General features: G+C 39.3%; 1 protein-coding gene across 3 annotated transcripts; it reads left to right on the plus strand.

Annotated features, from left to right (window-relative positions):
• Window positions 1-22,018: 22,018 nt before the first annotated feature.
• IBTK (inhibitor of Bruton tyrosine kinase) lies at window positions 22,019-74,939 on the plus strand. 3 transcript variants are annotated; one of them, XM_054279772.1, is made up of 29 exons: window positions 22,019-22,168; window positions 29,507-30,174; window positions 33,435-33,531; window positions 33,864-33,988; window positions 34,833-34,943; window positions 36,128-36,298; window positions 37,392-37,509; window positions 39,249-39,429; window positions 40,768-40,891; window positions 43,646-43,823; window positions 44,521-44,695; window positions 45,520-46,113; window positions 47,458-47,544; window positions 48,456-48,538; window positions 48,639-48,676; window positions 50,451-50,544; window positions 50,923-51,024; window positions 51,773-51,890; window positions 53,541-53,601; window positions 54,289-54,416; window positions 55,857-55,969; window positions 56,557-56,705; window positions 56,895-57,058; window positions 58,217-58,309; window positions 59,415-59,570; window positions 64,425-64,577; window positions 70,964-71,032; window positions 71,133-71,265; window positions 73,607-74,939. In XM_054279772.1, exons 2-29 carry the CDS (start codon window positions 29,851-29,853, stop codon window positions 73,730-73,732), a joined length of 4,065 nt encoding a protein of 1,354 aa, XP_054135747.1. In that variant the 5' UTR covers window positions 22,019-22,168; window positions 29,507-29,850; the 3' UTR covers window positions 73,733-74,939. The 3 variants fall into 3 exon arrangements, with proteins under 3 accessions (XP_054135747.1, XP_054135748.1, XP_054135749.1); XM_054279773.1 differs by having other exon boundaries at window positions 59,418-59,570; XM_054279774.1 differs by having other exon boundaries at window positions 54,289-54,384; window positions 55,855-55,969.
• The last annotated feature ends 69,240 nt before the right edge of the window (window positions 74,940-144,179 follow it).

Raw genomic sequence — 144,179 nt, forward strand, 5'->3', positions numbered from 1 at the left:
GGAAGTGATCTTGGAAGCGTATTTATAAAGTGCTAAAGATAATAAACTGAGCAATTGTACAGAGACCAGAATTCTTTTCTTCCACCAAAAATATCTTCCCACAAAAGTGGAAGAACGAGCTGCAAGTTCCATCTGCTTCCTCACACAGAGAGATCCAGCAGGTCCTCCAAGGGACCCCTGTTTCTCTTGAGGCTTGGCTTCCTTTGAACAAACACCATCAGAATCCTTAAGATTGTGTCATAAAACTACTTAGGTAGCCAAATGTTGCCTTGAATTCTTGTTTGAATTTTATTTAGCATTCACATGTTCACAACCATAAACATTCAGGCTCCAGTTTTCTTTTTAGGTGCACTTAAATTCATGTGATAGTTTTGGATTGAAGCTGTAGAGAAGACAATCTTCAAGGAATAGATATTTGCATTTTCTTGTATGCTCTCCATTTTTTCATATTGAAAAAATAAAAGTTAATTTAATACAGAGAATGTTGATTTTTAATACTGTGAAAACATAAAGTTTGCCAGAACTAACAGAAAAAATATTTTAGCTGAAAGTAACCTTTTTGGGGGGGGGGGGGTCTTTAAATATGTTAATTGGTTATCAGCGCACTGTTTTAATTTCTGGAGACTTCTGCATGCTTACCTGGGAATAGAAGGGACCATAGGAGACAAAGTGCCCCCATCCAAATGTAAGCAATGCTGAAAACTGCTGCAACTGAAGATGGACTCTTTAGCTGCTCCCCAGGTTTCATGGTAGTGTTTTACTGTTAAAACCTTTTACTCAAATGAGAAAAAGCAATGGTAACTTCCACCAGCAAAACCAGCTACCAGACCTGGAGTCAGGAATGTACTAGGAAAAAAGATTGGGGAAGAGGACTTGCTGTATTCCAGATGCTGTATTCCAGGTAAGCACTCTGTGCTAATTCCTCTGCCTGTACTCCAGCTCTGCATGTTCTGACATGTAGAGTGTCTGCAACATGATCCAAGCTGAATAACTGCTTACAAGTTCATCACAATATAACTGAGAATTTAGCATGCTTCAACAGGTCAGGCTAAATTTTCAATCATGCTTTTATTCTTTCTTTGCTCAGGAACAATGCTTGTCTTAATCTATCTTTGATGGACTCCTATATGTATTTTAAAATGGTAATTTCTTTTTCATTTTTCTAATTTTAAGTATGCAAGTTTAGTTCTTAGACCTAGGCTATTTTACAAATAAATTCTACTTAGAGTAAATCACTACAGTGAGTAAAACTCTTCCTTCTACAATATAAGCTTTCTGATTTTAGTCCTTCTTGAATGACATAGTTTCTGATTACTCCTTATTACTCTGATTCACAATGCAGGGTGGATAATATGAGAAGGCTTCAGCTAGAAATCTTGTGTATTTGTGTCCTTTTGGGATATCCATCTAGATGTCTGAAGGCAAACCTGGGAAATTGGCTGAGCAGATTATTTGTTGGATTAGTATTGCTCTGGGCCATGGTGACCTAGACAGGCAATCCCAGCTGAGGCTTTACTCAAAATCCTGCTTTTTTAGCCAACTGGCGATGTTGTCTTTGTAACAGTGTGTAAGGAAGGCACCATGTTGTATTGAGGTGCTGGGTTCCAGTTTTTCTAGAGGACTCTTAAAGGATGGCATAGGTTGGGGCCATCCCTGAGCTGTAGTGGAGAAAGGAAGGGAGAGCTGAAATACACTGCTTTCTTCTTTGTCTCTGAGAAGCAGAAACCCAGATCTGCAGGGAATTTGGGCCAATGTGTTCCTCACACTTCTCTCGACAGTCCCACTCGTTCCTCACTCCACAGGCAGTGCTGTGCCAAGGTTTTGCAGCCCCTCGTGGTGCCAGGGGTGTTTCCCAATTTGCCCTTGCTTCCCTGGAAAGTAAGGGTGGCTGACTCCAGCACTCAGGGTTGTGGGAGCTCTAACCACAGAGGACTGCAAGTTGGGAGTATTTCCATGGAAAACCTTTTTCATGAAAACATTTTCATCTGTTGAAACAGGAAGCCTTTGTAGGGAAGAGTTGAATTTTACGAATTCCCCATTAAACAAAACAAAACAAAAAAACCCAACCCAAAAAGGCATATAAAAGGCTCAGCAGATTTGAGAACATATGGGGTTTGATTCTCCTCTGTCTTACACATTGTGCTGTTGTTTATGATCTGACAAAGCAGACTTAAAATGCAACCTCTCTGCCTGGGTAGGATTCTCCTTCGCAAGTATGATTGAGTACACAATATTAAAAAGCTTGGTGAATCAGTCCCCTGCTTCTTTTCCTTTATGATGGTTGATAATTTGTTACCTGCATTTGACCACTGTGGCACATGTAGGTTTATGGAACCCTCTTCTTCTGAACTCTTTGTTTTTCTTTGCCTTCCCATCCTTCTCCATCTTTAGCTCAAGAATTTGCATCTTTCTGGGTTACTACATCTGAAATATTTTAAAAGGAAAGCATTCTTAGGGATTGCATTCATCCAATGAGGGTGGGAGGAACAAGGAATACAGTGATTTTTTTTTTGTGGAGATGACATATTCTGTCAACAAAGGAGGAAGAAGATACCTTCCTTCCCCTTTAGTATCAATGACTACACCCGAAATACTGCATTCCATTCTGGCATCCTATGACTGGAAAAAATGGCAAGACATAGATAAGAAAGAAAAGAAAGAGAAAGAAAGAGAGAAAGAGAGAAAGAAAGAGAGAAAGAAAGAGAGAAAGCAAGAAAGCATGAAAGCAAATGAAAGAGAGAAAGAGAGAAAGAGAGAAAGAGAAAGAGAGAGAGAAAGAAAGAAAGAAAGAAAGAAAGAAAGAAAGAAAGAAAGAAAAAGAAAGAAAGAAAGAAAGAAAAAGAAAGAAGCAGTAAAAGTGATTTGGAGGCTAGATGTATGACTTATATGGAAAGACTGAAATAAATTTTAAAAGCTTAGGCAAAGACTTGCCCAAGGAAAAAGGCTACAGAAGATATCTCTTTTTCAAAACAGGCTAAAACTGAGTGAAGAGGAGAGCTAGTTGTAGTAGTTCAAGGTGGGTAGAGGTGATTGGATGACATTCAGGAAACAAAGATACATGCTTAGTATAAAAAATAAACTTGCCTGCACTGTAGAATTCTGCCCTTAGTACACTGAATTAGTGGTAGTTTACTGTACCTTTTTATAGAAAGTATGTCAGAATTCATAGAAGTTCCCTGTGCTACAGTCAGCTAAATGAACGGGTGAACACATGGCTCTAATACATGCTTATGTTTTTGTCATGCCTGAAAAGAGTCCCAAATATCACAATGGCCAGTGAGTGTACGTGAATCTGTCTGTGTGAAAGGCAACTCTTATTTTTTCCTGACTGCTTCTTGTAATTTAGTAACTAACTTCCTTAGTTCATGGCTGTGAACACTTACAGATTTTGTGCAATTTCTGGCTATTACTTCAGTCCAAGTACCTCTCACTAGAGTCCAATCTTTATATACCTTGGAAGTTCTATATCTATCTGTCAGTACACTATGGTAACAGATGGAAAGATAAAAGGGAACTAATGGGGTAATTGAGTGTTTTTAAAGAATACATTCTTAATTTTTTCTTTCTCTGTTTTTGTGATGTCATAGCCAAGAACCACAAGATCCTCTGCAATTATATGTAGAACATATAACTGTAGTCTGTTCTGGTATACTTTTCCCAATAAAATTAAAGTCTGGATCAAAAGATCTCAGCTTTCTTTGGCCAAATTTGCATGCCTAAAAATATGCTAGCTTTAATGATTTAGTGCAATAGTTAAGCATGATACATGTCATCACCAGCTAGCCATGAAAAGTTAATGTCACTGGGCAGAACTATTTTAGTATCTTTTATGGGTAATACAATGTATTTTACATTACAAAGTCTGTTATAATTATCAGCTCAATGTTGTATAAGTTTTGAGGTCTACCCCATTAGGTTTCTTATTTCTGAATGTAAACTGGAAAGAATTTCAGTCCCAGAAAAAGAGCCAAACTCTTGCTAATGGCATTAGAGCAAAAGTCTGCCTAGTCCAGCATATTGTTTCTTATTGTGGCCAACACACATTGCTGAAGAAAGACATTAAATTCTGTTCAAACATGAACTCTTCAACATTTTTCCCAAACCCTGCTGATTTGTGACTGAGGGACTTTTGAATCAGAGCTTAAAAATCTTCAGTACTATGAACATGAGTACTGTTTGCCAGTTCTTCTCACTTGGAAGATTTTACAATGAAAATATTCTCTGTTGAAATATTATTTTGTTTCAACCTAAAGTTCAAAAACAAAATCATGCATCCTTAGTATCTGGAAAGTTTTTTTTTAAAAAAGTAAAATAGTTACAAGTTTACACCATCCCTTTTCATTTTCTAGCTCTGAAAGATTTCAATCATAGGATGTCAAAAAAATGGGGAAAACGGAAGTGAAGCTGTGGCCTTAATTAGTCTGTTTACATTCTGTGACAAAATGGAGAGAGAGAGACGAGAATAAAGGGGACAAAATTCTAAAACATCTAAATTTCAAATGAATGGTATTGAACATAAGGAGAAACAGAAAACATTTTATTTTTTAGATCTATTTCTGATCCATCGTTCCATACAATAGTATTAATAAGTGACAAGAAAAAGTATTTGAACATTTTTCAGGGAGAAATTCTATTTTTAACCAATTTTAGTAATGACTTTCTCTAGCCACTTGAATATGTCAATTAAAATATTTATTAAGATATTCAAGATTTCCTGCCTTTAAAATTCAGTAGATAATATAATCCTAAACATATTAATTTTAAATTTCCATATATTTGTAATACACTTCAGAACCATCGTGTACACTTGATGTTATTGAATAAACTGTTGGAAATGCACTCGCACAATATACATCCTGCAAAATCCTTCTGAAAATTTTGTTGGATGGTTTCTTTTTTCATTAGGGCCTCCCTCTGCCATATTCTGAGCAAAATGCCCTATAGGGTGTAAAATGGCTTTCTGAAGCTCCTTCACTTCTCTGGGTGCAGACACCCTCTACAGAAAATGGGGCATGGACGTAGAACATTTTGAAAAGAATATTAGTTTGAGAGTGAACAATATATACCTGCAATTTACTGCATGGATATTGAGGGTGGCAGAAACTTACTGAGGCTGCTCTGGCTCACACTTGGGACAGCACAGTCACAGCCTACAGCACAAACTCAGACTCTCAGTCCCCATATTCTTTTTTCTACAATTCATACCCACAAAAGGGTAAGATAAAAGAAGTAATTGGAAAAAACAGTTTCCAGTGGTGTATAACCTCAAGGCATTATGGACACACAGATATAGAGGTTCCCCTAAGTGGAAGAAATGTATCACTGGAAACACAGAATAGTGGGGAAAAGATGGCAGCATCACAGCCTGCAATGGAGGCAATGCAAGATAACACATCAAAGGTGCTCTTGCTGAGGATTTCCTGCTTGGAGAGATTTACGACATGAAATTTGATCCAGAATGGCAAGAGCTTTTTTTTATGACTAGGTTAAAATATTCTGAAGTTTGGGATGCTAATACCAAGTATATAAACATGACACTTGAAAATTAATGTGCTGCTGTGGAAAATGGCTGGGAAGCAGTTGTTAAGATAGTTAAATCATGTTCAGGTCACACAAAAAAAAAATGCACTGAACTTTTCAGTGCTGTGTATGCTTTATTGTTTCTCATATAGATGTTGCTGATGGTAGTTTTTTACCATAATTGACAATTGATCACACTGGGCATGGTGGTCATATTGCATTTAAGCGGGACAAAATGATACTAAGCTGCAAGTGCTTTCTTGAATGAAAATCAGTTTCAGTATTTAATAGTAATTTTAATGTGAAAAAAAAATTTAGTATTTGCAATATTACAGGGGCATCACTTGTTACATTTATATATTCCTATTCAAAGGAATGGGAGATGAAGAACACTTTGGCATTTTTGAGGCTGCAAGTAAAACTTTTTTTTTTTTAATTTACCATTCTACAGTGATAGAAAAGTAATTTTCTCTCTTTTTAGTACTTTCAGTATTTTATTTATTCCTTTCAGTCAACATCTTCTTTCTGACATGCTTAGACAAACTGCTAACTCATGTGCCTCTACAGAACTGCTGCAATCCAGTAAACAACCAGGCAAGGTGGTAGGGGAACCAAAAAAAGGACCAGATAAATTCATTTGTTCTTCACTGTGTTTTTGACCAAACCCCAAAAAGTATTAGGAGGATCATAATTTATTGCTTACATATAGTCGTGGTGGATTTTCTATATGCCATGAATGCTAAATCTCTAGTCAGTTGGCATTTGTCCATCATTTAGTATCAGTTTGAAAAATGCCTTCACTTTGCCAATCTCATCCTGCCAATTCACAGTTCAGAGCTGCATCAGAACAAAGGCAAAGTCAACTGCTGGAAAGGTACAAGAGAAAAATGATTGGCCTCTTTCATTTAATGAGTTTAAGATTTCATATAATGCTGCTAGGATATGTACTGCTGGCTAGATCTGTTTCAAAATCCTCTATTTTTACTCTTCCTTCAGGAAACCGTATTTTAGCATACCTTGAATCCAGTGGGGCCACCCAATGGAAAAATAACTCTATAATAATGGAACATTGCTTATTTATATATTTGCCCTGGATGGTGTGCAGTTATTTTTAAAAAGTGTTGGCCAGTATAGAAAATGAGCCTATGTAAGGAGAGAGGGAAAACATATTTGAAAAGCTGTCACAAAAGACTAGGACCAGCATTTTAACCAAGATTTACATGAGACTGATGATATAAAGTTTTGAAAGCCACAGGTAATGTGACACTCTGCAGACGTTTTTAATGGGAGTGGAAGCTCTGTAGAAATGTTTTTATCTGATTACAAAGTTACTTATGTTGCAGCTCAGAATTTAACTGTTTCCCCATTCAGATAGGACAAAGTAATTCCCAGTTTCTATTTTTGTCATTTACACTGGCAATACTAAGTCTGAAGGCTAGAACAATCATTTTGTTATCTCAAATATTTTTTCAGGTTTTTCAAAAGAATTGTAACTCATATCTTCCTCAGTTTAAGTCCCTTGTTTGTTTTCTTCAGGTTAATTGATAATAGACTGATGATTAATCCATCAGAATATGAATTCAGATTCTGTCTGATGATGAATTGTTTCATTCAGAAAAAACCAACACTTTGGCAAATGCCAAAGTGGTTCCAGGCATTTCATTCATTGTAAGTAACTAAATTCTCAAGTCAGGGCACTTTTGTAGAGCTTCTAACTATTTCCTTGTTACAGAGATATTCTTGTCCTCAATATTGACAGTTGGTGTCTCTACAAGGTAAATATATACTGTTTGCAGACTCTGCATAAGTAGAATAGCACTACTCAAAAAATAAAGGTTCTAGATAAAATATCAAAATATCTTCCTTGGGAATGGGGAAAAAAACAATTAACAATTTTTGTTATTGACTAAATTTTTCTACTCAATCTATCAGGAAAAAAATATATTTATGCTTATTAGATCTCAAGTCTTACCTTGCCAAATGTATTCTTAAAGAAGCTTTATTAATTGTTCAGGCAATGCCTTTAATAGTGAAACATGAATGGGGAGAATGTATCCCATAATTACTTTTTGATGGTAGCTTCTTCTTGAAAGAAAACTAAAAGTGCTGTAATTATTTAATCTAAAAATAAAGTTAATTTGTAAAAAGCAATACTGAGAGTGTAAAAAGGTCAAATGTTGAGCTTCAAAATAAAAGAGAGCTAAATTTGTCAAGGCATTTGCTAATTGTATGTAAGAGAGGTCTTCAGTTGGAAGGGGAGGAGAACTATTTTTTCATTGAATTAATTTAAAAAATAACCTTTTGTCAAAACTTGGACTAGATTGAACAAATAATTTTTTTTTCATTTAAATTATATTTGCTAAAGGCTTGGACTTTTTTTAAGCTGAGATGTCAAGTGAATTTTGATAGGAGTATTTTTAGTTTGTTAAGGCTACAACTGACTTTCTGTATCTCAGTGGTTTACGTGCAATAATAAAACATTTCTGGTTCTGGAAATATAGCCTCTCTTATTTATACACTCAGGCTCATTTATATTCTTGGATTAGTACAAAACCACTTTCTCATGGATCTATGCTGCCTCTCTGGAAATGAGCATGGGCCCAAGCATATAACTCCAGGCTTTGGGAAGAGGGGAGATTTGCAGGAGAAAGCCTTTGCATGTGGCTTTCTTAGGCTGTAACCTCAGCCATTACACAGATTCCTTTTTATTTTTACGATTTCCTCTCTGGCAGTGACATTTGCCCACCTGGTTATGTTGTGTAATATGGAAATGTTTTTGTCTCGATAAGTTCTGTTGGACTGTTGCGCACGCTGTCAGATAGCATTGGCAATCAATGAGGCATTCAGACTCTGTAAATTTTAAGTTAATCAGAACTTTTCATTTTATTCAAAATTCAAAATTCATCACTTATGTTGGCTTCTTTTGTTTCCTATACTGGTTGCTCCTTATCAACCTGCTGTAGCTATTTTCATTTCTTTTGCATATGAGATTGCTTTGACTGTGTTAATATGATGAGACCTGCTATATTTATAGGAACAGAGTATACTTTTTCTTTTTTCTTTTTCCATAAGAATGTTATATAAAACACCTGGCAGCTTAAGAATCCCAGAGATGCGTTACATGGAGCTGAAGTAAAAGTCTGCCTTTGTTGAAATGGGCAGAAATTATTTTGGGTGCAATGCTAAGTGCATTATAGAATATATTATTTTGCTTACGAGATAGTCTTTGAAAAATCACAATAATGTGAAAATAGGTAAAACCATTATTTTTCAACAGCTTAGGTGACTTGTTTACTGTTTCCTTTTAAAAAGTTAACATCTTTGAGCATTTTCAATTTTTGATGAGGCATTTTTTATCATGTTCATTTTTGCTAAAGTAACATTTCTTCAACCTCAGATATGGTTCCTATTACAGTAATGATAAACTTAATTATAGAACAGGAATAACTCTGCTGGGTCAGAACAAATTTAAAATTACAAGAGCTGCTTGACTAAATTTCAATGCTGATTCTACAAACAGCTCCATATGTTACATTCCTGTTCCTAGCCGAGTCCCAGGAAGGAAGCTGCACTCCAAACTGGGTACTCTCTATACAGAGACAGAAAGAAAATCAGCCCTGTACTAGCATTTGTATCAACTGAAATATTTCTACTTGCCAGTTAGTGAGTGTAAGAGTAGTAAAAATACATATCCTTGGAGTAAGGCAATGCTTATTTCTCCCCAACTTGAGAAAATTTTAATTTACAAAAACAGGTAATGAATAAGAAAGGATTACATGTATTGTTTTTTAAAGAAACCATCCTGCATTTTTCCTCTGGAAGGCACTGATTCCATTCAAGCAGAGTTAGTGCTGAATTCTTTTAACCCAGTTATCTTCCTTACTAGTTTCTCACTTCCATTTCTGGACTTTTCTGGGATCCTGGTTAAAGTTATTTACTAGATTGCATCCCCTACATCACACACCATTTTAATAATGATGATGGTCTTTTTTGGTACTTTGGTATCCGAAATGTATCTACAACTTCCATGGCTCTCTGATACTCTTCTTCTGGACAAAGTAGCCTCACAGCTGTCAAAAAGCTTCTCTGATAATGTGTAGAGCATCCCAGAGATGTCCAATGCTTTTCTTTAACTCACCGTAAAGAGCAGCCTCTAGACAGTGTAGCAGATCTATTCAGTCTTAATGGTTCACAGTAATCATCAGATTTATGAACTCAGCTGAACCAGATTTTTTTTTTTTAGTATCATCATTTCTCACAGGACAGCTTCAAAACTTACATTTTGAACAAGCTGACTCTTTCAAACTTCTAAAGGCTTCCCCCCCCCTTTTTTTTTTTCATTTTTCATTTTCATTTTTATCATTGTTTTAGTGAATTAAAATGTTGATATTATTTGGCAAGGGGGATAGATCTAATGGGAGACAAAAAGTATTCTGAGGTAAAATGGCTTGTGAAAGGGGTCATATCTGTAGTGCTTTGAGTCAGCCCCATTTGCTTAGCAGCATGTAGAAAGTTTGACTAGCACTGGTATATATGATTATTTTATAAGCTCCACATATGTAACATGCACAAACTGAACTGCACTGTGCACAATCACTATAAATGTCTACAGCTGCATGTACAGCACTACAGATATGGTAAAAAGGGACTCATTAGATATATTACAGAGTCACAAACCTGAACTTTTTCCAGCAGCTGTAGTTTTATGGGGAGGCTCTCATGTGCCCCAGGAGACGAAGGAATGCTTTCCTCTCTCCTTGTGCAAGGGGCACAATGGGCAGCTGCTGAAAGCCTGGTTTCCTCATTGAGAGGCATTAACATTTTCAGTACTCCTCTCACAGCACGAGAGATGCTCTGGTGGCATTCTCTCTTGCACTAAGAGAAGAAATGACCTCCCCACCAGTTTTTCAGGTGCATGAGGCAAATGCCTGGCACTTCAGCTATATTGTTGTGCGCATTGCTGTACCTGCTGTGCCAGGTAAGTGTGCAATAGAATGAATTACTGCTGTTTGCCAGAGTGACTGAGCACTCTGCTGAAGGTAACAGGAGGACATTTGTTCATGTGCTTTCAGGAAAACCTCCTTAAAACGTTCTAATGGACTCCCTTTCATTATGTAGCTAGCTACATTTTAGGATCTGAGAAAAGCAATCTAAGATGAAGTGCATGAGGTCACACTGGTATTTTTTTCTGCTTTCTTGACTGATGGGAGAATAATGGTTTTGTTTATCTTTTGTCCTAGTAGCTGGTAATTCCTATTGTCCTTTCATCTCTAAATTGTTTTTCCTTCTGCAGGACAGATTGGAACCACAGACCTAATCTTCTGCTACTTTATATCCTATGCAGCCACTTACAGGTGTGTGCATAGTTCACCTTACCAAAATGACAATACTTTACAGAGACATAAATTAGAAGATACAAACAGTGAAAGCAATTTAAAGAGTAAGGCAGGAGATAATCAAGTCCCAAGGAGACAGAGAAACTATGTTTAAGTCTTATGCCATCTGGACACAACTTTTTGTGAGTGCTTATGAGTTTAAAATATCTATAGGTGCTGAGGCATCTGAAGGTTCAGCGACATATGCCATTTTTATGCGACGAGCAGCTGAGTCCCAGATCAGAGATTTACTAGCTGTTAAAGGGAGATACTCCTTTAAAGACTGCAGCAGACAAATTAAGCTTCTTAGTTTTCAGAAGCTCTTTTACAGAAGAAGTTTTCTGTATTTTCTTCCCCTTCAGCTTGTCCTTTCCATAAAGCTGTGCTGGCTTTGGTGTTTGGCTATGTGCAAGACATGGCAAATGCTGCTGTGGAAGGGTAGTGCCTGTACTGGTAATACAGAGGTCTTTGTTGGACAGAGTTGAGAAAAATCTGGCTGTAATCTTTCAGGCTGAAAAAGACTGAATACAAAGCTTTAAGTCACATAAAAGTAGGCTGCAGATAGGAAACAACCCTGAGGAGGGCTTGTAGCAGCAATGTCCTTGCAGAGTAACCAGTGAATCATCACATTGACTACATGATATCATTAAATCCCTCCTATTTAGGCCTGTTTACTGCAGAAACTGTGTTTTGTGTCTCATCCTATTCACAGCTGTGCAACACCAGTCACTTAAAAATTTCTTAATAGGTCTGTTACCTCAGAATACCACCTCTGAGTATCTTTCTCCAGCCTTGTTTTTCTGTGCTTTGGTGAAAGGATAGCATAATGCCACGTAGTATAAAACATGCCTGCACTGGTAAGAAGAGTATAAAGATTTTGTTGTGCTGCCATATAGCTGGCCCAAGGCATAAGACAGAAACATTGCTGCAAACTCTTTCCTAAGGCAACTAAAAGACAGACAAAAATAATTTTTCACAGGTTGGTTCTTTAAGGATGCTATTGAATTATAGGGAAAACCAGGCTCCTTCATTGCTTTTTTGCCTTTTCTTTTTGCTTGGGAGCTGAACCAAGTCTGCTTAATGAGCTTTGGCATGAAAAATGATCTTTGTTTCTTTCTACTATTTTCTATAAAAATAGAGCTGAGAGAGCAAGGAAGAATACCTGAAATACAAATGGGTATGTTCAGAGAGAAATGAGCAGTTTCCTCAAGATAAAGCAAATGTCAGAGCACAATGGGGCTGGGGACTGGAGTGGCAGGGTCCCCCCGCTAGAGCTGTCAAGGTCTCATAGCCAGGGATCCCATCACCACAGCCAGCCAGCATGGCAAAACCCCCCAGGGTTTTCTTAACCATGTAATTGGTGAGTAAACTGATACACAGCAGCAATACCTGAGAGGTGCTTCCAGTCCTTTTTCCTTTTAAAATCAATTTTAATCTGTGTTTTTTTTTAACATAATCTTTTCATGTACTATTTAGCAGGACAAGGAGTCTGCACTCTTGTCAGTCCCTACTCCATTTACACTCTCATTATGTGAAGGGCTGAAACAGAACTAGTATGGTGAGCCAACCTGGAGTGTCCTGGCTCTCACAGTGATTTTGAAATATTTTCCCATATACCTTGGAAACGTTACATACCTTGGAAATGTTACATACCTCTGCTAAAACACCTATTTGTAGTCTGGGTACTATTATGCTATTATTCCAGTGTTATGGCTGATAAGAAAGATGTCAGAATTATTCTGTGAACTGTCTAACATCCGGTGGTGTATTCCACGTTTTCTTTCTTTTTGCATAGCTGGCCCACAAGATTCCTGCCTCTCCATCCTGTCCTCTGTCCTACACATTCATTGCCATGGCTCTGCTGCAGTTCTGTCGGTCTCAAGCACGTTTGTGAGGCTCTGCTGAAAACAAGATCTGGTCTGATTTGGATTAAAAAGAGGAGTACTTTTGAAATCCACATCACTTCAATGTAGATCTAGTGATGTGGGACTACATTACTGACACTGATCTGAGATGATACTTACTGGCTTAGCAAAAACTTAATCCAATCCTCTATATAATCTGCCCTGAAAAGTTGATTCTGTTAAAAAAAAAAATAAAAATAAAAGCAGCAAGTAGCAAGCTCATAAAGCTGTTTTTCAAGAAGTAGCAGCCACATGTTCTGCAAGCAGTTTACTGCTGACCAAATTCTTAAGCAGAAACAGCTAGGGAAGATGTATGCATGGTAAAAATTACTTTTAAAAATGAAGAATGAATGAATGAATGTTTTTGCATTTTTAACATCATTTTGAATTTCAAATACTACAGGTTTTAATTCATCTTTCAAAGTACTGAACATTCACTGAGTTGCCACTTATAGATTCTGAGCACAAGTCTTTTTATCTCACTTCCAAATGATGTCAAATTAAAACAGTTCCATATTTGATCAAAACAGCATCGGAATTACGGCAGACTGTCACTCTTAGCTGATGCTCCAGGCCAATCTCCCTGTTCTGCTTGCCTATCCAAGCCTGGAAATGGTCCTGCTGCCTGCAAGTACCTTGGGCAGGAGCTGAACAATATTTAGCACAAGGATAGCTTTTCAGGTAACTACAAAACCAAATAAATGTGGGACCATGTGAACACATTCTGGGTCAGGAGAACTGCACATGATTAACAGATAACTTCTCTTTCCAGGAGCTAGCAATAGGATTGCAAGTTTGCTTTAGAGCTTGATGGAGTCCTCCTACTCCATATTATACCTTCAGAGTAATGGGAAATCTCTTATTTTCTTTATTATTGGAGAAAGAAGATGAAAGAATGGCCCAGCTTATCAGTGCCTTTCTTTTTCTCTGGGCTGTTGGTTATTAGCTGTCTTTGACATGAGAAAGAATAGAAGTTTTTCAGCTCAGTGAGGAAAGCATATATATTCCCAGATAAGAGGACTGGCAAAACCAGGGAAGAACTCACAATTTTGCTTGGCCAAATGAAATAGAAATTTCACATGCCAACTTCTCTCCCTAGTTTTGATTCTGTAATGTTTGAGTAGGCTTGCAAGTATCTGACAGAATTTCATTCTGCCTCTAAATAGTACCATAACTATTTAAACAGCTAAATACAACATGAACTCATTTACTTGCAGTAGTCTGAAAATATGTTTCCCTGGTTCTACTTCTGGAAAGAATACCATTTTAGCTAGAAATTTTAGTTTCTTTGACTGTATTTTAAGAATAAGGCTATCCAAAATACTGCTTAGAAATATATCTTGCCATTCGTTTAATTTATTTTTGAGTAAACCGGATCAAAGACCAAACGCGTCTCGACAGTGGCATCTAGTGGCATAATACGTGCGATGTCCTTGAGAGAGCTGCAGCCTGTTCTTCTCAACTGATCAGTGTTTGGTCCACAGATTTGTACCTTGGGAGCTCTCTCCCTGCGGGCGACTTGAAGGCTTCTTCCATCCAGAATAGATGAGGAATACATGCAGCAGTTTGCACGGGAAATTATGTTGTTCTGGGGAAAGAGGTCCATGCCTTTAGTTCAGTTGCTAGGAAAGATTTGCCCTTTGCACATCTGAAAAGATTTCCTGTGTAATGAAACCATAAAGGGGGATTGGTATCTTCTGAGAAAGTATTTAAGCTAGTCTGACACAGCAAGTCAAACTACAAGAGCATAAGGTCTTGAATTTGAGCATGAATTTGTGCTGGGGAACAGCAGAAGAATGTCCCAGCAGAGCTAACAGGAACTATTTAACCACTTGGGGGCATAAAAAGAAAAGAAGGAAAAAAACCCTTTTTTTCCTGTTTCTAAATAGCTTCACTTTACTTACGTTTGTGCTACTGTACTTACAGTGTGTCCACTACATCGCAAAACTGCAGCCTACTGTCATGAAGATAAGGATCATCACCTTGAGTCACGATCTGGGACATGAGATTTACCTTCCCAGTCAAAAGAAGAGAGAGACCTATCCTATAGACAGCCATGATTATCTACAGCAATGTTACCTACATGTAATCATTGACTGCCCAGCAATGAGGAGTTCAGAATGGATGTAAGGATAGGAGCTGGCTTGATTCTTGAGAGAATTCTTTACAAAGATGAGATACAGGTGTGAGTCCAGTGAGATACACTACAATTGTATTATTTGGACTCCCATTTTTGGAGGTCTTAGTCCCAGGGCATGGGGCCAGGTAGTTGAATTTACTGTTCATTTGCGAAGGAAAGCAGGAGAGAGAGTTGAGTGTTTTTTTGTAGTATTGTTGCTCAATCCATGCTGTCTCAGAGACATTAATGATCTTTTGGGCTATAGTACTACTAAAACACTCCTTTGTACCTGCAGTGTTGTACTGGATGCTCACACTGTATAATCAATGCTAAAAGAGGAGACAGAAACCTATTTCATACCTGGAAATAAACAAAATATAAAACCAATCAGAAACAATTAAATCCAAATTGGGATTACTTTATTAAAATTTGGAAATCAGCATGGTGTATGAAATCCATCAAATCTTGTGCTTCTTCTTTGTGAAACTAGAATAAATAATAGAATTTATAATTTCCATATACGTTTATTACAATAGCAGTTCACAGAAATGTTGCTAGACTTAACGTTGAAAGCTATTAAGAAAAAAAATCCTTAAAGGTGTTAATTGGAAAAAATCTATACCTTTTCTGATATATTCTGTCTGAAATACAATGTATTAATGTATGATCTATTTACAGTGGGGCTAAATGATAGCTGGGTAGGTTGGAGCTATCTGTGAGAAGAAAAATGAGCATTTTCAGTTTTCCTATTATTTTTCCCCTGCAATTTGGCATATGTTGGATGTTTTGGAGTGAGTCCACAGGAGGGCCACCCCTCCTAAGAACACAAGCTGATAGAGTTTGGGCTGTTCAGCCTGGAGAAGAGAAAGCTCCAAGACCCTACAGTAACCTTGCAGTACCTAAAGAGGCCTATGAGAAAGATGGAAAGTGATTGTCAGGGAGTGATAGATAAAAGTTTAATGGTTTCAAACGAAAAGAGAGTAGGTTTAGATTGGGTATTAGGAAGAAATGTTTCACTGTGAGGGTAGTAAGGCACTGGAACAGGTCACTCAGAAAAGCTGTGAATGCCCCATCCCTGGAAGTGTTTGGTCAAGGCCAGCCTGGATAAGGGTTTACCTGGTCTAGTGGAAGGTGTCCCTGCATATGGCAGGGGGCTGCAATGAGATGATGTTTAAGGTCTCTTATAAACCAAACTATTCTATATGTTTTAAAGATTGTGGAAAAAGGAGGCTCTAATCACCCTTTTAATAGTTTTATTTGGATCTTCATTTGCACTTTTATCACACACTAAAACAAATCTCACATTTTAGGTATTGAAATATTTACTGTTTCTTATACACCCTTTCATTCATATGTCTCAACCCATTTTAGAGTCCTATTTGCATTCCACCTGTTATTTCCCTCCACCAACTAAAGGCAGTCTGCAAGAAAGAAGGAGAGAGACGATTTACAAGGGTATGTAGTGACAGGACAAGGCGGAATGGCTTCAACCTGAGAGTAGATAGATTTCTTGCTATTAGACAACAGGAAGAAATAATTTAGGGGAATGTGAAGAGGCCCTGGAACAGGTTGCCCAGAGAAACTGAGGATGTCCCATCCCTGGAAGTGTTCAAGGCCAGGTTGAATGGGGCTCTGAGCAATCTGGTCTAGTGGAAGGTGTCCCTGCCCATGACAGGAGATTGGAATGAGATGACCTTTATGGTTCCTTCCAGCCCAGGCCACTCTGATTCTGTTTTGCAGGGGAGTCAGTGATCACAAACAGCTTCATATTTAAAACAGAAAAGTTAAGTTCCTGTTTTCAGCAGTCCCAATAAACTTGCTTATTTAGATTGCTGAGACAGACCATGAGACCTCACCATGGAGTGAGGAAGGATGAATATTCTTCCCACTGCCTGATGCAATATTTAGCAAGCCATTGGCACAGCTGAAACTAGGTCAAGGGAAATGCCTCGAGTTCTGAGCCTGCACTCCACAAGCTGAACTTGCAAAGAAAACTGCGGTGCCACAGTTTTTGTTGCAGAATTGCCTGCTAACTGAGCAAAACTGAGGCGTCATCTGAGTGTTGCAAGACTTTCCCGACTGTAGATGGCACTGCAAGGTAAGTGCAAAGGTGTGTCTCTAGTAGCTGTGGAGATTTTATTCTCTTGAGATTGCTTTTTTATCTATCAACACTGATATCAAGAGAGCATTTTATGACTAAAGTCCTAAAACGAAGTAAGGTAAGGTCAGAAGAGACTTGTCTGGAGGTGATGGAAGGAATGCCATGCTCTCTTTGCCAACATAGTATTTAATGCAGTGCTACTGGGGACCAACACCTTCCACAAGAGCAGCAAGTTGCTACAGGGATGGACACGAGTGGTGCAGGACAATTCCAGTCTCCCTCTGCCACCCACATTGAGCACAGCAAGATCCTACTGCCAGCATGGCCACTCTACCTGGGGCTTGATGCAAGAGAGGGGGTCAGATGCCTTTTTCAGGGATAGCACCAACATAGCTGCATCTGGGCATGAAATGGACAGGGAAAAAAAAAAAACAAAACAGCTGTACCATAAACAGGATGTTTACCCAGTCTTTAGGAAAAGTTTAAAGAAAAATTATTTTTTTCCCATCATCAGAATAAGGCAAGAAAGGCAGTTTCTCTCTGTTGCCACAGGTTCAGAAGAGAAAAACAGATCTTTTTCTCTTAGCCACCATGATGTTTCCCTGTTCTGTGAGACTGCCAAAGACCAGCAGTGTTATTTGCCATGGACGTGGACTCTGAGATTTGCACTGGAAAGTCTGTATGAAGCCCAAGACATAGTCCTTGATTCTCTTGTCTTTTCATCCATTTCTCCTCTCCATAGAAGGCTGATGCTCTGAAATAATCTGCGGCCTTGCTCCTTCTATTCAGTAAGATAAGGGTGATGCAGGAAAGACAAGCCCCAGAGTGAATTTTTTGCTGCACTTGTACAATAAACTTCCCCCAGAATAAAAAAAAAAAGCCCAACAACCACTTCGTTTAAAATCGTGCTCTTCTGCAAAATATTTCACACACAACAGACCCTACTACAATAACTTTACATATACTGCAGTCTCTGATTTTATTGAAGATTACATTCTAGTAACTGTCCCTTTACCAGGTTCCACAAAAGTTCTTTTAGTACTTGTGGGATACCATTATAATTTTTTTTTCATGTATGTTAGGCCCTTTATCACAGGATTTTACAAAACGTTTTTTAAAAATATGGGAATTCTGAGCAAATGGGGGACAATGCATTGTCACCACACACGTCTCATATCACTGATAACAACCTATCCTTTTTGTGTACCTGGACAACTACAATAACAGAAAAATCTACCTTGGGGATCAGAGAGGCTCCCAAGGTCTAATTAGACAAGCTGGAAATCCTGGAAGCTGAAGAGGAGATGTTGGAGTTTCTGACATGGCACAGGTACATAAAGTGCTCCAGCCATGCAAGATGAGGAACCTGCTTTTCTGGAGCCCTGGTTTGCTTAAAGAAAGCTCCTGGAAGCTCCCACCTCTCTGTTTCCTACTTCACAGGGGAACTCTCCAGTAGATTGATCAGTTTGGGAAGCCCACATCCATCACCATTGTCATTTCCATGCTGTTTGATCCTTGGACTTCTCCACACTTTCCTTAGATTGTTATACATCAGGAATTTAATGACCCAGTCTGTTTGAGTAAGAGGATAAGCTTTGTTAAATCATGATGCACATAGTTTTAGTAAATTTGGAGACACTTTTTTTTGCAAGCTTTCCCTTCTAAAAGGTGGTACATTGAATTTTGCTTTATTAGTTCTGTAATACAAATTTTCTAGCATATTATACACTTTTTTTTCCCAAATTCATTAAAGAGAAGGATCATGAGAAACTTTTTTAGTAGCAGAAGTAAAACCTGATTAATATTTTCTTCAGCAGAGTATTACTGCGGCCAATAACAGTTATTACCCAAGGCTCCAGAGGACACTGGTAATAATTAGGCCAGCTAAGGCACATAAATAGATATGTGAAGGCAGAAATCTGTCACCTGACATTTAGTGTAGCCAAAAAGGAAAGAATTAATTATTTTTATTTTTGATACATAGATTGAACTTTTTGATTACTGACTTAAAAAAAAAGTCACTCTTTTCCCCCAACATTCAGGATAAATTTATAAATTTTAGACAGAATAAAGCACAAAGTTCTTTTTTTTTCTTTCTGTCACTTAAATCTCCTCCTCTAATTCCTCCAGTAGCCTAAGTCTGGTGCAGACTACAATGGATGGATGGATAAGATTAATAGGTCACTAGAAAGCTGCCTAATGGGGTAATGTCCTCCCTATAGCCTAGATTTATCTTCCCTAACCTTAAATGAGTACACACATTTAGAGCTCAGTCAGTTTGTAATTCTTCAATAGTCAATGAGCTGAGAAGCATATAAAGACAAAAATACACTCTGTAGGCTAGTTAAGTTGCTCAAAATTGATGTTCCTCCTCAAATTCTGAAGATGGCTAAGTATACTGGTTTTCCTTTTTAAGTGTTGCTCTTCCTTCCTTTTTATGGATTAAAGTCTAGAGCTTCTATAAAAAGTAACAACAGCAGTTAGAGACATATTTTTTCCTATAATTACTTGTTTATTACTGATAATTCAGATATTTTCATCACAGACTGAAAAAAGCCAGATGAACAGTTCTTTATTGACAGACACATGCTACGTGTGTCAGGAACTTACAAATCTGGCTGTTGGACTGCCCAATTAAAAATACTCTTCAGTGACTCGCTGGCTTTTCATCTCTACATCTGTAATTTTTTCCAAAAGACTTAAAATAGTATTTTATGCAACAGTGTTGCAATTTTCCACAGCAGAAAAACCAAACCCGAAAAAAGTAATTTAAACAAAGGCTCAAGTTACCCTGTTTGAGCTACTTTTGTTTTACAACATTACTTTTGCACCTCAACATAGCTCTGCAAATCAAACTCTAGCATCCTGGTTCTGTGAAAGGTGTTCACTAGTTTGCTGCTGCTTTTGCAGAGCAAACAAGATAGCAGGAATTTCTATTATTGTGTAGGCTGAAGTAAATTAGAAAAACTTAAACAATAAATAACAGGCAAAGCAGTTAATATCTTATTTTTCCATGCATATATTAAAAGTTCTGCAAAGATAAAACTCTTGCATAGAAAACGATTGCTAAAACCCTTTGGTTATTCTGTCAAGGTTTTGTCTGGCTTGGACTCTAATCAGGTCCTATTCATGACTCTGTTCTTTTCCCACTCTTCTGTGTTGCTTGCTGCAGTTTTCTATTCTTCACAGTAGTATTTATTATGAAGGACCTAAGGGGCAGTCCAGCTTCCAGATATTATCTTTCTCATATGGAATCTTAGACATTATTCTACTTTAAGCCTCTTCATCTTTCCATCATGCTCTTTGCTGCTCCAAAGTCAGTCCAGGCTATTCATTTGAATTTGTTATTATGCAACAAAGCATTGCTCAGAACTGACTTGAGCTGTATTTGGACCTCCTCATGTCCCCAGATGGTCATCTCTGTCCTTAGGCCAGCTGGCAGCAGACTTGGAGTGTGGCCACCTCCAACCTTTATTTGTGACTGAAGCACTAAGAAACAATCACTGGGAAAATAATGCATAATAAATTTCATGCAGCTTGCAGTTTTAGTTTTAATGGTGAATGTCTGCTGGCAAACCAAATGTTTATACAGAGAAAATCATAGAGCAGATTGCATGGTTCACATTAACTGGGTCAGATGGCACGGGTAAAAATGCTTGGGATTCACCTAAATACAATTCATGCTGGATCTTTCCCAAATTGAACTGCTACTAAAGAACATGCACAACTTTTTTTTCAACTGTTTTGTGGTATTAAAGATAGCTATGTTGTTTTAAGGTCATAATGCTCACACAGCATGGGATAATGCTGTGGTTTTAAAAAACATATAGGAACTCTGGCCATTACATTAATATCAATACATCATTAATGTCTTTCTTGGAAAAAATACATAAATTTCTTTTTTTTTTTTTTAATTTAAAGCTGATGTGTGCTTGTTTTACTCTGTATTTTACTTTGGGTACCGCTTGTCTTGGGCTCAGCTTCCTGCCCTTAAACAGCACACCCTAATCCTGTCCCAGATTTAATTTGTAATCTGTGCCACCTATTGCATCACCCAAGACATCCACCAAGAAGGGCTGAGCCCTCCCGGAGTGCCCCGCAGGACTCACAGGGGCAGCTGTGCCAATCCTTGTGCCCCGCAGGACTCACAGGAGCAGCTGTGCCAATCCTTGTGCCCCGCAGGACTCTCAGCTGTGCCACTGCTTGTGCCCCGCAGGACTCACGGCTATGCCAATCCTTGTGCCCCGCAGGACTCTCAGCTGTGCCGATCCTTGTGCCCCCACAGGACTCACAGCTATGTCAGTCCTTGTGCCCCCACAGGACTCACAGCTGTGTCACTGCTTGTGCCCCGCAGGACTCACGGCTGTGCCGATCCTTGCGCACACACCGCCTTTGCTTACGAGACTGCCCCGAGAGGGTGTCAAAAGCCCCACAAAAAATCAAGCTGTATCCGACACATTAGACCATTTGCTCTGTCAGAGACAGAAACTGCTGTGGTTTAACACAGTCTGAATGGGCACAGCCTCCTCCCTGCTTTCTCCCCATTACTTTAGGGGACTCACAGGCTGGGTATTTAACTATTTGCTTTTGAGCCCTCCAGGAGGGAGGCGTCACCTTACCAGAAACCCATCCCACCCTTCGCAGCAAGGCACGGTGCTTCTCCGGCCAGGACAGCCAGAAGGAGGCCTCTAAGCTCTGCCCCCTTCCCGATAACTCCAGCCCGTTCCCTTGCCCCACACAAGGACCGATAGACACAACCCAAACCCCACCGGCCATCTTGGTTTAACCCCTGCAGCGCCACAGCCGCCCGGGCCCCGCCCCCTTGTCCCCCTGACCCCGCCTGTCAGTCAATCCGGGCTCGGCCTCGAGGGGCGGGGCCGAGGCGGCTGTCGCAGCCAATCGGCGCGCGAGATGCGGCGGCTCGGCGGCCAATCGGCGTTTCGCTTCTTCGTGGGTGCGGCGGCCGCTGTCGGTGCGCCCCGCTGAGAGCCGTGGGCCCCGCCTGTCGCCGTCGCTGTCGCCGGCGGAGCTGTCGCGGTAGCGGCTGCAGCCTTAGCCTGGCCCTGCCCCGGAGTCACTGAGGATGAGCCCCCGCGCTGCCCAGCGCGCGTCCCGCCCTGCCCGCCCGAGTCCATTCATCTAGCGACTGGTGAGGGGCGGGCCGGAGCGTCCGGCGGGGGAGCCGATCGGGAGACGGTCCTGGCGGAGGGGTCGGGACGGCGGCGGTGGGCGGCTGAAGGGATGGGGAGAGCTCCGGGCAAGGCAGCCGGGGCGGGTAAAGGACGGCCGGCCACGTAGAATGGGAGGGGACCGGCTTCGTGGCTCGGCCTCCTGTGTCGATAAGTCTCTCGGCGCTCCTCGGCTACGTGGACGCGTGCGGTGGGAGCCGGCACGGCCCCTGCCCCTCTGCCTGCCCCTGCTCGCTCTGGCTCCCTGAAGCGCTTCAGACCTTCCCCCGCCCTGACACGGGCAGGAACCTCTGGCCAGGTTTCCTTAGCTGTGGCTTCAGTGAAAGCCTGGCGTGTTTCTCTCCTTCTTGGTGCTGCTTGTCTGTTTTTGGTAGCAGCTCACGGTGCTGCTGGGTTAGACCAGCGCCGTAAGCACTGGAGAGCCGCGGTCTCTTTAAAGTATCCTAAGTTATCTTAAGAGGATACTTCCATGCAGGCTTCCTAAGCGAAATACAGCTCTTTTTTTTGGTTATGTGGTCAGTGTAGCTGTCTGTCTTTGTGGAAACCGGTCACAGTTTGTGGTTTACAAAAAGCAGTAATCGCCCACCAGCATCTGGTGTGGGCAGGCTGCAGTACAGCTGTACCAGAAGTTCCCAGTTAATTCAAAGCCGTCACTTTTTCCCAAGATGGAAAAGTCCTTATGGATTTATCGGACATAATTTGAAGTGGGGTGAAGTTCTTGTGCGCACTTGTGGTTTGTTGTGTTTAACTTCCCTTCAGCATTATCTGTTTCAATAAAGCCTGAAGCAAGATCTTGATGGATTGTGGAAGTGACTGTAGCTGCACTCACTGTACTTTTGCCTATAGCACTTTGTTTTAATTTTTTTAAATAGTATTAAGTTATTAAGCATAAGCAGTCCTCAGTATTTCTAGATAAGCACAGTACAGTATTTCACAGTTTACTGTTTATGTACAATGATTCCCAAGTGATAGATGTGCTCTGACGTTTGGAGCTGAATTTAGCTACCAGTGGTACTTTGGTCTTTTTTTGACAGATGTGTCAGCCTTTAATTGGCAGTGCTGCTTAGCTCAGCTAGGAGCAGCTGAATTAGGCTTGTTGCATTGCTGAATGTCTCACTCTGATAAGGATTATGCTGTTGTTGAAGTTACAGAAAATCTGGAGAGAGCCTCCAAAGGTCACTTGTGCTGGGGTGTACCTGTGCTGAGTGGTGGCACAGAGGCCCCATCCCAGGAAAAGGAGCAGCAGTGGCCCAAGGGATGTAGTGGGCATGGTGGAATGTGGTTTCTTTCAGGGCAAATTGGTTTTTCTTCATAGCTTTGCTTCTGTGCAGGTCACATTTATTTATAACTTGAGCAGTTTGCTTGTTGTCTGGCTTGTTTTGAGAGCCTCACGTGCATTCAGTTTGTCATTTGAAAATCCTTCCTGACATATCATCTGAATATTTTATGAAATTTGAACAAAGGATGCTTTGTCCACTGTCTGGAGTAAAAGGGACTGGAGTTTTGATGTTTCCTCTTTGTGTAACAGACACCTTATTCAGAGGCTCTGGGTGGTCTGCTGAAGCCACAGCTGAAGGAGAAAAGACATCCAATTTGCTTGTACTCAGGGGTTGTTCCATAAATATTCTGAATCCTAGTGACTCTTCCTAAGTTTTTCTCTACTTACTTCCTTCTCTTAAAACTTGCTATCTGAACTAGAAGCAGGACTGATATTTTGTGCACTGAGGAGAGCAAAACCCTTGTTTTCTGTGTCTCAATGCTCCTATTATATAGTGGAGAAGAAGCTGCTTTTTTAAAGGTCTCTCTGTGGGAATTTCAGGCTGCTAAACCACCCTTATCTACTGCATGGCTTAGATTTACCTGCTTTTCCTTGTACATTCAATCACTTTTCTCCCCAGAAAATACATTTTGTGTTCAAGGGGTTGGAAAGTGTAGTTTTTTGCCTGTTCTTCAACAAACATACAAGGAATTTGTGGACAGGTTAAACTATCTCTGGATATGTAATCTGAGCAGGAATTAGTAGTCTGTTTTTAAAGGCTGTGTGCCACCTGTACCTGAAAGGTGCACTCGTTTTGTTTATCTAGGAATTCATCTGTGTTTCCTTGAGGATATCTTGCTTAATGCCAGTGCTAAGGCTGTTATATTACTACCTAGCCTCAATTTTCTGGTCTCTTTTGTCAGACTCTAAACTGTTTCTTTAATAGGTGTTGGTGAAAGTTGCCTTTAGGTAAGAATACAGTCAACAGAAAGTCCTGGAAAAGTGGTAACATGATAGCAAATTCCCATGGCTTTATTTCTGTAAGCCGTTTTTTATTAGCTTTCTAATCAAGTAGTCTGTTTAGTGAAGTTTGCTTGTAGGTACAAATGTTTTAAGGATTTCTGTGCTGTTATGGTTACAGGTCTTTTGTGATGTTATGAAACAAATGTGAATGGACCAACGTGGAGAAATGTCAGCATGCTTGTTTAAAAAACAATCCCCTTCCATTCTGCACTGGAAATATTTAAGATACTGCAATACCCTTGTAAGGATAGAGTTAACCTTCCTGAAATGTGTGATGTTGCCAGTCTCATTTCACTTTGCAACTTATTATCAAAAGGAAAAGAAAATTAATTTAGTGCCTTCAGAAAAAACATATTATTTTTACTTTTTTTTTTTTTTAAGGAAGGGTGTTAGGCTTGACAAGGAAAGCTGTACGCTTCTTTTATATGAAAAATAGAAACCATAACTTAGTTCTGCTTTAGGAGAGCCAAATTAGGGGAGCTAGGTAATTTTGCACCATGTGTATTTTAGGTGTGACTTAGTAAAATCAAGTGTAAAATTAGTAAAATTTAGGTGTGATTTAGTAAAATTAATAACACTGAAAAAATAAATTATTAAACTCTGACAAAAAAGCAGTGAATGGAATGAAGTTATGCCAATTCTAAGGTCTTGAGAAATAGGTCTTTAGTAAATCAGGCCAAGGATGGGTTTCAGGGCCATATGACTAATTTGACAGTTGAGTTACTTTAATGCAATGCACATTGAAGATGCAAACCCAGCAATCTGTCTTTGAGTGGTGCTGAATTCTGAGTAGCTGAGTCTCTTCTGTGTTCTCTTTCACTTCCGTGTAAGACCACTGTCTGTATTAAATGAAAAAAGGCTCAACAGCAGCTACCAGCCACTGTCTTGGTACCAGATCCACATCCATGTCAGCCAGGTTTTGGTAGCTCTAACACCTGAGTGTAGGCGTTCAGGAAGAATTGAAAGGACCACAGATGGCAGTTCTAGTATCAAATCAGACTGGATATTAGACATTGACACTGCCACCCATGAGGTGAGGGGTTGGTTGCTGTTTCCTTGTACCTCTGGGCTGAGAGCACACAACCTCTGTGGAAATGCTTTCTGGAAAAAGAGAAAATTGGGGATGCATTGATAGCGAATATGGTACACAGAGGGAGGTTTCTGGAACTTCACAGTGGGAGGCTTCTGCCAACTCTGCTTTTCCCAAATGTTGAGATTTCATGTCTGCTGTTTGCAGGAAATGAAATCTATCACCATCATCCTTAGTCACTAAGGTATTTGTAGAATCTTTGTTCACTTCACACTCAGGAGAGGTGTGACAGCTTTGATTTTTGTAGTGGCTTCCTGAGAGAAACAGATTTTTGAGACAAGCACAGTGGGTGCATAGCTGCTGTTTCAGCTGTAGGAGTTCTGCCTCCATAGGGTCAGATGATGCATGTGACACCTTCCTTCGGGGAGGGTGTCTGACAGCTCTGGTGCAGTGGTGCTTTGCTTTCCCTGAGGGGGAGAGCTGAGTAAGACAGCCCTACCTACCCACTTGCAGAAGGCGAGATGCCACAAACACTTTCTTGCTGCTAAAGAATTGCTTCCAAATTGGTTCCAGTCTTTTACATTTTCCTGGGCTGTGAACATGTATAATAAATAGCTCATGTCTCTGAGGGCTAGAAACCCACTTGCTGCTGAAATAAAATATCTTTGGGATACTTTGAATGCTGCTCTAATTCCTTCATTTTTTATGACTTTTTTCTATAACGTTAATTAGGAATCAATTTTTAAAAATAATTTGAATTCCAGATATTGCTTACTGTATCATAAAAGTGTTAAAAATATTATAGCTTTCTTTAGCTTTTTATGTCTTTTAATAATTACAACATTAAGAAGACACTGGTATTGTAACATAGATGTGATTCATGCTGAGAAGCCCACAGAAATATCTGCAAATAAAAGTGGAGTCAGATAATCAAAATGGCACCATGTTCCAGATCATCTTAATTCAAAATTTAAAAAATGTTGGTGCTTCCTGTTTTGTGCTTGTTTTAGGTGCTCACTGTTCAGCTGGGACTCCATATACTAAAAGTAAGCATTTCATAGTGGAAATGCATTCACACTGACCTGAGCTTCAATTCACAATTTGAAAGTTTTAAGGTTTCTCTTAAGGACTTCCTTTGTGGAACAGTCAGGTTTGATGATCACCTTTTTCCAGATTTTGTTTTAATGTGACAGTGTTTGTTGCCAGTGTGACAGCCTTAAGTGAAAACTTGATCTACAGCCTTCTGTCTTGAGCTTAAGGTGTATATATATATATCAATATACTAATGCCATATTTAGTTTTGTAATGTTTACAGTAAAGAAAGGCTGGGTTGGAATGACTTATAAAGAAATAATTCAGCAGGGTCAGGTTTCACATAGCTGAAGTAAATGTCACTGTGATGGAGTTAGTGTATGATAGGCAGGCTTATATTTCTGTTTACTAACAGGCTTTTTATTCTTTTAATACTTGATTTGTTATTCGCATTATTTTGGTGTTTGATAGGCTGGAGCTCAGGTGCCTTCAATAAGTTTTTGTCTGGCCTCTGTTATTTTCTTGTAATGGCACAAATCTCAGGATTTGCTTTCTTCTGGATCATTTTTTTATGCAATTCAGTGCCTTAGATAGGTGTGGATCTGCACAAAGGAAGGTATGACACAGGGGACAGCAGGACTTCTTTCTTGGGTGGTGATGCCATTTCATACCAGTTTAACAGATTAGTCAACCTTATGTCTCCCCTGAGTGATTTTTCTTAATGTTGTTTTTATCATTACCTTTATTTTCCTGTGTAGCAACAATAGTAATGCTTAAACAATGAGCTGTATTTAAGATGTGCTTTACAAGGCATGCATAACATTTTTACTTCTTCTATGACATAATTCTATTGCCTAGTGTCATATTCAGTTCATTGGAGCAACAAGTTAGGTTGTATTCTTGAAATCAGAGCTTTTTTCCAAACCTATTAGGGTGATCTACTTCTCTTTATAATCTGAGGTTTGAGAAGGTCAGAGGACAAAAGTCCACACATATATATGATAAATTTCTTGTGTTACTGCAGAAGTTTCTATGTTGTTTGGAAAATGCCCTGTAGAGTGAACTGAAGCTTGCTGTGACAAATGTAAGCTGAACAGTTGTGGTGAGTTCAAGTCTTGTAAAGATTTCCTGGTGCTACCCCTGGTCAGGGATGAGGGACTAAATTGTAGTGAATAAAAATGATTTTCTTTTCTTTTTCATTTGTCTGCTCTTTGAGCTTGTTTTGAAGGTATACACTGAACAACTTCTGGTCCATAGATTTGCATTCTGAGTATTGTAACCCTTCTGAATGAAGTTGAAAAGTAATTGTTGGAGGCTTGGTTATGAGATCTTTAAATGAGTACTCTGGACTAGATTTTTTTTTTCTTGAATGTTTATATTCTATTGCTAATGTTTGCTCTAAGCTGATTGCTTGCAGCTTTATGGAAATCTTGATTCTAAAAACAGGAGGAGGACTGGGATTTCTCTTTTCCAAACAAAACTGTATTTTTCTGATATGTCTTTGCAAATAAAGATATTAAGAAAATATGGTTATACTTTTAGTGGCTTAAAAGCAGTGGAAGCTGAGATCAACCTTTTTGATGAGGTTGGAGTCAAGGAGTAGGATGTGAACATTTATAATGACTGCTAAGCTGAGTAGGATGGGAGACTTTTGTGTTTTGTTGGTTTTCTTTTTGGTGTTTCTTATCCCTGTCTTATTCCCCCCCCCCCATTCCCCACTCTGAGGGCTTGTTAACATTTTTAGTTTGTTCTTTTTTAGCTTTCAGGATGGCATTGCTCAGCTTCTCTTGGAATATTTTAATTGTGGGTAGAACAACTTTAAATTACGTTTTGCATAGCAAACAAAAGCATGAACTGAATACTCTTTCACTCAGTTTGAAACTTATCTCTGGAAGGCTGAAGAGTGATTTTTTGGGGGTGTTGTGCATAGTGATGTATGTAGTTCACTTTTTCTGCTTTCTGGGTTTATGAGTGATTTTTGTACTGAAGTCTGCACATCTTGTGACACTTCTGACTATAACTGCAGACATTTCATGGGCCAGGTGAGTGTTTCTGTCAGGCCTCCTTTACTTTTGAGAAAAGGGATGCCAGAGAAAGATGTAAATCTTTCTAAAGATAAGTATGCACAGCTGAGCAGAAGAGCTGTATGCCCCAGACTGTGAATGTATATTTTCATGAAGAATTATTCTTATTTTTGCTTCCTTTTCCTTCTTCTTTGTCCCTTAGCCCTTCCAAGTTAGACCTCTTTTCTTCTTGCCTGTTTCAGGAGCTTTAGACCTTAGCCCTGCATGAGTGCTAACAGCCTGAGTTCATGTCTCTTGTACAGGCTGCTTTTATTTGCTTTGATGCCATCCTCCGTCCCACCTTTGTGAGCAGCTCTGGGAGTGATGGAGAGGAGCCTTCCTATTGATTCTGCAGATTAGAATTACCAGGGACATGGAAAGGTGTTGGGGCCAGGGAAGAGAAGGCGGGACACAAGCCTTTTATTGCAGTGGTTGTCAAGATTGCTCCTTCTACCACGGTACTAACAATGTCTCTGTTAGCCATGGTGTACTCAACAGCTGAGGGGATTTTCCACCCCACCCGGTCTTTTAGTTCAGTTCTTAGTTTCTGAAGACAAAGTAATGATACAATTAGACACTAAGCAGTCAGGATCCTGAGGATCCTCAGGGCGGGAAAGCAAACTTTTTTGGATCTAGTTTACTTTGTGGCCTAAACAACTTATGTCAGAGAAAGGTAAGAGGTGCCTTTGGAGGCTGGGGTGGGGAAGGGAGTAATGCTTTTTTAATCTGATTGAATGTCTGAGTATAAGCTCAGATGGCATGGGGCAGGTCAGTCAGCCCTTGTCACATTGTCTTGTTCTGTACTTGCTAGTTTGATATGCAGTTAAATCAGTACAGTTGCAGGGGTAAAGGGGTTTGGTTTACTAATCTGTTCTGGTTTGCTCTCTTTCAGGTCTCCCTTGCAATTATGGAGTTTTAGAAGAATAAGGTAGTGTGGAGGGGGAATCCCCCTCTGCACGTTAGAGGTAGTTCACTTTTGGAATTTTCAATGGACAAGATTATTTGTTATATAAGATGGTGAAATAAGACTTCTAAAAATATATATTTATAAATATTTATTTGGATCAAGTGCCAAACATAGCAGTACAAAGATTTCTAATGGCAGCTCAATAAACTTGGATTTATATCCTTGGAATTACAATTTTTCTAAGGCACTGTGTTGTGTACTGAATTGGAGTGCCTTGATACACTTAAGGGTTGTTCCCCTTAAGGAGAAGAGCAGCTTTAGCACTGAAGATGAATTCTTACATGCCAGAGTGCACTTCAAAGTGTCGATCTCTACAGCATGCTCTGGATGTTATTTCTGTAGTTACCAGAGGAAGTGAAGGCCAGATCAAGGCCTTCCTCTCTTCTTACTGCTACAATGCTGCAACTATCAAAGATGCCTTTGGTAGAAACGTTATACATCTCGCTTCGTCCTGTGGCAAAAAAGGTGTGCTGGACTGGTTGGCTGAGACCAAAGGAGTGGATCTCTTGGCAAAAGACAAAGAGTCTGGATGGACAGCTTTGCACAGAAGCATATTTTATGGATACATTGATTGTGTTTTGTCATTACTGAAGGTGAGTGATTTGCAACTGTAATTTTCCTTGGCACCTACAATTTTTGGAGTTTTATTGCTTTTGTAAAAGTGTGTTTTTAAACTTGACTGGAAGCCTCCTGAGGCTTGTCTTAATACTGTGCTCAGATTGCAGTGCATTGATTTACTTGAAGGTTGTCTCTGTTAATACAGATGTCTGCCTTTGCCCATGCAGAAATCAGCACTGAGAAAGTATCCCTGATTAACTGTGGACTTCCTTGAAGACTCGTTTGTGTCGATGATATCAGGCTCAGGATCTTAAAAATAGAGAGTGGTCAGACTAAAGATAGTCTGAAAATAGACCTGCAGTAATTGTATCAATTGATGTTAGAGAACATAAAAAATAAGGGAAAATTAAATGGAGTTATAATTAGAAATTAATCTTATATTTAAGAGATAAACAATTGAAGATATGAAGTATTCTATTAAGTGACTCTCCATTTCATTAGTATTTTAAACCAGGGCTTTTGCTCAGTCCCCCTTATTCCTTTCTTACAACTGTTGTTTCTTCCCATCCAATTAGCAAGTTGTATATATTTTTAATTAATCTTCCTTCTGTTCCTCCTTTTGCAAGTACAGCAAAGGGAAGAGATGTTTGTTTGAGATGTTCAGAGTCTCTTTAACCATGTCAGAAAATGAAATATTTGTGGTTCAGTGTTTTTTAAAAAGAAACCTTTTAAGGCAGATAATGTTCCATTTTGAATGCAGTCTTTTAAAATTACAGTGACTAGCCATTTGTAGATGTAACTCTCTGCTTCCTACAAGACTTTAAATAGAAAGATGGTGGATCTGGTAGAGTCTGATAACTGTTAAATATTTATTTCATGTGCTGGCCCCTTTCAGAGTGGGGAAGTTTTCATTAAACTTGAAAAATGTAGGTGTTTTTATAAGCATTGTACATATGATTCTTTTCTCTAAAAAACTGGAAACTGTGCATGTGACATATGAAAAAGTTTTCAGTCCTCTAGTGCATGTGTGTATATCTGTATCTTTGATACTTGCTTGCAGGAGGCCTGTACAGCCTTTCCCCAATGTCTTTACTTTTCTGTCAGTTACATAAGTGAATGAGATTTTTTTGTTAGCTAGCTCTGCTGATATTCTTCTAAGAAGCAGCACAAAACAGTTCATGGAGGGTGCTCTCTCCTCTAGTTCCTTAACTGAAGTCTGTCTGCTGTACTGTGTTATAAAAAGGATGTGTTCCTAAGGTATTATAGCAACAACAGAAACGGATTATAGAATGGAATTATGAAATAGGTGAGATAGAAGGAGATCTCTGAAGATTGCCTAATCTAGCCCCCATGCTCAGGCAAGGTCAGCTAGAGCAGACCAGGGCTAGGTCTGGTTGGATTTTGAGCAGAGCATCAGACATCTCTGTTCCAATGTTTTACTATCAGTGCAGTAAAAATGTGTTTTAGATTTTAACAGGATTTCTTGTATGTTAGTTTGTGCTCATTGCCACTTTTTCTGTCACTGGATATCACTGTTATCCCTACCTCTAACCTCCAATTAGGTATTTATTATGCATAAGGCATGCTGTCCCCCTCCCCCATCCCAAACCTCCTCTAGGCTAAGCATCCCAGCTCTCTCAGCTTCTCTTTCAGTATCAGATGCCCCAGTCATTATCTTCATGGTCTTTTGCTGAGTTTGCTCCTGTGTGTCCTTATCTGTCTGGGAGTCCAGACCTGAACCCAGCACTCAGTGCTGAGTAATGCTTGCTGGCAGCACTCCCGCCTGCAGCCCTGGATGCTTTCAGCATTCTTAACTCTGAGCTTGCTGGCTTGTGGTCATCTGGTGGTCTGCAAGAGCCCCTAAGTCCTTTTCTACTAAGGTGCTTTCTAGTCATTCAGCCTCCAGCTGTACCAGTTCACCATGTTGTTCTTCCCCAGGGCCAGGATTTGCATTTCCCTTTGTTGAACTTTATGTGGTTCCTCTTCCTGTTGCTCTAGCTTGTCAAAGTTCCTTTGAATGTCAGCATAACCCTCTGACTTATCAGCCACTCCTCCTGCTCTCCTGTCATCACCTTTGCTGAGGGAGCAGCACTCTAGCCTGTCATCCAGGTTGTTAGTCAAGATGTTAAACAGTACTAGCTCCAGAATGAGCCCCTGGATTCCTAAACTAGTGTGGATGACAGACTTCTGCTGTGGGCTGGAGGTGTTCTTGGCTTATTCTGAGGCTGTATCTAACTACAAGATTTGCCACGCAGCCATTGGAGTTTGTTTTCACAAATTCCAACCATGTTAATATCCCTACAGCCTCTGTCTGCTTGTGAATATTTTAAACAACTTCCGGAAATGAAGAATATCCAGCTATCTGTTAGGTCAAAAAAAGAGGTCAGTCTTTTCTATTATATGGTGAATTAATCCCAGCCCTGTTGCACTAGGGTTGTCTTTATAATTTGGAGAATGTGTGCTGTTGTTCTTCTGGGGAATGTTTTTTCAGAAAAAGTTGTATTTCATGTGTTTACCCCTTAAGTGTGAAGTTTTCCAAGGTATCCTTTGTATTAGCCACGACCTCAGGTACAAGGTACACAGGTACAGCTGAGTTGGCTATTGGATTCTATTTGAAGACATCTGGAGCCCCCTTTTGGGAGGTCATTGTTGGAACTTGACTTCCTTCCTGAAATCAATGCTGCTGTAGCAGCACTCTTTTTTATTGAGAAAATGGTATTTACAGAGATTGTCTAAGTTCTGAAAGAATGACCTGTGCATGCTTTGTGCCTCTGAACCTTCCCTAATTCTCTCTTTCCTGGCTGTGTCCTCTTGCCTTTTCTCAGCAACCATGAAACTCTGTTCCTTGCTTGTTTTCAAAGTAATAATATTTTATTTTTTATTTTGTCACTTGTCTGGCTTGTCAAAACTGATTCTGTAGAATGCCAGTTTAAGAACATGCATCCTTTGAAGCTGGTAAATTAATTTTTGGTGAATACTTGCCATTCCTAGATGTCAGTGCTTCATCTTCACATCTGTTTCCTTTGTCTTTTGCTGGTTACAGTTTATTATACAGTCAGTGTTGAGACAATAAAATCCATGTTACTATATCAACAAGATGTATACATGGCAGAACAGATTAGCAATGTTCTTGGTTTATTTTAGATTTGCATACAGTTTACTTGAATCTGAAAATTTTCTTTTATCAGTATTAAACTTCAATTAAAGATATGATTTGCTCCTTAAAAGGTTTACCTGGTTTACGTCGAGCTATGCAGTTAAAATTAACTTCAGTTCTTCTCCTCTCCTCTTTCAGCATGGTGTTAGTCTGTATGTTCAGGATAAAGAAGGTTTATCAGCCCTGGATCTTGTGATGAAAGATAGGCCTATCCATGTGGTGTTCAAGAAAACTGGTAAGAAATAAAATAGTCTAATTTGTATTTTACAATGAGATCTGTTTCAACAATGTGTTAATGAATGCACCAGTGTATACAATGTTTTCTGGTTTTAATTGTGACTTCATAAATTGTGAGATGCCTGATGCTAATGTTGATCATCTGTACAATATTATTGGAATATTTTGTCATGGTACCTTACTTCTTATAATACTAAATGTTTTTAAAGTTCAGTTTTAGGTAAGAAAAAATTTCCTCTTCAATTTTTAGATAGAAATAGCAATTGCTGTTTTTTGAAGTCAATGTGCACAATACTGATACATTTACCAGAGAGGATTTTTTCATTACAGATCCCACAGAAGTCTACACCTGGGGAAACAATATAAATTTTACTTTGGGCCATGGTGGTCAGCAGGGTAGACATCATCCTGAATTGGTGGACCTTTTTCCTCGGAATGGCGTGTATATCAAACAGGTATTCCTCATGTATTACATAGGCACTTCTCCTGGGGAGGGGTGTGCAAGGGGCAAAAAGTAACCAAGGGGAGTTATCAAACATTGAAGATTTCCATGGAAAAACAGTTCTTGGTGCCTTCCCCTCTCTGCCCACCTCCTTACCTCCCTGCACCCCCATTCACCATCACTGAAATTGTGGTTCTCTGTTTTCTGGGGAGAACAGGGGTTCTGTATTATTTACTTTGGATATATGGCTTGTGTGTCATTAAATACATTCAGAAACTTGACACTTCTGTAACTGTTTTGAGCTGCTGACTTACTGTATGGCTCCAGTCACACTTTGAACTGAAGTGGAATAATAAATGTGCTTGGTACTTGTTGAATTAAAATTCGTCTTGTGTTCAAAGCAGCATATGCTGTTAAGCACATGTCTGTAATAACTTCTTGTGACTTCAGTTTGAGAATATTTGAAATTTTAAAGTACAACTTGAGCAAACATTCAGGGCAGACAATCTGTGCTGCAGTCTTAACATGTTTTCTTTGGCATTTCTGAGGCAGCACTGTGGACCTTAAAATTCAGTCTTTTGAGTTTCTGTTAGCCTATGGAGCCATGCTTGATCTTATTTTAATAAACTGAAACTGTTGATCTCTTCAAGTAGCTTAAGGCAGTACATAATATGTTTAAAACAAGTATTTTATGTGTCCTGTGATTTAATACTACTATCTTACTTGTATTTTCATGAATATAGTTTTAAAGCAGAACTTCTTCACAAAGTACTTATGGCAGGTATTTTCAGATTATCCAGAAAAATTAATCTGTCCTATGTTGCCTCTTCCCCATCCATTTTTTGCTCTTTTTTCAGGTGGTACTCTGCAAATTCCACTCTGTGTTCCTTTCCCACAAAGGCCAAGTGTATACATGTGGACATGGACAAGGAGGGCGCTTGGGTCATGGTGATGAGCAAACGTGCTTGGTATGCTGTCTTGTATTACTCCTTGTAGTCTACTATGATGTTTCTTTTATTTCTAGCAGCAAGGCTAAAAAGGGAATTAGAGTTTCTGTCAGTGTACGTTCAAAATGAGTTTGCTATTCATTTCAAACCAATTTCCTTGCTTCTCACTAAGTAACAGAAAAGCTTTTCCAGTGCCAATAGTGAGGTGGCAGAGAGTAGAGGAGTGTGCATTTAATTATAGTTTAACTTCAGATAGCTAGATGCTGTGGTCAAACTTGTGTTATGGCTGAGTTGATTTAAAGGCCAGCTGATGCTAGATAAGTGGAAGCAAATGTTTTTTGTCTGGGCTTTTTTGGCAGAGGAACAGTAGTACAGTGCTGGGAAGCTGTAGTGTCAGGAAGAGGGTTGGTAGGGTTGCTTTTTGCTAGACTTACGCAACTTAATTGAAAAGTCATTTTCATTTGAATAGTACATTATTGCAATGCACAAAACTAAAATTTGAGAGGACTAAATATGATAACAATACAATTCTTAGACTTAAGCATCCTATCCTACCTTGTAGCATGCATTTATCTTGCAGCATAGTCAATTTTAAAAATTTCTAATATTGAGTATCTGGTAGAACTTGATATTCTGTTGCTGAATGCTATAGTGGAGACTGGAGCTCACATTTTCTTACTTTTTTTAAAAGAAAGTAATTCTGTTAAATTAGGATTTTTTTTCAAATTGCTTTTCAAAATTGTGATGTTACGTGGTTGAATAAAGGAGAAGTCATGTTAGAGTGCATCGAGACTCAAAAATACAGAACTGCTTCCTTATTCTGTGAAATTACATCAGGATTATCCTGTGTTGGAGGGAGATAGCTTTAGTGTTTGTGGTACTTAAAATACCACGTGATAGTTAATATTTGTTCAGCTGTCCTGAAGATGTAGTTTCCAACCTAATTCCAGAGCAGGTGGTTTAAAATTCATCTCTCGTGATAGAAAAGGACATTTCCATGATAGCATTTCAAATGAAAGTGGTTAATCTTACTGCACTGGATGTGGTTGTTATGTTAATGAGTGTGTTGTGTGCTCAAATGCATTTTATCTTTATTTCAATATTTGGTCATGACTTTCTGTTGGTGTAACTTTAGTTTCATAGATGGCCACTGGTTAATAACAAGACAATGTGCTTTTATATCAACTCTTTTTTTCCTGATTCAGGTTCCAAGACTTGTCGAAGGCTTAACTGGCCATCAGTGCTCCCAGATAGCTGCAGCTAAGGATCATACTGTTGTTCTAACAGAAGATGGATATGTTTACACATTTGGTTTGAATACTTTCCATCAATTGGGTATTCTTCCTCCTCCTTCTAATTGCAGTGTTCCAAGACAGGTAAAAATAACATCAGTCAAAGCTTAATTGTTTGGTGTTGCTGTTTTGGTTTCTCTTAACAGAGAGTAAAATGTGAAGATTATAAAAATAACCCCTAAGCTTTTTCAGAACAGCGAAGTTTAATGTGAATTCAGGTAAATCTTGATTCTGTGTTATTAGGCATCTCAGATCTTAACTGTGTTCTGATAAATGTCTGAGTTTGTAACCTGAAAAAGACCAAAATTTGTAGTGTGATACAAGGTACAACTGCCAAAACCCTTTTCTTCCCTTCTCCCCAAATTGTTCTGTAGCTGAAGTATGAATAGATATGTATCACTTGAGAATCATGGTCTGAACTCCTTTTGGATCACTGGATGATGGCTCTCAGGGTTGGAGCATTACATCCTTTACTGGAAGCACTGGAGCTGGTGCTTTGGAAAGAGTAGTGACAGGGAAGAGGGGGTATGGGCATCAGCAGCTTAACTGTATTTCTATGCCTAATGTCTATTTTTTTTTTGTAAGTAAAGAAGCTTTAACTTCATCTGAAGTAGAGCAACATGTCACTATTAGTGTCAAAAAGAATGATTGGCCAAAATACAACAGGATAGTGTTTTGGGGTACTGTGTGTTCTTCAGTAGTGTAATGACAGCTCTATATCCACAGTATTTGCCATGATTTTATCATCTTAATATGGAAAATTTAAGTTAAATGTGAAGTGTGGAATGAGTAGTGTAGTGTTCTGCAGTGTGTTTAGGCTATTAGGACTTGCAAGTTTAAACTTCTAGTTGACATTTTGCAGCACCTGAGTCTTTTGTGGCTGTGCTATTCATGTCCTGTTCAGTCTTGTTCAACATCTTAACTATGAAGACAGCCTAAGGAGACTTGATTCCAGTTCTGATTAGCTATTACAAAAAGTTTTGTTCTTTTTTTCATTAGTGCAATAGTACCCCATTTGACAAACTTCTGAAATAATCTGATTTATTAGACTGTATGTGGATTGATTTTACTGCTTCATTCTTAATGACTTTAGGAGTTAAATATTGTCAGAAGTTTGTACATGTGCAATTCACCTGTTGCTACTTAATATTAAGATGTACTTTGGATTTGTGCTTAGGTTCAGGCAAAAAACCTGAAAGGTAGAATGGTGATTGGAGTGGCTGCAGGCAGATTCCATACTGTGCTATGGACTAAGGAAGCAGTGTATACCATGGGGCTGAATGGCGGCCAACTAGGTAAGGTAGAAGCATTCTGACAGTAAACCCAGCCATTGAAAGATGTTGTTCATGCTTAACCTATCATCTGCTTCTGAGAACAGAAGCCTGGATGAAGCTTTTTTTCTCTCTCTTTTGTTGTTTTTTTTTAACCAATCTGATGACATCATCCCTTCACACTTCTTTCAAAGAATATTTTTCATTCCTACCAATTACTTTCACATTTAGAGAGTACAGGAGCTTGTCAGATTTAGCTCTCATTTGAACTCTTTTTAACTTTTACCTTCCATGTATCTTGTGTGGTCCTGCTACTGGAGACTTTGAGGAAATGGAATGTTGTGTTGGAAATTACTCCAAGGCAAGCTTGTCTCCTTCCAGCAATCTGGCTGGCACTGCCTTTAATAAATTATAAATAGCCTTCAGCTCTCCTACCTATGTCCTTCTTTCATGAAGCACTGTAAACATGCTTCTGATAACTTTTTCCGTACTAACTTTTTAAAGTTAAATACTTGCCTATATCTAGAATTTTTTCAGCAATACCATTGCCAGAATCTTCAGTTAACTTTTTCTTATTCTGAAATCAAGAAAGAACCTTTTAAAAATATATTACCAACTAGTGAACTTGTATTTTTGTATGAATGGGGCATTTTAATTGCTTTTATCTTTTTTAATAAACAGGTATTGCTATACTGATTTGGATTTGCATTTTTGCAGTTTTGGGTCTATGGGCAAATATAACTATTAGTTATCTCTGGTACTTAATCTGCATCAGCTCTGGCCTCAGGTTCCAGGTAGTTTTGTGTTTCTATGTTAAGGTGTGAAAGGTATGTGAAAAAACTTGTCTTTGTCTGAGAAATGTACCTTAGTAATGAGTGTCTTCTTGGGGGTTTTTGCCTTTTTTTTATAAGCACCCATCATGTAAGCTTTTTTTATGGTTGCTTATGTTGTTGGGATTGTTCTGGCTAGCATGTGGCCCAGTGCAGTACCATAGAGAGACAGTAATTGAATCTTAAGTGATATTATCTGTGTCGGCTGGGCACCATGGTAGACCTGTGGTGGTAAACCTTGCCCCCATCAGATGTTTGAGCATAGCCCTGCATTGTCCTGTGGCAGGTTTGCTGCCAGCTGTAGAGGCAGCTCTGCTGCTTGTTTCTTGGTATCTGTGCTCTGCTCTGTGATGCCAAGAATCAAAAATCAGGATTATGCCATGTATAAGATTCCTGATGTTAGGTTTCTTGTTGCAACAGAGCAGCAATGACCCATTTTGTTAATTTTTTTTTAATGTTTTCAGAGATCTTGCATTACAGCTCCAACCTTTTCTGTTTCATGTAACTGCTGCCTTCTTGCTTACCTGCAGTTACAGTAATTTTTGGGGCAACCTTTTTTTTTTTTGTATTCCAGTGTCCAAAATAATCTGTAGTTTATGCCAGTGTTATAGTATTTCTATCATCTTGAATTTTTGTATGATCAAATAAATACTGTTCTTTTTGGAATCAAAGCAGTACCACCACATTAGCTTCCCTGTTGAATATGCCTTACTTCATTTTTATGTATCAGGTCTTGGTTTTCAGGTGTTTGTAGTGAAGTAACAAGTGGGTGTGGTAGGTCTCATCTGCCTAAATATTTTGGAGACAAATTATCTAACTACCTAAAAAATCTTCTGGAATTTAAAGGTTCTTCAAAGTAGTGTCATAAAGTATCCTTTAAGTGCACAATGTGTGGAATGACAAATAATTTTTTGCGTGTGTTGTATTTTCTAGGTTATCTGCTGGATCCTAATGGAGAAAAATGTGTAACTGCACCTCGCCAGGTCTCTGCTCTACACCATAAAGACATCTCTGTGTCCCTGGTCTCTGCAAGTGATGGAGCTACAGTATGTGTTTCTGAAAGAGGAGATATTTATTTACTTGCAGACTATCAGTGCAAAAAGATAGCTTCCAAGTATGTGTTACTTTTCTAATTTGTCATGAAGAACAATAGGGGAAGATTTCACTGTAGTTGTATACTTGCAAGCTATTTTCAAGATTTTTGTGCGTAAAGTACAGAAAATACAGTGGTGCCCTGTATTTTCTTCATTTGTAGTTCTTTCATATGAACTAGGGCTGTCATTTTTGTTTGTTTCTTCATTTGTTTTTGGGTTTTTTTTTTTTTTTTACAAGAGGCTAAGGTGCCACTTACTGTTTACCAAAGATATTCAAAAAAACACATTAGGAGGAAATATTATGTGCCGTAAGTTGAAAGACATTGAAACTGGTATTATTCTGTTACCCTGAATTTGTCTAAGTGCATCTTGGTAGAGATGTTGAAGATCTGCTATTCTGTTTGTTTATGTTGTTATGATTTTGAATCAGTGATTTGGGGTCTGAATTTCCTAATTAATGTGTAGATATAGTACATTATAAAGAGTAATTTAGGTTGCAAGGAGGACGTTGTGAAATCCTCTGGTACGTATGCTAAAACCAGGATGTAAAACCTGTTGAAGAAGCTGGATTCTTGACTCATGAATTTAGGAAAATATTTAATCCTGTTCTCTTTTACTTAGTTTGCAATGGCAGATTAGAATAGATTTTTTTTTAGATTTGATTTTGCCCACATAGCTCCCCCCCTAGTTTTTCAGCTTCGCTTCAAATTCTAACAGTATTTATTGTCATATTACAGCTCAATGATTGCTTTATACTTAATTTCTACATGGCTGTAAGTGAAGGTGTTGACACTTGAAGAGCCTTAATGCTGTGTCCTGTGTTCTTATGCTAAGCAACCGAAAAAAGATAATGAGTATGGTTTTGATCAGCTAAAAACCAAGACCTTGCAAACCCCTGAGAAGTGACCTGCTGGGACAGGATAGATGTTTTAATACAAACAGCTGAAAAAATTTTTGTAATGATGAAATCAAAGTTACATAATCTACTGATTTTCACTCATGGAATGAGTCACATTCATGAAATGTAATTCATGTAATGAATTTCACTCTTTACAATTCTTCACAAATGTAATTCTTCATTTGTGAAGAATTACAGATTCTTCACAAAATCTGTAATTTTGTGAAAAACTTACAGATATACAATCTGATATACTTAAAAACATAACAAAAGTTATAGTCTGCTGTAATGTTAGCAACTATGTTAATAGAACCAGTAGAATGAAACTATACATAAGTAATTTTTCAGTGTCACTGCCTCAACTTTACTTTTTTACTTGTGTAAATTAAAAGGGTAACTGTCATAGAACCAACATTAAGTACCCAATAGAGGTACTAATTTAACTTTGTGTTTTTTTCAGGCAGCTGAACCTTAAAAAAGTTCTTGTCAGTGGAGGATATTTGGAATATAAAGTAGATACCCAGCATCTTAAAGAAAATGGGGGACAGAAGACTTGCATTCTGGCACTGGATGAAGCTGGAAGGGTAAGTTTTATAATTATAATTATATAGCAGGCTGCATAGTGATTAATTTAACTTTAAACGTTAGACAGGACAAAGTCATGCATAGAAAGTAACGAATTTCACAGAATCATAGAATATGCTGAGTTGGAAGGGACCCACAAGGATTGCCAGGTCTAGCTCCTGGCCCTAAACAGCACCATCCCCAAGAGTCACACCAGGTGCCTGAGAGCATTGTCCAAATGCTTCTTGGACTCTGTCATGGTTGGTGCTGTGACCCCCTCCCTGGGGAGCCTCTTCCAGTGCCCAGCCATCCTCTGGGTGAAGGAACTTTTTGCTGTAAACCTCCCCTGACACAGCTTCAGGCCATTCCCTTGAGTCCTGTCACTGTCACCACAGAGCAGAGATCAGTGCCTGCCCTTTCTTGTCCCCTCACAAGGAAGCTGTAGCTGCACTGAGGTCTCCCCTCAGTCTCCTCCAGGCTGAACAGACCCAGTGCCCTCAGCTGCTCCTCACACAGCTTCCCCTCAAGGCCCTTCCCCATCTTTGTTGCCCTCCTTGGACACTCTCTGATAGTTTAATGTCTTTCTTACATTGTGGTGCCCAGAGCTGCCCCCAGTACTGGAGGTGAGGCTGCCCCAGTGCAGAGCAGAGCAGGACAATCCCCTCCCTTGCCCAGCTGGTGATGCTGTGCCTGATGCCCCCAGGACAGGGTTGGCTCTCCTGGCTCCAGGACACTGCTGGCTCATGTTCAACTTGCCATTGACTAGGACTCCCATGTGCTGCTTTCCAGCATCTCATTCCCCACTCTATCCATACATCCAGGGTTGCCCATCCCAGGTCCAGAATCCAGCGCGTTCTCTTGTTGAACTTCATGTGGTTGGTGGTTGCCCAGCCTTTCATTTGTCAAGGTCTCTGCAGGGCCTCCCTGCCCTAGAGACAGTCAGCAGCTCCTCCCAATTTTGTATCATCTGTGAACTTGCTCAGTATCTCTCCCAGTCCTGCCTCCAAGTCATTTATGAAGATACTGAAGAGAACAGGGCTGAGTAGCCGTGTGGAACAACCCCAATAAATGACAGGTCACCAGTCTGATGTCACCCCATTCACTATTTTTTTTCTTCCCTTACTATTTAAGTGCTGCTTTACAGGACCCTACTAAATCCCTTTTTTGGATCTGCTCACTGAGAGATCTCAACCTTCACTGCCATCTAGTGGCGTTTACAAAGAAGCTTTTCCTACTGAAATGCCTTCTTAAAGACTGTTGAAAAAGGTGCTTGTATATAAAAATAAGGAGCAATGTGGTTATTTCCTTTTCTTCCCTCGCATTTGGCTGAATAATGTTTTGAAATGATCTTATCTTTTCATTAGGTCATTAGTTGTCTCAGAGATGATAAACTTTCAATTCAGTATTTGATCATGTGAGGTGTAGCCTCTAGCATCTGTAGTATTGGTAGTGCCCCTTCAGCATCTTTGGGACACTGCTTTATCAGTAAGGAATTACTTGATCTTCCTGCATCAGAGGAAGAATGTCCATGTGCATTTCATATCTTTCCATGTTGAATACTGACAAGTATTGGGATCTTCAGTGCTTTCAGGCATTATAAATTATTGAATAAGGAGAGGGATGGCATCTTAACACTTGGGTTTACTGAATCAGTGCTTCCTGGTTTGGCTTGATTGCACTTTCTTGAAGGGAGTACTGTTTAACCTAGAAAATAAATGTCATAAAGGGAATCTTGTATATACATAGTTGAAGAGAAGATGTAAAGAAGATAAAGCCAGGCTGTTTTCAGTGGTGCCCAGAGCCAGTACCAGAGGCAGTGGGCACAAACTGAAATAGAGCAGGCTCCATCTGAATATCAGGAAACACTGAGGGTGTTCCAGCACTGCCACAGGTTGCCAATTAAGGTTGTGAAATCACTATCCTTGGAAATATTCAAAACCTGTCTGGATGTGTTCCTGGGCATCTGGCTCTGGGTAGTCTTGCTTGGGCAGAGGGTTGGACTAGACAGCCTCCAGAGATCTCTTTCAATTTCAACATTCTCTAATTCTTAGGGCTCAAGGCAGGGGAAATGAAATAGGTTACTCTCTCCCTTCCTTATGTGGATGCTAACAGACCTGTGCAGGTCCTTCAGTGGTAGAAAACGAAGGCCTGACTTTAGCACTGCTGATGCCACATTCTGACTTCACCTTGCTTGGGGCTGTCTTTCAGACATGTACAGTGTACCTTCTTGGGGTCTTGCTCTGCATGCAGTGCTTCATATTCCTGAGGGTTTTGAAGTTGATGTTTGGTCATGATCTTCATTTCAAACCTAGACTGATACAGAGAAATTTGAGATTTTTGTCAAGCAATTAACAGGAAAATGATGTAAATTTCTGGTGTGCTAGCTTTGAATTTTGTCTAATTTACAAGCAAACCAGCTGGACAAATCTGTAAATTAAGAACTAGATAAAACTTGTTTCTTGACTTGACACCTTTTACTCTCCTTGTCAAGATGTCAGTAAAACTTGTTCTATGCTTGACTGCTGTGAAGATATTTCAGTATTTAGAGAAGGTTTTCAGATGCTCTTCATGAGCAAATGGATCTTGATAGCATGATAGATTTTCCTTGTTTTACTTGTGGATTCTCTCTAATAGATGCTTGTAACACTTTATCCTAAAATTTTTAATGTCTTTCTCCTTTTATATGTTCTTGTGTTTAAAAAGTAATGTGTAATATGTAACTGCTTTTAAATGACATGAAGATTTTCCCTTTCTTGAAAAATTTGATATTGTAGGTGTTTTGCTGGAAGTCATCTAACAACTCCATGAGGCAGTGTCGTTGGGTGTATGGCCGGCAAGTCTTCATGTCTGATGTTGCCTTGAATGGGAACGAAATCATGTTTGTCACACATGATGGTGAAGCCTTCACAGGGAAGTGGCTGGAAGAAGGGAAAAAAAACTCAGAAAAGAAAGGTTAGCCATGATTTCTTAGTGGTTTTTAAGTACTTTAAAATCAGTAAAAAAGTTTATTGAATCTTTACCATCTCTAACAGTATTATTATGTGGCAAGTTTGTTCTTTCCTCTGTGGCTGACAGTTTTTAGCATTGACTGCTACTGCACTCCTTCCTCAGTAATACTAAGATTGACTTTGCACCCTTCAGTATACCTTTCGGTGGAGATTTCTGGGAAAAAAATACTTCTGGAGAATAGTAGTAGCACAATGATCTAGTGTAATGATCTTGTCACATATTAGATGATGAGTCTGAAGAGAATTGTTACTGAGCAAGGGAAAGAACATATACTTGCTTGCTCTGCTAAGTCTGTGAAATCTGTTTCCCAGTCCCTTATCTGGGCACAATTCAGGGTCCGAAGCAACTTCCACCTTATTAGCTTGGCTCATATTACTGAAAGTAGGTCCTTATGGTTTGTTTTTCTGCAAGGAATATATCTGTCTCATACAGGACAAAATTTTAACTGAAATTGTCAGCTCTCCTCCTATGTTCTGTAAATAAGTAAGCTGAAATGTTCAGCATGGTTTAGCGTTATTCAATTACTCCATCAATGGACATACCAACGTCATAGTCTTTCCTTTTTGTTGTATTAGTTGTATTTTAATGAGCAGGATCTTTCTATGATGTGTATTCACTTTCTGTTTGTTTTTTTTAACAGAACCTGTATCAAGCCTTCAGCATCCTTTGTGTGATGTGGCTTGTGAACATGATACAACCAGTGTGTATGAAAGAATTCGACTTCAGAAGCTGACTTTTGTCCACCGAGCTGTCAGTATTGCCACTGATCCTAGTGGCTGCAATTTTGCTGTATTACAGTCAGATCCTAAAACCAGGTATATTTAAGATAGCAACAGCTGTAATTTTTCCTTTTTTTTGTGTGTGATTGTGATTGAACATTTCTTTTCCAAACAGTTTTTTGGCTCATACAGAAGTCACAGTAAATACAGTTATCCATACTGCTAGAGAATAGTACTTTGTTAGTTATTATGTTGAAGTTATCTAAAGGCCTAAGCTTATGTATTTGCATAATAATACACATTATTGATGTCTTATCTGAAGTGTTTAAGGCAAGCATTTGCCATGTATTTCCTAATACACTCTGAGTTCTAAATACTGTAGAAATTTACCCCTTCAGTAATCACCAATAATCAGCTTTTAAGTAAAAGTGATGGGTGAATTTTTGTTTGGTTGGAAAGAAATGTATAAAGTGAAATAAATAAATAGAATACTGGGCCATGTTTCTTATGCTCTCATAATAGTTTCCAACATTTGTGATAAATAGCTGAACATTAGCTTTTTTTCCTGTTATGGCTTTAGTTTGTAATATGAAGTACAGCAAGCATTTCTGTGTTTTCACATTGGAAAAATGAGATGAAGATAAGATAGTTCTGATAATACTGGTACAGTATAGAGGCAAAATACTATATACTATAAATATACTGAAGCTAGACAGGTCTTCTTTATGTAGTTTAATTGCCTAAATACCATATTATTAGTTATTCTCATAAAGAACAGGACAAGAAATGTTGAGCAGTGCAGCAATGTAAGAAACAAAGAAATCAAATGGAAACATCATTGTTCTTGTCATTAAACATATTATGTAAAATGTGATGAAGGTTTTAAATAGTGTTTGATTATGGATTTAATTTTGTTTTAGTCTCTATGAAATTCCAAGTGTGTCACTATCAAGTTTTGGGATGGATTTTGGCAAACTGTTGGATGAAACAGATGAAATGGACAGCATCCATGATGTGACTTTTCAGATTGGCACAAGAATGTACCCCGTGCACAAATACATCTTGGCCGTACGCTCCGACTTCTTCAGGAAGCTCTTTCTTTCCAGTGACAGCCAGCTAGACACTCCAGACATCTACCGTAAAGATGAGGATGCTGTTGGATGTGATCTCTATGTAATTGAGAAGGTCCATCCAGATCTGTTTGCATACCTCCTGCAGTTCATATACACTGATACTTGTGATCTTTTGACTCACGGTTATAAGCCAAAAATCTCATATAAAGAAAAATCAGACGAATATCAAGATACTTTAATTTCGAATCTCAGCAAAATGAGCTTTGATGAAAATGTCAATGGAAAGTCTGCATTTGAGATTTATAGAAATAATCAAGTGCAAGTTATAAATGAAAAACAGAAGAGCAAATCTAAAAAAGGCAAAGCTGGTGATGAAGCTAACCTCATTAAAATGTTGCAAAGCGCAGCAAAGAAGTTTGGGCTCAGCAATTTAAGTGGAAGGTAGGTGAAAGGAAATGCATTTCTATTTTGACAAGCTCTCCCTGTAGTTTTCTTATGTAAGCTGATCTAACTTCAGTTTTTATGACAATAGTGAAAATTAAGACACTGATGTTAGAATAGAAACTAGGGGTAGATGATGAGGGGATGCTGCTTAGGAACTGTCTGGGCTTATTTCCAGTACATATAGGAGTTTCAGGTTGGTGAGCGGTGAGTTATTCCTCACTATTTGGGCATCACTTGGTTTGTATCTGCTCGTTCTGTTAGCATTACTACTATGTTCCATTCTTTTTCTGCCCTAATAAAACTGCCTATCTCAACCCACAATTATACTATTTTTTCCCCATTTTTCTCCCCCATCCCACTGGTGGGTGGTGAGGGCAGAGTGAGTGAATGAGGGACTGTGTGGTCTTTAGCCAGATGAGTTAAACCATGACAGTATCCTCTAAGACATGAGCTCTGTGAGGTTTGATATCTGGGATAAATCATCTGGCTTTCCAGAAAGACTGTTGTAAAACATCAGTACTGGTTATGTTAGAGACTGAATCTAACTGAATTTTGAACTGCATAATTTCTATACTGCGGTCTGTAGTCTAGCAGTTTTTTCACAAGACAGCAAATGTGTTTAGTGTAAAACACCACAAAGCAAATTTAAATTCTTGCTCAAGTGATGTAATTTTTATGTTACATACTGAAACAAATGGAATTGAGATCAAATGTCTCTGTAGAACTGCATTAATCAGTTTGGGGTTTTTTTTCCCCTGCATTTGTCTCTTCCAAAGAGGGATATGAACTTTTTCAGGGCAGTTTTCTTACTGTACTTCTTGCATACACAGCCAAGATGTGAGGCTGCTGCTAAAACTGAGTTCCTAAGTAATATTTCTGTGGTAAAGTACTTTGCTTTAAAGGTGTATTACTTTGTAATCCACCAGCAGCACTCCTGAGTCTTTACCATCCCATTCACAAGCCTCCTTTATGAATTAGGGTGCTAAAAAAGCCTGTGCTGAATCCCAGCCACTGTCTTTGCTCAGTTTATTGGCTGGTACTGATACGTATTTAACCTTCTGGTTTTTGACTCTGTAGTATTGAACTTTGGCATTAACTATACAGTATAGGTTTCATCTAAGATAATAAATACATATCTAAGGTGAGGAAAGAATGTCAGTTACATTTTGCATCTTCCTTGAAGACCTTTCAAGTAACAACTGGCTTCTGTTTTTGTATGATGATTCGTTTTCATGTTCACAATATGAGCCCACTGAAGTACTGTTACTTTGTGAAACTGTTCTTAATGGTTTGAAGCGTATACTAATTGTGTTGCCTATTACCAATTGTAATAATTTGCAGGTTGGATGGAGTCAAATTAGAAAATGGAAAAATTAACGTTGTCAACAAGAAGAATGGGAACAAACCAAAGTTAAATCAGAAGAAATGGTAATTTTTTGAAATCAACTTTCCCTGCCCCACTATCTTCCTCTTATGTCATCTCTTTATATGTTAAGTAAGGGCTGAGGTTGATCCAACTGCATTTTAACTTCTGGCATGCAATTTTCTATATCATAGTAACTCAGGTTTGGAAGTTCTCTCTACTTGATCTGTAGATCAGTAATTGGGAATAGATTACATGTGGTATATCCTTGTTTCTTTTTACTGTACCTTAATGTGTTCTGTGGATTAACTGTGTCATTGAGTGCTAATGCCAGGAGAAATGTAATGGGTAATCCAGTCAAAAGCAATTTGACTTCTGTAAATCTGCTTTCTGTATTGTTCTGTAATAATAAGAATACATGGATTGGAAAGAAGCAAATGCTTTCTAATTTGATTTTAGCAAAGTGATTTTTTTTTCATTCTTTTGATGTGATCGAGTTACTTATACCCAAAGTCCTGAATAGTCTGTCTATATAGGAAAAGCAACATTGCATGACAGTAGCTGGTTTCACAGAATTGGGGTTCATTCCTAAAATGCATCATCAACGCCTATGGTACCTCCTGATATTGAAGAAATGGGTAACTTAACCATTTAAGACCATTTAAGATTGACGAAAATAAGCCATAATTAATTTATTTAATCATAGCATTTTTGAAACAGTAGTTCACTGAGTTTTAAAGGAAATATTTCAGATGGAATTTTTGAAGCTTAACTTTGGGCAAAGAAATTCTCCCTGGAAAGTAGTGTGCCTGTTCTTTTGAGTTCATGTTCTGTGGTATTATTAAAGGTCAGGTGTGTGTTATTTCAAAGGATAAATCCTAACTTGCTAAAGTTATCACTTAATTGTAGAGTTTACAACTTGTAATAGTTGTAAATCTGAATAGTCACAGTTCTGATGCTACTAAATATCTTCTAGTTCATACCTCTGCGATGTGACCCTGAAATCTTTAGATGGAAAGGAATTCCCGTGTCATAAGTGTGTACTTTGTGCAAGACTTGGTATGTGTGTGTATTTTTATATCTTTATATAACATAAGTTATATTGTCTTTTTTAACTGTCATTTTATTGCATCTTGAACTGAAATGCCTTTCTTTACAGATTATTTTCACAGCATGTTAAGCAGCTCATGGATTGAGGTAAGTTTGCCAAAACCATGTGTGATGGTACTTTTTTTTTTGCATCAAATAAGGGACAGCTTTTCACTTTTTCCTATAATAACATATCCTAAATGCTAGGTAAAAGAAAGGGTTGGATTCTTTGATTCAATTTGCAAGGAAAAAACCCACAAGCCACATTTTTGGTTACACTGTATTTGTACTATTGAGATTGTGTATTAAATGAGAATAGCAAATGTAATACTGTATATCGAAGGAAATTACTGCTTTTATTTTAGGGGTTTTTATTTTGAACTAGTTAATGGATTTATAAAAACCATTGACTGGACTGTTCTTATGGGATACTGCTTTGGATGAATTTTCATTTTCCTTCTGTAAAAGATTGTACAATTTAAATAGTATGCAGATTGGAATAGCTTGTCATGTGTACTGAGTGCAAGAGAGAACAGGATTGAGGGTCAGTGTGTAGAACTCCAGCTGACTTTTGCTGTTAAATGAAATAGAGGATATCAGGGACTATTTTACTTAGTCACCGACTGCTGCTTCAAAAGTTGTAGATCTTTAATTTGTCTTGGTTCCTATTTGCCAGCTGTTTGTCAATGCCTTGGTTGTTCCTGGACGTTGTAATTCCAACAAATGTCTCTGTTTAACTACCTGAGCACTATTGGTGATGTTTATGGAAAGAGAGGAGTGGTCTAAGTGGAGAAGCATTTTTCTGAGACCAAAAACTAAAGCAGTGCACAGGAGTTCCTCAAATTTCTAGTTTTCTGGCAATACATTAAGAACATTCAGTACTTAAGTGAAGTACTGGCAGTTCTGTTCTGCTGTGAAACAGAACTTCACCTGTCCTCCAGGTTACTGTGCTGCCTTTTCCCAAGTCATCCCTGAGAAAACATATTTGCAACAAATTAAGGATTTAAGGGGTTTTTTTTTGAGTGTTGAATGTCCATTTGTATCATGGTTTTGTATATCAGTAGTATATAGTTCATAAGTTGCCTATTATTTTGTAAGTCAACCTAAATCAACCTAAATTAATAAGTAAATATTTTATGAAGCAATGGCTGTAGATGTTATATAAAAACCTTAATGTCTGTAAGAGATTTTAACCTTTAGAAGGAAAATATGTCATTACCAGTAGCGTGTTCTAAAGCAAAGTAAATATTTTAGTATGAAGCTTTACTTAGGTACCAGTTGAAGTAAACCAAAATTGTTTAGCAGTGATGTTGAATAAACACAGATGGTGACAGTTGCATGGTTTAGTGGCCAATTTTTGCTCTTACAAAAGCTTTATCTTAATGGTTAGGATGGTCCGAATGGAGGACTTGATGAGGACCTTGTTTTCAGAGGTATTAACAGTAGTGACTACCTTAGTATTATTGTTATTTGGGAACTCATGATTTCATTAGCTCTTTTGACCTTGAAAGGAAAGCAGTTCAGTACTTGCATAGAGGGTTCCTGTAGTTCTACTTTTAGGCAATTGTTGGTAAAGTAATATAGTCAAGGAGGATTGTTAGAGTAGATGATCAAAGTGATCAAACATGAAACTGTTTCATGGGTATTTATTCAGAAGTTTGAACAGATTTTAATTGCTTTGCTACAGTCAATTCTTGATTGAGAAACTTGGACAGATTTTGTACTAATGCTTAAGTAATTGATGTTGAAAATGTCGCCTTCAATCTGAGTTATTTTCTTAATATAGGTACTGTCTTAATTTTGCATTTTATTCCAAGTAGTCAGCCTCTCTTATTCCTTCTATTTCTTCTTTTTTTTTTCTTTAAATATTTCTGCTTTTTAGGCTACCTGTTCAGCTCTGGAAATGCCCATTCATTCTGACATACTACAGATAATTGTGGATTACTTGTATACAGATGAAGCACTTGCCATCAAAGGTGACTTTAATATATTTTCAACTGTAACTCTTGCAATTTTTATATTTTTAAAATAGAAATTCAAAACTTAATATGCTTGTGTTGGAGTTACGTTTAAAAAAATCAAAATTCTTGACTCTTTCTTTGGGCATAGCAGTACCCCAGGCCTTGTTTTACCTTTTCTTTATTTTGTCAAACTGCAGTTTTCCTTTTCCCTCCTTCTGTTGTTTCAAAAAGTGGATTGTTGGTGCTCTTCTAAGCTATTTCTTGTGCTGTGAAATTCCCATCAAAATTTGCAAAGCCATTATATTCATGCTTTGGTAAAATTTCATTGAAGCTGTCTGTTTTATAGTTGCTTTTGATTTGCCCCCAGTGTTTATATGATGCTTTGTTTTCCAGATTCTCAAAATGTGGAATTCATATGTAATGTTCTTGTGGTAGCAGACCAGCTTCTTATATCCAGACTCAAAGAAATCTGTGAAGTAGCCATTGCAGAAAAATGTGAGTCCTTCCATATGCATTGTAAAGGGTTAGAGAACAAAAAAATGCGTTTTTTAGATGTTCTTGCCTTTTGCAGCACAGAATTTGTGTATCTTCCTTTCAGGTGATTACATTTTGATATTCATTGCATGTCTACTAATACTTGCTTCTTTAGTCTGAGCAATATTCTAAGTTAGCATGATCTTCCATTACTTATGCTCATGCTCTTTAATAAAAAAAAGTAAAAAAGAAAAAACAAAAAAATCTAACCCAAATGAAATCTTCATTTCATTTAATTGAATTTTCTTTTCTTTAAAATATGATAAAATGAATTCTGTTTCTATTTCTGTCCTTGTATTTAGTGTTCCCTCTCTCCTCTTTCACTCGCCTTATTTTTTTTTCATCTATGCTAAATTGGAGCATTTGGACGTTTAACAACTGTTTATGCTATTTATGAAACTTACTATTTTTGCCTTTCTTTTTCCTTTTTTTTTTTTTTGGACTGCTGGGTTTTAATATTTTGAAACTGATCTATTTGTAGGCAGGGCTTTTTAGTTCTATGCAGCAGCCATTGTATACAAGCTGCCACAAAGTTACATGGAGCCATGGAGCTCCCTATTGTTTATGGCCATTGGAGCATTAGCATTTTTTCTAGGAATGGGAAGTATATGTTTCAATAACTAGATCATGCTGCACAATAAGTCTTAAAATAGCTCCTTGATACTACAGCCCATTATCTAATATAGTTTGTTGGTTTTTGTTTCTGCAGTGACCTTAAAGAATGCTGCTGAGCTGTTGGAGTTCTCAGCAATGTATAATGCTGAACAGCTAAAATTGTCCTGCTTGCAGTTCATAGGACTCAATATGGCAGCTTTGCTTGAAGCAAGGTAAGCAGGAATGCAAATGTGTTCATGTATTAGTTGTAAAATTTAAAAAGCCCAAAAAGGTAAAAGGATCGGAATAACTAATATGGACAGTTTAATGTTAAAATGCAGCTGAATGCTTCTAGCTTATAGGTAGGCTCATTTTTGTCACTTAGGGAGAGAGAAGCTAGCTAAATCTCTGTACATACTGTACCAGTTCTGTAATACAAAACCAAATGTTACAGTCTGGCATGAAGAACCTCTCTGGAATTCAGTGGGCTTTAACATTAGGTCTAGTCTTTTCTGGGGTTTTAAAAGCATTTTTGAAGATGCCTAAAACTGCTGTGGGGCTCTTCCCTTCATTTGGAGGTTGTTTTTTGGGGGGATGGGGATTATTGTGGGGATTTTTGGTTTGTTTTAGGACTGTTTGTTTGGGTGGATTTTTTTTTTTTAAACGTGGTTGTTAACAATGAATATTTGATTTGTTTTAAGCAGGTGTACTAAATAGCTGCTTTATTTTCCAAAGAGGGTGGGCCTGTCCTCTGGTAGTCTTTTTGCTTTAATGTCTGCAGTGAGAGCTGAACAAATTAATTTATTATCCTTGCTTTCCACAGTGGTTCTAAAGTTCTTAGAAGCTGAAGGTGTGCTCTGGCCTTCCTTCTCTTGATGCATTTGGACAGGCCGTCAAGTTTCTTAAGTACATATCATCTTCTCAGAGCAAACCTTATCAGCACTGAGTGAAGTTCTTTTCTAGCAAAACCTTAAGAAAAACACCAAAAAACCCAGCCAAAAAAAAAATCTCAGTTGTGAGTTCTCTCTGTCCTTTTTGTCAGACTTCTTTTCACTTAGAGAAGTTCTTAGAGATCTGAAACAGTTCAGAATGCCAGCATTTCATTGCCACGTCACACAGTGGCTTCACTTGCATCCCAGATATAGAAGTTCATTCATATTAGCAATTTCCCTCTTCCCCTCTCTATAAACATTCTAACCTTTGATTTTGGAGAGAAGAGTAAAAATCTAGTAATGTTGCCTTAAATATTACCTGGAATTCAGACTCGTTTCCTCTTAAGCCTATATGTAATTTTCTTATTACAATTAGGAGTCTGGCTACATTTTAATGAAAATCTGAAAATGTTAGTATTGGGTAGAAAGAGTTTTAATTTGAGAAACCTTGAGAAACAGAACTAACTCCTGACAGCTTTTTGCAAGGAGAACTACTCACATGGACAAGACAGTTCTGTTGAGTCAAGTTTGTTGCTGTAGTATTATTTATTGGCATAAATGTTTATGTTGTGTGTTGTGTTTGAGTTTTATGGAGAATTTACACAGATTTGGAGTATTTAGATACATGTCAGTAGGACAGTATGCAGAAATAGGTAAAGCTACCAGTTCTTGGTAACTTAGCTATATAGGTCTGTTTTGGCTGTGACCTTAGGTGAAGGTAGGTGGGAAGGTTGTGTGTTTAATCCTACCCTACAACAAAGGTATTGATTAGTTTTTATTTTGTGTTCAGTGTCTTCCTTTAGACTTTGACCACCATGAATAGATGATAATACCTGTAGGTGAGATTCATCCAAAATGTTAATCTGAATTTTTAATTAATGTCATTTTTTTAATAAGTTGCTAAGATGACTGTGATATTTAAGGATAAAGATAATTTTTTTTTTATTTTAGGACTCTAGAAGTCTTAAGTGATGAAGTTGTGAAGGATCTTTCTGTTTATTACAGGAAAATGGTAAGTTGTACAACTCGAATGTAAGCTGATTAGGTGTAAAATGAGAATAGATGTGATAAATACGTACCTAAAGAGTCTGTAGGTGACAGGCTGAAATGGAACATTTGTCTCAAAAGATTAAAGTTGTCTTCTGCTATTATCACTCTCAAGGAGTCCATATTTCATTATTCACTAGCTACTGCTGCTACAGTGTTGTGTCTTTTAAATTAATTAGTTATACATATTAAACATATTAATGTTCTGTAATTAACAGTTGTTGCTTGGAACAGTGTTAGCAAAACCTATGGAAAAGAGCATCCCTTACTTAGAAGGAAGCTAAAATGTTCAGGGTGACCATATAGATGTTAAAATCAGTAAGAAGAATAATGTGAAAATTGAACTGTAATGCAATGGTGAAAGCCAAGACCCATTATAATCCAGTATTCTCTTACTGTAAAAGATAATGCTTGCAAAATCTTTAAGCTTTTTCTTGCCATAAGTTAACAATTGATGAAACATAGGCATTTTGTGTCTGTCACTTAAGATACTTCTCCAATTTTGCTTAAAGATATAACTTAAGTTTATAAGCTTGTTAGGTAATTATTTACCTGATTTGTGAAAGGTAAATGAACAGTTTTGGCCCTCTTACATAAATTTGCTAGCATGCAACTTCAGTGAAACTTAATGTAACAATTTTTACAACTACAGATTCCAGCTATGGTCAGGAGAGTAATTACTCCATATCCAGATGGACCTGATATAAGTTCTTTTGAGCCTGAAGATGGAGAGAACTTTGTCTTTTTGAGGGAAGAAATGAATACAGAACAAAATTCTCAGTAAGTATTTGTTTTTCATCAATATTTTTACTAGATGAACTGTGTGTGGTATTGGTGCCTGACTGTGTTTAAGTTCAGAATTGAAAGATTAAGAAATGAGATTTCAAAGACCATTATCAGTTTCCTTAAGTCTTTGAAAATGTTGCAAAACTGCAGCAGAGCACTTTCAGCTTATAAGTGGCATATGAGTAAAGGTTGCAAAATGAGCATTCACAGCAATGTTTGGGGGTTGTGCATGTGGTGAGAGTATCTGTATATGTGTGAGACCAACTGTGCAGTTCATTGTACTTCACTGCATTAGGAGAGATCAAAAGAAAAAACAGACTTGAATGTATTATAGATCTGTATGAAAAATTGTCTAATTGTCTAATTTAATCTAAATTTCTTGATATTAAGAACTATCACAGACTTGTCAAGTGAAATACAGCGCTTTGTAGTATGATAGAATGGCTTGGTAACAGGCTTCCAAATAGTGGGATAAAATGTCAGCCTGCAGAGGAAACCTCACCTGAAATATTGTGTACTGTTCTGAGCACGTGTGTCAGGAAAAGTTGCACTGAATAAACTAGTGTAAGTAAGAACTAGTAGATCAAGGCAAGTGAGAGGCTGTTTTATATTCAACTTTAAGCCTTCCAGTGTTTTTCAAGGCAGGGTGGTAGCATCTAGGGAATTGGGTAGTCCAAGGATTGAAAACTAGACACTCCAAGTACGGTAGTGCTGCAGCAGTGGTTAAGTAGTTTTATAGTTACTTAACAAAAACCTGCTTAAAGAAACTTTGAAATAGTGCACTGTAGCTGCATTTCATGCAATTCTGAATATCTAGTAGTTTTGTTAAAATGAAAGATGCCTTTTTTAATTTGATTTCACTCTTCCTAATAGCATATACAGGAACACATGATATTTAGGTAACATCACCTTGTATCTGCTTTGTTGTAAAATTAGTATTATCACAATGGTACTGTTTATGTTGGGGAAAATTGAGACCAACTGTGGCATTTATTGAACTTCAGTAATTTAGGAGAAAGCAAGAGAGAAAAAAGTGGAGAATTGTATGTAATTTGCTTTATGTCAGTTGCTGTGATATGTAGCAGGTTTAATCTGACCTAGGTGGCAGTGCCAGCCTGTGCAGCAGCTGTATCTTCCACTGTCTCAGCAGAAGTCTGTGTGCAGTATAATAGTCCAGAGGCTAGATCTAGATTGGAAAGAGTTTTTTTTCTTTTCCTCCTGGATTCTTCTTTTCCCCCAAAGTCATTTATGAAATGGTTGTGCCAGTGCATAAGCAGAGAGGAGCAGGCAGCTAGTGCAGGCTGCTGAGATGAGGTACTACTGTTTGAAGTATAACTGCTGCTGCTGACTGAGAAAGGTGGCGTTGACGTGGGGAGTTCTCAGTTTCTTTGGCTTTAATGCATGCTGTGGATTTTTTGGTCTTTTTCCTATTAGGGAAGCCCTTTTCAAAAAAGCAAAAACTAAGGCAAAAAAGAAGCCAAGAAAACGGTCTGACAGCTCTGGAGGATATAATCTGTCAGATATTATTCAGAGTCCGGCCTCTACAGGTCAGTGGGAAAGAGATTCCTTTCAGGTATAAAAACAGAGCATCAAGTGTAATATGCAATGCAATGTCTGTATTTCAAGAAGGAAATCTTAGAAAGATTATTTCTTTTCTAGTGAACACTATAGTTGAATTTAAATAGTGAATTCTTAAGATAAGGGTTTTTTTGAAAGGGTGTTTGTCATTGTACCCAAAGTTCATCTAAAAGCATGTATTTTATCAAATAAAATAATGCACATTTTCTTAAGTGGATTTTAGTAAGTGGAACATTTCTGTTGTGGGTTTTTTTTTCTGAAACAAAGAATAAATTGTTCACTTTTTATTGAGAAGTTGGTAGCAGAATTTAAAGGAAAAGTGTTGTTATTTGTATATTCTGAGACAAGAAGAAAACTGGGAGTAATGTTATTCTGAAAAAATATTTAGGATAGCAAAAAAATTGCTTATATTTACCACTGGATGGTATTCTGGACTAGGTAAACTTCTGATTGCTTTATATTCATCATAATGGTGTTAATAATTTTTGTGTTTGTTAAGCATTGTTTAGTCTGGCTCTCATGATTTAATAGTTCTACTATCTTTTTGTATTTCTAGGCTCAGTAAAACTGGATAAAGCTAACTCAGTAGACTCACTTCCAGAACTCTTAACATCTGACTCTGAAGGTAGTTATGCAGGAGTGAGTAGTCCCAGAGACTTGCAGTCCCCTGACTTCACAAAAGGATTTCATCCAGAGAGGACTGAGGTTGGATTTCTTCTTAGCAATTTTTTTGTTTATCTAGTCCATCAAAAGCAGGGTTTTTATTTTAGAGTCTTTCTGTGAACCTGTTGTACAATGGAGTAGATGACTTTGGAGAGTTGTAGTTTATTTGATTAAGAAAATAAAATTTAGTGTTTGCAGTGTTTATTCAACTATTTTCTGCCTGATCTTTAGATGAAGGACAAAGTATGCAGTCCGGGTGTGAAACCCTCTCACCCTAACAAGGAGATGAAGTCATGCAAGGGAGCATCAGCAGGGATGCAGTCTGTTCCACAGTCCATTCCCAGTGCCAGACACAGCTCTGCAAGCTCTCCCAATTGGGTGGCAACCAGTTTCAGGTGCAGTAATACTTACAGTTGCTGGTTTACACTTGGTAGTGAAAGCTAACAATGTTCTATTCAGACTAAAAAGCTATTTGCTCTTCAAAATGATTGTACACATGAACTCAAGATCTTGGTAATTTAATAAAAGGAGAATATTTTGTAATTATTAATTGAGAAAAACAATGCTATATATATATATAATTCTTTTTTTTTAATTGCTTCCACTCCATACTTCTAATATCTGTTTTTATAACACCTACTTGGTTAATACTGTGAAAAATACAGGAGAATTTTTTGTAGAATCATACCATGCCTGAAGCCTTTAGAAGCTCCACTGTACTTTGACATTTTTTAGGCCTTTAGACTTAAAAGGGCTGTAAAAATCAACACCACAGGTTTAACTGGTACACTTGGTATAATGAAAAATTGAGTATTGTTTTTTTATCTGTAAGGAGAGATGGAGGAAGTGCTGATTATGTTTTATTCCAAAGCCTGTCCTTAAATTGAGTTGAATTGCAGCTTACTTTACAGATGCCTTTGAGTACACACATTTTAATTTGTAGTTTTTTGTCAAGCTTGGGAATGTGTAGATTTAATTCATGCTTATTTCTGTGGAAGTTTAAAATTAGGTCATGTACGAAAAAGAGACTGATATCTGAAGTTTAAGAATGTTACTGATGTTTGTGTAGCACTCTGACTGCAAAAACTGTTTTGTTTATCATGTGAAATAATTTGAATCCTGCACTTAAAAGAGAAATCTAATCCAACATTCAGAGGTGCAAGCAGTGCCTCTCTATAACTTAGCATGAGCATTTGACTACTAAATAAGTATCCTTATTTAGCTATCTAATTTTTTTGAAGAAATCATAGTGTTAGGTATCTAATTTTTAGGGCTCTAATTTTTTTAAAGTAATCATAGTTCACATCTTTTTGTTTCATACTATAATGAGTCTTGAAAGTATTTTTATAGTATGCTCTTAAATATGTATATATTTATAAAAGTTTTGTCAGAAACATTTTATTTGAGGTTTGCCATAATTGAGGAAGCAGACGTAAATTATACAACCAGTTACCAATCCTATGTATGATTTAGAGGATTTCAGTGAAGGCTGGAACTGTGGAATGTAAGTGAAAATCAGTGCCTTGTAAGGTAACTTTTTATTTTTCATTTAGTCCTGCCAGTCCTCCTGCTATGGATCTGAGAACCATCATGGAAATTGAAGAAAGTATGCAGAAATGTGGAACCATGCCAAAGGCAAATTCAAGGTTGGTAAAAAACCAAAATCTATAAAAAAGTGTGATAGGCCTAAGTTGTTATGAATTTACTTAGTGGTTTCAGCCTTTCAGTTTAAAAAAAGCAGGAGAAAAGTTGTGCTATTTGAACAGCTTTGTTTACTTCATTATGTTGTTTTTCTTTGAGCATACAAAATTAATTCCTTTATTTTACTCTAGTCTTGCTTTGTCAACTACTGCAAAAGAACAAGTAAGCTAGTATCTTAAATAAGTGGCCTGTCCTGATGAGCCTTTCTGTTTCTGACCAAAAATAATTAATTCTTGCCCTTGGACTTTGGAAATTACTTGTGCACGAGTACTGGATTTGAGAAGTTCATTTCTTGTCTTGCATTCTCTGACCTCTCCCAGAAACCATGTCTTGATATTAACGAGTCTTCAGACAGAAGCAAGTGAGGTTCCTCCTTGCAGAAGCATCCCAAAAGACACGGAGATAAATGTGCTTCTTTACAAGGCAGTGTGTTAAAGCTAGTGTTGTTAAAGTAGCAACGTATGGAAGAGAAGAGGAGGTGACTCTCATGACCCTTGAGGTGTGGCTTTCTTTTAAAGGAGACTTAGGAGAGTACTCATGGAACCTGGTAAAGGCTTGCTGGATAGATTCAGAAACTGCAAACAAAACAGCCAAGACTGAAGAATCCAAATAGTTTAGAAAAGAATATTGTTGCAGATAGAAGAAATGGCTCTATGCTATTGTATACATTTTTTAATGCATGAATATTTTTGGTTTAAGGGAGCTAAGCTTGAAAATCTCTAAAAAAATGAGAAGATTAGAAAGTAGTCTTCATCTGATGGTAGTCCTCTTTTGGTGACTTGATTCCTACTCTGCATGTTTTCATTTATGGACATCTATGTGAATAATATTTCTGTGATGTTTTCTTTCTGTCACTCTTGATATTAATTGAACCTCTTTTTTTTTGCTTCCTAGCCATCTGAGCCCTTGTTTCCCCCTTGCCTTTTGGCAGTCTAAGCAAAGTATTTTTAGGGAACAAGTTATTTCTCAGTTTAATTTGCAGGATTAAAGGTGAGTCATCTCAAAGGACATGGATCTTACAACTTCTTTCTTTGCAATGTCCATTCACAGCAGAATGGTGTCTCATGGAATCAAGCTTTCTCAGAAGCAAAGGAAAATGATTGCCCTGGCAGCAAAAGATAATGGATCAGCTAGCAGCCCAGAGCCTACCACTCTAGTGACTGCACCACCTCCACCCACAAAAGTTGCAAAACTAGGGAATGTGTGGTATGTTATAAATCAAATATCAATTCTTTTTCTTTGGAGAGTTTTGCATTGAATAGGCAGACTGATCTATTTGAATCTACATTTGGAAGTAATCTAGAAATTCAAAGGGAGTAGGGAAGTGCAGTGGTTGCAGTTTAACAGTTCTTTGAAATTTTGCTCTGAGTCAGAAGACTGCACCCCATCTGGTGCTTTCCTGTGTACAATGTTGTATTTGCAGATGGTGTTGAAGTAAACCATAGAAGAAGAAGAACTAGCTCCAAAACTTAGTTAGGAAGAAGTTATTGAAAACCATTATGGATGGTGCTTTTTCTCTGTCAAACCAAAGCAAAATGTTAGCCCGTCCTGGGGGAAGGTCTGGAATGACTTTGGACTAGAGAAAACTGACCTAAATTAGGGATAATAAAGTTATCTAGGTGTCTCAGAGCTGGAGGGAGCATTGGATGCTTCTAACAGTTTTTATGGTGGAAGGATGCATAGGGGCTTAAAATGACTTTGAATGCTGATCACATACAATTTAGAAGTTTGAGTTTATATCATAGTAACTAATGCAAAAATAGTTTCTCATCTGTTCAGTGAATTAGGTTTATAACAAATATAATAAGGTGCTAGCCCAAGTCATGCTTTGTTCTTCACTTTTACTGTTGGTATTGGATAAAAGCATAACCAAAACACGTAGAAGTTTCAAACTATGTAAATTTAATGAGTTTAATTATCTCAGGCATAAACCTATTTGCATGCTCTATGCATGAAGTAAATGTTCATTTAAAGTTCATTTAAGTAAATGTGGCCATTTTTCCAGTTTTCCCTGTTCAAGAAGGTCTAGATTTTTGTTGCAGATTACATTTGTACTGTTACCCTAGAAGAATTGTCAGTCTCCTTTCCCTGTAGCTTATTTGGTTGTACCTCAGTGGGAGCAAAGGTTTCAGCATACCCATCACAGTCACTCTTAAGCTTTCTCTCTTCTGAATTGATTGTCATCCATGTACACCTAATACTGAAATTTAGGGTCTCATTTACTCCCCCAATCTCTTAAATTTGTTCTGTTATGATATTAGGCAAAGCCCACAATTTTATTTTTAACAGGAAAGACAAATGAGTTGGTTTGCGTTTAAGGATTCAGACTTTTCCTGATGTCTGAACGATAATTGAGACCTTGACAAAGGAGAATCAAGGTTTGCAAGATTCATCTTCTGAAGTCTAGTGAGTGGATGAATTAGTATCCTTAAAACTGCTGCTCTCAAATGCTTTGAAGAACATGCTACCTGCTTTACGCAGGTGATTTTGCAGGTCAAGCAGCGGTTAATTATTTGCCTTAGCTGATGGAGGTGTCACAGGGCTGTTACAGCTCTGAGGCTTAGAATTTGCTAGGAGAAACTGATGGTTGAATCACTTGTTGATGAGCACAGTAAACACTGAGTCATTCTATCCTTTATTAAAAAAGGGATACTCTATCTACTATTTGTAATCTCACTACTAATGCTGTAATTATCCATAAAGACAATTCCATATAAAAATTCTAAGAAATAAAGACAAAATTGTTTATAGAAATAAAATGAAGGTGAAGGAGAATCTCCATCCTTTTATCATTTGCAATGACAAAGTATGAAGGAAATCCTGAGGCAGCTGATGTCTTCTTTGCCTCAGTCTTGCTAGTAAGATGAGTCATTCTCCAGGTACCCAGCCCCATGGGCTGGAACAAATCCCCCATAATCCAAGGGGAGTGATATGCTACACTCTTAGACATACACAGGTCCATGGGGCTGGATGGGAGCAACCCAAGGGTACCAGGGGAGCTGGTGAAGGTGACCACTGAGCCACTTTAAATCATTTACCAGCAGCCCTGGTCAAATAGAGAGGGCCCTGGTGTCTGGAGGTGAGTCAATATGACACCCATCTAAAGAAGGATTGGGTGGAGAATGTGGGGACTACCTTCTGTCAGCCTGAGCTCAGCTCCAGGAGGCTCCTGGGGCAGATCATCCTTAGTGCCTTAACATGGCATGTGCAGGACAACCGGATGGTCAGGTCTAGCCAGCATAGATTCAGGAAAGGCAAGTTGTGCCTGAATAGTTTGACTTACTCATACTATTCATCTACTCTCTGATAGATAATTCTTTACCTATAGAGTGTTATTTAAACTGCAAACCGCCGCCGAATTCTTCCTTGTTTTTAAAAAGCAAATAAAGACTGATTTTTGAATATTCCTCGATAAATGTCTCCAAAAAGTATATTGTGCTCTTAAGGTTCTGATTAAACAGTTTTTGGAAAGAGCTGGGCCTACTGTGTTACACAAACCATCTTAGGTGGAAAGGCTAGGGTATATTTCAGGAGGATGGAATCCAATCTAATGCTCATGTGGTCACCGTGCGTGATTCCACACGTTCCTCCTGCGTTCCTCTGGCTGCCGATGTGGAAAATGCCGGTAGCTCAAGAGTTCAAGCACAGAACCAGTGGGAGCTCTATGAAATTTTAAAATTAGGCCTCGCTGCTGGAAGAAAGCATTTATTGAATAAACTTCAAGCTGCTTTAGGCAAGCGATCAATTATTCAATTGCCCCTGCTAGTTATTCAAAGTATTTTTGTGTGTAAGGTAGAATGGTTATTACTCATCTGCGCTAATGTTATATTTGCAGTTAGTCTGTAAATTCACAGTGGACTATTAATCGACTGCATTTGGCAGTCGATTGAGCTTTCCACACTTGCAATATAGTCAAAGCCATAGAACTTGTGTTCCAGTGAAATCAGATATTCAACTTGGATGTTGAACACAGTGAAGCGCACTTGCCAGAAGGGTGTGGAACCTTCTGGCTTTTTTGGGTTGACTGAAAGTCTGTTATACACTGTGCCCTACCTTTTCCACCAAGAGAAACCTCCAGTTTCACAGTTTTTTGGAAACTGAACCTTTCTTTCTTCCTTTGAAGAGAACTGAAAATTAGAAGGGAAAAATAAAATGCTGCTCTAGTAATACTGTGAAAAAATGTCTAAAGTTAATTGCATGTTGACTTTATTAGTTCTCTAAACCTACTTTGATCAAGGTAGTGAGAGTGTTGCTTACTTGTTTTCGCCTTTTCTAAGCTCAGGAGAGTCTATGGCTTTTCAAGACCAGAGGCATGAAGAAATTTGAAATCTTTCTTGAGAATTAACAATTGTGTATCCTGATGTCTAGGTTGTTGGTTTGACAGCTTATACTTAACATCAGCAGCTGTTTTGGAACTCCATGCTTTGATGGTTTGCAGTTACAGCTTAGAGAACCATAGTCATACTCTATTTTTTTTTAAGTGTAAACTAGTTTTTCTAATTTTGCAAATTATATAAAAATGTCAATGTATCAGACAGGACAAGCTGAAATTTAGAGTTGTTACGTGCTTGGAAAATTTTGTACCACCTCACAGACAAATAATTTTAAGCCTCAAAAATTGTTTTGGATAGGTTCACAAACTGAGAATGACACAGTTGATTTTTTTGGGAGATGTTGTTTGTGGGTTGGGTTTTTTTTTTTGGCTCTCTGTTGCAAGTGGATCTGATTGCAGTACAGAATTTTTATGGAAATGGGTAAATCAAATCAAAGTAGGCTACTTAAAATGTTACTAGCAGAAGCAGCTTCTGTGACAGCAGATCCCATGGACCATATGCCTACTCAGTATAATAGTTTTGGGGGAGCTCTGGTCAAACACTTGCCTGAACTCCCGTGTGCCAGCTGGTGGTAGGAATAAAGGATGTGCAAAATGACTCTGAGCCCCTGTATCTGGAGGTTCCCATTCTGCTTTCTGTATCTTCTGTGTTGCTCATCCAATATTTAAATAAAAGGATCCAGACTTAAGCCAGGGTGGTCTAACATCAGACATCATGCATAGATTTCAGGTGCTTTTGTTGTAACATTTCAGATACAATGTTGTGCTTTTAAAATTCCCTTGTCTTTGTTACCTTAAATTGTGTCCCACCCAGATGTAGCTTTAAAGTCTTTGACATGGGATGCTGCTCTTCTTATGGCAGTTGCACAAACAATTGGCATTGTATAAAAAGCTTGTTTTACTTCTGTAGTGTTTATGAAGAATTAAGTCCAGAGCCTTGATAGGTAAGAGAAGGACTCATGGTAACTGCCTTGAATTCTGTAAATAAAGAGGTGTTGGGTTTGGAAAGTGTTCATGATACCTATGATGCTCAATTGCTATATTTGCTTACTGGTTTATTTTTGAAAGATAATACGCAGGCGCTAATTCAGTAACTTGTGCTTGGACAAGTAAAAGAAAATTGAGGATATCAGTTTTTTTGAATTTCACTGTGGATTAAGGGGTTTATAGAGCCTCAAGCAGGTATGAGTAAGCCATTCAGTATCTTGGGAAGAAAAGATCAGGTGTACTTGACTTTCATGGTGGTAAACTGCCTGTGTTAGACCAACAGTACCTGGAGCATTGTGATTTATGAAAATACTTTTCAAGGACTAGCACTGTTAGAAAAGGTGCAGCTTGTCTAAGAGAAGCTATCTATGAAAAAAAGAATTAATTTATGAAAAGATGAGGTGGGGGGAATAGGTGGAGGAGTGAGGTTTGATTTTTTTTTTTTTTTTTTTAATTCTAATGACATTTCAGAACTACTGGCTTCCTCTCTTCTCATAGATATTTATTTCCTGTTCTTTATCTATATGACCCAAAATGACTTACTGTAACAGATGGGGTCTAGGAGGATAATGGTGGTATACAAAACCGTAGTAACAATGTATTTTTAGTAATAAATGTATTTTTATTTGTATATTTTAGTAGAACGGCCTCTTTGCTATCTGAATCATGGAATAATGTGGGATCTGGGAAAGTGCAAGTATCAAGTGCTATGGTTTTGTTTCATTTTTGTTTTTGAAAAGGTCATCTTCATTACATTCTGCTTTGCCAAAGTCATTCCGTGATCTTGTGATGGAAGAAGAAAAATGTATGAATGTGAATAATTCTCCTGGTACCGGTATTAAAAGGTGTGAATATAAAGGATCTGAGGATTCATCTGTCCAAAACACCATAAGGTAAGAATACATTTTTTATGATTTGTCAGCCATTGTACAAGAAGCACAATGACCTGTTGAATTCTGCTGAAATAAGAATAAAATTGTGATTTGAAAAGAGCATTCTTCTGATGATTTTGTTAATAAGATTTTATGAATTAAATACTACAAAGAATAGAAAGCTTAAGGACTTCAACAATTTAATGCCACTGCTAATACTTGGTTTCAGTTTCAAAGTGTTTGTATCCATACAGATGGATACATGTTTATATATATTTAAATATATATGTATATATATGTGTGTATATATATATATATGTATGTATATAAAAACTCTGGGCTCCAAACAAAACATATCTGAATTTGTTTGCTTATATATCTATGTATCAAATGATAAACCAGTTTTTTCTAACCTCTGCAGTAATTAGATATTCATGAGCATTCAGATATGGCATTCATGAAATATTTTGCTAAGAAGTATTTTTGTGTAACCACTGAGTGGATAAAACTAGTTTATTCAAACACAGTTCTGGCATTTCCTAATCTGAGTTTTCTTATAAGATGACATTATTGTTTAAGTGCAGTTTTTCATGGATTAGGCAGGCTTACAGAAACATCGATGCACTGGTTATGTCAGTGTGTTATAATTACTGTGGGGCTACAATTCTGAGGACAAAATAAGGCATGTGTGAATAATATCTAGTTATTAGACAATATTGCTCTTTGGTCAAAATGTTCTAGCCATGCATCCTCTTGCTACCTCCAATAGAATCTCTCTTCTGGGTTAAAATAACTGCTTAAGCTGAGGAAAGAATCTCAGCCTTATTCTTGAAGGTCTGTATGACTGAACTGCCCACCCACCTGCGTCTCCTCCCCCTGTCATCAGTAACTTTGAATGCTAGATGTTTAAAATATATTTACAAAACAGAGAGCCTGAAAATCTTTCAGACTCTGTCACCTGCTATCTGGAAGCACTGCAGAGCAGCTGACCCACAGTGGTAGGGAACCCAAGTGTGACAGCACAACTGGCTGGTGGCTTCCCTGGCAAAGGCACTGCCCCAGTGTGCCAGAGGGAGGTGAGCAGGGCAGGCTCTGTGGCAGCGAGCACAGACAGGTGCATTGGGATCAGGCAAGGTTGACATAAAACCTGCAAATCAAGTCAGGATGAGGAACAGCAAAGCTGGGCTTGGCCATAGCTGCAGCATAGCTCAAGAAAGGCCTGAGGGACTGAGCTTAAGTGAAGCTCTTGCATAAAGAGAGGGAGCTTCTGTAATCCTTCACACAACTCTTCTTACAACACAACTTCAGAGCAATCTAACTCAAATTTACACAGCTGTGCTGAGGGAGAAGTTTGCAGAGCTGTGCACAAGGAGCTGTGTCATTTTCTGGCTGTTTTTTTTATGAACTCCCATTCCATTGTCTTCCAGTAACTGACTCCTCTGTGAGGAAAAGAAAGTTCTTCTGGATCTTGCTTTTGGTTGTTCAGCTTGTATAAAAACTGGTGTTTCCCTAAGACAGAAGTAGTACATGTTTCACTGCTATATAAAGAATAAAATGAGGATAGAAATGTAGGAACATTGTGTGTGGGATAGTGTCGAGGAGAGGGGTAGGAGGCATTTGGAGTGTGTGTGAAGGGGAGGCATTCCTCAGGAACAGAGTGATAAAGATGAAGTTACTGTGGTGAGTGGAGGTGTGGGGACATGAAACGCAAATTTGCAGAACAGGTATTGTTCATTTTGTATCTAGGACAATAATAAAACTTTTCATTATATGGGAGATGCCAGGGGCTGGTAATAAGAGAATTTGCACTGGATGCTATTATTGGCTTTGCCACAACAGCTCTGTAATCTTCATAAAGTCATTTCTTTTCCTTTTGCATTGCCCTGTCTTGTCAGTGCAGTCTGGCCTGTCTGCATGCTCACAAAGTGGACTGTTTTAGCTGAATGCAGGCTTAATACATTAAATGTCTGAAAATGATACATTAAGCTAGTGGAAGACTAGTAGATGGCTAAATTGACTATCATCACTTTGAAGAGAAGGTCCCTCCAAAGCCATTTCAGATTGTTTTTGAATTGTCTCTGAAGATGCCTTTTTTTCCTAGTAGGTGTAAAGAGCCTAGGTGACTAGTTCCTCCATCTGAAACTTAGGAGTGGAGTTTCTAGTTTGAGGTAATTTTTTTGACTGTACAATTTTGTCAGAGTAGGCTCTGATTTTTTACCTGAGGCATTTAAGGGCTATTTATGTGAAGATTAGTTATCTGCACCCTTACCCCTTCTTTTTAAAGGGGAGGAAATTACACAAACATAGAGATGAGCAATCCTCATCTGTTGATGTCAGACTTGGTGATGGGACACTGAAGATGCTTGTGTGACTTTTTGTTCCTGCGTTGTCTTTCTCCTTTGGATAATTAAACTGACAATTTTTTTTATATCTCTGGATGAGAGTATTTTGGATGGTGACATAAGCATGTACTGTCACTTGCCAATTTTTGCAGTACAGATTTTTTTTTTTAGGTAAACCATGTCATGAATTGTGGTGGTTTGAATTGCTTTTAATCCAGAGACAGATCATTCCAAGAGCTGGGGCATGTGGATGTGGCTGTGTTGTTTCCAGGGGCACCTCAGCCTTAGGAGTTATGCTGTGCATGTGTAGCTCCCAGTCCAAGCTCAAAGCATGGGGCTGACATGACTTAACTCAGTTGTGGCTGCCTGAGTTGTGTTCACAGTGTTACTCCAGGGAGCAGGGAAGCGTCTTAGTGGAAACAAGTGTTTGCAGCTTCGTGTGGGAATGGCCTAGTTCTGTCATGGCTAATAATGAGCTCATGACTCAAATGGTATAGCAAAACCCAGGAGGGTTCTGCAGGAGACCAGGCTTTGTGTTCTTTTTCTGAGAGCAGTTATTAGATCAGGGAGGCACCAAACCTGACCTGGTGTCTCATGAACAAATACTCAAGAAACACTAGGGGGCTCAGGGCTGGGACATTTTGGTGGCTGCACGAGAGTCATGGCAAGTTCAGCCAACTGAGTTAATCAGGTTGGTTCAGTACTGAGGATACTTGGCTGGTTTATTTCCATGCAGAACCATTTATGTGTCTGCATCAGTCTTAATTTCTAAGACTTCCAGATTTCCAAGTTCTATGTTTTTGTGGCTCTTTTTCCATTTTTCTGTATATGCTAGCTTCACATTTCCTGTGTATTGCATTTCTAGTCATTTTGATGCCAGCTGAGGAATTAATTTAGAATGTTGAAATATCTGCAGTTGATTTAATATCTGGACTGAATTAGCAGTCAAGCTTGTTAGCAAGGAACACAGATGTATGTATGTACAAACAGCTTCAAAATACCTGGACTTCTTCCTACATTTTAAAGCCCCATTGACTTTAACTGAGGGAGATGATAAAGGTATTTACTTATGCTTTAATTGATCACTAGAGCATACTGTGATGCTGGAACTATTAATTCCAGTTTTGGGAAATGCCTGCTCAGGTGATTTTTTTAGTTGTTATTTGGGTTTTTTGGCTTGTTTGTTTATGTAGAAGTCAGCACGTTTGTTAAGTGTAGCAATCCAGTTGGGTTCATTTATAGTAGTGCTGTGAGTTCTTTGGATTGGGAATGGGAAGAAGAGTGTAGCTGTCAAATCAGATACTGTCAAATGTGCTGGAATGTGAGTATTATAAAAGCAGGTGGAAAAAGAGATGAAATTGAGATTTAACATCAGTATAAAAGCACAGAAGGCTGCCTTCATCTCCTCTTTGTCTTCCTTTTCTTTGGTTCTTTTCTGTTTTTCAATGTTGTTATCTTTAAGTGCAGTAAAAGCCTTGAACACTTGCAGGGATGGGGCATCCACACACAGCTTCCCTGGGGGAAGACGTGTTCCAGTGCCTCACCACCTTCACAGTGAAGAAGTTTTCCTAATCTAGACTAGACCTGTACTCTTTCAGTTTGAAGCCTTGTCCTGACATTACATGTGCTTGTAAAAAATCCCTGTCCATCTTTCTTTCAGGGTTCCTTCATGTATTTGAAGGCAATAATTAGGTCACTCTGAAGCCTTCTCTTTTCCAGGCTGAACAAACCAATTCTCTCAGCTTTTCCCTGGATGGAGAGGTGCTCCATACCTCTGATTTTCCTGGTGGCCTCCTCTGGACTAAGTCCATGTGGTTTTTGTGCTGAGAACCTCAGAGCTGGATGCAGCAGAAAAATAGTGCCCTGCTTTGAAATCACAGAATAATTTTGATTCTATAGTTTAGCCTCTTGCTCAAAATAAGTGAAACTAGATCATGGTACTCAGGATGTGGCCTGGTTGAGTTGTGACTGCTTCCAAGAAGATACCCCAGACTCTTTGGGCAGCATGTTTCAGTGGATAATAATCTCTGTATGGTATTTTTATTTTTCCTTTTATCTGTGTGAGATTTACTATTCTACCTCTTGTGTATGTTGCCTCTTAATCTATCATTGTGCTCTTCTAAGAAGATTCTTGCTTCATCTTTCTCTGTCCTGCAGTTTAAGTGCCTCACTTTAGCATTAAGAAAACACATTCTTCCAAGTTCTGGACCCGTCCCAACCTAACAGCATCCTTCTTCTATTGTGGAGCTAAAATTGAGGATGATACTCTGTATGTAGAGGAAGAAATACAACATCCTCTGCCTGCCTTGCTGCAGTATTGCTAGCACAGCCCAGCACATAGGTGGCTTTCTCTGCTGCAGAGGCACTGGCTGGTAACATCTTCCACTTATTGTCAGCCAGGACTCTGCAGGTTCTGCTTTCTCTCTGCTGCTTTCTAGCCAGTCAGTCCTGGCCAGTACTGCCTCATGGGGCTGTTCTCTTCCCAATACAGGACCTTGCACTTGCCTTTGAAATTCATTGGTTCTCAGTTGCCCATTTTCCCAGCCTCTTGAGGGCTTCTGAAAGGCAGCCTGACATCCAGAATATGCACCATCCCCAACCTCTCCACAGCCAGCTGTGGCCTGCTGAGGGTCTGTTCTGTTCTATTCTGTTCTACCAAAGATGCTTAACAGGATTGGTTCCAGTACCAGTCCCTGAGGACCCCCACTAGTACTTGGTTTCCAGTTGGACTTTGTACAGCTAATCCATTTCCAGACCATTTTCCACCCATCTTGTAGTCCATTTACTCAGTTCATATTTTTCAGACTGAGAACAAGGATGCATGACCTGGCAATGTGCATTGTTTGTGTTGTGGGAAAAAATTATGTTTTGTGACAAAAAACTCAACACGATTAATTTAAATCCGTTTTTGATGATGGATGTTGGATTTCAGATTTTTTGAGATCTTGCCCTTACTGCTTAGTGGTAGGAATCATGTTTTTTGTTATCCTTGGAATTGTGTTCTGGGGAAAATATTTCAGACAGAACTTGGTTGTTACTGGAATTCTCTTAACTTTCTATAGATTTTTTTTCTGTTTTATCCAAGAGCTTGTGGTCACTTACAAAGGATTACCAAAGCATTAAAGAAAATTGAGAGTGATTTATTTAAACAGCAACACCCTTAGAGTTGTTTGCAGTGCCATAGAATAATTCAAAAAATGTTTGCCAGCATGTCACTTTATGCTGTAATACTTTTTTAAGGTTCTGGAAATTGCAAAACTATTCTGTCAAAGATAGGTATTAAATCATGAGAATAGGGCCCTCTCTTCCTACTGGCGTAGGATTTTTCTAACAAATACACTTGTCTCTTAATGAATGCAGTTTAACAAATGTGAGCTTCTTTTTGTTGAGAGGTTAACATTTTGCAACTGAATAAAATACCTTCCTGTCAGGAACTTTATAAATATTTCAAGATTTTTTTTTTCTATTCTGTAATTTTAGTTTTATGCTGTTGTTGTGAATGTGAGAGGTGGCTACAGGATGTGTACAGAAATTTCATAATTTCTGGGTTTGCACTCAAAGAATTTACTCTAGTGAGATTGTAGCACTGACTCTTTTGCATGAACCACTCACTTTGAATGCAGGGCAGTTCAGTTTTTTATCTTGATTCTTTATCCTTTTAACTTGAACTTTTTGTTCATTCATATTAATTGCTAACTTTTATGGATAGTGCTGTTAGGGCATAGCTCAGTTGGCTAATTTACATGTAAAAAAGCAAAAGAGCCTTTTTTTTAAAATAATCAGAAATAAAACTCCTTTTATCAAATCCTCAAATGTTAGGAAATGCCAGAATTAATGCCCAAGATGAAATTCTGTTAGGGTCTGGTAGTTAGAAATGAGAATCAGTGTCTTTTTCAGTCTTGGTATCTCACTTAAAAACAAATTCCACATTACATCCTAATGCCTTTCCTCTGTAAAAATCCTACACATTTGTTGTGATTTCCTACTGCAATTTTGTATTTCACAATATGATGTAGGAGAATGCTCTGCCAATGACTTTTTCTTTCCTTTCCTACCTCTCTCCAGGTGCAACACTAGAAGTAATCCAGGTCTGGAAGACCATGTTCTGGATTCTCCACAGCTGGAGAGTCATAAGTAAGTTTGGTAGTGGCGTGGGTCCTGGAACTTTTTTACTGTGTGTTGTGCTGACCTTGATGTTGCCTCATAATGTTGTTTGGTTTTTCTTTTTTTGCAGTCCTTGGTCAACAGCATCACCAGCCAGCTCTCCTGTGACAGCACCTGTCATGTTCTCAGCTATTGTAGAGGAGGAGCTCCAGCAGGAAGCTGCTCTTATTAGGAGTAGAGAAAAACCTTTGGCGTTGATCCAGGTAAAGTGCTAAATTACTGCTGCTCTAAAGTAGCACAAGGAGTTTCCAATGGCTCTTTCAGAGGTCAGTTATTAGTATTAATTATGTATTAGTACATGTCATTTGCATAGTGATAGCAAATATAATTTAATAATAACTTCACACTGCTATTTGATAAGGTCTGTTAAAGTTAAAATGGCTGATAAATGTGATAAATGTATTTGCAGCTTCAGAGAACGGTTGAGTTTGGAATGAACCCCTGGAAATTGTCTAATCCAAACCCCTGCTCAGAGGAGGTTTAGAGCATGTTCCTCAAAGCCAGACAGCCTTTGATTATCTGCAAGGATGAAGACTAATGGCCTCCCTAGAAAACCTGTTCCAGGGACCACCCTCACATGAAAAAAGATTTTTAAATGCAATTTTCTGTTTTCAGTCTGTGCCCATTGCCTCTTCTCCTGTCTTTGGGTACCACTTAGAAGAGCATGGGTCAGTTGTCTTTATTCTCTCCTAGCAGGTATTTATACACTTTGATATGATCACTCGAAGCCTTCTTTTATCCATGTTAAACAAGTGCAGTGTGCTTGGCATCTCCTCAGTGTCAGATGCACTGGGCTCTTAATCATTTTTAAGCCATGTCACTGGACTGTTCATTCTGTCCCATGTTTCTCTCATACTGGGAGATCAAGAAGTGGACCCAGCATTTCAAGTGTGTCTTGCCAGTGCTGGGTAGAGGGAAAGTGTAATCTTATTTTTCTGGCAATGCTGTCCCTCACAGAGCACAGGAGGCTGTCACCCTTCTTTGCAGTATGAGAGCACTGCTGGCTAAAAAGCTAAATGGTCCATCAGGACCCCAGCTCCTTTTATGCCAGGCTGCTTCCCAACTTGTCAGCTCCCAGTGTGTACTGGTGTCTGGGGTTTTTCTTCCCAGGTGCTAGACTTCATGTTTCCCTTTCTTGAACTTCATGAGATTCTTTGTAGCCCATTTTTTCAGCATTTTCTGAGTCTCTCTGGCAGTACAGCTGTCTGGTATATCAACCACTCCTTCCCATTCTCTGCTTGCAACCTTGCTGAGGGTGCACTGTGTGTAACTGATGGGTAATTGATGAAGCTGTTAAACAGTACTGGTCCTAGTCTCAGTGTTGGTGTGGTGGACTTTGTGCCACTGGTCACAGCCTCTTTGAGATCGCCAGTTCTGCCAGTTTTGTCTGTCTCACGTTGCATTTATGAGGTCTGTTCTTAAGCTTGTCCACTTAAACTCTTAGTTAGTACTTAAGCAGTACCATTTTCCCAGGAAGCACCTAGTGGTCATTCAGATTCCCTTGCCCTTCTTAAAGGTAGGAATGACACTTGATTCCTAGTCCTCAGGAATCAACCTTATTGCAATAATTTTCCAAAGGTTTTTTTAAAAGTGGTCTTGCAGTCATTTTGGCTGGCTGTGATCTCCAGGACCTGGCATTGCTAGAGACATGATCTTTACACCTAAAACCAAGATGAAGGTCCCCAGCCTTTTCCATGTCTTTTTCATTCAGTAGTGGATCCATGTTGTCTTTTTTTGCAGTAGAAGCCTGTTTTGCCGCCTTTCATATTCCTTGCCAGATTTCACCACAAATGGCCTTTAACTTTCTTAATTCTTGTCCTTTGTGGTCACACAGTGTCTCTGTTCTCCTTCTGTGTGACTTTTTTCTGCTTCCACATCTTATATGCTTCCTTTTTTGTTTGGGTTTTGTCAGGAGCTCTTCTTTTCAGCTGTGCAGTCCTCCTGCCATTCTTATTTGGCTAGGAAGCTCATTGGCATGGCCTGTTCTTGAGCTTGGCAGAGGTGATCTTTAAAGTCAACCAGCAGTCCTGGAACTTTCTTCTTTCTGGGGCCAAATCCCATTAATTTTTCTAAGCAGATGCCTTCATAGTCTTCTCTTCTAAAGTCTCAAGTTTTTTGCTATTTCTCTTGTTCCCAGCTTTCAGAACCCTGAACTCCAGCATCTCATTGTCACTGCAGCCAAGGCTGCCCTCAGCTGCCCTCAACCTTCGCATCCCTGACCAGTCCTTTTTTTTTTTTTTTGGGAATATGAGATCCATCAGAATGTCTCCCTTGATCACCTCCTTCATCATCTGTGTTAAGAATTTTTCACCAATGGGGAGGTATCTTAGAGTGTTTGTGTCCAGCTCTCTTGCCTTTCCAGCAGATATCAAGGTGCCTCAAGTTTCCTATGAGGAGTAGGGCCTGAACACATGAGGTTTCTTCAAGCTGTCTGAAGAATGTATCATCTACTACTCCCTCCTGATTAGGAGGTGTGATGCATTCAGGACCAGTAAAGTAAATGTAGACCTGACACTGACATCCATGCTCTTTTTTTCTTTCCAGATTGAGGAGTGTGCTATTCAAGACTTACTCGTTCACTACGAAGCTTTTGACAACCCTGAAGAATTTGTGACCGTTGAAAGGGCTCCACAGGGACCTATAGCAGCACCTATGTGGAACAAGCACTAATTTGTACTCTTCACAGTCCTCCCTCCCACTGTTCTCACAGCTGTATGTGCACTTTTGAAATTGTAATTCTTCTTACAAGTAATACAGGACTGGAAGAATAAGAATCGTGTAATTTTTAACATCAGCATTAAAACACTGCCCATAATCACTAGCTATTTGTTAGAGAGAATGAAATGTGTTCACTGTGCCCTTTACCCACAGTATCTATTGTATGTATGTTTTGACAGCATTTCTTTAATGACACCTATAATTAGTAATGGTACATGAGGCTGTAGATAGGAATGTATTTGCTAATCTTAAGTTGTAAGGGTTTTTTGTTAAATTAACAGGCGAAAAGCGAGTGTTTATTTTGTGATTTAACGTGGAATTGAATGTGCAGAATTAAACACCTTTAAAGTTTGGGGATGTGTCCTTCAGACCTTTCTTGCAAATTGGGAATATTGGGAAAAAGTTTGTGCTTGAACTTCATGTAAAAGTATAGTTTGACAATGCAGTTTTTCTTAAGTGATGTGTGCAAGTCCTGGTTCCCTGGTTGCTGTGACCAGCACGTTTCCCTGTTGTGCCCCAGGCTGTGCCCAGCCATGGCCTGTGCTCGGCTCAGCTGTGCATGTTTGTCACTGCTGTGAGTGAGCCCTGCCTCGGAGCAGCCAGCTCTGTCTTGAAGTAAAGCACACAGCTCAAGAGGATGTGGTGCCATTATTAGCCCATCTGTAGTCTAACTCTGGTAAATATGGTATGGTTTTAGAACCACTGTGTTTGGGGATGATTCACTTGCAGTGCTGAGGAAATCAAAGATCAGTGTATACGTTGTTGAAGCTGTAGGGGCGAGTGCTTGACTGGGAAATCTGCAAATACCTGAGCTGCAAAGATTATCATAGATGGCTTTCAATGTTGTGTTGCAAAGTTCTCTGTGCCTGGTTGAAACAAATTTATAGATATTAAAAAAAAGAAAAAAAATGTAGCCTTATCTGCAATACTTTGTCTAGTTTGTCTTGTTTGTATAGGTGTGTTTGAACTTGTGCTTCCTCAGTAATGTCAGTACTCATGAACTCTGGAAAACTGGAATGGAGAGATCTACAGAAAATGAATGTAAAAAATTGATCACTGTGTGATAAAAGAATCTTGAAAAAAGTGATGTAGATATGTCTTAATGATTTCAGGTCAAGCTACACCAAAAATATCCCCCACAAAAATTGTAAAAAAACCCCAATAAACCATAAAATCTTGATTTATACAAAGTTAGTGTACTTTTATATGCTGTCTATATATAATCAATTTTTTAGGTAACTAGAGTAATTGATAAGTATTTCTTCTGTGTCTGAAACAAGAATTGCAGACATTTTGAAGCTACACAGGCCAGGAAAGATGTAGGTTTTGATTCTGTTTTGAATTCTACTGGTAATTCATTCACTAAACTGATGGTAATACTTGCATTAAAGGCTTTACTTGGTACACTAAAGGGCCTTAGGGCCTGCTGAAACTATCCTCTGGTTTAAAAGAAAGCTTGTGTACTGTGAGAAATATCTATAGAAGCAGCAGGCCTTTCCAGGTGGGAACTAATTTATTGTCAAGTGTAAAATTGCTGTAAATTTGCTAATTTGCTTTTTTTTTTTTCAAAATATGCCATTGGAAATTATCCTGAAATTGTAAGAGGGTTGATGTTTCCACCATGCCAAAGAGCTTGACTGCTTTCAAGTTGTGGTTTTATTGTCACAGTTTGTTTAGGCATCATCACTGGTTATATGTAATATTCATAAACAAAAGTGAAGAATGATCAGTGTACCACTCTTCTGGAGTTGAGAACACTAAACTGCTGTGATTCAACAACTTTGTTGAGGCTAAAATGTGTCACAAAAACCTGTCATTTTCTAGTTCAGATGCCCAACTTTGTGGCCTTTTTTCTTTACTCCAGACATGAATTCAGCTTTCATCACATTTTGTCATTTCCGGGCTTGTTAACTCCTTTAACTTGCACAAAACCACGGTTCAATTCCCAAGTTCTGGTGAACATAATGCAGCACATCAGAGTTTGCAGTAAAGAACAATATTTCACATATAGATTTATAAGTTAAAGGAGATGTATTGCAGCTATTTAGTGTAAGAAATACAACTTTAATAAAAGGATTCTACTGAAGTATTTGTTTTATCTCAAAGACAAATGAACCATCCTCTCAAATAAGTTTTGTTGAATAAGCATTTTGTCTTTTCTCCTTCATCATTCATTATCCCCAACTTCAGTAACTTCTTAAAAAATAGAGGGATAAATAAAACTTGTGAATTTTCCTCCTTCAAATGGAGGAAAAAAAATTTAAAATTTTAATAATACTGTACTACCTTCAGGACTTGCTGTTACTGTGTCAAGGCATTTGAGGAATGCATAACTCTTCTGCACTGTAAGTAAAATGAGAGACTTCAGTCAGGTGTAGAATCTTTGCTACTTTTGTTCCTCAAGGGTAGAGGTTGTTTTTAGTGACTAATCTGACAGTATTGTTGAATGGAATTTCCATATTAGGACTGATTGTGCAACCTTTCACAGAACAGAATTGACAAAAAAATTACTGAATTTCCTAATTTAGCTTTTGTTATAAATCTTGATGATACCTTCCTACTGTATATTTTTTAACTGAATTTCCCATCCCCCACCCTGTGATTAGCATAATTTGTAGGTGGTGATAGATTATTTTAGCTGCATGTTTTAAAATGAACACTTTTGAACTTCAGATGTGTCCATTTTTTTTGTCCCCATGCCTGCCCCTCCTTTTTTTTTTTTTTTTTAAATAATATAAAAAGAGACCCTGAGCTGTTTTGACAGCGTTCAGCTTGATTGTGTTCATTGATTGTTCTGCCATTGAAATGATGTTCTGCAGCTCCTTGGCAACCTGGACTCTCCTCCTTACCCAAACAATTGCTAGCTCTGATGTAAAGGCAAGTCAGAACAGAACACTGGTGTGTTAGATCATATTCTAAATATAAAGGTAAAAGATTTACACAGGAATAAAGTAATTTAAGCTCTTAATCCTTGACTTGCAGGGTGTCACCAGAGACACTTTGTAGTAACAGGAGCTGTCAATTAAGGCATCAAATGATCTCAGAATTTATTCCTTCCATTCTCACTCCAAAAAAAAAGTTTGCAAAACTCCACTCAAGTGCCAGGTACTTAAACTGAAGGGAAAGGTTTTCTGTATGGCCTGATGTGCTGGAAATGTGAGATGTTGAGGCATACAAAATTAATCCCTCCTGTCAAGGCTCTAGATGTGGCAGACCTGAGAAATGCCAAGAGGGAAGGGACTATTTTTGTAGTGTTTCAGGTGTCTAACCTTGAGAAAAAGTCTTCATTAGTTGCCAAAGGCCAGCAAATTCACAAACCCCCAATCTGAGTTTGAAGTGAAAGGGTTTTAGCAATGATGCAGCAGAGAAGTTCTTGTGAGTTTAGGGAATCCCTCTAGTGGCTTGTGTGAGATGTTTCTTGTTCACAAGAATGGTATCTGACACAAACTCTACCTAGAAAGTTTTTGCTTTCCAGTAAAATTCTTCCTAAACTACAATGCGTATCACGGAACCAAAAAAATGGCATTTTTATAGCAGCTTTCAGATACCTGCATGGGACACTCATTACACTACTCCTTCAGCACTTGTAAACTCTGCTTGGAGGAGAGGAAGCTGGATGTGAAGAATGTGCTGGAAATGAAGATACTCCTCAGGTGAGGTGCTTGTTGTTCTAGCAACAGTTCTGCTTTCTGTTCTCTTCTGTTTTTCTATTTTCCCGTTTTTCTGTTCTTCGGTTTTTCTTTCTGTTGTTCTGTTTTTCTGGTTTTGTTTTTCCTTCTCTATTCCTCTATTTATCTTTATTTCTATTCCTCTTTCATTCTCTATATTGATTTCTGTTTTTATTTCTCACATAGCATACTATTTCTTTAGTGTGACCTGTCTTTTATCCCCTTATTTTGTGGCACCTGAATAACATGAGAAAAGAGAAAACTTTTGCAATGGCTTCAGATAAGGACTGGCAATACTAATAGTTAAAAGTCTGCTCTTTAGATCAGCTTTGAAGAATGTACTCTGGTTTATCAGGGTGTTGCTTAAAGCATGCTTTGTTTCCTGTGATTCGAGTGACTGATAGTGTTCTGTTTCTATACAATGTATAGATTTCAGCTCAGGCCTGAAGCATGAAATTGGGCCTTGGTGGGTGCTGAGTGACTGAGCTGAGGTCACAGACAGTAAAGAATTGGGCAGTCAAGTGAGGGCAGCATGACAATTCTGGAGTGACTTCTGAGGACTCTGCAGGGCAGTTCTCTCCAGGTCCTGGTGTCTGCCTGGGCTGGGTCTTCTGCACCTCCATTCAGAGCACGTGAAGGTGCCTGAATTGGCATGTCTCAACCTTTGCAAAGAGGGAGGAAAATTCCTTGGTTCATGTTTTCAGGAAACACCATGAGTCTGTCAAAAGCATTAGCTTTGTGCTGAGTGCATTTTCTTTGTGTGGCTCATCTTGGAGAAGGAAATACCCAGTCAAAATCAGGCCACTCAAGAGGATTAATAATCTCATGGAGTGGGAGAACAATGTGCTCGTTCAACTGCAGTTTTCTTGGAGGAAACTGATCCCGGGAGATAGGAAAGTTTGAGTCAAGTGATGGTTTAGGAAAGATCACACTCCTTGATCTTGATTTAAATGAATTCTTTGTAGATGTACAGAGTTGTTTTAAAACACATATCTCTAATATTTGGGGCCAATTCTTCCAAATCATGCATGAGGTTTTCCAATAATGATGGAAATATAATTGTTAAAAGCAGGGATATGCTTGGGGGATTTTTTCGTGTTTCATTTGCATAAAGGATGTATGAAAAACAGATAAGCAAGCAAACAAACAAAGGCAAGTTGACCTTACAGCAGACTTAAACAGATCCCCTGCATTTGCTCTCAAGCAAAAATGTACAGCTGAGGGAAAACTGAGTCAGTTCTCTCCTTAATAGTCATAATTTTCATGAATAATTCTCAAATAAGAACATGAGCAGGGAAAAATGGATACAGAAGTTTTTATATAATTCTCATTACTGTAAGAGTTCTTTTTTTTTTTCCTCTTCTTTTCTCCCTTCTATATTATTTTAAAGTTTGTTTCAGGAAGACAGGGAGAGTGCAACACCCAAGCCTGGATTCCCAACTAATTTCTCACAGGAGTAAACTGTTTCCAGATTTGTCTCCTCAGACTGCATGCCAATAAAGTAGATGAGGGGTCTTTCTTCTTCACACAGTCATTTTGCCACCCTGTAATTCTGTAGGAATATGACAGGCAGTGGACCCTGACTAGAAGGAAATAGCTGCCTGTGCTGTAGGGGGGGTGGCTGGGAGGGTGCCAGGTGCCCTTTGCTTTAAGCACAGCCGCTGTACCTGCTGCGTGAGCACACCTGCAGCCCCTGTACTGCAGGTGACGAGGTCGTGAGAGCTGTGCAGGGAGTACAAGCTGCTTGCTTGCTCCTGCCTCCTGCTCATCTCTCTGCAGTCTTCATGATTCATCAGCTGTGACTGCCTTCAGTGTCACTGGGCTTCTAGGCCAATTTTTTATCCACTGTTATAAGTTTGTTCTGAAGGAGACCCCACCATTTCTGCAGAGGTCATAGATGACAACACAGCACTTGGTGATGAGAGCTGTGCTTATGCCATTTGGTGACACAACACTGGGAACAACTGATACGTTAGCAAAAACGAAAACGTGTCAGTTTTCTTTTTATTAAAGTTATTTTTCTTCCTTATTAAAGTTATTTTTCTCTTTTCTGTATACACATATACAGATATTTTTGTTCACCTGACCTTCTCTATACTGCCTCTATTGCAATAGGAGGGAAAAATGTGCAAAATCTAAGTCTTTTTCCCACTATGTGTATTATAAGATGTTGACAAGACACCCTGCCCATGTTCATGCATACTGCAAAGATGGAATTGGGCTGTGAGTGCAGCAGGGTTTCCAGGATCACATCTTTGTGTTACACAAACAGCTGCTAGCACGTGGGCTGAAGAAGAATGTGTGTGCATGCACGTGTGCATAGCTGTATTTGCTCAGGGTTGTAGAATTGAATTATATTGCACCATTCATCAAATACAGGTAATGTGTTATCTCTTCCCTCCATCTCTGTGTACTCAGTGGTAGTGAACCTTTTCATCTGAACTTTATCTATGTGCTTTGCAAATGTTAACGATTACGTCTCACTGTATTTGTGAGGCACACTGACTGTGGACTCTTATCCAGCTTCCAGGTGGTGGCTGTCAACAGGCAAGTAGGAAGCTGGTTAGTCTAAGTCTAAGCAGTACATTATGGCCATGTCCTGAAGGAGAATCTGGAAGTTTCTCCTTCTTTTCTTGTCCCATGTGGAGCCTGTAGCTGTTCTGGAATCAGCTGAATGCCTTTCAGCCAAGATTTGTTCCTCTCTTTCTCTGACCCTCTCTATGAAACAAGTGCAGCTGCTGCAAGAACAGGCTTGCACCACAAGCAGAGGTGGAAATTCCACTCCCAGGACACTCTCTTCTCACTGATGGCATCAAAAATGAGGTTTTGGCTGAAATTTTGCTGAACACCCATTGTAAGTTGCAAGCTGCAATTTTTTGAGCTACCTTTTATTCATTCTCATCTTTTAGTTTCTGACATCTTCTTTCCTAGAAACAATAAACCCAGGATTTACTTAGTTTTTTTTCTCCCTGCTCCTTAGCAGCTTCAGAATGAGCAGCAATAACTGAAGGTCTCGTATTGATAAATCTTTGGTGGACAAGGAGATGGAAAGGTTTATGTGCTACTGTGGCACATGGCAACAGATTTTAAGCCCATTGAAAAATAAACCTGACTGCTGACCTGGTTCAAGCTTTTGTTAGAGCACAAAACGTCTTTTTGCAAGATGTTGCAAGATTCCACAGAATATCTTTAACAGCACTTTAACACCTTGCAGAATGCTTGGGTGTTTCTGTGCCTCTGCAGTAGGCCTCTGCAGATTTCAATATTTTCAGCAACTTGGGCTAAGTACAAAAAGGAGTTAGAAGTGCAAGTTACCAAGACTTTTATTGTTTCCTTGTTTTTGATCATATGACAACAAACTATTTTCTCCTCCACAGCATAATCTTGATAATGAATTTTTTTCTGTAGCTGTTTGTGTAGTACTGTGTTGTTCATGAGGTGCCTGTCAGCCCATTTCTTCAGCCTGTGGAGGTCCCTCTGGAGGGCAGCACAGCCTCTGGTGTATCAGTCACTCTCCCCAGTTTGGTGTCATGCAAGCTGACAGTGCACTCTGCCCCACCACCCAGGAACCTCCAGGTGAACCTCTCATTTGGCTTCTGTTTCCAAGTGTGTTGGATGCTGCTATGACCTTTGTGGGAATTATTATTTGATTTTTTAAATATAATTTTTATTGTAGGCTGGATAATAAAAAATGCTTTTGTTTGTATCAAAACATGAATTGAGGCCTCCAGACTCTTTCTCTTGTCCTGTTTTGGAGAGGTCAGCATAAGGCAGACTTCTCCTACTACCTTTCTGTCACACAGTGTTGGAAATCAGAGCAGTCACATCTGTAGCCTGGGGTTCCCTTTTGGCAAACTAATTATCTCACCAAGAGAAAATGGAATGTCCATGCCTTTGTACTGTGTAGGAATATTTAGAGGACAGGCTTTCCTTTTTGACTGTCCAAGGGCCCTGTTCAAACAGTGGGATCTTTGAAGTGGAAGGGCCCTAAATTTGGGGACAAGCACCATTTGATAGCTGAGATTAGTTCAGTGGGTGCTATTAACATCAAGGTTGTGGGTTTGTATCAACCATTGAAGAGTTGGATTTGAGGGTCCTTGTGGGTCACTTCCAACTCAGGATATTCTGTGACCCAGGAGAACAGGTTAAGTAGAATATAACCAAAACCATTAGTCTGAGTACCACTGTCTCCTTTTCAATTGCTCAGGAGTGTTTCCATTTCTCTCCATTTAGGGTGTGAACCCTCTTGCCTTTTCCTTCCCTTTGGTTTGGATGAGACATCACTGATGGGTGAAAGAGATCTTTACTGGCTGTATCCGTCTCAGGCCTCACCACCTACCTACCTCCATGTTTCTGTGTTACTGAGATGTCAGGTGACAAAAGCTGTCAGAGTTCACTTACTGGTGGTGTCTTTGTTTACTTGTTTCAGTTGTTTCATTAGTGGGAAAGGAGATTTCTCTGTTCACCACCTTCCCCCACATCCGCATTTGTGTCTTTCTCAGCTTTACTTAAAGGCGTTGTTGATAGGGAGTGTCAGCATGGTCAGAATTATCCTTAAACAATAGTTTAAAACAGATTACTCATTAATTGTCTAACTCTATAATATATATTTATTGCTACTGCTGTGATTCTGTTGTTGCAGCAAGGTCTTGACCAGATTCTCAGAAACTATACTGCAGGGACAGAAATATGAAAGTCAAGAAAGCTTTTAAAGCTTATTTTTTAAATAGGAAAGAAAATGAATATATGAACTGTTGCAGGCAATCTACTTTGGATAGGACTTCTTACTGGTACTGTGGTAAGATGGTTATACTGGAGATAAAGAACTCTGAAAAGACAATTTTTGCATCAACTATTTTCAGGCAAGGAAAGCACAGGAGCCTTATTTCCCTGTGTAGCCAATGCAAGGATTGTTGTGGATGCCTTTGAAAGGAGCAATGTAGTGGATTGAAAATCAATGCTTTGCCTTATCACATTTAAACTCATTGCTGCTTTTTTATTTTTGTCTTAGTCTAGCTGGATCCTCCTGAAGGACTGTAAATCTGTTTGCTTTAGCTTTGTATCTCAGGGTACAAAGCTGAAGAATATTTTCAAAAACGAAATGTTTTTGCAAAATAGTTCTATGCAAATCTCTCTGCTTTAGACTACTGCTTCACAAAGTTTTTGCATGCAAGAATCGTGACCTGCCCCAACTGTAGGCATGTGGCCATGTGGAAACAACAAACTTGCATATTCTGCTCTTTAATTTGGTCCTGTAAACAATTGTGGACTGCTTATCATGGCCAGATATTAACAACTATGATGTATGGTTCAGGATTTCTTTGGGTTATGTGATTGGGTTTTTCATGGCCTGTTTGTTGGAGCTGGTTTTGGGTTTTTTTTTCCTATCAATTGCTCCATCCACCACCAACCCCTACCCCAAGTGAAGTTACAGATGAGAAATGAGAAGTAGAGACATTTAATATGGTTAGGGACTGTGGACTGGCATATGAAAGTTCTCTTCCTACTTCAGTCAAAGAGAATTAGGTTAACTCAAGTAGGAGTAGAGTGCAGTGCATTATTATTTGGACACATATTTTCAGCAAGGATGATGGGATCAGGTAAAAACTGTTGAAAATGTCACTTTCTGTTTCATTTTTGTCAGTTCTGGCATTTGGGAAGGAACAAGAACAGTTCCATGTTTTCATTCTTGAAATATTGCTAATAGCTCATAGCAGCTGGAGGAGTTGCAGTGGGTAGAGCAGGAAAGTGCAAACACATGGCAATTTGAAAGATTTATCGTAGAATAAAAGTTGATGATCTTTTATTTATTAAGGACATCAATCAATGTCCGTTCTGGAAGAAGGAAGATTTTATGAATAAGAATATAATATTTCTTTAATTAACTTATTAGAAGTGTTCAGAGTTGGATGCTTGCAATGCTGCCTTGGACTCTGAAGCAGTATGCTGATATCCAACAGACTCAAGAACTGGCTTTTTTACTCTTGCTCTCTTTTTTAATAACATCTCTTTTGGATTCTACTGCTGACAGCATAATGATGAATTATTTCACTTACTGGGTGTTGAATCCCTTTTAACCTTGCTGAGCAGTTCACGGGGAGAGAACGTAAGTCTTAGGTTTTGTGAAGTCCAACTGTGAGGAAGAACTGGATAATGTTATAGAATCCTATGTCCTGTTGAGCTGTACACATAGAGCATTGCCCTTGTGGCTTCCCAGACTTTATCAGACACCAGTTTGCCAGCCCTGTTTTCCCAAAAGTATCTGTGCCTTGAATATCTCCAGAAAGTACGGCTGCTTCTTCATGTGCTCTCCTGTGGTGGTGCAGCTGTGGCTGTGGAGGCAATGTATTGAGCCTGAGCCTTTGCAACACTTCTGGCCTCCTTCTATCAGGTTGGCATATTTTGGGTCAGGCTGAAAAGGAGGAAAAAACCCCAAACCAGGTTGTGTTTATTTTAACGTGTTATGTGTTAAACTAACTGAAACATGGTCTCACAGTAGTAACATTACCAAGGGCTGTTTTAAGGTTTTATGATGGTATTTCATGGCAAGTACTAACTATATAGTACCAGAAAGGTTGCCTTAAAAGAAAAAAGAAAAAAAAAAAAAGCAAGGATTATTTTCTCATTAAACCATCTTACGCTCTTGATGCATGCCATGGAGGTTACAGTAACTTCTAGACAGTGCTATGGAGGTACAGGAATGTAAGCAGTGAAGAGGGGGATGGAGAGCTGACTGAAATCAGGAACCAATTTCCTTCTCATGCACCTTCACATATTCACTTCTATGGTAGGAAATGCTTCCTAATGAGCTGAGTAAATTTTGGGCAAAATTACCTCCATTCCCTGTGGCTAAAAGCATTTCAAGCAGATAAATTGTCACAGGGACTCTTTTGGCTCCCTCCCATTTTGTGTGAGACAGGAGTGAGACACAAGAGCGCAGCGTCCTGGTCCTGCTTCTTCTTTCACACTTGTTGTTCTGACCAAGTAAACAGTCCTGAAAGTTGTTTTCAGTTTCTTTATCTAAGATCCTAGTGCCTGTTCAGGGAGACTGCATCACTTTTCCCTCTGTCATATTTGTTTGAGATGTAAATTTAAAAATCAGGACATCTGTTAGTGTAGATTAGCTGACTTGTTTATACGTTTGTGTCATGGTTTAATCCTGGCCACCAACTCAGCCCCACACAGCTTCTTGCTCATAAAATACTTCTGTTTTTCTTTTTTCTTTTTGTTTTCTTTTCTCTGCTTTCTTTTTTCCTTTTATTTTTTTTTCCTTTTTTTATTTTTGCCTTTGTTTTCAATATTTTTTTCTTTATTTTAACCTGTAAAAAATTCTCTGGAACTAGTAACTCTAAAATCTAAACCCTGCTGCTAGTGCTATGAGCTGTCATTATCTCTTTGGCTCTTGACTTCTGCAAGTACCATGACCACTTAACCCAGTGTCATGGGCTGCATTTGGCAATTCTGACTTTTCAGAAATAGCTTTCCCGCTGACAGTGGCTCAGACTTTTGACAACCCCTTTGTTTTTAATGATCCAGTCATCTTTTAAGTGATGCTTTCAACCTGGCTCGACCTTTTCTCTGTGTTTCTTGTCTTTATGGGCACAGAGAGGAATTCCTCTCTGGCAGGGCCACTCTGTCAGAATAATAAATATGCCCACTTTGAAACCTCTGCTTTTTTTTCCTGTGTCTTTCTAGTGCCTGCCTTAAAATTCTCCATTAGTTGAGATGGAGAAAAACCAGAAGTTTTCTGTTTGATAGTGAGCTCAAAGTTCTTGTTCAGTGGATGTGTTTTCACATAGCAAGGCCATTGTCTCAGCAATTAACTATCCATCTCTCAGTCACTGCAGTGAAGTACCTGTTTGGACTGTGATATTTTTCATTTAAAAATGAAACAGAATGAAAAAATACACCCCAAAACTCCCACAATCCCCTAACCAGCTAAGTGAAAAAAGGGAAAAAAAAGCAAACCCAAAAACCCCCCTCTACTCATTGGCCATTATCCTCTAATATCCTCTGCTACTAGTTTTTACCTACATTTAAAAGTTCTGGCTGTCTCTTGTTTAGAGGGCATTTATTTCAAGAAGTTCTTTCCAAGTATTTCTTGACCATCTCTTGATAATAAAGCTGATGTGCAATCCAGCAGCTCACTGCCTTTTCCTGGAGTGGTATTTTTGCTCTGCCTGGCTGATCGCATGCTGTATGCTGATTGCCTCTTCATTCATGCTTTATTTTTCAGGATGTGGTAGCTGGCTTCCAGCTCCCATCAACACTCAAGCTGCAGTGTGCTGAGACAGTATCCTGTAGAAGCTTACTCCATTTGTTGTCTCAGGTGGCAGATGTTCTTGGAGATTTTTGAGAAAATATTAGGAGGTTTTATACCCTAGATTATTGCTCTGATAATTTAATAGCATTTCTACCTCTTTGGAGTCAGTGATAGACAATGTGTCACTTATATACTGTTATCTGACTTGTAAATAACCTGGTTTTATTCAATTTTATTTTTTTTACCTATGTCTTAGTTTTAGTGTATGTCTCAGGTTTAGTTATCATATACATTTTTTTAATTCAGAAGCTGTGGCTTTTCCTCCCTATGTGAAATTTCAATCTTTTCCCCTTTTCATCAGTCTAAGTGCTGTTTATAGTGAAGTTCCCAGACTTATCTTATTATAGGTTTAATTTGCATTATTTTAGTGCACACTTTAGCATGGGGAAAAAAGTGTTGATTTTCTCTTTGGTTTCTGTTTTCTTGCTCATTCACTGCTGTCTTCTTTTGTGTGTTGGGGGTTTTTTTTGAGGGGTATGACTAACATTTACTTTTTACTTACTGTGTTTCATTAATGTCATCTGTGAGAAATCTCAGAGTTATCAGCAGTTGAATTTGTTCCTGAAACCCCTGACATGTTGATTCTGTGCATAAGGTTTTTCCACTGAGTTTTCTACACGACATCACTGCTTTTCTAATTTTATTTTTTCTGTATCTTGTACATTTGCTATTGACTGCGTGCTGGTTTATTTTCTGTATCACTTGCATGCCCCTTTCTCTTTAGCGTTCTTGTTTGTGTACAAGCTTGTTTCTCAGGTCTGTGCAAGTCTCTACTGTTTGCCAGAGTTTGCATCTTTCTGTGCTTTCATTTCAGCTGTTGCCTTTTCCTTTTCTGTTACTAGTGCCATCTGTTCATCTCTGGAAACTGGGTAGTTACACAAGCCTGTAACTTTTTTTGTAGCTTGACAAAATATTATTGTGGGCTTCCTTCAACATCTTGATAACCCTGTTCAAAATGTCTTTCACACATGCCATTTTTCTGCAGCTTTAAATGCTTTTGGAAAGTTCCCAGGATTCATCTCCCTCACCCCCCACATTATTCTGTTTCATTTAAATGCCCTGCCATTGGGTTGCACCAATTTTTAATTGCTGCTCCTTGCTCCAATGCACTTTGCTTCCCTCTCCCAATCTTTTTCTCTCTTTTTACTGCAATTGCATGGTACCTCTCTTTATCTAGGGGAACACTACTTGTTATACATCTTCCCTTTAAAGTTCACCTGCTTGTAAACAAGAATCTGATCTATTAACAGGTTCTCACTGTTAGTAGATCAGATTCTTTTATTTATGCATTTCTTTGCAATATTTGTAACATCTGATTTCATGTCTGTTTCTGCAGTCTAAATCTATACCCAACTTTGCTTCACCAGGGAGCCACAATCACATTCCATTTTTTTCTAGCCTTCTTATTATTTCCAGATGCAAACAATTTTCTTTTTTAGCCCAGATTAAGGGTTTTTTCCAATACAATTTAGAAATGGGATTGAAGTTTACAATCTTTTCAGTGCCTCTACAGGGGCCTGTAAAACTGTGGTCAGAAACATCTCTGGTTACAGTTTTCTGTTCCCACAGTGTGTTGTTAATTGTTAGCCAGCACATTTGGACACTAAAAGCCATTTCATACACACCTGGGATTTCCCCTTATCTGATACCTTTTAATGTACTATCTCATATGTGAGTTTTCAACAGTTAGTGCTAGTGTTTTAAAGTTCAATTAAATATCTGTGAAATCAGATTCAGAGAAATCAACAAGACTTGAGTAAGATAAGGTAAATCAATAGAGGGGCTCTGCCAGACCAGGAAAATAAAAGTGTTTCAGCTACTTCCAGCAGAAAGCCTCTAGTACCAAGCATGTCTCCTTTATCCTGTCCTGTGTAAGCTGAAACATCCTTTCAGAGGAGCTGAATTTTTGTGAGGAGCATGTGTAGAACTTGCTGTGGGAAGCTCAGCAGTACATTTCTGTCTCAGGAACATTTCTGTCTGGCCGTGCCATGGGCAGGGACAGACAGTGCAAGGGGAAGTCTCTGCTGGGCTGTCTCTCCTTGTGGCTTTACTACATAAAGTAATTTAACTTCATATTCTTACATTCCTTTTCTGTTCTGAGCAAAGGAAACTGCTTTATATTAAAACTGAAGATTGAAAATAACCCTGTGAATTAAGAATTTTGAAACTCAGCAAGTTTTGAGATTGCAACATCAACTTAATCAAATCCTGATCTAAGTGCAAGTCCTTGACTTTTAATGCACAGAGTCTACTATTCAAAAGGCAACTGACAGATCCATAAGTCCAGTGAAACACTCTGAACAGTTTTATACTTGTGAGTTGAGTTGGAATCTTGGTTATCTCTGAATCTTAGCTTCAGCTTCCAATCGTTTGCTTTGTGTGCGGGGCCTCAATGTATTTATGATCCCAGAGGATGTAACTGAGTAACTTTGTGAAGTAAATGTGCTGGATTCCTATGATGATTTTCATCTTTTTAGTTATTTAAGAGCTCTTTATTGAACATGTCTGGATTTTTTTATTCATTTCTTCTTGAAGTGTTCTTTGAAATGTGAACATTTGTGTGCTGTCATTTGCTGCAGCACTCCAGAGACATCACAGTATAACCAAATGCTGAGGTAGATATTTCCCTGCTTTTCTCATCTGATTTGTTGACACATACAAAAACCCTTCAACCTCATACTCAGTGTTTATGTTCATGTCATGATCCCAACTTTCTCATCATCACTGTTTCCTTGGTTAATCTCTCATTCCCACTATGGCTTTAATTTTTGCCCCTTTATGTCTGATTTTACATCAATGTGCAGAGTTATGCGCTAGCTGCACACACAGAGGCTGCCTGTTGCAGCCAGAGGTCACAGGGGGCTTTTGGAGTACCTCCTGCTCTGTCTCTGCCTGTAAAAGTGGGCTGGACTTGCTTTCCTGTGCAGGTTTCTGGATGAGGTGGACACATTTCCTCCGAAAACCTATTTCACATGTAGAAAATACCACCACTGAAGGAGGTCTGGAAAAAAAAGGGTTTTTTTAGCCTCAAGAAAATAATAGCAGTGGATCTTACAAAGAAATAGAAATGCACCATGCAGCTGGACCATTGAGGACTCAGCGTAAACAGTCGAAAAATCCTTGTGGTAATAAGTATGATGAAGCCTTGCCATGACTTCCCTAGGCAATCCCAATCACTGATGTCTTTAAGAATAGGCTGTAGGAAGGCAGGTGTAACTAATCCCCACTCAGGATAAGGTGATCTGGGTTCCCATCCAAGCCATTTCTTCCACTTCTCGTGCAGATAGCCTCTTGCAGAGCAGTTCACCTGAAATCATGATCATACTCTCCTAAAAAGGGAGCACTTTCTGCCACTGCTGACATCGGTATGAAACTGAGACCTTTATATAAAGACAGTTATATGAAATGTTCTGCATTAAAGGCTGTAATTACTGCAATGAACTTTTAGTATTTTTAGTGACGAGCTGTGATTAGTTTGATGTTCATGAATCATGCAGGTAAGCATTCAGACTTGCCACTTATTAAGAACACTAGCAATTTTTTGAGGACAAATTATTTTACAGTAATTAATAACAACTCCAGAGAGCTACCAAATCTCCAGAAATGAATGCTTGGAGGGAAAACAATTACAGAACTAATAGACATCAAAACATAAATCTCACGTGCCATGGCTCGATAACAAGATTTGACTATCAATTTTTACTGCTTGGAAATTATTTTTCCTTAAGCATGGTCAGAAATTACTTTAATTATTTCAGTTTATTTCTGGAAGTGGCTTTTAATTTTCATCTATTTATTTAAAGGGCCACTTAAAGTAGTTAGAGCTTGGCGTTGCCTCAATGAAAATTATGTACTAACTCTACTATGCCTGTGTGAATTTGCAAAAAAACATCCTTTTTAAAAATCCCATGGTGTTCTTAAAAAAGGATAACTGTGATTTGGAAAGTTCAGTGACTGAAGCAAGAACCAGGTGCTTTTTTCTCGTCAATCAGAAGGAGAAGTATGGGACATAATGCCTGGTTTTCAGTGGACAAAGCTACTACTACAAGAGCAGTATGGACGTGCAAGTGTGCGTGAACAAGTAAATCAGGTTGGCACAAGTGCCTGATTTAATCTGTTCCATTTCCACAATTTGTAGTAACTACATAGTCTCTTTAGCCCTGATCCTTTTCATATAGTGTCTCCACATCCCTTAGTTGCTCAGAATTAATTTTTGGACAGCTTCTTAGCACTTCCTTTTGTGTCAAGTCATCTACAGAAGCAGAAATGAAGCCATTCTATGGGAAGTGTTCTGCAGTGCTGGACCTCATAATTAGGTATGGTAGCTGTGGTTTTCAGTTTTAAATTCTTTTCACCTGAGTAAAACAGAGGGCACGAGACTGTTTTGGTAAGAAATCACAAAATCACTTAGAGTTTATACATAATAGCTGACTTTCTAGTGACCTTCTATTGAAAAAAAAACAGTAAAAGAGAAATTTTTGTGAAACCCAGATCAAGACCCAATGAAACTGCACTGTAATATTTTTAGTTTAAGTGCATTTCTTGTGGTGATGGTTTCCCAAGTTTTTTTCTACTCACTAGTAGTTGTAGTTAACTCAGTCAAAGTAACTGTGGCCTGGCAGATTTCATTTTATTCCCCCACCCCCCTCTTTTGAGTGTCACTAAGAAGGTTCAAAAATGAAGTCTAAGTGAAGGAAAGAAACTGGCATCTCTTGAGAAAAGCAAGAGCAATGTTGAACAGGGCACCAGAGAAATGCCATGTTTCAGTTTGACACTGCTTGGGCTGGACCCCATTGTGAGACAGAGAGAGAGAGTGTAGCACATGAATTTAGTGCACAGGCTCAGATTTTACCACATGCACCATCAATATCAGCCCAGAGTAATGCAATCCACCTGTGCTTGATCTCAAGGTGGGTGAGGGGACAATGCAATAAAGGAGGATGTTTAGAAGTCTGACAGGGCAGTGGAATGTTGCATTGCTCCATGGATAAGGCATGCACAAAACAAATCAGTTTTGAATAAAAAGCAAAATCTACTGTAAAAGCATCCTCTTTACCTTGAGGAAACTTCCTTTCTGCCTTCAGACCTCTTGTCCTGTCATCCCACTTACCTCCACTACAGCTGAACTTGTAACTTCCCTCTAAGAACGTCCCATGTCTGCACTTTGTAGATCTATTGTTTCCCTCTTATTGTGAGAGTTGGACCCACCAGCAGCTCTAGGAAGCTTTATTTAGATTCTAAGTGATGAAGATGTTTGTGAAGAATGGTTACAAGGTGTGGTTGGATATTTGTGAAGAATGGTTACAAGGTGTGGGTTTCCCTGGTATCCAGTCATATCTTTTGTGCCTCCTGCTCCTGAGAGATTTAGTGGACCTCTGAATCAGGAGCCTCTACCAGTGAGGCTCAATTGTGAATTTGGAGGTAAAGAAGATTCTGAAGCTGGGGCCAGAGCAGGGGTCTCTGAAGGGTTTGAATCTCTCTGTGCCAGCACCACTGACACATTCCAGTAAAGTTGAGAAATCAGAATTTTCTTTTAATTTCTCTTTCTCTTGGACATTTTCAAACCAGCGGTGGATCACACTTGCTTCTTGGCCTCACAGTTCACAGCTCCACAGGACTTTTTCTCTGCTAATCATGACTACACAGATTGTTTCCTGAAGCCACACTACTTGCTGACACAGGGCAGAAATGTGAAAAACAAGAAGGCTAGACATCTCAGAAATGCCAAAGGTGAAAATCCCTGCATAACATGACTGCTTTTCATGGCAATTTAGCTAGTGGAAATGAGAAGGAGAGCCAAAAAGCCTTTCACAAGTTAGGTTTCTACAGACCACGAACAAACAGTGAGTTCTTGGTCTGGAAACTGCAATAGAAACTGGCTCAGACAAGGCAGCCCAGAGCAAGACCCTGCGGCAATACTTTCCCTCTTTATCCCTCCCCATTTCACACACACACACACACACACACACACACACACACGCGCCCCTCAAAAGTCACCAATCCAGTTAACACCTGACCAGTGGTAAAAGGTGCAGCCTCAATTCATGGGCATACCCTCTAAATCATCAAAGGAAAGGTCTCAGGCAGTCCAGTGGTTAAGATGTGGGTGGCTGTAGAAGCCTTATGCAGAAATAAGGCTCTGTGTACTGGCATTAGGAACTGTTGGAAAGAAAGCTGGCAAAGTGATTTTGATCTTTGTGGGTAAACACATCCTAAACCCATTTCAAACCTATTTCTGCTCGAGCCTGACCATGAACGTTTCCTCTGGAATCAAAATTTCTGGCCATTGCTTCCAGTTTGAGTTCTTGCTGTATTTCCTCATTTTCCTTCCTGCTATATCTTTTTTCCCTGTCACCTTCCTATGTGATACCTTTTCTCTTACCATTTCTTGTCATCTCACCATTACAGTAACTATTTCTTCTTTGTTGTGCTTCCAGAAATGTGTTTTAGAGACAAAAAACAACATAATTTTTAAATGTCCCTCCTTTCTGCTTGCTGTGTCTCAAATCTCACACCTCCAGTCCCAGCAGGGATGTTCAATATCTTCATGTTTAATATAACCAAAGGGTTTTTACCAAGTCTGAGGCAGTCATGTGAAACAGTGAGGCTTACAGAAATTTTGTGGTGCGTACAGGGACCGATGGTGGCTGCTCTGGAAAACAACCTCCTGCTCGTCTGAGTGCCTCAGGGTGTTATTTCACAAAATGCACACCTACTTAAGAAATGTCAGCCTGTAGGGGAGCAGCTGGAAGCCAAAGCACGTTATGACTCTTTCCCTGCTCAGCTCCTCTCTGGCTGGTGCATAGCTGGGGTTTGCAGCACTCAGCTTGCCATAAAGAGCATATGGAGCAGCCTGGGTGTCTGGGGGAGGAACGCTCTTGCTTTTACCGCCAAAGGGAGTGACAACATCTTCTGAGTATGTTTATGCCAATTAGTCCCCAGCTGTGAACTCAAGGTGGGCAGCAACCTCTCTGTGCCTGCTGATGACTGTTTCTCGGAAGTGTGGAGTGGGTGGGAAAGTTTCCAGGTAAGAATGGATTTGTCCTTGGTACATCTCAGGTAACCTAGGATGTACCTAGTGCCCTCATCAGCAGCTGTGAGCAGGAGTAACCAAGTTCAGGTCTGAAGATACAGTCAAATTTCTGGAATGTTTCATGCCACATTGACTTAAACAAAGCTGTAATTCTGAATAAGAAAATAACAGAATAAGAAAATATCCCATGGGTAAGGGGCAGGTCTGAAGGTAGGGTTGGTTCCCCTGGGCTGCTGATATGAGATGAGCAGTTTCCAGTCTAGCTATCTTACTAACATAAAAAAGGCAATATCCTCTCAGTAAAATTTGTTGGTCTTTATTAACATGTGCATTTGGGAAAAAATCCAAAAACTGGGTCATGCCCACGTAAGGCAGTTGTGTTCATGAACTGTTTGTCTGTTGTTGTTGTTGTTTTTTTTTTATTTCTTAACCAGAGTTTATTTTCAGTCTTTTGTCAAATGGCTCATGGAAGACTAATGTTCAAGTAAGCTATGCAGCATAACTTTATTTCTTCACTACAAAACTCAATGCAAATGAGTACTGAGAGAGCACTGCCTGCTTTGAAGTCAGATTAATCTTGCTGAAGCTCATGCAGCAGAAAACTAGCAAGTAAAATTGCTGGAAGAAATCTATTGCTTGAAGAGTTAAGCCAGAAGAAGAACTTCACATTGTGTGGGGAAGACTGGTTTAATATGGCAAGCATGCTTTGAGGACATTTCTTCCTTAAGGACTTTAGCCTTACTTGAACATGAAAGGTAAGAACACTTCAGAATATGTATTTTCAACCATTATCTCAGTTAATTACCCATTCAGATTGAAACATTTAAGGACAATCGCCATTTTGTAATTAGAGTTATTAATCTGTTCTTCAATTTTTCGTGCACAATTCATGGCTCTCAGATTACTTTGAAGGCACAGGCAATTTAAGGATCTCTTTTATTTCCTTATCAGATTTGGTGCTGTGTGGGGAAGTCTCTGTGTGTGCAGGAAGTTGGTGCTTTGCAGTTGGGTGAATGAGTGCAATGATTACAGATCAACACTACTGTTAAAACACTAATGTAATCAGCACTGAAGGAAAAAGAATATTTCTATATAAACAAAAACTAGTAGAGCCTGGGGAAAGGTGTGCAACTGGCAGATGTGTAGATAACGTTTTCTAATCTTCTTTCCACACTGACTGTAGTGCTCAATACTTGTTAGTGTCATGTGGAACTGAAGATATCTCTGCATTCTTCTTCCTCCATCAAAGGAATATTTTCATTTTGCATCTTCCATCGAAGGTGTCTTAAACTTGGTTGTTTGGTTCCTTTTTCATAAGCCTGGATTCCTACAATGTCTCATTTTCAGCTGACACCAAGAAACAGTTACTTTTATTGCATTTAAAATAACTACCTGCTGTCAGTGTTATTAAGTAAAACACACTATAAAATGAGTATCACTCAGTAATGACCTTGCTGTCGTTTTGATGTTTTGCCATTCTCAGCAGAAGTTCTGGCTGTGTCCTACGTTATTCACCAGTTTGTATCAGCAGTGACTGATGCAACATGACAAGATGTCAGAGCTTTGCTCCCTACCAGCCAGCTCCACCACTGAATGCTAATAACAGCACTGGGAAGTAACTTGTGGAAGAAGGGCTTGTGCTCTGCCTGCATTGCTGCAGGCATCTCTAAAAATTGCCATTTTTATGAGATTGCTGAGGAAGTGATGAATTTCAGATGCAAAGGATATTTTACAGAGCACTGCTACTGAAGTGTGCTATGAGACTTTTGTGGCTCTTGATTGCCATAGGGCTATGTCTAATATCATGAGTCACTAATTCAAGTGCACAATGTTCTAATGGCATATTAACATTAATGAGAAAATACTAGGAAATCTGAAGACAGCCTGAGCACGCCAGTAATTCTCCTACTTGAAATTTTGATGAAGTAATGGCTAACTGGGCATTGAAAGGTTAGCACCCTTGAGAAAGTAAAATTCTCTTTCAAGGAGTATATGGTTTGATTTACTGGAATCTTTCTGTAATTTGGATATCTTTTCTTTTAGTAAGTAGATCCCATTTATTCACTGTTATTGTTTTCAATTTGTCCTCATTTTTATCTACTTCTGTATTCCTTAACATGCTTAGCAAGTCTGTGCAGTAAAATAGAGAACATTTTAAACCCCCAAGCTCATTGTTGGAAAATTATTTAAACACAATTACTGGAGTTGCTACAGGCTATTTGTCATAGAAGATATTCAAACTCTCACCTGGGACCTCAAACCTGGAAGACTCATGTTGGTTTTGTTCTTAAATTAGATCACATTGCCATTCAGTGCAACTGTGGTGTGCAGTATCTCTTAGTTTTTTACAGCTTATTTGTGTCCACTAATTAGTACATTTCTTCTCATTTATGTGAACTTTCTTCGATCATGATGCTGTAAAAATTATTTCAATATTCTACATATTATATCTTTTAAATTTAGACCTAGGTCTATACGTTAAGTAATATCTTTAATAAAAGGGAAGTTCTTTAAAATGTTTTTCAAAGAAGGGGATAGGCTTTCTTCAACTACCCAGTCTGCCTGTCAGCACCCAAGACCTAAAGCCTTTCCATCTGAAGACATACCAGCAGTGAGAGGCCATGGCACAGGAAGACATCAAATTAAAGACGAGGAGAAGCTCCATTTTGGAGGTTGGATGGCTCTGAAATGGATGTTTTCTAGATTTTCTGAACATCGTAGCAAATTGAAATCATCAGGCAAAACAAACACATTAAAAATGCATCCTTTGTAGAGCATCAGTTGATTGGTTTGAAAAACAAGTGAATTTCTGAAATTTCTAAAGCACTTATGTAGGTCTTGATTTGTATCTTGAATGCTTCCCACTTGGCCTGGTGTTCCCTGTGGATTGGGTGCCCATTTCAGAAGATCATGTTTAAGCAGTCCTGCAAGTGTTGATTAGGTGTTACAAGAGCTGGTAGGTGGGGTCCATGTGAGCAACTGCTGAAGGGATACAGGAGGGCTACTCAACCTACAGCAAGCAGGCTTTCTCAGCAGCTTTGTTTGGGTGGATTAGTAACTGTTTTTCCTGGTTTTAAATCCTTGTGCTTCTGGGCTCCTTGAATCTGGAAGGACTAGGAGTAGGTCAGGTGTTCTTATAGGGCAGGACACTCCTTTGGGCAGTGCAAAAGCAGCCTAATCTTTCTTACCTGAACTGAGTAAGCCCTCAAAGGTAGAGTCTAAGTCAACAGCTTATTTTAGAGTCTCAGTTACTCTGAGGTAAACAATTACTTTTTTTCTTTCTATTTGTTTATTATTTTTATTTAGTTTCCAGACTGCAAAAGGTTCCATGGCAAAGGAAGAGCAGCTGAGCTGCTTATCAGAGCAGTCAGAGCCATGACAGACTTTGAGCCTATCAAGTGCACTGGGATGGTGTCTGGGCCAGGGTGCTGCTGTACAGTACATGTGCATGGCTAGAGGACTCTGCATCACCATTTCAGCCCACATTCAGCACAAAACCCTCTGAATACTCCAAGTGTTCAACCTGCACACAACAAGTGCTCCATCCTGATGCTTGAAAAGCTTTACCCATTGTGCCAAAAACGCTTTGTGGTAACAAAAACCCCCATCAGGACTCACTGCAAGTTGCCTGCAGAGAGCAAGAATGTGTTTGTCACCATGATTGCTGGCTGAAGAGACTTAGTGAAACTGTGAGTAGAGACAATAACTTTTGTGAAACTGTGAGTAGAGACAATAACTTTTGAAGAACTAGATTTTCTCTGGAATTTTCAAAAGTTAGCAATGTCAGAAATGCTTGTGGGTATTTATTTAAGTAAACTCACCTGTTGCATCCGTCTGCATCTAGGTGCATACTTTTAAAACACAAGTCAAACAATTTAGAGGGTAGAAGTCCAGGTCAGAGTTGTCATCTGCGTAAAACACTTCATCTGGCCTTTGAAAAATCACACACCATTTTTGTTCAGTCATCAGCTTTTACTGTGGTGCAAAAGCTCTGTTTGCTCTGCCCTCCCAGGTCTGCTGGTGGCAGGGGGCTTTGGTGCCTGAGAGTCTGGGACACCAGGCAATGACCTTGGTGTGAAACACTTCTTATTGAGATGTGTTTGTTTATTATGTTGGGGTCTTTTCTGAAGAAGAGTAATGATGGTCTATTAAATATCCAGCAACCACATCTGGCTATTGTTTTTGACTTTTAAACAAGAAAAATAATATTTGCACAGCAGGAAAAAAACAGTCATCCCCAGTCTTCCATGTTGGTCCTTATTACTGTCAGAAACTGCCTATAAATTTGGTTGTTTAAGATTTTAAAATTTAAAAAATGGGTAATCTAAAAATTTGTCTTTTTTTGAAGATACATGAGAAGAACTAAACATACTTAGTTTTTTATTGCTTGCTGGGATCAAATATCTGCAATCATAATATGAGAAAATGCTGCATAAAGAGTCCATTTGAACAGAAATAAGTTTCTGTTTAAAAACAGTGCCACCATTCATACATAAGAAAAGTTTTAGTGGCCTCATAGTCTCATCAGAAAAGATTTGTCTCTAACCAGAATGCTGAACTCATATAAGGTAAACATAGTTTATGATGACAACATAAAAATTTTGCCTGCAGAAATTCATGGCATTGTAAGCATACACCTGAGGAATACTTTACTAAAGTAATTTCCTTCTTGTGGAGGAATTGAAAAACCAATACAATTTTGTCACTTAAGAAAGAAATAGATCATCCCACTCAGACCCTGCAGTACAAAAACTGGTAAAATTTTCTAGGGCAGACGTGAAATGATAAAGTTGGAAACGATTACCACAGTATAGAGGCTGACAGATTAGAAATAAAAATTTTCTTTTGCCTGTTTAAGCTACAAAAACCCTCTTTGTACACACTTTAAAAATATACAGGAAAGAAAAATTGCTTCCTAATTTTGTTTTTTTTTTAATGGTATATATAAGTTAGTCTGATCTATAGCTAATTTTTTTGCAAGCACTGACAAAGATGTGGGTGTTTTTGTTGAAAGATATTTGTAACATCACTTCTTGATTGGGATTAGTGAATCAGAAAAAGCTTTTCATCATGGTCTGTTCAGTATCAACCTGAGATCATTAAAGAATCTTCCTGTGCATGCACCATTCCAGTTCCCCATAAACCAAAGCATAATGAGGTGAAATGTTTGTCTCTACATATTTATTTACCGCTCTTGGATGGTTCAGAAAAAGGCCCAAATAATGTTTTTCCTGGTCTGAGAGGTAGCTTTATTGTCCTCTATTGGAAAGTTCATGTTGGTCCAGGAAGCAGGATTTGGACTTCATTTTGTTAGAAAAACATGTTTTACTGCATCTGAGTAATTTCCGTTGGCGACGATCATGCTTTTGAAAGAAGGGTAAATAATGCTGCGTGGAGCTCCAGCACCTCTCATGGGAAACCTATCTCTTTTCATTAACTTATGAAAACATAAAACCAGGAAATGTGGCTATTGTTTATGTGTGAATTGTTGAGCTGTTGAGGGTACAGATGTCAGCTGTAGCTCTTAACAACTCTCAGCTTCCATGCTTTGGCCACTGAAGCATTGAGAAGGGGTTTGAAGTGAAATACTACTCTGTGTCAAAACAGCTATCAGCAGATTAAAGAGCGAGTGAATCCAGAGAGGAGAAATGGGTTGAACAATGCAGACTGTGAGAGGCTGTGTTGTGCTCTCTCTGAGAGCTCTGGCTCCCACAGAGGAGCAATGGGAGCAGGGAGGACAACTCAGCCTGCACTGGGATGGTGCTTCCACATGAGTTACAGATGCATTACTTTTACATGTTTAGCACTCTTGTTACTTTTTGTACTTCTCGCCTTGTGTTTACAATTGCACACATACCCTAGCACTATGTAAGGTGGTTTGTGCTACTCTCAGGATTCCTATTCCTCTACGGAAGGAAACAAATTAGAGGGGAAATGGTTGCTCAAATGTTTAACAATGGCAGGAATGACTGTGAGATGCTCCATCCCTGGAAGTGCTCAGGGCCAGGTTGGATGGAGTTTTGAGCCACTTGGTCCAGCAGAAGGCATCCCTGACCACAGCAGAGGGTTTGAAAGTAGATGATCTTTAAGATCCCTTCCAACCCAATAGTGGAAGGGATCTTAAAGATCTATGCTTGTATGCAGGCCTTGGCACTATACATATCCTACATACCATGGAAAATATCTTCTTTTATTGGAAAGCAGGAATTGGCAGAAAATTACAAGCACCCAAACCCAGGACTTTAAGTTTTAGACTGGTTAGCTGCTGTGAATCATTAGAAGCTGCTGCTGATTTTTTGTTCCTGGATTGTTATATTCTTTTGAAGTCAATGATTGAGACTGACAATGGAATAAATTTTTCTTCCTTCTTAGAAAATGTTTAAGTTTAGAAGATTATGAGGTTACTTGGAAAGTTGCATCTGTGTGATGCTTTTGGCATCACCATTTTTTGCTTGTGGTGGATGATGACGGTTGCTCCAGTGGAAAAATGTCTTGTGATACTTGTCTGTGCCTTCTGCACCATAGGGATCTTGTCTTTTTTTGCTTGACCACAGATGAAAAGATATATGGTTGGAGCTATCTGCTGAGTTTTGTATGCATGTATGCATACTTTGAAATAAATCAAGTGAAAAGGAACAATAGCTCTCTGAATCTGTGTTTTCCTTGGCTATGCAGTCAGTGCCTGGAATGCAGTTTAAGCCAAATATCTGTAGGGATGTCCCTGAATGCAAAATATGGGCTACCCAGACACTCTTGTGGCTGTGTCTGTTCACCAGGCTGTGGACAAGCCATCTGAATACTTTTGGCACACTGATATCTAGTGGGTTTGCAGAATTGTGTTCATTAACAAGTGTACCACTAAATGATTTTTGAGACTGTTGAGTCTTAAGATGAAAGAGTGCCTTGCCCAGCAGATATTGGAGCCTCACTAGATTCTGAAATTGAACCTGTGACACCAAGAAAATTGTTATCAGGGAATAAATAAGAAAAGAACCCTATATGCTGAAGGGTCTCTCTTGGACTTGATGGACCTTGTGTGCTCTCTAGGAATTCCTGCCATGCTATGTGAAACTTTTTAGAAAAGTTCTTCTCTCCCTGTCTGTTAAAATGGATGTAGTACTTACGGTGTTTGTGAGTTATCAGCAGGCAGAGAGGGCAGGGAGACAGATGGCAACATTGCACACATTCTGGGAGATCTCCCCTCCTCCAGGAGGGGAGAAGGTAACAGTGAGCATCTGAGTCACTGCAACTATTCAGATTTGTTCTAGAATCTCATGGCAAACATAAGGTAACAACACCATGTACCTAATGAAAGAGTTTTTTAATATAGATTGCATGACTTTGTTCAGAACTCCAGAAAATCCCTGCGTGTGCAATGTGTATAGACTGCATTACTTTCTTCATAATGCCAGAAAAACCCCTGAATATGCAATAATGCAAATTATGTGTCTCAGATCTTTTACTGGGGAGGAAAATAGAAAAAGAGGGTAAGAATGAAACAAAAGCATGTGCTCAGTACTGCTGGCACAGACCAGAAAGCAGCACTAAGGAGAGCATCCCAAGTCTGCAGGAATTGCTGGCTGTAATTCTTGCTGCCACAGATGGCATCTTTACAGCACTGACTTCAGTGGGACCTTTGGTGATTACAACACATCAAGATTTCACTGTTTGTTCTTGCTCTGGCCCGCACCCACTTGAAAGTTAAATAAGTAAACACTCAGATAAAGCCACCAATTTCAACAGTTCTATCCATGTGGGTAACCTTAGGTGTGTGCTGAGCTGGGATTGCCTCTCCCACTGCACCCACAGTGCTGCACTGTCTGCTACTGAACTCCATAAAATAATCTTGTTCACAGACTTCTGGAATGTCAGTGCAGTTCTTTAGATGAGTGTTCAGATGAGATAATTTCATCTAAAGCCAAAACCAGATATTACTGATGATAAAATGAATGATCCCAGAGTCTACTCTTTGGGGCTGAATTTTATTGGGATGGGTTTTGAAGTCTGCCTTATCTTCATGAAAGAGTTCTTTTAGGTTGATTGAGAAAGTTTATTTAGTCAAATGTATCCCATCCACTGTGTGGATACTGCAAATAGAATGAAGGGCTTCTCTGGCAGATTCTGTGGTATAATCAAACTGGTTTTTGAACTCAAGGAAACAAGGCATGCTGGTCAGACAGAGCTGACCTGAGACCTGAATGAAATTTATTCACTTGATACTGAATTTAATTCTTAGGCTCTACTCTCTGGTTTCCTATGGAAATTTGAGGTATGCTTCGAACCTGACTATTTCACTTTTACCCTGGATGGGGATTGCAGTGCTGTGGCTCCTCTGGAACTAGGAAAAAAAATCCATTTACCCTCAGCATTGTTGGTCTTTATGCCTATTTCTTCAGAATGGGGATTTCTTCTCTCAGGGATCTTGTAATGGAACATAGATTGTCAGTAGTAAGTAGCACAGATACAACAAAACCAATTGCTGTAGGACTTTGAAGACAGTTAAATTTGTGCATTTAGCTCAGATGGGTGAGACCACTGTGTGACAAGAGGAGCTCTCATTTAATGAGAAGGCCTGGTGGATGGTGTTTACCTTTGCCTTTTCTTTCCAGCTAACTCTTTCAGGGGAGAAACTGTCCAGTGTTTGTCTGTCAGCTGTTTTGCTTTTCTCCTCTTGTGAGCTCTTGCAATCCCATTTGTCTGTCCATGCACGTTTCAGGCCATGATGGATGAATTGTTTGAGCATGATGGTGGAGTTGAGAGAAGTCAAGATTCAGACCAAAGTCTAGGGGAGTTTTTGTTTGCAAACCTTTTGGGCATATTTCTTGTTATTGTTAATGCACTACGTAAAATCCAAATTACATTAGGAAATATGAAGAAGAAGAAGAAGAAATAAGGAGGGAAATGATTGAGTGGGGGCAACTTAAAGGAGCCAAGATGGTGCTCATCTTTGTAAGAGAAAAGTTTCATTTTTTTCCAGCTTGCTTATGAGATCTTTGTGATGTTATTATCATGTGCATTCAGTATTTCTAGAAAAAAAGGGGGCTGGGAGTTCAACAGAATTTCCCCATGGTCATTGCCACTAGCTCTTATTTGTTTGGTTTCAGAAAGGGAGTCAAGCATTGTTTAATCAAAGGACAAAATTCCAAATTTATCTTTAATCCTTCATATTGTTCATATTCTCTCATTCTGTGCATGCTGCCAATAGGAAGGGAGGTTGTGTTAGCTGCAGAATAAAGAGATGTTGTATTTGTTGGCAAAGCAAATTCCTAATTATTTTCATTGTTCTGCTTTGGTATTCCGTTTCTGAGGTAAGCTCCAGAGAGATTTCTTGGAATTCTATGGACTCTTGGCCTAGAGTGAACGGATGTCTTGAGATTTCCAGCTCACCACTTGGATGAGAACAGATGTCAAGAGAAAGACCTGTCTCTTATCTGATATGCTGGAGAGGATTTATTGCCTTGGAAAAATGAGATGCTTTCTAGCCAGTTCTCTTGGAATAGTGGCATTCCTAAGCTTTCTTGTTGGCACCAGACAAGCAAATGGCAGGAAACTCATAGTATACTTAGAGGCACACAGCTTTTGCTTTGAATTTCCTGTAGAAATTCTTTAAAATCCCTCTCTGTGATTTTGCTGCTCTGGAATTTTAACTTTGTGTAGCAGGCTTCAGATAAATTATTAAAGAAAATCTTTTGCTGTTTCTAAGGTGAAGTTTATTGGTTTGGTTTTTAAATTTTTTTAGGTAGCATTTCTATTAAACTAGGGCTCCACTATAACTATGAATGGTATAAAAAGTGCATAATTTTCAAACAGCATTTTTCAGCTCCTTTCTTTACTCTGAATTATGGTTCTCCTACAACTCTAAGATGTGTATCCAGCTTGTGAAAAGATATGAATTTTGATAAACCATATCTCTAGTTTTTCCATACGCTGTACTTCAAAAACCTTGGAATTGAATGAAGCCAAGGATGTGGTCCCAAGATATAAAATAAACGGCTTTTTTTTTCTTGTATAACTGTATAAATGCCTTTTTCTCCCAGTCTCACAGTCATGTGATTCTTTGAGCTTTTCAGAACATTATATTTAATGCAAACGACCAAGAGATGTGTATTGTGAAATGCTGGAATGATGGGGATTATTTTTAATATATATTTTTCTTTAAGGACTAAATATCCTTTCTGAAGAGGCTTTTAAGCACTTGATCTTTCCCACAGTTATTCTTTGCTTTTGCTCCTGGAATGCTGACAGAAAAAGAACCATGAACTACAAAATGCATTTTTGCTTCCTGAATTTCATTGTTTAGGGGACTTAGAGTGGAACAGATGCTATGTATTCCAGTTCTGGAAGCTTTTTTTGTCTGCATCTAATTCTAAGCATACATGTGCCCTCGTATTGCTGGGTTGCAATGCTCCTGGCTGTCTTGCTGAATTACAGACAGAATGCTCAGAAATGAAGCCTTGATGAATATATACATATGAATATATGTAACTCACCCCTACACCTTCTTCTCCCCCAAAACTGTCCCCTTCTCTCACTGAATATTTTGAGTAATATTAAGCAAATTGCAAAAGCTGTAAGAGAAAAACATATGGCAGTGAATTCAAATCTACAAGTTTTCAATATGTTGATGTCACTAAAGAGGCACAAGTTCATTAGATACCTAATATTTAGAGGAGTGCTTCAACAGCAAGAACAGAATACTGATGACTGGATGAATAGAAGTTAAATATATCTACATCGCTGCCTGGATTGACTTGTTTCCCTGCAACTCAATACAAATTTTATAGAATGAAATAATTTTCTTCTCCTAATGTAGTATCTGACTGTGCTTGGAAAAAAGGAGGCAAAAAAGGAGGCAAAAAAGGTACAAACTGTGATGCTTGCATTTCAGTTCTGTGCAGAAGCATCTTGAGCACACATGTATGAACAGCATCTGTCTCCCCAGCTATGAGTGTAAATGAAGGGGTGCATCACTGACATGAGTTCAAAGCTCAACATCATCTAATTTTGCAGCTTGATGGGCTGGGCTAGAAAATGTGTTAGCTTTTCAAAACATATGAAGAATATTTAGCATGTTTAACAATAAAAATGCAAACAGAGAACATTCAGGATTCTCCCCCAAAAGCTGTGAAGCTTTGAGTGGGCACCATTAAAGGGTTGGGGAGCAATGAGAGGTGAGGATGTGTCAGCAGATTCCCCCCCTTCCACTGAAGCTGCATTTGGACTATCAGCCTGAGGAGGGACTATCAGCCTCACCCTCCCCTAAGCTGCAGCATGGCTCTCTCTGTGTCACCTCTGTCCCCATCTGGAATTCTTGGATTTCCTGGGCTAACCAGGATATCTGGTCAGGACAGTCTGTAGCCCCACAGCTACAGAGCAGCCTGTGGCAGCAGTGTCTTGGCTGAGCCCTCTGCAGCCCCATCCTGCCCCTTGTAGTGGATCTGCTCTTGGCCTTCCTGGTGGAGATTGGGATCTAAGGATCCTTTCTTGAGGGATTGGGGCACCCAGAGAGGAGCTCTTCAAGATGTGGTTAATTCTGCCGTAGGAGGTTGCAACTGCTCATAGCAATTTTTCCTTTTGAAATTGAGGGATTATTTAACATTTGACATTTGTTCACTGTTTAACTGAGATTCTGTCACAAAATGCCAATGTGTGCAGGTAAGTGTAATCCCTGGTGGTAAGGTGTGTGGGGTACTGACTTGTTGCTGCATCACTGAGTCACCTTAGGAGCCCTCCAAAACAAGGAGCCCAGAAACCGACAGGCATATATTGTTTTGCTTTAGTTCCCCTACAGAGATCAAAATGGGATATGCTGTGGTACCCTCAGAAGACTGATTTGATTTTTGACCTTAGCTATTGATAAGGCTGGATTTTACAGAGTGGATTACTACTCCCTCTCCCTGAGAGAGATATGATGACATTCCATTGGTTGTAACATGTGATTTATATTCCAGTCATAATAAGGACCAGAGATGACCTGTTTCAATAGTAAAGAACCCTCTTTTCTGAAGGCATCAGCTGTGAGCTACCCTGAAGTTACCAGGGAGAGAGGAGCCTTAAGGTGCAGAAAGGGAAGAGACAGACAGAAAGAGGAGAAGGAAAAAAAAGAGACTTTCTCCATAGCATTGCAGTCCAAATTTCTCTCCCTTCCACCATACCAAGCTGTTGTTAATTAATTATTTGTTGGGAAATACTGCATTCTCATAGGCCCTGTCAGCATAATTTTTGTCCCTTGTAGTTTTCTAGTAGCTGCTTTTGAGGTTTCTCCACTAGTTGCTTGCCTCTCAATTTTATAGATGAGACAGTTGCAACCTGAAACATCAGATATTTTCCTCTTCGCTCCTTTTGCTCTGCTGTGTGGAACTCTGCTCCTCCTAATGTACATCATACTAGGAAGGATCCCTCTTGCAGGTGTTGAAGGCCCTGCCAATGACATTTGTCATTCCCAGGGAAGTACTGCCCAGCCCTGTGCATCCTAACAGACTTTGGGGAGAAAATATACTGCAAGTGAAAGGTCAAGAAGGAGCAGCTGCAGCAGGCTGATAGCCAGCTGTGATAAGAGATCAAACTCAGCTGAACAAATCCAGCCAACATCCAAACAATGTGGAAGCAACAGCTCATGGTAAGTCATGTCAAGTAGCAGGGAACTCCTTCTGTCCTGAGAGTTCACTTGATCTTGACACTAGTCTTTAATTCTTTTCCCAAAATTGTCAAGTTTCAGGTCTGTCATTTTCTATAATGAACATATTCTCTTCAGAGCAGATTCCAAGGAACAGAAAGGTGAAATTACTGTGTCAGGAGGGGACTTGAGAATCACATGAAAGAAAAATCAAACCAACAACCAAGGAACCTCCAAGCTGATGATTGCAGTGAAAAAGCAGCTCTAAGTTGTGCCAAAGCTTAGTGTAGAGTTGTAAATTTCAAATGTACCTTGAAATCTCCTTTCTTCCTCTGTTTGGAACATGGCCACTACATTTGCTTTGGAAACTTTCCTTTCCTTTAAAACTATTTTCAAAAAGTGACCTTATAGAAACACAGCTTTTATAAAGTGCTATGGAAATGGAAACTCCAGTGCTGTTTTGTCTTCACAATGCTTGTCTTTCCTTGTTATTCCCACAGAAATACTCAGAGCTAAATTTCAAAACAGACCTTATTGTCATAAAATAATGTCTGTAATTTCTAGCAGCCTGCTAGCTGTGTCTTTTCTCAAATATCTCAAACGGCTGGTTAAAGACTCTGGCTAGCAAACTTAGAGCTGGGGATGCCACCACACTGTTCCTGGCTGCACAGCTTCTGAGAGGCAGGAGCCCAGCCTTAATCTGTGTCCCCAAGGGGTCGTTTGGCCAAGTGCACATTTTTGGTGTGATCCTTCCTTACTGGGTATGACAGAATTTATTATTTTATTTAGCGAAATTTTAAAGGTGTGAACATGTTCTTTGGTTTTTATATTCTCATTCCACATTAAAACAGCTTCAGAATGAACGAACTGGTGCCTGAAGTCAAAGCTGAGGTGAAACTGGAAACCTCCTGAAGAGCAGACAGCAGTACAGTTTAACACCTAATGGTGACAAGTAAGGAGCACTTGGTTTCCCATTTTTTCCTACTTATGTCTATATGAGCAGGTGAGGGGAGTCCTGGGGCAGAGGTTAGGGAATTGTCCTTTGATCATTGGACTGCCAGCATGCTCTCAGGCATAATTTTGGTCACTAGTGACCAACATGTGTCTCAGTAGTACTCTGACATGATCCAGGCATGTTATGGCCCAGGAGAATTCCTGATAAATAATTTGGACAGGAATACTCTTTTGTGGGAGAAAAGAGAGGCAGATGGGGTACGGAAGGGAGGCGCAAAGTGTGGTGTAAAATCTGAATCAGAAAATCCAACTTTTGTGTAGCCTTTGATTACCATGTTTATGTAAAAACATCTTGTTGGCTTTAGTAAGGGACAGCTCTGACTCTTAGCTGCATCTTCATTTAAAGTGACTTCATCAATCAACTCTGTTATTTGCAATGGCTTTAATTTCATTTTTTTAGAGCTCTAGTTTATTTCTATGACCTCCTTTCCTTGAAATGCTGCGCAGTGTTTGCCTCCATGTCCTGAACAGCAATCAGCTGGTTTACAAAATTTGTAGAGACCTGCAGTGAGGGCTGGTCCCCTTCTCAGCAGCCATGGCAAATTTTTAGCACAAGCAACAGTTTATTAGTCAAGACTTGCCAAAAAGGAAACTGGGCTGTTTCTTAAAACCAGTGTAGTCACCGAGACCAAGAAGTTTCACCATCTCTTTCTCGGGGCGTGATGGTCAACATCTGTTGACACCAATGGAAAGATTCTTCATTTTGAAAGAACCACTGAATTGGACCATTACTCAGAAGGAAAAGTCACAGCTATTAAGTCACCCACGCCTTTTCTTATGTTTTCCTTGGAAATCTGAACTGTCAGGCCTTCTGGGAGTGATCGTATCTTAGGCTGATGGACAGACAGTGTCTGGTTGTTTGGTACACCCCTGGTCTGCTGCTCTTGTTGCTTAATTCTGTGTTGGTGCATTCATAACAGAGTGCTAGCAAAGAAGTTGCACAGTTTTTATGTGGAAGTCCCAGTATGCAGTATTGTTTGCTCTTGGGACACATGCAGATGTAATTTGGAGATATAAAATTACTAATTCTTTTCCAAAGACAAAGTTTCTTCTGAGGTGGCAACTGTGATCTGCTACCCACCTACATCTCTAGCAACTAGTTTTCAAGTGCTAATCTGTTGTGCTGGATGCCATCCAGGCGTGGCAGTTGTGGTGAGAACTGAGTCAGAATCTCTGGTGGCTCTGAATTGTCATCAGATGTGTCAGAGCTATACCACAATATCCCTCACTTCTCAGAATAAGCTTATGATGATCTCTATAAGGGTCATGTCCCTGTTTGAATCCCAGCAGCCAGGCCTCCACTCCATATTTGTGCAACTTTAGATCTCAGGCTAGATTTCCATTATTTTCCCAGAAGTAGAGCAGGAGGAAAGAATGTGAAACTGAGAACTATACTGTTGAAATGTTTTGTGTCTTAGTTGTGTGAATTTCCATCAACTTTACTGAGAGGTAGGAGAGGTGGTTGGTAAAAGCTGTTAAAATGCAAAGATAAGATGAGCTGTAACCCCCTCTGAGTCACTGAGCAGCAGGGTCAGCAGCAGACCTCTGTTTTTCCAGCCAGTTTAATTAAAAAACATAAACTATCTCGGTTCACTTACTTCACCCCAAAGCCTTTGCTATAAAACCAGATAGCCTAGGCTTCCCAGAAGCAGAATTTTCTTCTTTAGTAAACAGTGCTCTGTTAGGAAAAAGACCATAACAGATTTTTACTGAAGGAAGAAGGCAGAAAAGCTACAGTGCAATTTGAAAAGCCTGGCTAACCTGTGCCCTTCCCTTTCCTACTCAGCTAGAATGTGCTGGCCTCCTCTAAGGGCTGTGGGGCCCTGCTGGAGGAGTCACTTGTTACTCTCCATGCCCAAATGATCCCCACTTGGAGTCTGTGAGCTCCAGAGGATTTTGGTATGTAAGAAGGGATGAGAACTTCTGGAGTCTCTACAGCTCCCTTTGGAAAAGAGTCACTGCTCTCCACTGGGGAAAGAGGGCCTTCTGAGTTATTGCTGAACTGCAGTTGCATTGGAAGAGATTTGCTTGCACAGCTTTTATCGCTGGGCTGTGCTCTTCCTCAGCTTGCAGTGTATTTAGTGGGTTTCAGCTCCTTGGATGAAGTGGAATAACAAATGGGATTTCGGTCTGTCATGGAAAGGTTACTTCCTAGACAGCTTTTTTATTCTCTTAGGGAATAAGAGAAAAGAAAAGAAAAGAAAAGAAAAGAAAAGAAAAGAAAAGAAAAGAAAAGAAAAGAAAAGAAAAGAAAAGAAAAGAAAAGAAAAAAGAGTGAGTTTCTTTTTCTCAGCTTGGGTTGAATTGGTACCTACCATTTGAGCATTCGGTGTATTTGGTTTTCCAGAATTTCACAGCCCCCTCCTTTCCTTTACGTTTTAAGCAACCAGGTTCTCCTCCTAAGGATGTGATTGCAGGGAGTCTTGAACTTGAAAAGGCAAAGATCTGTGATGAGTCATTACAGTCTTTAGAAAATGAGACATCAGTGGGAGCTTTTGATTTTGGCAAGTTTTTAAAATTAGACACTTTTTTAATCAGTAACCCAGATGCTACCCTTAATCTTACTGCTCTGGGATGTTCAGTGAGCCAGTCTCTACTGTCTGAGAACCAGGACTGAGGATTTTTTATAGTAAAACCTCTCCCAAGGGCCTATGCCATGGGGCAGTTTTGCAATTGCAATTGAATTTAGTGTAACTGCAGAATTTCTACTGAGAGTGTTCATACATTGTGTTGAGGGTATCCGCACTGTTAGTTCACTTCCTCAGTGAAAATCAAAGTCAGGCATGTCTCTTTATTTTAAAATATGTACTGGAATTTGTTTAGGGAGTGTTCACCTACTTTGATAGTACTTTCATCAGCTTTTAAAACCAGGTAAGCGTTTCTGCACCAGGACAAATTATGGCAGTGTAATAGTAATAATTTAAGGTGGTGGAAAATCCTAGGAGATTGCTACTGGCTTGTATTTGGAATGAGATGGAATCCATTTTATTGCCAGAGTTGTATTTAGCAGTATCAGATAAAATCAAAAGAATACATATTTGGCTGTTGGTGATGTACCAGTGGAAGATGAGTGGTTGGATGGGTGCTTGATGCAATGGGCATGGGAAAATCCATGGCAACTAATTTGACCAAAATCTGAGTAGCCTTTTCCCCCAGATAATGGCAGGACTGATGACAACATCAATAAGTCAAAGAGTTCCTTGTTATTTTTTTATTATTGATAAGAAGAAGTAATAATAGCCAAACAATTATATGCAGGACATGTATGAACTAGAGAATATGTGTGTGTACACCAACACATATGCACAAATTAGGGTGACAAATTAGTTAGCAATTCTCTGGCAAATGTAGGTCAGTGTCCAGAAGAATTGGTCTGTGAGTCCTCCTGAGGGAATATTCTGTTCTGAATCACCAGTCAGGCCTTTTGCTTCAGCAGGGTTAGTCAGCTCTCTCAGCTGGTGCTCTGTGTCAGGTCTTGATCATCTGTTTGTGATAACAGGGGTGGAAACGCCAGAAGGCACAGATGAACTCCTCAGAAGCAAGCATTCTATTTCTGTATAAATATCTCTTGCAATAAAGGGAAAAGGAGGAGAAAATAAAGCAAATCTGTTATACAGTATCAGCAAAACTGTTGCTAAACAGAATGTTTTTGTGAGCAGTCAGCAGATGCTGAGGCTCAGATATTAGCTTAGTGACTGTGTAACAAATTACAGTCATAAGACTCCGTTCACTTTCACCATCTTGCACTTGTTTTGATGGCAAATAAGGATCTAGTTTTCAGGGGGGTGTTTTAGGGATTTTTGTTTGTTTTGAGGTTGGCTTTTTTCAGTGAAAATTCATATTCCCTTCTGGCATTCACCGACTGCAACTTAAGTCAACAACAGAGATCTTTGCAAAGACCTCATTATCTTTTTCTCATTTATTGGTGTGACTTTGCCCTCTCTCTGCACAGGTAAGTTCCTTAAATATCTTTGCAGGCTTTTGTGTTTAGACTCTTCCAAGGGCAGCAGCTTAGTCAATGTAGCATATAGCTAGTCTAAATTTTACAAGAAATATCTTTTTAGGATTCTTTTCCTACTACCCAACATAATTCTGGGGCTCTGTGGATGTGCGTCACAGTCTTAACTAATAAATTCACAAAGTGATGGTTATGCCTGAGGTCCAACGAATTCCTGTTGTCCAATTGATATTAAAGCAAGTTAGTAGAAAAAAACTTCCATTGGGCCCAGCAGAATTAGACCAGACCCTACACCTTTGACAAAACTCACATGGCTGGAAGAGCAGTGAATAAAATTGCAATTTGCATTTGCTTGCAAAGCTGAAAAGGAAAGCATACTCTCTGCAGCTGCTAAATGGAGCTTATGCTGAATTGTTTCTGGCTTGAACTGTCAAGGGAGAACACAGCACACAGGCTACACATGGATCTAGTCAGTGTCTGCAATAATCATGATAGACAAGATTTTACTCTTTCAGATAATTACACTTCTCTTCAGACATCTGAAAGAGATAAAATAAGATTAGAGAAACATTTTTCAGGGAGACCTTTTGTCCCTTGTAGCTCTAATTTTAGGGCAACAGCTCTTTCTGATGGGTCTATGTACCACTGCTGTCAGCTGAGAGATGCTTTTATTGAGCAGAGGTTTTACTGTGCTCTGGGTTATCTTCTATTTTAAAATGATCTGGACCAATGACATTTGTGGCAAACTGAAGCAACCTGCAGAATCCAGCCTACAAAGAATAAGTAGAAGTTAGCTCACAGAGGTCTGAAGCAGATCATATTTATATATATTGCGTGCCCTGCCCATGTATATAGTTTAATGCTAATAGAAATATTTATTAGCGTGGTAAAATGAGTTGAATTGAATAAGTTTGGAGATTCAACTTGCTGTTTTCACTTACAAGACTCAACCAAATGGGAAACATTCTGCTAATTTTGTGGCTGACACCAAGCTGGCTGATGCAGTGTGCTGGAGGGAAGGGCTGAGATCCAGAGGGACCTGATAGCCTTGGGAGGTGGGGCTGTGTGAACCTCATTAAGGCAAACAGGGCAAAGTGCAAGATCCTACACCTGGGCTGGGTAACCCCCAGTACCAATACAGACTGGGGGGATCAAACTGAGAGCAGCCCTGATGAGAAACATTTAGGGATATTGGTGGAAGAAAAATTGAATGTTGATCAGCATTAAGCACTTGCAGCCCAGAAAGACAATCCATTCCTGGGCTGCAGAAAGAGAGGCATGACCAGCTGCCTGAGAGAGAGAGGATTTTCCCACTCCTGCTGTATTCTTGTGAGGTGCTACAAGACAGAGCAAATCCATAGGACAGCCACAAAGATGATCAGAGGGCTGGAGCACTAGAAGGTTCCAGGGAGAACCTGGAACTTTCACCCTTCCACTTCCTGAAGGGAGCTTTTGAGCAAGACAGAGACATTTTATAAGGGCCTGTAGTGACAGCACATGGGGCAATGGCATTAAACTGAAAGAGAGTAGGCTTAGACTGGACACAAGGAAAATATTTTTTTATGGTGAAGGTGGTGAGGCACTGGTGAAAGTTTCCCAGACAAGTTGTGCTGGAAGTGTTCAAGGTCATGTTGGATGTGACTTTGAGAAACCTGATTTGGTGAAAGATGTCTCTGCTATAGCAGAGAGATTGCACTAGATGATCTCTAAAGGTCTCTTCCAACCTAAACCATTCTATGATCCCAAGTTTTTCAAGTTCTTGTTGCAGAAGTGCAGGAAAGTGCAGTAATTGGTTGGGAGGTTTTTGTGACCTCCATACTCTTGTCACACCTTAGAAAACATTGAATACTTGAACAGCATTCATCTTCTTTTGTAAGGCTGCATTTTATTTTAACATCTGATGTAAATAAGTAAATTCCTTTTAGATGCTTTTGAAACACTTTGCAAATTTTCCAATATTATGTTATTTTCCTTGCTTGTGGCATATGTTTTCACTGCAGTTAATGAATATTGTGTGTTTGGGATAGAAACACTCTCCTTTTTTATCTGAATGGAAATCATTCCTATGTCCATGTGCCTTTTCAGCATGAGGTAGTTTATGCCTAAACAGCCCACTTCCATAAAGTGTTATTAACTGTTTTCCTATTTGAATTTTAATTATGAATTACATTACGTTCCAAATGTACTTAAATAGCTTCTTTCAAATGTATGGATGAACGGATGAGAGCTGCCCTGTTCCCCCCTGATCCAGGGAGCACACCACCCTGCAACCATGAGGGGCAGCTCTCCAAATGCAGGGCCTGTTCCTCATGTTTGTATGGCCACAGGCTTGACTGACCTGTTTGCTCAGCAGAACAGAAAATCCCCTGAAGCACACAGAAATACTTGTACTCTGTTTGCACTTTGCTACACTGTGAAAACTAAGGGAGAGAGCAGGGGGATGCATTCTCAGCAGGTGAAAACAGGCAGGGCTCAGGTGAAAGCTGTGGTGTTTTGCTCTGCAGCTGCTGTGGGGTTGCCACTGTCCACTAGGATAATGAACAAAATCTCAGAGTAAATGTGAGGGTGAGTTTTTAGGAAAAATCTGTCATCTTACCTCTGTTTGTTACTAGTGAAAGACTTGTGGAAAACAGATGAACATTTAGGGCACTTTCAGAGAAGTTTTCTTGTGCTTGAAAACTTATCTGTTATCCAGTGGCTACAGTAAGTTCCAATTAAATATATTGTTTCTCCTTAAAAGAATTACTTGTTATTATATGCTACAGCAAGTAAAGTGATGTTTGCTTTAAAAAAAATGTGTTGAGAGCCAAAGATGAATTATCAGTTATGCCTCTTTCTCTTCTGCTTTGTATGTAGAACAAACTTGCAGACAACGTTATTTCTAAATTAAAATAAATGTAAACTGACTGGTGCAAATCAAGGCTGTACAATTTAATCCTCATTGGAGATTATTCTTTTTACATGAACTTGTATGAAAACAGGTTTGGGATCCTCATTTCAGATTTTTAATCAAGAATGAATTGCAAGTGGTACTTGCTCACTTGGACAGAAATAATATTCTTGGTTGTCTGACAAAGGCCTTGGTTAAGCAAAGTCTGTAAATTACTGACTGCACAATGCAAAAAGATACTTGGCAATATTCAACACAGCCAATGTTTCCACTTCTGTTTTAGTTTGATCTGACCCTGTGAGATGCTGAGCATAATGAGGATCAGGTGCCCAGCAGACAGAAGTTCACCATATCAATAGGCTGGGGGTTTTATATTGGTTTTGTCTCAGTGATACTGAAACACCTTTCAGCTGTGGTGACAACTCCTTACATCTTGGATGCACCACATCATGGTGAATGGTAGTGATGAGTCAAGATTCTTCTGTCTCCAAGAATATTTGAGCAAACCTGGATAAAATTAACAGGTTCCAGCTGCTGGCTCAGCTGTGTCCTCCAGGGGGTCTGCTGGAGCCCCCACTGCCAGCTCCTCCCTGTTTATACCTAATGCCTTCCTATCTTCCCTTTGCCCTGCCTTCCTGGTTTTTAGATCACCAATGTTGTCTTCCAAGGTCTGTTTTGCAGAAATATTTCTGTGTACAGGAAAGTGTACTAGATAAACTTGCCACTCCAGCAGGGGACATTTATTTAGTAATAGCTTGTACCATCTCCATTTGGATTCTATCTAGGACTTTGAGACCTACCCTCCCACTGAGAAATCAAAAGCAGCTGTGATCTTTCTTGACACTCCCAGAGTATAAATTGTGTCAAAAGTGGCAATAAGTGAAGGTGAGCAGGGCTGGAGTTCATCTGTCCCTTTGTCTTCCTCACTGGAGGGACATCTGCTCCCAGGAGTTCTCCGTCACCACCTGAGTTTCATCTGCAGTTTGCCAGGCAGTTCTGGAACGTGCAGCAGGGACCAGGGCTGAGGCAGAGCAGATCTGCTGTCCTTCAGCACAGTTACTAAGTGCCAGAATTTAGTTTACACACTGTGCTTCCAGCAGATGAAAGAGCAGATCTGAAAGGGCTATGGATGCAAACAGAAATGAAGACCAATATTTTCAAACACAGCCACTGCATGCCCATGGACTTACAGCAGATTTTTGGAAGCATTCCATGTTTCATAATCTCCAAAGGGAGCAATGTTTATTGAATGAAACAACTCTTTTCAGCAGTTTTGTCCTGTAGCAGAAGGTGTAGCTTTTATGCCTGTATTTGTAAAGGCTGGAGAATAGGTTCAGCTGCACTAAATTCAGTAAGGCTTTCCAACATAGAGTTAGAACCAAAGAGGGGTACCAGCCAAAGGACCCCCCTTGATCCATGTCTTCACACTAAGGACTTTGGAATCCAGAAAACTACAGCATTTGTAGCTGCAAAAAACTTAAAAAATTGTAGTAGCCTTTGATTCTTTCAAACTCAAATTTTACCCAGGACTGAACCACAAGATAAGAAGACAGTAGGATATATATATAAAGGTGAGATGTGAGGGAAAAATGTACTTGAACTGCTGGCTTTTCTGAAGAATTCGTGTGACAGGCTTGAGCTGTTGCTAAGGACATAATAGGAATTTAAGGCAACTCAAGAATCATATGAAAACCTGAAATTCAAATTAATTAATGCAATATTAGATCTTATTTTAAAAAATCTTTCAAATGAAAAGGTCTGCAAAAACATTCTCAAGTTATTGCAGTGTAAGTTCCTTTCCTGGATAAGTTTGATCTGGTTCACAGCAAATATGAATGTTAATCAGTACACTAAAACATGTCTGCTTAAAAAAATTATTTTTACTTTGTCTTTGAGCCTTTCCATGAAATAAGTAAAAAGGGAGCAGGAGGACCGATCTCTTTCAGAGGAATTTGAAGGTCATTCTAACACAAAATCTGCATGGTTTTGTATCATTTGCAGCATTTAAGCAACTTCCAGATAGTTGCTTTTTATTTTGATTTCCCACATTCTAGGAAATAAATACCTTTGTGTGTTTTCAGATGTTTTTAAAATATTCTTCTATTTTAGTGTGAATGTGCAGGAAATTCAAGTCCAGCAGGTGCTACGTTTAGATGTGAGACATCAGTTAGGAGGCTGCCCAAGGTGGAAGTTGAGTCTGTGGCCCTGGTAACAGTTTTTTGCTGAGCTGAGAATGCAGCATCATGGCAAAGGTGGTTTGGGATAAGTAGGCAATTCCTTTATCAGATAACGTCAGCCAATCTCTTGAAGTGCTTTCTGTAACAGGACCTGAACTTAAACTGAACTTTGATTCCTGTTAAGAAGCTGTTGCATTGAGAAGATCCCTGGGAAATTGCATCCATACTCACCTAAATTTTCCAGATGTCTCAGTTAATTTCTACTCTAAATCTTTCAAAAGCTGTTTCTTGAGTAAGCTGATGAAGTCTTGTTCTGGAGGTATGCTGGACTCACTACTAGAACATAATCCAGACTCATATATTCACATTAATGGTGAATACTCTTTATCTGAAGTTCTCCCTACTGCTTTCTTGTGGCTTCAGTTTGACATCTGAGAGCAAAACACACAGAAAGCTTTTAGTCTCCCTATTCTTATATAATGCATGACAGGTAAGCTTTCAGTGTAGCATATATTACTTTGGGGGAAAGCTTATATTGAAAAATTATGGCTCCTGAAAATTGAAACACAACCTCTCAGTACCTGAGGAAATAACATGCCTAGCCCTGAAACAGGAAATAAGAGACTATCCAAATGCAGATATTTTTCAGTGAAGTACAACATTATATTCATCATTTGAAATAAATAATCCAGTATTTTTTCTTTCAACATGTTCTTTTCAACATGTACTTTTGTTACTTTTTGCTTTGCTCTCTGTGCATATTGGTTTCAAGGGTTTTTGTAGAGGCATGATTGTGCAAAACCTGGACTGTTGAAAGCTGTTACTTCTGGAGCAGACCATTAATATTGATAAAGGATGTGAACAAACTGATTATGGGGGAAATTCTAACACAGCAGAACTTCTTGAACATGTTGTTCTTTTATACATATGGATGCTGTAGTCAACTCTTTATTAAGGGGGATAACTGGATTGATTTTATATAACTTGCAGCTCTAAGACAGCAAATACTCCTTTTTAAAAATTCTCTGATGCTTTCTGCCTGCAATGGGTAAACATGAGAGAAAAATAATCAATCTTCACAAAATTTCTATGAAGTGATCAATTTGAATGTTTAGCTTTAAGCAAGAGTGCAAAAACATTGAAAACTTGAATGATATGTTCAAATCACAGAGTGGCAAAGTCTGAAATCAAGACCTAATCAGGGTTAACTGACTGTGCTGAGACCCCACTAGTCCTCTCAGAGAGGAGAGATGGAAAAGATTTGAAAACTTGATGGATATTCAAAATGAGTTTCGATCCCAAGTTCCCAAGTTTGATATCTCAAAAAATTTGCAGGTTTGAGCCTTCTGCCTTGCAGTGTGAAGAAGGAATGAACTAGGGTCTGTATGAATAGAAATGATTTTGTTGTAGGGTCTGTCTGTTGCTCTCCTGGACTATAATAGCTTTTCTGTGATCTGTGTTTCAGTGCCCTACTGACAAGTGAAAACGTGCACAAATCGTGAAGTTTATTGCGAGTACAAATGAACAACTGTAGAGAGATTATTCACTGCACCCTGACACAGCTGGAGCACAGAATTAATTGGGGGCAGATGCTGAACAAATGGTTTGAGTTTTGTTGCAGAGGATGATGCCAGTGACTGCTGACATGGGGAATAACCACTGTGTCTGCTGGACTGAACATTGCTTGAACAAAAGTTCAGACTGGCTGTTTTTTTGACATTTTGGATCCACTTCATTAGCAAGGTAGCAAGGCAAGGGAATCTTGTATGCCTGGGGCCGTGATACAGTCACTTTGCTCGTACCCTCTAGCTATGAGAACTTGAAAGAGAAAAAGAAAATGGCTTTTGTTCAGCAGTATGTGAAGTGCTATTTATCCTGGAGGGCTTCTCTGGTGTTGAAATACTGGCTTGAGATCTTCATCAAGACACAATGTAAGTTATTACCAAAATGTCCACAGGCTTTGTGATACTCAAAGGATTTGTAAAGATAATATATTGCTATCAAAGATCTTTCAAGCCTAGTTTCCAAAAGAATCAGGTTTTATTGTTTATATGGTATAAAAACTGTAGAAGAACATTATATGTTTGCCAAAAGTAGCAGTTTTTTTGGAAACAAACATTTTACTTATATCCACACTTGATCACATTAGCCTGAGAAATTAATTTATAAATAATATCACAATGATAATTCCTATTGGACAAAGCATATCAGAGGGAGAGAAATAGAAGCTGGGAAAACAACTGGGAAGGAATCAGACTAGAAAACTTTCTCAGCATCTTCTGGATTAGGCAAGTTCAAGGCTGTGGTGAGAGAGAAATAGTAGCTATGACAAATATTCTTCTGACAGAGCCAGGATTTTACTTGACACAACCAAACTTGCTTCATCCCACAGATGGGGGCTGTGGAAAGAATCTCTCATGCTGGCAAAAGAGATTTCCTTCATGGTATGTGTCTCCTTTGTGTAGTGGCTTATGAGATATCCTATGCCTCAGCCTTCATCAGGTGGAGGAGCTACAACTTACAAAGCCTCTACTGAATTAGTGTAAATATATGCAACATGCAAACCAGGAAAGGAGTATAATGGGAGAAACAAAATAGTTACAAATGTTAAAGGGATATGAACACTGAAAGAAGTTAATTGAAAACTGACAGGACCTGATACAATAGTGAGAAAAGAAAGAATAAGTGAATTAAATGGAAACATCAGGGTAAAACCAGAAAATATTTCAGAAGAAGTGTACAAATATAGATAAATATATCAAAAGGACACTTACTGTCCATTAGAAATGTGTTCTGGAGTACAACTATGAGCTAATGATGCTTTTAATACTTTCTAAGGCATTGAAAATTCTGTGGGATGGAGAGACATGGTGGATTGTTGAAATACTACCTAATGTTTATCCTGCACTGATTCAAAACAAGCCATCCAAGCTTAAAGGAAAACACTGCTCATCACTGGAAGCTGTAAGTGGCCACATGTGCACTCATCTGATGGAAGAAGTGTGCCCTATGCTTCTGTAGGATGCATGGCCAAGAGTAATCCTAAGTGTCATAGTAAGCAAACTCCTACTATGATTGCAGTGGTGCTCTGGCATTTTAATAGCAACTAAAGGAGTAACCTTATTTAGGACCCATGGCTCAGGACCCATTCCTAGCAACAAAAATAGGACAATACCCGTCATGATTGGTTATTTTTTCCCCCATTTTACCAGTCTCTGGAGACTAAACTGCTGAAAGTGCTGCTGGTCAAGCTGGCAGACAAGGAGGCTAATGGCCTTCAGCCATGGTAGCTGGTGGGATCCAAATGAGCATATGATGATGGCATGGCAATGGTTTCCAGTTCTGTGAAGGAAAGCTCCTGCTGATTTGGTAGTTCTCCTTGATGAACACCACATGTCTATACTGAGCTTTCTCTTCTATTTATTTTAAATTTCCTATGAAAGTAATTTCTATGTGAAGGAATAAGGAAGCTACGTGCTTAAAAAGAAAATCGAACTGTAGTGCTCAGAAGTATGTTTATTCAACTGTGAAGTTCACCGCTGAAATGGGGATTGACAGATGTTAGCCATATTTTATCACCACTCTCAGGAATGCCAGGACTAGAAATGCTCAGGAGAAGCTGATGCCAACAGTAATCTGAGCCATCAGCCCTCAGCTGAACGTGTACTGAGAAGATTTATTCTTGCTTTTCTTTCATTGTGCTTATTCCAGACTTCCCACAGCAGGCCTTAATGAAAAATATTCCAAAGTTCAGTGACAGCTCCAAGTAACTGACAGATGGAACAAAGTTCACCAAGAACTTTATTAAGGAAGAGGACAACCTGAGGTAGGGTTTAGGAGAGATGCAGGTGATTGTCTCTGATACTGCAACCCTCAAGACCTTCTCTCAGCTTGCAGCCGAAGCTGGACATGTTTACTCTGTGTTGGCAATCCAGTGTTTGACTTTCTAAGCTGCCAAAATTTGACTTCTTCCCTGTCCAGAACAACTTTCTTTGTGCTAATAGTATTTATGGAGCAAGCATTCCTTGCCTAAAACCTAAGGAAATGCCAAACTTGAGCAGCTTTCTTCTGTCTGCCTTGCTTGTAGGTGTGGCTGCAGAGTGTGATGGGAAAAGGGCACATCTGCCCCAGGATGGTCTCAGGCACAACCTGCAGCAGCAATGGGCTTTGTCCTCAGGCTGCCTCTGTGTCCCAGCAGTCCAGCCCATGTGCTTCTCTCTCTGCTTGTGAGATATTTTGTCTGATGAGGGTGAGAATTGCAAGGCAAACTTATTTCAGGTCAGGAGAAATCTTCCCCTCTGTTACTATGTCCCTTTGCCTATAAATAATTAGGCATTCATTTTAGCGTGTGAACTGTAAAATGCTCTTTAATCTCACCAGATGAGGATTAGCTGAACAACCTACTAGCTCATGGTAAGGAAAGTATCCAGGAGTGGTTCTTAATAGAAGGGACTTTTCAGTTTTATGTCTCTTTATGACCTATCCCTGCTATCTTTGCACGAACACACACACACACACACACACACACACAGACAGCCATCTGATCAATACTCTTGATTATTACTTTGATTAAAATCTTGAGAAAAGTAGAAAGATTTAAAGATTCCTGGTCAATGTTGTGTTTAGCTGCATGGTCTGTCCATGTTCTCATCACATAATGTTCTGCCTCTGATAAAGAAATAGATATAACCAATCTGATTGATTAATGGGATGTAGTTGCACATAATGTTGCTATAAATGTGTGCACTGAACCAGTCACAAACAGCACAATATACAAAAAAGTTTTTGTTAAAGGAATTTACAAATAACTTCTGTTAATAGACAGCAAATGCAGGTAAAATTCATTGAAATAGTGATTTATTGCAATTACTTGATTTGCTTTTGAATACATCTATATGCATATGCAGAGAGAATGTGGGATGTTATGAAAGAGTGAGAAATAATTCAGAGGGTTTTTTTGTTTCTATACAAACAAAATCTGTATGCAAGCTTTGGAGGCAGGGAAAAAAAGAGAAACAAAGAGCAGAACTTCTATGTTTTCCAGAAGTGCCTTGACATATCAGTCCTGATTTACTGCACCTTACAAGAACTTATAGGGAAGGTTGGAGACATTCTTTTCCCATTGGGGAGTGTTGAATGGAATTGCTGTGGAGTACTGCTTCATCAGTACTCAGGAAAGTGATGTTCACTGCCACTGGCTGAGAGATGCTGCTTCTGCTTGAGAGGTAGGGCTGCATGCTTCTCCACCTCTCTGGGAATCTTTCTACTCTGGAATATTAGCTGTGATCCAGATTTTATGAAAATCTGTTTAATAGCAGTGCAGAGAATGAGTTGCAGAGCCGTCTATAACAGCCAAAATAATTCAGTCGTGACCTCTTTGTGTTGCCATAAAACTGTTTTTCCCTCAGCATCAGGAGATGAGTCAGCAGTAGTGATAACAAGAGTTAGAGAAATACTGGAAAAAACAAGTGTCCCAAGTACTTTGGCAGTGAAAAATTAAGCTTCAAAGTGATTTCTTCATGGAACATTTTTTCTCTCTCCAGGACACCAAACTGACGGAGTATATTAAAGAAAGAAGAAAAAGAGGGAGAGAGAGAACGAAAACAGGACTTGGATGATATTTCTCAGTGTCTGCCAATATCTAACATGCTTTTGGAAAAGTTGTGTAACACAACCTACCAAGAGAGCCTTGTTTGAATAGAGGCTAGTAATCCTTTCTATTTAGTGCTGTTTGTGGTTTTGCAGAGCTGACCCACAGGGCCTCATTTTCGGACTGGTGAAACACGCTGTATTTTTTCTTAAGCCTATAGGGATCAGGAAGTTGTCCTCTGAATACATGCCTGACTAGAATTTGCCATCAGTTTACCAGCAGCTCTATTATTCTTTAGCCTATAGGACACTTTGAATGATGGAAAACCTTGAATGTTCTCTTTTGTGAAGGAGAGTGTTTGCCTCCAGTGATCAAACATACAGATAGAATGTCAGGGAACTTGCAATATAAAGTGTTATGTTTGAAATAATTTAAATGAGGACTGTTGCAAAGGGGTTTTTTTTTCTGTTTTGCAGTGTTTTCAGTATAATTTCTTTAGATATTTTAATCTACTCTGCATGACAAATTAAAAGCAGTGTTGCACAATGGTTTTCATTACAGAAAAGTGTCAACAATGTCAATTTTCAAATGAAGGAATATGACTTCTAATATTGAGCTACTTTTGTTTCCATGGCCTTTAGGTAATGGCTATGAAGAAAAATACAAGGAAATTGCTGAAAAATATTTTTTTGGGTCTTCTTCGTGACAATGAGGGACAAAACTGAGGAGGCAAGTTCCTATGTGTTCGGAAGTTTGTGTTCAGGGACTCTCCAAGGCTGATACCAACACTGAAAACTGCTGCCCGAGTCTGAAGCAGGCAGTCTGCCTTCTGAATAACAGTTTGGCATGGGATGGGTAGCGGTAGTGGGTGACTCCCTTCTGAGGCGAGCAGAGGGCCCCATATGTTGGCTGGATCCATCCCACAGGGAGCTCTGCTGCCTCCCTGGGGCCTGGGTACGGGATATCACCAGGAGACTCCCTGGGCTGATTCAGCCCTCTGACCATTACCCACTGCTGATACTCCAGGCTGGCAGTGATGAGATTGAAAAGAGGAGTGCCAGGGCAATTAAAAGGAACTTTAGGGCACTGGGTCAAGTAGTTGATAGGGCAGGAGCACAAGTGGTGTTCTACTCAGTCCCTTTGGTGACAGAGAAAAACAATGAAAGGAATAGAGGACCCCACATTATCAACAAGTGGCTCAAGGGTTGGTGTAGCAGAATTTTGGGTTCTTTGATCTTGGGGCAACTTTTACAGCACCTGGCCCGCTGGAACTGGATGGGCTCCATCTCTCTGTTAAGGGCAGAAGGATTTTTCTTTATGAACTGGCAGAATTCATTGAAAGGGCTTTAAACTAGGTTTGAGGAGGGAAGGGGATGCAGCTGTGCTCTCTGGGAACAGGCCCAAGAGTGGTAAGGCTGAGTTAGGGGTGAAATCAGTAGCCCAGTTGAGGTGAAGGTATGCATGTACTCAATATGGGTAACAAACAAGAAGAGCTGGAAGCCCTGGTGCAACAGCAAAATTGTGATGTAATTGCCATCGTGGAAATGTTGTGGGATGACTCAGATGGCTGGGGTGCTGCACTGGATGGCTACGAGCTCTTCAGGAGAGACAGGAGAAGAGGAAAAAAGTGGAGAGGTGGCCCTTTATATTAGGAAGGCTTTTGATGCCATGGGTATTGAAACTAATGAAGACATAGTTGAATGCCTATGGGTAAGAATTAAGGGGAAGGCCAACAAGGCTGACATCCTACTGGGAGTCTGCTATTGTACACCTAACCAGGAAGAAGTGGTGGACAACTTATTCTATAAGCAGCTGGAGAACGTTTCAGGATCACCAGCTCTTGTTCTTCTGGTAGGTGACTTAAACCTACCAGACATCTGCTGGGAACTTAACACAGCAGAAAAGAGGCAGTCCAGGAAGTTCTTAGAGTGTGTGGAGGACAACCTTTTGTCACAGCTGGTGAGTGAGCCCACTGGGGAGGGACATTTTAGAACTGTTGTTTACAAATAGAGATGGACTGGTGTGAAATATGGTGGTTGGAGTCTGCCTGGGGCATAGTGATCATGAAATTACAGAGTTCTTGATATTTGTTGTAATGAGGAGGAATATCAATAAGATTTTACATTGGAGTTCCAGAGGGCAGACTTTGGCCCGTTTAGGAGACTTATTCAGATAGTTCCTTGGGAAACAGTCCTTTAAAATGAAGGAGCCCAGAAAAGGTAGGTGTGCTTTGAAACAGAAATCTTGAGGACACAGGAACAGACTGTCCCTGTGTGCTGAAAGATGAGTTAAAAAGACAAATATCCAGCCTGGATGGGCAATGAGGTTTTGGAGGAACTTAGGAATAAAAAGAGGATGTATCATCTTTGGAAGGAGGGTCAGGTCTCTCAGGAAGTATTTGAGGGGCTTGCTAGGGCATGTAAGAAAAAAAAACCTAGGGAGGCCAAAGCTCAGTTTGAACTTCATTTGGCAACTTTCATAAAGGATGATGAAAAATGTCTTTACAAATATATCAATGGCAAAAGGAAGGGTAAGACCAACATTTTTTCTCTACTAGATGTGGGAGGGAACTTAGTAACTGCAGATGAGGTGCTTAACAGAAGGTGAAGGTGCTTCATGCCTTTTTTGCCTAAGTCTTTAGTAGGAAGACGGCTTGTCCTCAGGACAGCTGTGCTCCTGGGCTGGTAGATGGTGTCAGGGAGCAGAATGGTCTCCCTGTTACCCAGGAAGAGGTAGTTGGAGAACTGCTAAGCCACTTGGATGTTCATAAATCCATGGAACCAGATGAGATCCCTCCAAGAGTGATGAGAGAACTGACACATGAGCTTGTGAAACCGCTCTCCATCATTTACCAGCAGTCCTGGCTCACTGGTGAGGTTCCAGATGGCTGGAAGCTGGCCAGTGTGACGCCCATTCACGAAAAGGGCAGGAAGGAAGATCCTGGTAATTATAGACCAGTCAGTCTGACCCTTAGTACCCAACAAGGTTATGGAACAGTTTGTATTGAGTGTCATCACACAGCACTTGCAGGATGGCCAGGGTATTAGACCCAGCCAGCAGGAGTTTGGAGGGGGTAGGTTGTATTTGACCAAACTGGTCTCCTTTTATGACCATCAGACCCACCTCATGGATGCAGGAAAGGCTGTGGTTGTTGTCTATCTGGATTTCAGCAAGGCCTTTGACACTGTCCCCCACAGCACACCCCTGGAAAAGCTGGCAGCCCACGGCTTGGACAGGAGCACTCTGTGCTGGGTTAGGAACAGGCTGAAAGGGTGGGCCCAGAGAGTGATGGTGAATGGTGCTGCATCTAGCTGGGGGCAGGCACCAGTGGTATCCCTCAGGGGTCTGTGCTGGGGCCTGCTCTGTCCAATATCTTTATTGCTGACATGGATGAGGGGGTTGAGGCTTTCACTGGTAAATTTGCGGGTGCCACTAAGCTGGGATTGTGTGTCCATCTGTTGGAAGGTAGGAGGGCTCTGCAGAGAGACCTGGAATCGTTGAATGGGTGGGCAGAGTCCAATAGGATTAAGTTTAATAAGTCCAAACGCCAAGTCCTGCATTTTGGCCACAATAACTCCCTGCATCACTACAGGCTGGGGACAGTTTGGCAGAAAGGGACCTGGGGGTACTGACAGCCAGCTGGACATGAGCCAGCAGTGTGCCTTGGTGGCCAAGAAGGCCAATGGCTCCTGGCCTGTGTCAGGAATGGTGTGGCCAGCAGGAGCAGGAAGGTCATTCTGCCCCTTGTGCCTGGCACTGGTGAGGCCACACCCTGAGTGCTGTGTCCAGTTCTGGCCCCTCAGTTTGGGAAGGATGTTGAGAGGCTTGAGTGCATCCAGAGGAGGCAACGAGGCTGGTGAGGGGCTTGGAACACAAACCCTGTGAGGAACAACTGAGGGAGCTGGGGCTGTTTAGCCTGGAGAAAAGGAGACTCAGGGGTGACCTTATCACTCTCTACAACCCCTGAAAGGTGTCTGTAGTCAGGGGAGGTTGGTCTCTTTCTCCCGGCAGCAACTGACAAAACAGGACAAAGTCTTAAGCTGTGCCAAGGGAAATATAGATTGGATATTAGAAAAAAGTTTTTATAGAAAGAGTGATAAAATACTGGAATGGTCTGCCTGGGAAGGTGGTGGAGTCACCATCCCTGGATGTGTTTAAAAAAAGACTGGACGTGGCACTCAGTGCTGTGGTTTAGTTGAGGTGTTAGGGCATGGGTTGGACTCGATGATCTTGAAGCTCTCTGGCAACCCAGTGATTCTGTGACCTCTGTCCTGAGGTTTGGGGCCTACTTGCCACCCAAAGCTACTGTCTTTACAGTTTCACTCATGTGATTGACCCACCGGAATCCCCTTGCACAGACATAGGTTGGGCATGATCATATCATACCTCTGATCTTGTCAGGTCTTTTGTTGGCTGGTCTATGCATGTTGTGCAACCAGTTGCTTCTGGAGCAGGTGACAAAGGGTGACAAAGATAATTAAGGGACTGAAACATCTTTCTTATAAGGAAGTGCTGAGGGATCTGAGCCAGTTCAGCCTCAAGAAGAAATGGCTGAAAGGCACTGCATCAGTGTCTTTGGATATCTGAAAGGAGGGTGTGAGGGTGTCAGAGGATATTTCCAAGCCCCTCTCAGTGGTGCCAAGCAGTAGGCCAAGCAGCAACAGACAGACACTGAAGCACAGGAAATTCCACCTGAATATGAGGAAAAATTTCTTTACTGTATGTGTGACCAAGCACTAGAACAGATTGCCCAAAGGGGCTGTGGAGCCTCCCTCTCTGGAGATGACCCACTGTGGTCCCTTCCAGCCTGACCCATTCAGTGATTCTGTAATCTGGGCTCTCAGGTCCCTCTGGTGCAGAATTTTCCTATGCTGGTGCTCTGTGTGGTTGGGATAAAGGAAGCTGTGTGGTACCTATTTACAGAAATTTAACCATCCAGTGGACTTTCTTGGGATACACAGAAGAAAGAAGAGGATTGGAGCATTCTTGAAAGTAGGTGGCAGCTGAAATGGGGTGTTCAGACTCCCTCTAAGGGTGAAAAATTGACTATTTTTAACAGACTGCAGGAAATATTTGTTGTTGTGACTCTAAAATGTTGTTTATTGTAGTAATGAGTCAAAAAGAAGATAAGTGTTTCATGAGGCTTTCCCCTAGAACTTTGTCCTCAATATTTGCTACTTGAAACTAGTAAGTGAAGAGTCACCATTGCTGTCTTGTTTTATTGTTCTGGCTGGCACTGTCCTGTGCATAATGCTCGAGAATCTGACTGGACACCAAGCAAGTCTTTGCCTTGACCCACTCTCCTCACAGTCAGGAGGTTGTCTGTCAAAGTAGCTGGGATTTGGATGAAACCTGCTGAGAGGAGTATAACATTCCAGCTTTATTCAACCTAGAGCTGTGAAAAATATTCACCACAAAACCTAAAACTTTTCAAGGAAGCTTATCTTGAATATCAAGTGCAGAGAGGGATTTACTGTTGGGTCGGATTCATGTAAAACTGTACTTTTGACATACTTTTGACCTGAAACCTGACAATGCTCAGATATTTTGACTGAAGTTACTTTGAGGCTACAAAGCCAAAACTTAAAGAAAAACTCAGAAACTGCAAAGGTGGCATGAAGAGCTCAAACTTAACCCCAAATCTGCTTCAGATTTTGTGTTAGATTGAGCTAGGTGCTGCTTAGCCTTTCTGCTTCCAAGTAAACAACAGGCACATCATTGCAATCTGTTGCATTGCAATCTGTTGCATTGCAATCTGTTGCAAACATGAATAAGGACTGGAATATTGTGAAGCTTGAATATAATGAAATAATTTTTTAGAAAATTATTTAATTATTCTCAGAAAAAAGTCATGAACTATGAGGGTAGGAGTGTTACTGGTGGTTTCCCCAAATATTGGCTCAAGGGCATCGTTTAGAATCACAGTGGAGATGGAGCTTTGTTGGATATTTAATCTGAGTTGTTAATTTCTTGATGTTGCCTTAGCACTGACCAGCCATCTCAATCTTTGATGGTGAGCCTCAACTTGGAAATAATCCTGTGTGGTGTATTTTTGTCCCCTACTTTAAAAATATATTATTTTTTACATCTTGTATTGCATTAGGAATGACTACAAAAGATCAGCACACAGCAACAGGTAGGAATAACAGTAAGATTTTCTTAGTTATTTTGCTCAGATTGAATTTAGTGGAAAACTTCTATCAGATGGAGAAGAGGCATTTGTTGTGTGTGTTGCATTTGCAGATGCAAATATTCCCAGGAGAAGAAAGCTTTTCTCTATAAAAGTGTTACTGCAGAGGATCAGACAAACATTCCCAGCTCTTTGAACAGTCCAAGTTCTGAGAGCTGTAGTTCCAACAGGCTCTAGGAAAGAAGTCAGTCATGCACATGTATGTGAATTCTCTCACATGACTAAAAGCAAAGGAACTTTGACATGCCGAATCCTAACCTTTTTTCAGCAAGGAATTTTCTGTCTGGCAACAAAGAACATCTTATTCTCTCCCCTGCTGACTCTTGCTGCTTGTATTCCTCCCTAATTGGAAGTTGCAGTATAGATGTGCAAAAAAGGATATGCTTAGAGCATACCTCAAGGGTGAGCTGTCTAACCAAGGAAACAATTTCATCCTGTCTGTTGTGAAAAGAGCCTGGCGTTACAGAACACCTATTTCATAGCTCAGCAGGGCAAAATACAGCAAGGGGAAAAGACTCCGAGTGCTGAAACTGCAATACATTAATATTCATAGTTTCTGTTGCAGCATTTTGTAGTCTGGTAGGGAATTATTTGCCTTTAAATTGGATAGCTGAAGTTCCAGCATTCTGTTTTCGTCACTGCTTCAGATAGCACTGTAATTGAATCACTGAAGAAAGAAGACATGAAATTCCAGACTAGATCCATTGCTTGCTGCAGAGTGAGCTATGTTTTCACAAGGTTTCTATCATACACCTTGCGTTTTGGACTCACAGGTGCACAAAGGGAATTAGCAGCTTTCAAAGGCAAGAGTGGCAGTCTTAGCAGTGCTCTCTGCAGGGCAACAGTGTGGTTTGTCCAAAAACCTACCCATCCAGGTATAGGTGGCACCTTCAGCACAAGTGGTTATGTTAAATCCTAAATGTCATGGTGCTCCCAGAAGAGCATGTCTAAACTAAGGAATTTCAAGTTTTGTCTTGCTGCCAGGAATGCCACATTGCTACCACAAATGGGGCACAGCTTCAATAAGTATGATGGTTTTCAATCAGCAAATTTTAATGTTAGAATCATCCCAGCTAAAGCCAGTGGAGGTATTCAAGTGTTTAAAATTAACCATATGCGTATTTATTACTTAGCATTTTGGAAAGGTAGAAGCATAACTGAACATGCTCCAGATGCTCTGTTTTCTTGCTGACATTGTTTGTAAGTTGAGAGTAATATTTGTCATCAAAGACAAACAAATGGAGGATGACTCAGTCTCATCCTTGCTCAGAGGGTAAGAATCCAAAGGGAATTTGATTTCCCTGTTTAGAGAACCCACACAAAGTGAGGTGAATTCACGTTTTTCTGAAGCTGTGAAATGCAATCCTATTTAAAAACTGTTTTTCTGCAACTATTATTATTTAAGTTTGAGGTTTCTAGGTCAAACACTGTTGGATTTTCTCTCACAGTGACAATCTGAAGGAAAGGTTGATATTATGATTTTTTTTAGGAAATACACAATGATTGCAGTCTTCATATATGTTCTTTCTCGGTTATCTGAAAAGTACTTTTCAGATAGTGGCAGCACCTCAAACACAACTTTCTATGACTTAAGCCAAGAGCAAAAGATAGGTCCCTTGTAAAGTCAGTGAATACAGTGCAGATTAAACAACTTTTTTACCAGCCCCACCTCCTCCTATCAAAACCACTGATGTAATAATGACAATTTATTTTTTTCTTTTCTTGGTGTCTTAAGTTTTTTTTACAGATAGTGAAATATGTGAGAGAACATTATATTGAGCAAAATGAATAAAGAAAAATGGAAGATTGCATTAAATGGTCATCTGGGTACATAAATGCAATTTGAAAGATTCAAGTACTGAGCTCCTCAGAGTGTTTAGCTTTCATAGCTATAATAATGAGAGCTAAATAGCTTTCATTATTTTGTATTAACTCACCTTCCCTGATAGTTAAAGCCTTGCTCATTTTGTTGAATACATGAGTGAACCAAGCTTGATGGATGGGCACAAATTAGCCATAAAGAACCTCATAAGTAGCAAAGGGCCATTAATCCTGCACAGTTTGTACTCCACTTTTAGCATAGTGAGTAGGAGAATTAGCTGCAATTAATATCACAGATCTTTTGATCATTGTCAAATAACTATTAGAAGGTGAGTATCTCATGATACTGAAACACCACCTTTCCTAGGTGGTGTATGTCAGCACTGAGCCTCTCCTGTGTTAATCATTGATTTTCCCTGAGCAGAGAAAGAAGTGTTGCTGGTAGTTCTCAGTACAAGATTTGCCATGGGGTTTCACCAGGAGGGAAAAATAGCTGGATTGAAGAACTAAATGCTGAAGGGATTAAAACAAATGTGGGGATGATCCTCATGAACTTCTGGCCAGCAAGGGAGAGTGAAGGAGGGAAATGCTTTAAAAGAAAACTTTTGAGTCACATTTTCTGAACTACACAGCTGCTCACAGTTTGTGAAAGGATGAGATTTTGCTGCAGAAAACTCCAGTGTGAAATAAGTCTGGATCAGGGGGCTGGCCCACTGAGTACAGTGCCCACTTCAGTCACGTAAAACCTCATGGTGGGTTCCTATTTTCAGTGAAAATTTGGGTTTGACACTTTCATCATAAGCAGCATGTAGAGGTGTTCAAAGAAAAGTTAAGCATTGCAATATTCAAACTGAATCTAAGAAAACATGCTTCAGTTAAATAACATATTTGAAATATATTGGACTCTTATTTGTGATTTTCCTCAGGGCAGTATTAGTGCAATAACAAAACAGATGAGGCTGAATGCTTGATTGAAAAACTTTGGGCCTTCAAGGGCTGTTTTACTGTCCAGTGAGGTTCTGCAGGCTGGTCTTCCCAGGCACAGCAGCTCCCAGGTTTGGAATGCTGAGGAAAGAGCCTTGGATTGCAGAGCAGTCCAACTGCGGCCGAACATAAGGTCACAACCAGGAACATATGAGATGAATAAATCTTTATTGGGCAGGACTGCAAAACATTAGGTAATGGGGCCGGTGACAAAGAAGAACTTAGTCTGAATCATACTCCAAAATGTGCACAAGAAGAGTTCAGGCCTCTAGCAAGGGGCAAAACTCGTGTTTCTGGTGCTGATAGAAAAAAAGAAAAAAAAGAAAAACCAAGCTAAGGGTTTCTTCGGCTTGTGTAAGTGCATGCATTGTACACATCCACAGCATTTCAGTCCACAGGAGCTCATGATATTTTCTGTAGTTGAGACTGGATGCAAGTGCTAACACAATCCTTCTTACTTCTTTTCCAGCTTCCATCACCATATTCGCGTTCTGCTGCCTTCTCACCTTCTTCTCACCTACAGATGGAAAAATGAAGCTGTGAAAAAAAACCAGAAAAAACAAAAACCCCAACCTAACACTTCTGGGGAAGTGTTTCAGTGCTTATTTTACCCTGAACTGTGGTTGATAGTTAAAATATCCCTTCTCTCTCTCCCTATGGGAACTGAAATTCTGAGAACTCTTTGCTCACAACGAATGAACCACTCAGTTGTGAATCATGTTGGAATTAATTTTTCTGTTAAATTTGTTTGTGCCCGAGGGGGATGATTACACAGTTTGAGGGTCTTACAGTCCCATTTATTCAGGTCAGATACCCAAAAGCTTGTGGGCTAGAAGTTTGTGTTCCTTTTGGAATTCATTACTTTTAATGTATACCATGAGTTATTTCCTCAGAAGAAGGGCCTACTTCCTGTAAGGGAGGAGAACTGCTAAGAGGTAGTGAGACTTTGAAGAGAAGGCAAGGATGTCAGAAGGAATCAGTCCTGCAAAGTGGATCCAGACCTTAGGTCCACAGTTGATCCATTTTAATGATCTGTGTTGTGACTGCTGCTCTGCCCAGGGTAGGGACTCATCCAGAAAAACTGTAGCTACAGTATGGAAAGTATTGAACAGATTTACATATTAGAAACCAAGAAAAGTAATTTAGTGCACACCAAATTTATGGGATTCAACACTAGCTGATGAGATGGATACCCCTGGATGGGGATTGCTGTCTTCCACTTAGTTATCAAAATATGAATGACATTTAATACAAAGAACTCTAATTGTGAAAATCTTTATGCACCCAGAAGTAAATTTAGTACTGCTTGACTTCTATAGACCAGCAATTCAGGATGCCTGAATGACATTAATGGTTAGAAATTTGGATGTAGAGGAAATGATTTTGTACTGTAAAGATATTAATCCTAGATGATAAGATATAAGCTCATGTACATAACCTGAACACTGAGATTTCATAGCAATCTGCTCTACCTATTTTACTATGCATTATTGCTGTATAAACTGCTATATTTGGATCAAACTGAACAGAAGCTCCCACTTAGTCTAATATGATTTGTACACTTTTATTCAGATAGCCTCACTTATATTTTTCTTTAAAAAATTATAGCAATATGACTGGCAAGAATGTCTGCATCCACATACATCTGAACTTAATATAGACTTAAACTAAAAGTAAGCCAAGGAATATCTAGATGAGTTGGGGAATATCCTTCAGGGCAAAATAAAGGAAACCCGCATGAATCAGACTGGTGCTATAGATGCCTGCTTTTGAAATGATGGAATACAATTAAATTCTTGTCTCTAAGTGAATGCCTAAGCTCTTCTCCACCAATAACATTTTATCCACTATTCCTTGTACTGTTAATTGTCCATTTGGACAGCTTCTGTAGCTTCCCTGCACAATACTTTTAGTCTCTGGAATATTTTATTTTAACTTGGCCAAGATTAACTCATCTTTCTGTGAAGTTAGCTGTAGTTCAAGGAACAATCATTCATGTGTGTGTGATATGTCTCTTTTCTGTGCAAGATGACCTTGAATACCTTCACTGGCAACGTTCCTGGGAAGACGCAGTGAGTTCATGTCATGTAGCAACATATTAGTTAGTGGATTCATCCTGCTTTCTGTGCACATTGCAAGGGTGTGTAGTGTTCTCCTCTGGCATGTAGTTTGCACATTAAAATCTCTTGGGATTAAGACAGTGAACTCCTTCTCAGGAGGAGGGGACATGCAAGAGAGATGCTGGATTTCATAGTCTGCTCAACACATTATTTCAGCTGGAATTTGGAAGACTAACCCTTTATGTCCAAGCACGAGAAATGAGTTTATAAAAGGCACTGAAGGCTCCCAGGGAAGGCTGGAGGAATAGGTGAGAGAACTGTCTGCCTCCTGGCATGATGCAATACAAGCAGTTGAGAGCAGGGGAAAGACACATTTTTGACAGAGAGCCTGCATTCCTACTAGGTACTTCCACTGAAATTCTGCTCTGTGGATCACTAGATACAAGAAATACTGGATGTCTCTCAGTTGTAGCCTAGATTCACTCACTACAGGCAAAACACCCCAAATTTTAATATTCAGGCGACTTTAAACATGCTAATCCTGCAACATTTTAAGTGAAAACTATAATTGAAGGTTGAAAGCTAAGCTCATCATCAATTAACAGACCATCTCCTTTGGATAACTAATATCAAAATGGGCAGGACAACACATCATCTGTACAGGGCCTGGGAGGCCCAGCAAATTTACCAGGAAAACCCTAGAGGAGCTTTGTGACAACCGAATTCCCCTCCAGAAAGAGCTGTTAAGGTGCTACCAGAGGAATCATATTAAAAGTGAAACAACAAAATTTAAATACTTCTATTCATGTTTTACTCCAGTGTGTTGCATCAGTAAAATGTGAATGCAAGATAGGGATTTAGGAGTGCAGAGGTAGAGTTTTTTTGAAACTGGTTTGGAAAGTTTTAAAAACCAACTGTATTTTCCATTTAAATAAGCCTGTTTTATTTCTTTACATAAAAATGTTTCCCCTGCATTTACAACAAAGCCAAGAATTACTAAACTGCATAAATCCTAGCAAAAAGCAGCCAGTGTCTTCCATTTCCCTCCTTATTTTAGAAGAAAGCACAGCCCTGCATTCCTATCTCCAGACATTGTGACATGAATCACAGTATTGTTAGGGTTGGAAGCAACCTCTGGAGATCACCCAGTCCCACTCACCTGGCAAGGCAGGGTAACCTAGAGCAGATTACATAGGAACCTGTCCAGGTGGGTTTGGAATTCTCCAGAGACCGAGATCCATGGACTCCCTGGGCAGCCTGTTCCAGGGCTCTGACACCCTCAATGTAAAGAAATTCTTCTTCATGTTGAGGTGGAACTGCTTGCGTTTTATTTTATGGTCATTGCTCCTCATCTTGTCACTGGGCACCATTGAAATGAATCTGTCACCATCCTCTTGGCACCCACCTTTAAGACGTCTGCATGTTTTGATGAGATTCCCTCTCAGTCTTCTCCAGACTAAACAGCCCCAGCTCCTGTTGTCTCTCCTCATAAGAAAAGGATACTCTTCCTCATGAAGATACATGATCCATTTCTCCTTCCACCTTCTCTAATGCCTGATTTGCTTTGTGAGAAATTCTGACTCATATTGTCTGAGAGAAAACTTAACGATGTAATGATGATACATGCAGCTATATCTTCTGCATTGTAAGGTAGATGAGAGGAAAGAGTAGAGAACTAACATGCTGTCCTCTGGGGTTTCACATCCTTGCTAATTTTCTAGGGATTGATAAAACTGTTAATGACTTTCTAGGCTCTGCTTTTTGACATTTACCCATATTCCTGAGCCTTGATCCTTTTTTTCTACTTGACAAAAGTATTTGCTGTATTATTTCAGTTGTTAGGCTAAAATCTCTAGAACGGGTGGGTAGAAGACTGACTAGGATTTGCACCCTTGCATCTTGCTGAGGTAATAAAGGCACAATCCCTGTTTAGTTCTGTCACAGGTCAGGTATCTGTCATCTGTAAAATGTTTAGATTGTTTCTGTGTCATGGGATAGCTCCTCTTTGAAACAATCTGGTCTTCATAAAGCATGTTTAAGAGAGGCTGCACATTAAAATCTCCTTCTCCAGGCATTTGTTCCTACCTCTGCAGTGCTGCTCACAGCTGCCTCAGTTTTGTTGGTGCAACTGTGTTTAGGGTAGGGACAGAAATGGGGTTGGGGATGGAAGGAATGGCTAATGAAATGGAAGGCAGTAAGGATAGGAATGAGTGCCTATAGGGAATCTCCTGTAAGTGGAACTACTAATAAAAATTCTTATGGACACTGGCATTTGTTTTGTTGAGCATGGCACCTAGTAATTTGAATCCTTTTAGCCAGGTTAGGAAAATGACAGGTATGTGGAACATGGATGATTAGGTGGTGGGAAGGAAACAATTTTGGCAGCTTTGTTCTGCAAAGGTCCTGTAACTTGACATTCAACACATCTGTGAATGAAAGGTTTCCAAGAAAGATATATGGCACCCCTGTGAAAAGGAAGTTAAATCATCTGCTGGCAGAGGTCAGCATTGGCCCTGCTATGTTGGCCTCTATCAGCTGGATGTTGGTTCCAGTCCTGTTGCAAATAGTACCTGTGGAAACAGAGTCTGAATGATGCAGTGTAAGCTGGTCCTTGCAAGCCTTAGTCTGGATGGTCTTACATGTTTTCAGTCAGTTTGCTAGACTGTCAGACACAAAATTATTACGTTTTACAATAATGTTCACTTGAACTGCAAGGCTCTATAATATTCTCATCTGCCAATGTTTTAATTACAGGGTCTCATTCACTAAGGGAAACTAAAATTAGAAGTGGATGAATGGATTTTGATATGAAGGGGAAGATTTGCTTTCTTTTTTTTAAATTTTGCTTCTTCCTTTTCCTAAGGAAATTATATTCTTGGGAGAACTGCAAAACCAGAAAGACCAAAATGGCCTCTCCTCAGCCATAGGGCGGAGAAGGCTTCGCAAACCAAGGTCAGACACAAAGGGATGTCTATTTATAAGTGACAAAACACAACAATAAAATTGAGAAAAGGATGATGTACAGGTAGAGAAGGGATTCAGGAGAGAAAGGAAACTGTGATTTGTAGTTTTGTCAGTGAGGGGTGAATGAGTATTTGTGCAAAGTAGGTCAAGAACAGAAGAAAACTGCGGTGGTGGAAGGGTTGGGTGATGGGGAAGGGTCTCTCAGTCTGTAACTGATGGGGTTGAGGGATGCCAGTGTTTCCACAGAGCTGGGTTTTCAGGGAGGTCCCGTCACACCCAAGTCTTCAACTGCTCCTTCTGAGAGCTCTTCTTAAGTGTGCGCCGAGTCTCACCTTAGGTACAGGGTGAGGGCTGTAGCGCCAAACCACAGGCACAGAAAGAGCTGAGAGGGAAGGGAGGCCTGAGCAATCGTGAGTTCATCAAGTTGGAGACTCAATACTGCAGAGTACACCTCCAAAATGGGAAGAAGAATGTTCCTTGTACACAGCTCGTAAGTAACCTCTGGTCTCTGTCTTTTTGGCAGATTAATCTTGCAGTAACGATTGATAATTTTTTTCTTCTTTTTCTAGATATGTATAGCTATTCTGAGAAAGGTTATTAGATATGAGACAGTATGGTATCATTGACATAAATTGCTTCTGTGTACTGAATTACTACAGATATTAACCAGAAACTGAGTGATTCTGCTGATGACAAAATCAGCTCCCAAGATAGTTTTCCAAAAGCAATCTTTCTCTGCAGACTCTTGTCTGTAGCAGCACCAGGGGTTATTGGGAGTTTTTTTTTTTTGTGTGTGTGTGTGTGTGTGTGTATGAAATGTCAACTTGGATACCATGTCCACAACAAGTTTTGTCACTTGAAGAAGAAATAGGTTCAAAATATTGCTTTTGTTGGGCATCTCTCAAGTAGGTTAACATAACAATTTACAATATGCCACGTTCATCCAGACATTTGATACCTCACCAAGTTGAAATGAAGAGAGGCATGAATCCAGTCCCTGGAGCTATCCTGGAGGGAAACTGAGCTCATGCAGAATATTCACCTGAAAATAAACCTGCCATGAGGCTTTGGGGTTTGAGGAGTTAATGGCGTTGGTCCTTATGCGTAGTATTTTAAACTTAGGCATGCATAGCACTCTACAAAAACAAGTAAAGGCAAATGTGAGAGAAACAAATGGTTCATACCCTGGAGAGTTTATCTTTTCAGTTTCACAGAAATATTGAATGAATTTCTGCATAAATCTGAGTGCTCACTGAAAAGGTAGGCCACAAAGAACCAAATGGAAATAACCTCAACCAGAAAAACATGAAACAAAAGGTAGATAAAGGCAAAGGTAGATAATGTAGTTACACTGGAAATCAATGCAAATACCTATGTGTATGTGCAGCTTGGCATTTATGTTTGTCTACTTTTAGAAATTATACGAGACAATGATATTAAGAAAGGACACTAGAAGAAAGGAAAGTGTGAGAATCGTCTGGTAATCTCAGAAAGCAGATGGAAGCAGAAAGGTAAAAGGCACACACAATTATATTAAGGAAAATGTAGGGAAAATCAAAGGAATACATGAACTGAGAGAAAAAAATAATTGCAGCTATATAGGTGTCAAAAGCAAGAGAAGGCCTATGTTTGATGGAGATGGTAGAAGCCGCTTACGACAAAACAAGTCCATTTGGATACCAGACAGCCACAGCTTGTGATTTACACAAACTTGGAAGGAATACAGAAACTTAACCCAAACACAGTAGCTGTCGTAAGCAATGCACGGCTCTGGAAAGACAGCAAAACTTAAATATAAACGAACCGAAATGAGGTTAAACGCTGGCATAATTGTGACAGCAATTCTGCCTGCGGTTTGCTCGAAAGCAGCGCCCGGCGCAGTCAGAAGCTCGGATGACCGACGTGTGATACGGCTCAAGTGATTCCCACACACAGGATGCATGATGTAGTGGTCAGCACACACAGATCTAGGATACCTGCAGCTCTACCTCGACAATTTCTCAGCAAATCTGGGTGGATGAACGTCTGCTAGTTATGGTTAGAGTCTAACTTCCAGTCCAAATATTTTTTTTAATTGCTTATAGCATTCACAAATAAATTGTTTTCAGCTGAAACTTCCTCCACCGAATGCTCATTTTGCCAGATCCTTTAAATTAAATCCATGAGTCTACTTAAGGATTTTTCAGTAATGGGGGAAAAAAGTGCCTTTTCTTTTATGATCTGCTAAGCCCAGTTCAGCATTAGAGACAGAAGGACACATACTGAGCCTTGCAAGTGAATTGAATGAGTTGACTAATACCTGCACTGCAGTAATACAATGAGACTCCTGTGGATTTTCATTCAGTGGGATTTGCTGGTTCTCAAAGAAACCCCTGGATTTTCTATGTTTTTCTTCATAAAAATGTCAGTGAAAAAAATCGGATCTTTTAACTGGGAGATCTTTATTCTATAATTTAGGATAGAGCAGATCTTACAGTTAAAAATTAAATTTTCAATGTTTTTCTGCACTATTGTACTAACTTCTTTTTCTGACTCTTCCTTTATAAAAATTGTAATTAAAAACCCCCAACCAATGAAGAAACATCCAAAAAATCCCCACAAATAAACCTGAAAAAAATAAACAAGGAAATATAAAGGATAAAGAAGTACCATGATTTTCATTAACACTGTTTTCTGTGAGCTCATGAGATTATCGTTATATTCACACTTGCTGTAATACCTGCACTATGAAAGAGAAAGCAAAAGCTTCATGTCCATTAGTCTGACTTGAGTAGTTTGAGAGCAGTAGAAAAAAGAGTGAAAGATGTTGGTGTGAAAGGTAAAAAATGCAACCTGTCTTTCAAAGGACGACTGTGCCAAGCTGTTCTGATGTCTGAATGAGATAACCTCTTGTCAAAAATAAGTGCTAGTTATTGAAGGTTTGCCATTAACAGTGCAAAGAGCTTTGGTTCTTCGGATTTGGTTGGTCCCAAGTCTGAGAGTGGGAAGGTCTTGTCTCTGTGAACAGCAGTAGGGGATGCACAAAGATTTCAGCAATGACAACGATGTCATGAGGAGCAATGGTGCTGTGAGTAACTTCAGGTTTCTGACTGTCAGAGAGTTAAAATTCAGGAACATCCCTGTCTTAGAGGCAAATGACCTAGTTATGAAGATGGAGCTTCATAAATATCTGGAACCATTTGGCATGGCCAGCTGCAGTCGCAGACAGCTGAGCCCAGGGGAATCCTTTCCACACTCAAGTTTCTGTGCACTGGCTATTGTCATGTGAAATGTCACTGTCCGGTGGGTTTACATGTGTGCTGATAAGTGAAGAAGACAACTATATTTTTGATTGTTTCAGAAAATGCCTTTGGTTATTACAGAAGCCATTCACTATCCCATTTCCTAGGATGAACTACAAAAAAGAAGAAATGGGATTTTGAAAGCATCTTGTGTTCCAGTATATCCATGAATGTTGATTCTGAAAAACAATTCATGTTTATAAAAACTTCTATTTCAGTTTCTTAGCATTCAAGCTAGAATAAATGGGAAAATATGATTTTTTTTTTTTGCCCATCTTACTTTGTTTAAAATGGCTACAGGGTACACAGTTGTAATGAGGAACCTTTAAAGCCTCTCTGTTTGTTTTTTTTCTTTCCCTTTATTTGTAAGTGTTCTCCTCACAAATCTGAGAAAACCAAAGGAGTGAAAACCATGCTCACCACTATGCATGTGATACTCCAACATCCTGAAAGCTGTTTGGCCTTAGATTCCTAAGCTGAATGCTTTTTATGTCTTTGCTCATGCAATCCTGTTCCTCTGCACACCCCTTGGTACTTTGGCTTGTCTGTGCTCCTCTAGAGCTCTGCCCACTTGTATTGAACATACAGAGACAAACATTACAATGGATCTTTCCTATATCAGTTCATTATTATACTTTCAAGTATCTGCAGTGTTTCCGGGATTCATTTTGATTTCCAGAAATCTTTTGATCTCTGAAGACACTCTTAACATGCGGTAGATTTGAAGTGCTTGATGCCATTCAGAGAGAAGTGAGCCCCATGAAGGGATCAGCCTTTTCCACTGCACTTGCAGGCTCTGCTAATACTGGAAATTACACAGTGCCAGAAGACAGACCCAGGCACTAACTCCATTGTCTACACTGTTAAATTGTTTGAGCAGTCCCTGGAATGGTTTGTCCCTGGGCAGTCAGCCCAGGCCTCTTCCAAACAGTTCCTGGGCATGTTTTGAGAATTAGCACGGGCCAGGCACCATGCCCAACATGTAGTTTGGATGCGGGCACCCTTATTTGGATGATAATAGACTTCACTAGTGCCAGATGGCCTCAGAGCCAGAGGGAATAAACACAGCCTGATTGCATATGCCATGTGCTCGTGCAGACGATCTCTTGTGCTGTAAAATGATAGCTTGAGTTGTGTGTACGTGCACATCTCCATGTTAAGAAACTGTAACCTGAAAGACTGGATTTTACAAGGGGCAGCCTCAGGCTGGGACTTTGTGGCATCCAGGAAGACAGAGTGGACATTATGCAATGCCTGTATTGCTGAAAACATCACAGGCACAGATCAGACCCTGGGACCATATGTCAAATGCACCATCTCAAATGGGCGCTAAGTACGAATTGGCTTTAAGGTCTCCTGGGCACCCTCTGGCCTGAAGACATGTTTATATCTCTTTACTGTTCAGACTGCCTGAAATAATACAGGGTCTGTGTTGTAACCCACCAGACGAATGTTTTTAGCATACAAATTAGAAGGTGTGTGTTTTATGCTTTAGGATGTGGTGTGTGTTCAAAGATGCAGCATCTACTAGGATGCTGTTACAAGGCTGTGTTGTTGGGAGAGAGCCAAAACAAACGTACCCTTGACCATCATGAACTGAGAGCAGCTCCCATGATGTTCAGGCACTGCCCAGCAGAATGCTTGTTAAAGTAGTCCAAACCAGAGGTGAGAAATGTCTTCATGGGGAAACTGATCCGGGGTCCAGTGTGCGGTTCCCACACTGGCCCTCTCTTACTGAAAAGTACAACCATACCCCTTGGGGCTGGATTTATGGACATGAGACCCTAATCTCCTGAAAAATCCTGCAGGTTTTAGGCTCTCTGTGAAATCTCTGAGCTAAACATGCAGAGTAAACTCGGATAGCAGAATGAGAGATCTCTGCATTGGATTCCTTTGTTGTTTTGTATGATTAACAGGGGCTCAAGTAATAAAAATTGTTAAATGCTGAACAGTTTAAATCTGCTGAAAAGCACATGGATGTCCAGGCCTGTAAGGGTGTCTGCTGAGTTATAACTGTTCCAGTTCCACTGGACAGTACCAATAAACTCTGCTGAGATTTGCTTTATCCCCACAGTCTTTAAGTTATACACTAGATCATATATATAGGCTTTTATGTTCAAGCTGTTCTACCATTTTGAAATTTTGGGTTTAAATATAATGTTATGTCTCCCTTTCTTTTTTTTTTTTTTTGCTTTCAAAATCACAAATGTGTGTGAAAGAAGAAACTTTGCTACAGTAAATTCACATTAAATAAAGAACACTTCAGGAAAACCTTCTAATTAAGGAAAATTGAGAGGATATAACTTATTCTGGATGTGAAAAAATTAATGTTAATGATTATTCTAATTAGCAATGATTAGTCCTATTATCCTTTTTTTAATCAGTAGTTTTGGAGAACATTCAGGGATAGGCATGCAAAGAGTGACAGAGCACAGAGAGTATGTATTTGAGAGAAGCTTTTTGTGATTAGAGGCCACTGTAGTACATTGCAGTATTGTGCATTGAGCAGCTTGGTTCAACTTCAGACATTGAAGATGTCACTGGGAATGGGCAAATCCTTTGCTGCTACAATTTTTGTCTTTTTTTTCAGGTTCATCTCAATATGTTATTTGAGAGCTGATTTGTGAGGTACACATTTCAACTTGGTGGGGGAAAGGGAGGTGCCTGGAGACAGTATCTTCTTCAGCTACAAATAAAGACATGACAAGGCCAACCAATGTCTACAGACAGATTTGGACAAAGAGAAAAACATAGTTAATCATCATATCAGAAAGAAATCTATTAATAATATGAGATACATTTTCAGTACTTGTTTGGCAGGGAAAGGTGACAGGTGGTATGTGTGTGTTATCTGTCAGCAAGAAAATAATATTGATACCTTTTCTGATAACAGAAGTGGTCTTTTGGGTTCTTTTTCCCCAACTTTTCAGTATGGCTCATCAGTATTCAACTTATTCTTGCTTCATAGAGGGGACTGTGAAGAGTGAAGTCCGAAGCTCAAAGAAAAGAAGATCTTTTTTACTGAAGCAGGATAGGTCTGGCTACCTTGAGAAGAATCTGGATTTTCAGTTCAGAACCAGTTGCACAGTCCTGGAGATATCAGGATGAAATATTGCTGTCTTCAACTGTATTTATTTGGCTGAAGAAGGTTTATATGGTTTCAAGATAACTATATAACAGAGGGAATGTGAATACCTCTTCCATGTCATATACAGCAATTGCCAAATTTCCACCACTTCTTCTGCAGGAGTGCTAGCAGTGCCTTGGAAATGCTTTTTAGAAATTTCTGACATTGCTCAAGAATAACACAGCATATATTAACTTGGGCAGTTTTTCATAGTCAAGTCACCCGTAGATGCCAAAATGCAGACATTTCTAGAAATGCTGGACAAAAGAAATGGCTTCATGACCCAAATATATCTAACCTGTCAAGACTCCTTCTTATACACCTTTTTGCTGTAAAAACTGTCAGGAAAATAGCCTTTGTCATCTTCTTAAACAGTGTGTTTATTTCTGTTTCCATGGAAAAATATTATTAGACTGGTATAATGGGCACTTGAGGGTATGCGCAGGAGTTATACTGCAGGCATACAGAAGTATTTGCTGGTGTGCTATGAGACAAAGGCTTGCTTGAGTATTTGTAGTAAGAACTGCTATAAAAAAAGAAGGCACCAGGCATTCCACTGAGAATGGTACAGGTATCATTTCAGATGTATATTTTACCCTCTAAATGCCTGCAATCCACGGCCACCAGAAATAACTGTCCCAGTGGGCAGTTGAGATGCAATCACGTTATTTCCCAAGAACAATTTCAGTTTCACAGCCTGCACAGTCCTTTGGGCATGTGAAAGCTGTGGACCTAAGTATTATCATTTTACAATGTTTCATGTGCTATGAAGTCACCACTTTCTCATGATTCACAGACAAATAAGCAACCATCTTGCACTCACACTATCTGGTTTATCTCATTTTCTGTTTTACTACTCTCTGTTTTCACACTGATCATGCATCAGCTCTGTCTGTGGTGATGGATCATAGATTTCAATCACTCTTTGGCTTACCACTTCCTTCTTGTCCAACAAATTGAAGTCTTTAAAACAGAAGGCAGTTACTTATGAAATCAAGTGGTTAAGCTTTGTGGATAGTCTCAGTTTTATGTTGGTGCATACTGCATTTTTCTTGTGAAATATTAGCCTAACTGTCACTTGACACATTTTATTTGTGATGTTTCAAACAAAGAATAACACACACATTTTAAACAATATATGTGCATTTCTACTTCTGTGTTCGGTTTCAACTTATGAGACTTCATTATGTTTATAAAATTCAGAACTTTTTTTTCTAAAATGATTCTCCTTTAAAAAAGTAAAAGAACCCTTCCCTTCCCTTCCCTTCCCTTCCCTTCCCTTCCCTTCCCTTCCCTTCCCTTCCCTTCCCTTCCCTTCCCTTCCCTTCCCTTCCCTTCTTTTTTTTCTGAATAAGGAGAATAAATTTGGACAGTAAGATTGTATAGTGAGAGATGATAGAAAAAATAAATACATTCATTTGCAATATAACCCAACTTCAATCATGAGAGTTACAAAGAGCAAGAAAAAATTGTAAACAGAAGCTCTTCTTTCCTTAATGATTCTCCAGATATGTTTAGAAGGTGCAAAAGAAGGCTTTTCTGACTGCAGTTTCCCAAAAACTTATTATGCTTGAAACTAATATATCTAAGAAGAAGAGGGCACAAACAGAAAAGGGTAAAAAACCATTTTTCATAACTTTAGCTAAGGTTCATGCCCACCGTCATATGAACTGTCATGTTCCACACGCATGCAGTGACATCCACAGTCACTGACCCCACTTCCTGTGCTTTGAGTACTGCCAGTCCTGATAACCAGTGTGAAACCCATAAGTGGTGGGAGGACTCACAGATGACTTCAGTGAGAAGAAAAATAAGGGGAAGTATTAAAAAAAAAAAATTTAAAATAAGTTACTGGTAGGAAACTGCTGATAATTGACAGGTCCTCTATAAAATGCTGGCTATGGCTGTGGCAGCAGCAAGCAGCCCTATACAACACTCCCTATACTGGGAGGTGTTGATAATATGCAGTCAGGTGTTAATAATTGTAAGCATAAGATACATTTCAGTCACTAAACAGACCCTGTTATACTTTAACTCTGCTTCCTCTTTTCTCCAAATGAGATAATGATCAGAATTACTCTTCAACAAGAAAACCAGGGAACTTGGTGGCCAGACTTGGCCAGAAGTGCTGGGGGAAATCTGCTGAAAGGATGAGCGTAACAGAAGCGCTGCCCAGGGTGCATGGGGCCATACTGGGGGCCATGAGGTGATCAAAAGTGAGATAATCATTAGGTTTTTGTAATCTTGGTACAAGGTGGGAATGATCCTTAAGGAGATGATGAAAATGACAAATCTAGAAATAGGGAAATTAAAGTGACAGAAATACTATTTCAGACAGGTATATTTTCATAAACTGTCAGTGGAGGTGGTCGTGAATTTGGGCTAGCACCTCTCCAGACTGGTTTGTTGTACTGTATACCCTTTGTGCCAGATCTGTCTCTTCTTCATGCCTGTGTTTTCAATGTTTGATTGGCAGTCAAAGAGTGCTTGCATAAAGTTGATAAAACTTGTTCCTTCTAAAGCTTGCTCCAGTCATTACATTGCACTGGTAGCTACCAAAAGTAAATCTTTCAAATAAATAAATAGAAAGCTCTCAACAAGGAGCTAGAGGTATGTGTTAGGTGGGCAGAAAGGAGGAGTACTGCCAGTTTGGTATTACCTCCCCTTTTGGCATGGAGGTGGATTCCTTGATCTGAAGATGCA

The sequence above is a fragment of the Melozone crissalis genome, unplaced genomic scaffold, assembly GCF_028551555.1.
Source record: "Melozone crissalis strain CALT ecotype California unplaced genomic scaffold, PUWL_Pcris_2 ptg000027l_1, whole genome shotgun sequence".
In the NCBI taxonomy this organism is placed as follows: domain Eukaryota; kingdom Metazoa; phylum Chordata; class Aves; order Passeriformes; family Passerellidae; genus Melozone; species Melozone crissalis.

Coding starts and splice junctions, on each gene's coding strand:
- IBTK (XM_054279772.1), top strand. CDS start 29,851: ATGAATTCTTACATGCCAGAGTGCACTTCAAAGTGTCGATCTCTACAG. Junction 46,114..47,457: donor CTCAGCAATTTAAGTGGAAG/GTAGGTGAAAGG, acceptor AATAATTTGCAG/GTTGGATGGAGTCAAATTAG. Junction 48,677..50,450: donor TAAGCAGCTCATGGATTGAG/GTAAGTTTGCCA, acceptor TCTGCTTTTTAG/GCTACCTGTTCAGCTCTGGA.